The 135,281-nt window shown below is 41.8% G+C and overlaps 13 protein-coding genes across 18 annotated transcripts in view; 11 read left to right on the top strand and 2 right to left on the bottom strand.

The window, feature by feature from the left end:
• The first annotated feature begins 9,914 nt into the window (after positions 1-9,914).
• On the top strand, positions 9,915-43,140 carry znf1035 (zinc finger protein 1035). Its single transcript, XM_028579514.1, has 4 exons — positions 9,915-10,642; positions 31,668-31,722; positions 34,075-34,134; positions 34,232-43,140. Exon 4 carries the CDS (start codon positions 34,273-34,275, stop codon positions 42,484-42,486), a length of 8,214 nt encoding a protein of 2,737 aa, XP_028435315.1. The 5' UTR covers positions 9,915-10,642; positions 31,668-31,722; positions 34,075-34,134; positions 34,232-34,272; the 3' UTR covers positions 42,487-43,140.
• A 4,021-nt stretch (positions 43,141-47,161) lies between these two features.
• Positions 47,162-54,980, top strand: LOC114556544 (zinc finger protein 423). The gene is made up of 2 exons (XM_028579518.1): positions 47,162-47,392; positions 51,303-54,980. The coding sequence occupies exon 2, from the start codon at positions 51,356-51,358 to the stop codon at positions 54,311-54,313; it is 2,958 nt and encodes a 985-aa protein (XP_028435319.1). The 5' UTR covers positions 47,162-47,392; positions 51,303-51,355; the 3' UTR covers positions 54,314-54,980.
• A 2,390-nt stretch (positions 54,981-57,370) lies between these two features.
• Positions 57,371-60,695, top strand: LOC114556559 (zinc finger protein 585B-like). Its single transcript, XM_028579541.1, has 2 exons — positions 57,371-57,797; positions 58,350-60,695. The coding sequence occupies exon 2, from the start codon at positions 58,409-58,411 to the stop codon at positions 59,960-59,962; it is 1,554 nt and encodes a 517-aa protein (XP_028435342.1). The 5' UTR covers positions 57,371-57,797; positions 58,350-58,408; the 3' UTR covers positions 59,963-60,695.
• A 708-nt stretch (positions 60,696-61,403) lies between these two features.
• LOC114556542 (zinc finger protein 184) lies at positions 61,404-69,683 on the top strand. 2 transcript variants are annotated; one of them, XM_028579515.1, is made up of 4 exons: positions 61,404-61,687; positions 64,268-64,393; positions 64,999-68,319; positions 68,665-69,683. In XM_028579515.1, the coding sequence occupies exons 2-4, from the start codon at positions 64,277-64,279 to the stop codon at positions 68,812-68,814; spliced, it is 3,588 nt and encodes a 1,195-aa protein (XP_028435316.1). In that variant the 5' UTR covers positions 61,404-61,687; positions 64,268-64,276; the 3' UTR covers positions 68,815-69,683. The 2 variants fall into 2 exon arrangements, with proteins under 2 accessions (XP_028435316.1, XP_028435317.1); XM_028579516.1 differs by lacking the exon at positions 64,268-64,393.
• A 1,099-nt stretch (positions 69,684-70,782) lies between these two features.
• Positions 70,783-72,068, bottom strand: LOC114556580 (trypsin-3). The gene is made up of 5 exons (XM_028579572.1): positions 72,020-72,068; positions 71,718-71,874; positions 71,299-71,552; positions 71,065-71,201; positions 70,783-70,976 (listed from the first exon to the last, which is right to left on the bottom strand). Exons 1-5 carry the CDS (start codon positions 72,057-72,059, stop codon positions 70,827-70,829), a joined length of 738 nt encoding a protein of 245 aa, XP_028435373.1. The 5' UTR covers positions 72,060-72,068; the 3' UTR covers positions 70,783-70,826.
• A 2,873-nt stretch (positions 72,069-74,941) lies between these two features.
• LOC114556579 (trypsin-3) lies at positions 74,942-76,261 on the bottom strand. Its single transcript, XM_028579571.1, has 5 exons — positions 76,214-76,261; positions 75,912-76,068; positions 75,493-75,746; positions 75,259-75,395; positions 74,942-75,171 (listed from the first exon to the last, which is right to left on the bottom strand). The coding sequence occupies exons 1-5, from the start codon at positions 76,251-76,253 to the stop codon at positions 75,022-75,024; spliced, it is 738 nt and encodes a 245-aa protein (XP_028435372.1). The 5' UTR covers positions 76,254-76,261; the 3' UTR covers positions 74,942-75,021.
• A 2,301-nt stretch (positions 76,262-78,562) lies between these two features.
• Positions 78,563-79,873, top strand: LOC114556581 (trypsin-3). The gene is made up of 5 exons (XM_028579574.1): positions 78,563-78,602; positions 78,748-78,904; positions 79,070-79,323; positions 79,421-79,557; positions 79,645-79,873. Exons 1-5 carry the CDS (start codon positions 78,563-78,565, stop codon positions 79,792-79,794), a joined length of 738 nt encoding a protein of 245 aa, XP_028435375.1. The 3' UTR covers positions 79,795-79,873.
• A 467-nt stretch (positions 79,874-80,340) lies between these two features.
• Positions 80,341-84,227, top strand: si:ch211-261d7.3 (myb-related transcription factor, partner of profilin). 2 transcript variants are annotated; one of them, XM_028579539.1, is made up of 4 exons: positions 80,341-80,440; positions 80,732-81,477; positions 81,919-82,344; positions 82,461-84,227. In XM_028579539.1, exons 2-4 carry the CDS (start codon positions 81,222-81,224, stop codon positions 83,354-83,356), a joined length of 1,578 nt encoding a protein of 525 aa, XP_028435340.1. In that variant the 5' UTR covers positions 80,341-80,440; positions 80,732-81,221; the 3' UTR covers positions 83,357-84,227. The 2 variants fall into 2 exon arrangements, with proteins under 2 accessions (XP_028435340.1, XP_028435341.1); XM_028579540.1 differs by having other exon boundaries at positions 81,166-81,477.
• A 261-nt stretch (positions 84,228-84,488) lies between these two features.
• On the top strand, positions 84,489-87,912 carry zgc:66448 (zinc finger protein 665). Its single transcript, XM_028580792.1, has 3 exons — positions 84,489-84,927; positions 85,210-87,680; positions 87,805-87,912. Exons 1-3 carry the CDS (start codon positions 84,537-84,539, stop codon positions 87,910-87,912), a joined length of 2,970 nt encoding a protein of 989 aa, XP_028436593.1. The 5' UTR covers positions 84,489-84,536.
• A 3,286-nt stretch (positions 87,913-91,198) lies between these two features.
• LOC114557603 (zinc finger protein 850) lies at positions 91,199-104,807 on the top strand. The gene is made up of 3 exons (XM_028581158.1): positions 91,199-91,335; positions 91,449-91,629; positions 99,387-104,807. The coding sequence occupies exons 2-3, from the start codon at positions 91,503-91,505 to the stop codon at positions 103,790-103,792; spliced, it is 4,533 nt and encodes a 1,510-aa protein (XP_028436959.1). The 5' UTR covers positions 91,199-91,335; positions 91,449-91,502; the 3' UTR covers positions 103,793-104,807.
• A 4,252-nt stretch (positions 104,808-109,059) lies between these two features.
• Positions 109,060-122,918, top strand: znf576.1 (zinc finger protein 576, tandem duplicate 1). Of its 2 annotated transcripts, none has more exons than XM_028581303.1 (10): positions 109,060-109,157; positions 109,694-110,239; positions 112,446-112,958; positions 113,924-117,567; positions 117,644-117,908; positions 119,303-119,503; positions 119,585-119,677; positions 120,353-120,539; positions 120,685-120,892; positions 120,988-122,918. In XM_028581303.1, the coding sequence occupies exons 2-10, from the start codon at positions 109,756-109,758 to the stop codon at positions 122,275-122,277; spliced, it is 6,885 nt and encodes a 2,294-aa protein (XP_028437104.1). In that variant the 5' UTR covers positions 109,060-109,157; positions 109,694-109,755; the 3' UTR covers positions 122,278-122,918. The 2 variants fall into 2 exon arrangements, with proteins under 2 accessions (XP_028437104.1, XP_028437105.1); XM_028581304.1 differs by having other exon boundaries at positions 120,353-120,530.
• A 1,078-nt stretch (positions 122,919-123,996) lies between these two features.
• znf576.2 (zinc finger protein 576, tandem duplicate 2) lies at positions 123,997-127,959 on the top strand. Of its 3 annotated transcripts, none has more exons than XM_028580624.1 (5): positions 123,997-124,076; positions 124,802-124,991; positions 125,094-125,209; positions 125,820-125,963; positions 126,118-127,959. In XM_028580624.1, the coding sequence occupies exons 2-5, from the start codon at positions 124,847-124,849 to the stop codon at positions 126,961-126,963; spliced, it is 1,251 nt and encodes a 416-aa protein (XP_028436425.1). In that variant the 5' UTR covers positions 123,997-124,076; positions 124,802-124,846; the 3' UTR covers positions 126,964-127,959. The 3 variants fall into 3 exon arrangements, with proteins under 3 accessions (XP_028436425.1, XP_028436427.1, XP_028436426.1); XM_028580626.1 differs by lacking the exon at positions 123,997-124,076 and adding an exon at positions 124,087-124,222; XM_028580625.1 differs by lacking the exon at positions 123,997-124,076 and adding an exon at positions 124,232-124,643.
• Positions 127,960-131,299: 3,340 nt separating this feature from the next.
• Positions 131,300-135,281, top strand: part of wu:fe05a04 (zinc finger protein 628) — a 5,990-nt gene continuing 2,008 nt past the window's right edge. Inside the window, exons 1-3 of the mRNA XM_028579592.1 lie at positions 131,300-131,707; positions 132,186-132,753; positions 133,504-134,465. Coding sequence (XP_028435393.1) covers positions 132,195-132,753; positions 133,504-134,465 — 1,521 coding nt within the window. The 5' untranslated portion in view covers positions 131,300-131,707; positions 132,186-132,194. The remainder of the gene's footprint in view (positions 131,708-132,185; positions 132,754-133,503; positions 134,466-135,281) is intronic.

Consider the following 135,281-nt stretch of genomic DNA (forward strand, 5'->3'; position numbering starts at 1 on the left):
TAATAATTAATAGAGTATTTGTTGAGTCCTTCCTCTGGGCCCATGCAGCTCTGCAACAAACATTTTGCAGATCTTCTGCAAACCTTGATATACTGTCTTTTCCTATATGTGAAAGAAAGAACTCCTGTATTATTCTGCAACTCTTCTCATGCTGCCCAGTAGCTGCCCAGCACAAGTAGTCTTGCAACTATAAGTAAAGAGAAATACCTTGTATCAACTTGATTCCCTACTATACAATTGCATGTAAGCAAGAAAGACCACTGCCTTTTCTTTCTTACTTTACTGAAAACATCCATTATAATTGTCTTTATTTATATAGCACTTTTCAAAAAACACCAGCACTGGCCTAAATGGCCTTGGGTTAAAAAGTGAAGTTCAACTGGTTGCTTGATAACTGACTTAACCTTAAAGGTCCCATGGCATGAAAATTTCACTTTATGAAGTTTTTTTTTAACATTAATATGCGTTCCCCCATCCTGCTCTGCCTTTGAGAAAATGAAAGCTCAGATGGGCCGAGCAAGGTTACCTCCCCTTTCTCTGCTTTGCCCACCCAGAGAATTTGGCCCACCCATGAGAGAGAGAGACATCGTGGCTTTCAAACAGCACAGTGGCAGTTGGTCAAGGCCACACCCCCACCCTCACCTTGCCCAGACACAGAAATGGCACATACCAGAGCCATAGAGATATAAAGAGTTGCGACACTCGTTGATCTCGCTAGCGAGGTGGTCACGTGGTTCATGTAAGCCTGTATAGTTCCAAACACACGCAGCGCTGTCAAGTTCGACAATTGACGATTGACGATTCAAGGTGTTATTTTTTTGCGCAACTGGACTATTGGATTTTCCTTGATTTTGCTTGTAATTCCAATTCACTTACCCATGGTCAGAGAGCAATTGAGAAAGCAGAGTAGCAACAGTCAATTCAGCATTTAGTGTGTAGCCCACTTCTTCTGATGAGGCAGGAGTTGACCACACAACCATGATCATTTTAAGACTAAGCCATACGCAAGGTATCAAATATATTAAAGAATAACAACTCATTACACTTGGATGAATGAATGAAATGTATTTTTTTTATTAAACAATGAGTGAGAGAACAAGAACAAGTACAGGAAAAGAAGAGAGGAATACGGTGGGGAAAGGAGACAATTAAAAAAAAAAAAGCAATACAAATAAAATTTACTGGTGGCACTACTGGTTATAAAAACCCTCCAGCAAAATGCAGATTCCACTGCCTAATTTCCGAACACTGCAAAGGAGGATGCAGCATGTAAAGCTGGAGCCAGGAGTTTTGGGGGTTAGTGTTTGAGATACTGAAGAGGTAAAGAGGGTCATCGGCTTCTCACTCTGTAAGGAATGCCTGTGTGCACTGGTTGAAAAAGTTACCAACACCGCAAGTGAGAGAGCTGTTTTACTACAGTTAAAAGAATTTAAAAGGGGTGCATTATACCGGCCATCCGATGAGGGGTTCACTCTCCTGCAGGACGTGGAGCAGCTGTTTGCAGACGAGCGATTCCCTCATGTAATCCTCCAATGCAGTGGCACAGCTGGAAAGAGAGGCCATGAGTCTGGACAGCAACCTTCCCTCATGCCATGAGCTGAAAAAAAAATCCTGTCAACATATTAGGCTGAGGTTAAGGATTCAATCAAAGTGCATCATGGCTGACAGGAGGGTAAACAAACGTGATAAGGGGTACCTTGGCAGCAAGAGTCAGACTAAGAAGGCAATTTCAACACAGCAGGCTTCCTCACCTAACGCCATAACATCTAGGCCACTGCCAAACACCTTACTGGTTGCCATGGATATATTTGGCTTCTCCATTCCCGGCACACCGTCTGCAGCCTCCAGTTGCCTCTTATTTCAGCAGCCAGCAGTTGCCACCAGCAGCACTACCAGCACCAGCAGCCACCAGCAGCACTACCAGCACCAGCAGCACTACCAGCACCAGCAGCCACCAGCAGCACTACCAGCACCAGCAGCCACTTCCAGCAGCCACCAGAAGCACTACCAGCAGCCACCAGCAGCACTACCAGCACCAGCAGCACTACCAGCACCAGCAGCACTACCAGCAGCACTACCAGCAGTTGCCACCAGCAGCCACTACCAGCACCAGCAGCACTACCAGCACCAGCAGACACTACCAGCAGCCAGCAGCAGCACTACCAGCACCAGCAGCCACTACCAGCACCAGCAGCACTACCAGCACCAGCAGCACTACCAGCACCAGCAGCACTACCAGCAGCCAGCAGCAGCACTACCAGCACCAGCAGCCACTACCAGCACCAGCAGCACTACCAGCACCAGCAGCACTACCAGCACCAGCAGCCACTACCAGCCCCAGCAGCACTACCAGCACCAGCAGCCACTACCAGCACCAGCAGCATTACCAGCACCAGCAGCCACCAGCAGCACTACCAGCACCAGCAGCCACTACCAGCACCAGCAGCACTACCAGCACCAGCAGACACCAGCAGCACTACCAGCACCAGCAGCCACTACCAGCACCAGCAGACACCAGCAGCACTACCAGCACCAGCAGCCACCAGCACCAGCAGCCACCAGCAGCACTACCAGCACCACTACCAGCACCAGCAGCCACCAGCAGCACTACCAGCACCAGCAGCACTACCAGCACCAGCAGCACTACCAGCACCAGCAGCCACCAGCAGCCACTACCAGCACCAGCAGCACTACCAGCACCAGCAGCACTACCAGCACCAGCAGCCACCAGCAGCCACTACCAGCAGTCGCCACCAGCAGCCGCAGCCAGCAGCCGTTGCCAGCACCAGCTAGGGCTGCTCGAATATGGAAAGAAATATGATCATAATTATTTTGGTCAATATTTAAGTCACGATAATTTAACGATTACTTGTTGACTTCTGGAAATATGTTAACTTTCTTTTTTTAACTTAAAGGTATTGTGGAGGATTTTACCGAATTTTAGAAAAGAACCGCCCTCTTTACTTTTTGAAAAAATGCACATGCGCAACACTCTGCCTGCTCCCGAGAGGGAACACCTATTAAACGTGTGCACGAGAGTGCACTGTTTACAAGTTGCTGTCGGCATGGCTCATACAAGCCTACTTTCCAAAAGAAGATTTGCACTTTTTCACAAATTGAGATGTTTACCGTGTGTGGGCGGTGCGTGATTTGTGCCAGGGCTAGCATCGCTAATCATAGCTTACATCAACTTTTACTAGCAGTGATTTTAAATGGATTTCTCCAAATAGCATGCCAAACTTTACCTGTGGAGTAGAAACTTCACGACTGAGGCATCAGTGGGAAGCCCAACCTGTGCTTTTAGCACACGCCAGCGTGTGAAATATTCTCCCAAAAGCTTCAATGCTTCAATGAATGGCTGAAACCGTAGCTCAAGCTCACCACACATACACACCTGAAAGCTAGGGACGTGCACGTACGACGGCTTACGTAAACATATCACCAAAATGATTGACAACTAGGAGGATCAATAGTCTTGATGATCCACCCGGAAAAAGAAAATCCTCCACTATGCCTTTAAAAAAAAACTGTGGAAAAAGTTTAGTAAATCAACAGTAAAAAAAACAACTGTGAAATTTGCCTTAAAATTTTTTTGTGTGGAATAATTTTTATTCATACATGTAATCCAACAGCCCTTTCAAGGGTATAATTAAACAAACGCAACCTTATTTCTATTAGCTAGCTATAGCATCAGACACACAGTATTCAGCTGACTAGCTAACACCGTCAGTTTCAGCAGATAAAACCTTATCCTTATGATCCTAGTAATCCAACATCAATCATTAACTAAATAAAAGTTGGGAAAAAGGTTGGGAACCACTGATATAGAGAGTTGACAAATCAAAAGAGGTAGCTATTTAATCAACTTACCACTGGAGATACCTTCACAGCTGGCGAAGTCCAGCTAACAAACTAGCAGGCAATCGGTCGTGACCAAGCTAAAAATATATATAATTACGCTGTGCACATACAAATGAAGATCAGTATATGCATCATAAAGGGCCTCTGATAAAATACAGACAGTTGACAATTCAAAAGAAGTAGCTATTTAATCAACTTACCTCAGAAGTTACTTGACGGCCAACAATGGAAATGAATGATGTCCGACGCCGTGAATGGATTGTTTGGAACTACCCGAGACTGCATACGCAAAAAGCGTACAACGGAGTCCAGTGGTAGTGTCGCCACTCTGTCTTTCTCTATCACTCTGGCACATACTAAGGAAATCTCATTGTGGGACTGTTTCTAGTGGCTGTAATTCTGCGCCAAGGCTGAATTTTGGGAAGGAGACTTCAGATACATTATTAGGGGACCACTAAGGTCTATATTAAAGCATCCAAAGAGCACCATGTCATGGGACCTTTAACGACCCAAGAAACCAGACTCTCTAAACTTACATATGGCGTACTTCTAGTGAATATAAGCATGACTTGCATAGTGGGTGCCTGCATAAGGCATTATATCACAGTCATGATAAATACACACTTCTGAATGGCTTACAGCAGTTCGTTGACATCTTTGAAATTGAGAGGAGACCCCAGACAAAGTTCAGGTCAAAACAATTATATAAAGGCCCTGATATACTCCAAAACAGACAGCAGACATGCAAGCAGTTCTATCTGCACAGGCATACTTGATCAAATGTACAGTCAGTGTGGCTACACATTTTGGGCTGCACAAAGATTTCTACAGTCAATCACAAGATCCAATCCAATTGTGCAAAGTCTGGTAGACATGAGCCGATCATGACAAAGACGTGAGCAGATAGGGAAATTTAAATCACACAGCCCCTCAAAGGTGACTCGAGCAAGTTCATTTGGGCCCTTGTAGCTTTTCCACAGAAATTCCTGTGTATTATTGTGTGTATTATTATGGTATCTGTGTTCAGGAATTTACCATAATCATTTTAGCTAAAGCTAACTTGCTTAGCTTGCTAATTCCACCATGCTTGTATGCTAAACTAATTACAGAAAATAGCCAAACAAAGTTGTCACTCATCTGGCAATAACAATGTACTTTATACGCTGTGAAATTAGTGTGTGTATAAAGCATTAAGTTGTACAAATTGTACGTTTAAATGTTTTAGTCGTGCAACAGAAAACTCAGATTCAACAGATGCAGAGATCTGAGGAGCAGTTAACCATAGTCGTCATAATCGACCAGATTTTAAAATTACAACACAAAGAAAGCAGAAAGTAATGGACATATGGCCAAAAAGAGTGACATCCAGCGGAATTTCCGGCGGCACCAGAGCAATCCCTGAAGTTGAACGGCTTGGACATAGACTAAACCAATTCAAGTGTCCTTGTCCAGATAAATAAAGTTAGGTGACTGCTAGTCTTGCATTGCAAGACCTTCCTCTACAGCACTGCGGAGGAGGGTCTGGCTAGTTGACACAGCATTCTGGGAATGGGAGAAAAACATGCTCTGGTTTATTGCTATTTCTTTAAACCATTCACAATCGTCTTGGGCGGTGCTAGGCGCTGGATGGAGCAACGGTGGCGCTGCAAAATAGCCTCGGGAAGGAACTTGTTTTGGTGGAACGTGTACCTTCAAAGGTTGTTTTAGTCGTGCAACAGAAAACTCAGATTGGACAGATAGTCCAGCTAGCTGTCTGGATTTACCCTGCAGAGATCTGAGGAGCAGTTAACCATAATCATAAATCGTGGGGGTTGAGACGCTTAATAAATGTATCCACTAATTTACATTTGTCTCTTTTGCCATGTAAAGGCTCTGATACACCAACCCGACGGCCGACCTTCGGCAGAAAAGGCAGTCGGACTGACTGCCCCCCCAAGTTGGTCAAAAAAGTGCCCGGAACACACCGAAGCAACGCCGACTTGAGCGTACGTTCTGCGCGTGATGTAATACGTCTCCATAACAGCAGGCGGCGCTAATCTGTATTGTCGCCCAAAAAAATCAAAACCGGCAGCTGATTGGACGAACGCGTCACGTGATTCTGGCTGCTCCCGGATTTTACAATCAAGCATAATGACGGCTCGTTCAGAATACGATCTCATATTTTACGAAGATAGATCACTGAAACGTGTTTCTGAAAAATTTAAAGTGAGAAATAGGCCATGTAGTTGCTGAATCTGTCTTCATTTCAGATCGACAAAGGTCAGTTTAAAAGAATTTCGTCAGATTTTGAGAGGCATTAGTCCCGCTCATCCCGCTCGTCATTTCCAGGTTAGCGCTCCACCAATCAGATTGGCCATTGAGTCCGACTGCCCGCCTTCCGATTCAACATGTCAAATCGGCCCAAATGAAGGCCGACGGCACCGGACAGACTCGAGTCACTGACCTTGCCAGGCTGTCCGACGGCCGATAATTGGGTTGGTGTGTCAGGGCCTTAAGTCTATGGGAAAAAATATTTTGGGCCCCATGGCATCACGTGACGGATACAGAAGTTGAAATTTTACTCTTTGGCACCTGTGTCAAATTGTCTTTAAAGCCTGCCACACGTCCTGGGGGCTTGGTGGCCTCTACCAATGCACATTCTCCAAGACCACTACTAAAGATTTTAGTGCTGCAACCACTTCATGATCCCTCACCAGCTTCCCACCACTGAGCATTTGTTGCCAATGTGAGTCGCTGACAGAGCATGTGAGCGGATTAGTGCAGTGACAATTTCTGCTCCTCGCTCACAGGGCTGTTGGTTTCCTCTGCTACCCCGCTGTAAGCTGCTCCACGCCGCTCTGCTCACATGCTCCGGTCGTTGATGCAATGGCCAGAGGATTCCTTCTGCACTTGCACATGTTGCAGTTTACGTTACTGCTGTAACTAGGGGAGGTTCGGGGGGGCCTCTTGGTTGATCAAACTACTTGATCTACACATGTCCACATTGTGGTTTACATACCTCTTGTGACCCAAAGGAATTCGTCAAGCAGACAGAAAAGCGAGGACCTCTCCATTTTATGTAACCTTGGTATTGACACCTGTGTATGTAGTTGGTTATTTAGCTACCAAGCAATATCTAGTCAAAACAAAAATGTGAACTACAACATGAACACATGCAAATCATGTAGCCTGAGCATCAGTCACAAGTGTGAGAAAATATGTGGTGTGCACACAGGTGGGATGCATTAAGACATTTTCTGGAGCAACCAGTGGGCATCCTCTTGGTCACCAAACTGGCAGGACATCTGCTGGGAATTCAACTTGCAGTTCTGCTGCAGTGAGTGTTTTGTGTGCATCCTATTTTGGGTTGATTTTGGTAACCTGCTATGTGAACTGAACATTATGGAAGGTAATACATCAAAGGCAAAAGGCAAGAAAAAAAACATAAGTGACTGAAGAACCATCTGAGGGCCTCATGGGATTTCTGACATTATCATGTACATAGTTTCGCTATTGGTAAATACACTGTTTGGGCTCAATATCAACTGAAGAAAGCACTAGGCTGAATAATCAAGGGGAAATTGGATAAAAGCAACAGTTTGAGTCATACTTACATAATGTACTTACAGCATCATGATAGACAAAAAAAGTAACATTTCACTCTTACCAATGGATGTATTAAGAAAACTGCAAACAATGTTCCTAGAAGGGGCCCCATTCTATGAAAGTTCCTCACTGGGCACATAAGCCGACAATGTCTCCAGGTCCTTAGAGCATGCATACTAGTTTCCTTCTCCCGTTGAGCCGGTTGTTTGCATTCGCGGTTCAAACTTCCTCTGGCTAAGGCAGCTAACTTCCTGTTGGGTCCTTGTACGCTTTTATGGCATACAATTATTTAATATTAGAAGTACTTTATTAATCCCTCAATGGGTCAATTCAATTTGTATACTGTTTTTATTCATTCACACATTAGATTTGAAATATGCACACATGCATGGCATGCATTAGTGGAGAGATGTCAGAGCAAAAGGGCTGCCACATAGTTGGCGCTCTAAGCAGTTGGGGCTTTGGTGCCTTGCTCAAGGTCACCTCGGCAGTACCACTCCAGCTACCAGTCCACCCACCATCCAGTTGACACCCTATTGACTTCAACCAGCCATTCTCCAGTTCCCAAGCCAAGTCTCTACAGACTAGATAGATAGATACTTTATTGACTAAGCTACTATATGACTTCCACCCTAATCAAATTCTAATAATACAATGAGAAATGTCTTGTTTGTGACACTTCTTCTCTAATGATTGTGCATTGGGGATTGTGTAAGTCATTTTGTGCCAATGTGCATCATGTGATGATGTAATACAGAGTAGGGCCACTAAGCCCAAATTGTCATACAACCGAGTGCCGTTCTCAGGGGTTTGCTCTTGACCAACTTAGTAGTTCTGGGCTTAAGGCATCACTACGCTTGTCATGCGGTCAACAAGCACCCCCAACAAGAAAGTTGCTCAGTGGCACATGTAGCCAAAAAAGTTTGATTTCCTTGCATAAATTTACCCAGATCTTGAGCACTGCCAATGGCTAACTTCCGGTTTAGCCCTCCGCTAAGTTAATGGGGATACAGTTATTTAATCTTGCGGCTCTTCTAGACTTTCCAAAAGGTATCAGACCTAATGTATCAAACTCTGGTAGTGAAACTAGTCATTTTGCTTGGGTTGTGAAGTTCAAAAAGTGTATCCACTGGTTTACAGACATCTCTTTCTAAAATGTAAGTTTATGGGGATAAGTCATTTTGGACCCAATGGCATCATGTGACGGATCTGGAAGTTGTAATTTCACTGTTTGGCCACTATGTCAAATTTGGCATTAAAGCCCGGCGCTCCTCCTGGGGGCTTGAACCATGCCCACTCTTCACATCACTTGGTCAGGTGTGCAGAGGTGAGAAAAGAAGAATTCCAGCTTCTCTCCCAAGCTCTCTTTTTTCATTTTTCACACAACTACTTCTGACACCTTTTGTGTGTACAAACAAGTGCAACACCATGAAGGCCTTTCAGGAGACTCCAAAACTGTGTGCTGTTATTTCTGTTTGAACTATTATAACATCTCATCCCTTTATGACAGCAGGGTTTTTGTCTTGCAAGTTTAAAGTGTGTTTCCTTCTTTATTCCAACTCAGCATTTTACAGCCAACCTGATTTAAACCTGTAACCTTTGAGCTACAAGTATACTGACAGCAGCCTTGAGCTTCAGTATGGGGAAAGTGTGGTGTTTCTACCATTTCTTGGGGTGACAGTTTGTACAATATGGACCTTAACCCTCTGGGGACAAGAGCTCTGCTGGCTTCAGTGCTCGGTTTTGTTAACAGTGAGGGAGTAACTACATATCAAAAAAAATAACACCCAACAAAGTCATCCAGTCATAGCCTACAGATTAACAGAATTATGTAGGCAGAATATCCTGATATAAAATACAGGTTGAGTGTTTCAGATGATCCAGACCTGTTTTTTATTGCAAGCAGCAAGAAGTTAACCGACTCCTGCAGGAGAGGCAGTAATCTAACCAGTTCTTTTATGGCAGTGGACCATTTTTTCTCCTGCAATGGCAGGTTTTGAGGTTTATAGGGCCTGCATTGGTCAGAAAGCGGTCCCATCTTCATTTGCAACTACTACTTGTATTTTCTTGTATGCAATTAAATACATCCAGGGACCTTGGATCAATAAACTGTTCATTCTGAGGTAAAAGCTAAACCTCATGGGTGCATAAATGCACCAGTTAGAAGAAGTAAAGCAAGTGTCTGGTCACAGAATATCAGACATATTCAGAGGATCCTGTTCACCCATTATTTAAAAAAATACAGGGTTTTTTCTTCTTCTCGTGAACAATGTATTTTTTCTCCATTGGAAGTGGTTCTCATGTGCCCCCTCAGCCAAAGGGGTTGTTGTAATAATGCGCACCAGAAGAGGTGGCGCCATTTTGTAGCAAGTCTTAGTCTTGCACACAAAATGGTGGTATGCAACGTATTAACCCTTTAAAGACCAACCACATCTAGTCCAGCAGACAAGTATGTCTGGTAACTGGTTGAGTTCCCCAGTAACCTGGATCACAGTACTCATGTAAAATCAACAGAGTGGTACTGAAACGGCACAGGGGAGCACTGAGGCCCCACTGAGGACTTCAATGATCAGCGCAGTTACTGTCAGCGCAAGTAATACTGTCTGTCTGCCAGGCCCCACAGCACGTAAGGACTGGGAGTGCAGGCGCAGCTGCAGCAGCAGCACGGAGGCAACCGTGGCGCGGTCGCCCAGAAGGAGTCGTGTAGCCGCCCCCTCAGGCTCTGGCTGTGTCAGCCATAGAACATGCAGGGGAGGGCTCTCTCGGAGTCCCTGCCCCTTGTTATTGGTTGTAATCAAACCGTTGTATAACGTACGCACAATTCCGGGCACATTGTCTGAAAATGCGCAAATAAAGATAATGGAGGAGAATTTGCATCTAGCACCGCTAACCGAGGAACAACAAGCCTTGTAGCCGACGTCGTGAGGGAAAACATTTGTGTTTTAGATTCAACGACCCCCATCGACTCACAATCCAGACCGAAGAAAGGATCTCCTGACGATATTTCCTAGGAAAGACGGAAGACATCGGGAAGGAGGACTGCCGCTTTCTCCGCGTTGTGGCAAAGAAAGCCGACATATAATGTCTTTGGACGACGTCTGTTTGCTTGTGATTATTTCAATACAGACCCTGTAGCAGATAAACCACAAGGGAACCGGCGACGAAGCACGCAAGAACAACACGGAGCACTGATCTGGTAAGGGGTCCTGCTTAATACCAGCTGCAGAGGAGTCATTAGCTAGCTGTTGGTTATCCGTGCTAGCTAGCATTGTGCTAGTCACTGAGGTAGCTAGCTAGCTCTACCCTGAACAACAACCTAACGTTACGTCAGTGTACAATAAATCTATAACACGTGGCTAGAGTCACAAACCTAACCGCTGCTGATAGTGTTTTTGTTGATCTGATTGCATCTTACAGTTTCCCTTTTGTTTGCTGTCCTCCTTGCAGGCTGGTTAAAAGTGCAGCATCTTACAATAACACAATCAAGACAAGATCAGGTGGTCATACATTGTTTTTTTCCTATTGAAAACTAAAACATGGGGTGATTTTTAAAATGCTCATCTCTGTCCAGATTATCACAGAGAACCAAACACATATTTACAAGAGAAAATAAGTAGGTGCACCTGCTGCATGGTAATCATTCATACGTCCCTGGCTTGTTGTAGCTCTGTTTATGTGTGACTTAATTACTTTAAAAGGTTTGTAATATGCAAGAGAAAGTTGTCACCTCCAAGACAATTTTATATGACCCATTTGTCCTATAATCTTGCCCCAAATAGATTTTACATAAACCGCTCCATTGTCTTGGATGATGCATCTCTGATATAAATTCACTAGTCCCTCACGTTATTCCTCTGGTAAAGTCTTAGCTGAGGGTGCTCTTGCATGGGGAAAAATGTAGTTTATCCTGTGACAGAGGTCTTCATTCTAGGGTGCCTTGCAGGTACAGAGGGATAACAAGTTGAAAAAAAGAGTATAAAAGTCCCTCACTCCCCTTTTGGATAGTCTCTGATTCACTACCCTCAGCTAAACACTGAATTTTGTCAGTTTTTCTATCCGTCTGTCAAAAAAATAAAAACAATGAACATGGTAGGGTTAATCGCTCCATATATTGAGGTAAATTAGTTTATATAACCGCACCTCATAGACTTGAAGAACTTTTTTTTTTTTTTTTTAACAAGATATCCCTTGATCTCTTGGCAAGAGAAGCATTGTCAAACCATATACACCTCCTGGCCATTTTATTAAGTAGTTCAATACAACTACAAACAACAACCTCAATAATAAATACATGCTGTGTCTCAACTCGGAACATTCCGTTAAGTACACATACGTAACAAGTAGAACTGTGCTCAATAATGCGTAGTGCGTAAATTTCAACGGTGTAATTTAGTCTCAAATCTCGCTGGACCGTTACGATCGCAACATTTGACTTCTTCCTCCTCTTCATCTTTTTAATGCTGAATTGCAACCTGGTGGAGCATTACAGCCACCTATGGTCACCTGCCAAAGTATTTTTCAGCCTGACACCGATTCTCCACTGGGCAAATCCTGTGCTGTGCCGCTGTTTTGTTCCGTCCTCCGCCACGCGCCATACCACACCGGGAGCGTCTCAGAAGCGGAGCGTCTTGCCTACCCGACTCGCAGATTATATTGTCTCTACTTTAACTTTACAGAACAATCACGTGTCTGTTAAGTCTATAAAATCTACCTTCCACTCCAGGCACTCCTTCAGTTACATTCCATGCCTTCTCTTTTCTGGTGTTGTCTTTATAAAAAAAAAAAAAAGATCTGTGATGTGGTATTATGTTTTTCAACATCCAAGATGAATCTCTCGTCGTCCGTGGTGTTGTAAAGGAGACCTATACGATATTGCGGGTGTGTTTTGGTAAATTGACTGCTGTTTCACTTCCTGCCCGGCTGTCCGAATGCCCCGAGATGTGAAAATAGACCTGGCGAATATATTTAGCAGAGCGGAGAGCCGCTTCACACACACACTTCTGGGACGTGCCGTGGTGCAGCTGGTGGATTATCAAACATTTACTTGAATGGCTGTGATTACTCGCGGGGACACGCCACTCGCCCAAGGCGCAGACGCACCTGGTGGAAATTAGGGGTGAGACGGACACCAATAACACTCAAGCTCTAACTTCTGATGCTCTGCATGGTCAACTGAACTGTCACATGTAATGCACGTGAAAAAATGTGTGTAATGCACGCATGTGAATAAAATGTGTATAAATGCACATTAATAAAATGTGTAAATTGGGGGCATTGTAAAAAGTTAGTTTCAACTCAACCATAGCTTTTGTAATTTTCTTTTTTTTTTTTTTTTTTTTGTAATTTTCTTTAATCTTTCTGTGAAAAGGCACTGTGAAGGAAATGCTAAAAAGATTCATGTGCTTGACCATTAATCTAAAGCTAATCGGTTTTTGACACCTGAAACACACACTGGATGTCTCTCCGTTTGAGCCTATACTCTGGCTCAAATGAATACAGGCGGCCCTCTAACTTTAACGATCTCAGCCACAATGTCAAAATCGTTTAAATATTGAACCACCACGACACTGACAATCTTTTAGATAACAGGAGCCTTTAATTTCTCTAGCCATACTCCGAAATACCAGACTCCCAGAGCGCCTTTTTCCCGATTTGCTCAATATTGGACCAATTTAAATAGTCCTTTGCCTTTATGCAAGCTGTTGGCAATTGTTGATTGTGATAAAACATTTTGTGTACTCTCCACTGTATGATATTATCAAACAGTTATATGGTTTTCAAATAATTGCATGGGGACATGGGGTCCAGGTTGAAAAAAAAAAAAAAAAAAAATAGAATCACACTTTAACTCGATAATGACAGGTCAAAGCGTTGCAGGTATGTAGGCCTAGATAAACAATGTGTGCATGTAGGGCTGGGCACGCTGGCCTTACACATATATCACGGTATAATTTGAAGCACAGACGGTAACGGTAGATAATACATTATGTTAATTTTCCTCTTAACTGTATTACCAGGACATATTTCACATAGTACGCAATAGGGCTGGTCATTCAGCAGTCTGCTAACTTGTTGCTGTCACTACCAATATTAACTGCTCAACAATGTTAGGCTAAAGAAAAATGTGCATGCAGGCTGAAATTCATAGGATCTGTTAGCTGCTAGGCTTTATACAATGCAAACACTTAAACACTACAGAACTATGCAATCCTTGTCAAATGAGAAATGTCTGGCAGAGTCGAGCTATAACCGACAAGTCTGATGTGTGTAGAGGTCTGTATGGTTATACTGTAGCAGCCTGGTGTTGTTTTCACTAGGGCTGGGATGGTTACCACAATACTGCGGTCACGAGACTCCTAAACCATCACCGCAAAAAAACCATTGGCCTGCACGTGTGTGCACACTGTCTAATGACATGGGTTCATTGATTCTAATGACATGGATTGTGTCTGATGATATTGTGTCTTACATGGATTCAAGGTTTTCTAAACAAAACTTATAAAAATATGTCGTGTGATATTAAATATTATGCAAGCAATAATCATTGTTTAGTTATCCCAGGGTTTCCTGCAGCACTTTACAGCTTAGGCGGCCGCCTGAGCAAGACGGGCATGCCGCCTTAACCAGGTTGTTAAAAAAAAAAAAATCTATATGAACAATATCTGCCATGTAGTAATATGGCAGATATTGTTCATATAGATTTATTTTTTGAGTACTGCACTCTACTACCGAGGACGGATTCACTTTAAATCAAACGGTGCCAAATTTCGGTACCCAAGAGCGCATAAGCGCAAGCATATCTGACGTCTCTGCATCTTGACAGAGAGCGCTCCGACTGCCGACTCTCTCTCTCTCACACACGCACACACACACTCGTCGCTTCGGTGTGTTCCGAGGCACTTTTTTGACCAACTCGGGAGACTGATCAGTCCAACTGCAGTGCAACTGCAGCTTTACTTTACAGACTTCAGGCTGTTGCAGCTAGCTCAGGGGAGAGACTGTATGACACTAGGTGGTACAGCCTGAGACATGCACAATAAAACAAAAAAATTGCCTTCTGCATTTTTTGTTTTGCTTTTCCCTCCATTGTACCCAACTCGTACCGAACCGTGATGTATGAACCGAACCGTGACTTCCTAATTGGTAGTGAGAGCAACAAGTTAGCGGACTGCTGAGTTGCCCTCTCTGCTCTGTCTGCTCAGCTGCCAGACCGCTGTGCTGTGAAGTGTCTGCACTCGCCATTGTCATTTTTTATTTATTTATTTTAACTTTATTGACAATAGAGCTTTCTGAACTGTCTGTGGAATAGATCAACAGAGAGGAGAGAAAGCAGCGTGGCCCTAAATGACAGCAAGACACAGTAAAGACTCACATTGAGAGTCTATAACTGCAACGTACGTTGTAAGGTTTAAGCCGATGTTTTTTCGGGGGTAACGCTGTTCACTTTACTGGCAGTATTGACAACAGATAAAGCCCCCTTGTCTTGAGAAGCTTGTTGCTTTATTGTTCACTTTTAACTCACTTTACATCATCTTTGCTATCTCTGTTTCCTCCTCACTTTTCCTCCTCACCTTTCCTCACATCTGCACTTGTAAGCTACTCTATTACTGCTCGCTCTCCTTGCGCAACCACACGAGCACTAAAGTCACTCACTTAAGGCACCCTGCTATTGTTGCTCTTACGCTACACTCGTAAGGGGGTTGCAGTAAACCGCCATACCATGGTGATACGTTGCTTCTTCGCTGCGGTAAGAAAAAAACTATACCGGCCTAGCCCTAGTTTTCACGCAATGTAATGGAAGTGAATGGCCTATTGTGCAGCCCTGGCTGGCTGGAGGGCCATTCACATTGTACGTGGCATGCGCTGCGCTCGCTGCTGGGTTGTCCTATTCCCCAACTATATTTGTTGTGCTCACTGCCGGGCTCAGTGCAAATTTACGCCATATATGCGCCAATATTTGAATGCATGTCACATCTGCGTCCGGAGTTTACATCAGACGTGCAGTAGTAGGAGACGATGTTTCGGTCTTTGAAACAAAAAGCCTTCTTCCGTTTGTGGATCCACGTGTGTTCGGTGTTTACTTTTTTTCTTTTTATTCAGACACGTCACAGTGTCAAAGTTGAACCATGTTGAACTTTGACCACGGCACCCGCAAGAGCAGCCAGCTGCAAAATGTCCGACCAGATCTTGCGTGTGCAAGCCATTGACAATAATGGGTTTCATAGCGCAGCGCTGCCGTTTGCGCGTACAAGGTGAATGGCCATTCAGTCCTTTTCTGACCCAACCTAAATGAGGGCTCTAGCGGTCCACATGGTATAGTCAAAACTTGTACCGTAGGGCAAATTCATACTGGTGTACTTTCTGTAGCCTTTATACCATCTACCCCTATGGACAGATGTTATGATCCGTGTCACATGCCACCATGTGTTTTTAGTACAAAATTCCCTCCACTGCAGCTCCGCAAGAAAACGGTGTATGTGGAAACAAATTTTGTACTGTGACTTTGAAAGATACCCATTTGTTTTGTATTAATTCAGGGTGCTAATGCCTCATGTACCCTGAGGTGCCAAATACTATCCGGTTCTTCACACATCTTCTGTTCTCTGGGCTCAGTTGTATTGTAACTCGCATCTTTAAAGGCCCTGACACACCAAGCCGACGGCTGCCAACTACCGCCGCCGACGGCCACCTGTGGTCGCCTAATCGCCTTTGCCTTTGGAACACACCGCACAGACTACAGCCGACTGCCAAGTACCACGTACATTTTGCGCATGCGTGCAATGAAATAACTCCCCCATACCAGAAGGCGGCGGTAATCTATTCATCATTCAACAACACTGCAGTACACACATGACGTCCATTTAATGTAACGTCCCCTGGTTTGAATCTGGCCGGAGACCATTCCTTATAGTCCCTTTTTAAAGGAACACGCCGACTTATTGGGACTGTAGCTTATTCACCATAACCCCCAGTGTTAGACAAGTCGATACATACCCGGTGGCTCAGTGGTTAGCACTTCTGCCTCACAGCAAGAAGGTTCTGGGTTCGCACCCAGGTCGTCTCAGGTCTTTCTGTGTGGAGTTCGCATGTTCTCCCCGTGCTTGCGTGGGTTTCCTCCGGGTGCTCCTGTTTCTTCCCACCATAAAGACATGCATGCAACTAGGACTACAGTTGTAAATTAGCCGACTGGCTAACACTGGCGCATTTACAGAAATGTTGATTAATGTGCATTGTCCTAATATAAACAAATAAAATCTTCTTCTTCTTCTCATCTCTGTGAGTGTTGTAACTCTGTCTGATGCCCCCAGCACTAGCTAAGCCTAGCACAGATCCTGGAGGTACCCGGTTCCGACTAGCCTACTGCTCCAAATTAGTGACAAAATAACGTCTATAGAGAGCTGAGAGTTCTTTTCCCCTCCGGTGTGGGTGGGACTTAAATGTGCTCTGTCTCTATAGACCTTTTTCATGGCAGACATGTTGACATGTCATATTAGGGAAAGCACAGGTGTGTTCAAAACCATTAATAATGGCTGCATTCCACTTAAGAGAGGTCCTGGTATTGTTCATGCTGACTTACTGAAATGGCTTACTGGGACACTTGATGGAATTGAGCCATTGTTAAGGTGATTAATTTCAGCTGTGCTTTTCCTACTATGACAAGTCAAAATGTCTGCCTTGTAAAAGGGCCATTGTCAGAACATTTGGGAGATTATCCAGCCATTTAATCAGGCCTTGCACATATACGTCTTCACACCAAAATGCCATTTCTGACTTCAGTGAGCAAGAAATGTCCCTCTGAAATCCCAGCATGGCTTTTGTCGGTGTTGAGCAGTTGATTGATTGTATCAATTTCATCTTAAGGCCCAGACACGCAGAGCCGACGGCCAAACGTCGGCAGAAAAGGCAGTTGGACTGATCAGTCTCCCCAAATTGGTCAAAAAAAGTGCCTCGGAACACACCAAAGCGACGAGACGTAGTACGTCTCAATAACAGCAGGCGGCGCTAATCTGTATTGTTGCCGAAAAATGAAAACCAGCAGCTGATTGGACGAACGCGTCACGTGGGTCTGGTTTCTCTGGAAATTCAATGGCCAGTCATGGCCGCTTGTTCAGAATATGATCTATACGAATACGGTCATATACCAAATACTGTAAAATTACTGATGCTGTGATGTCTTACGTATCGCTGGAAACCAAGACTTCCATCTGTTGGTAGTTGTGTTGCTTGGAGGGCTGCACGATTTGTAGAGCAAGTCATATTGTGATTTACAATACTGCAATTGCGATATAATAGTATCATGAGTTTACTTGATCATCAAGGGAAATGCAGAATTTAAGTTACTAAAATTTTGAAGTGTGTATTTTTTAACTTGAACATATGTTAAATGTGCATAAAAAGAAATGCATAAACAAATGTGCAATACTTTTTAAATAACTTAATATTTTTGAAAATTAAATGACAAAAATACAAATTATTAAATTAATAAATTTTGTATGCCCTTGTAAATAATGGCATTCAAGATAAGCGTAATATCATAGCTAGTGATTAAGTGAACCTCTGTGTGCATGCTCTGAACCCCCTCTACACTTCTGATACTCACGCGCAACACACACGCTACTGCCTAAACATACTGATTTGTCACGCGACCGTGAGTGGTGTCGGAGTTGGCATAGTAGCTGTGTGAGGGAAAAGAGATAGCAAAGATGATGAAAAGTGAGTTAAGAGAACACCAAGCTTCTTAAGACACACTAGCTTAATTTGTTGTGAATACTGTTGGTAAAGTGAAGGGTGTTACAACATGAAGACTGCAGTGGACACAGTCACGCACACAGAACACCTTTTCGTTTACTTGTGGTTGTGTAATTGCACAGAGTGACATTGTGATTGCAATTAGATTAATCGTGCAGCGATGGTGGTGGATGTGAAAGATGATTGCAAAAATGGCTCTGTGCCAGTAAGCTATTCCACTGACCCAGCATCCACAATACCCTGCCTGTTACACCACCATTTTGCAAGTCCAAAGGCCTGCTGCGAGAAAGGCCTCCCAGGATTACCTTCACACTGTTTCGCCTCTAGGATTAGTTGTTTTTTTCAGTAGCCACATCCTTTTGTTTCTGGCCATTTCATTGATGATTTCAAAGAATCCACAGTGTGTTTGCTTGATCAAATGTAAAGACTGAAAAGCTATTTTTATACATGCGAGAGACACTGTGGCACAGGCCTCTGGTGGCCTAGAAGTTAAAGAAGCGAGCTTGTGACCAGGAGGTTGTCGGTTCAATCCCCAGACAGGCAGGATAAAAAATCTGGGTGGGGAAAATGAAAGAGCAGAGCTTGTCCCTCCCTCATTACCACCACTGAGGTGCCCTTGATCAAGGCCCTTAAAGGTGCACTATGAGTTCCTGCATGGTCTCTTCTGTTGACGTTCCAAGTAAATTTCAAACAAAACAGAGCAACCTTGCCCCTCCCCCCATGTTTCTGTAACTGTCATGACTAACTGACTGTCGCTAACCCCCACTCCCTGCCCCAAACATGTCGGTGATTGGCCGGAGTGGTTTGTTGTACTTTGGTGCACAGCCTGTGCCTCTAGTGTTTGTTTGATGTTTACGACCCCTGTATTGTCTCCCAAGACCGGACTTTTTCAGTGTTTTCAGGGGGTAAGCAGCTAGCAGATCAAGGAGAGATGCCTACGATGTGAGACAAAAATGAAATCTCACTGAAACCATGCAGGAACTCATAGTGCACCTTTTAACCCCAACCGCTCCAGTGGAGCTGCTCAGTGGCCAGCAGATCAGACTGTGGTTGTACTGGGCAGTTTCCAGGTATGAATGTGCAACTGTGCAGACTGATCTCATGTATGACACACCAATTCATATGCCATGATTTGCGTGTTATAAAGACGCATACCTGCTATTTTGCGTGTTTATCAACGCCGTTTGGCCTCCATTGAATTACATTAACTTGCGATTCCGATAATTGTTTCCATCTAGCTGCCGTTGCGTGTGTTTTGTTTTATTTTTTTGGCCATGCACAGTTTGTGATGCAGTGATGCAGCACAGAATTTACATGCTGAAGTGAAGTCTAAGCAATGTCAGGTTGTGATTGTGTGCATGCAGAGGGGGTGATGATGGAGGCTACAGCTCTGGGGAAGAAGCTGTTCGCAGTCTGTTAGTCTGGGTTTTGATAGTTTAGTATCTTTTCCCAGAGGGCAATGGGACGAGTTATGCTATCTGATGCTACTAGCTGTCCTCTGTAAGCAGACAGCATACACAGCATCCAGGTCCGGGAGCACAGCTCCCACAATCCTCTGTGCCTTTTTCACCACCCGGGGCCAAGTCCTTTTTGTTCCCTGCTGTGCAGCTGGCATACCACACTGTGGCACACTGATGGAGGATGCTTTCTATTGTGCTACGATAAAAGTTGACCAGCAGCTGGGGGGGAGGGGGGCGGCTTGTTTGTGCAATAGACACAGACTCTGTACTGCATTTAACAATTATTTATTAAACGCTAAATATTAAATAATATATGATTAATAAATAACCAGCTTTTCAAAATAACAGTTGCAATGTTGCAAGCCAAGCTATAGTGTTACTCGCATGGCTCCCGATATCCTCAGTGACACGCTCTCTTCCACGGCTGTGTCTCAAAGACCGGGCAACAGGCGGGGACGTTGACAATGCACGCGCGCGAGGTGATGGATAGTTCCAGTCACTTCGTCATGTATTCACTTCATTGAAACAAGAGAAGAAAGCCTCACTGAAGAACCGGTCAGAGTTACATATATTGCTCTCTGCCTGCCATATGCCAACGCTCCGGTAAGTCTACTCACCCCGTCTCTGCCCGGGCATACCCCAGCTGCCCGCACATTTGTTGACGTACTCCCACAAACAACGATGCACGCGACGGTGAAATGGCGAATTTTTTTATTTTGTTTTTGGACAATGTAGTTAAGGCGGCAGGCGTGTCTTGTTAGGTGGCCGCCTAAGCTGCAAAGTGCTGCGGGAAATCCTGTGTTGCTTTTAAGGTTAGCTTACTATAAAGATGCTGGTTGACAAGTAGCAAATGGTAATGCTTTGTCTATAACGTTAGCTAATTCTTTGTGGGTAACATAAGATTATGACATCGTTCAACACGCTCAGTTATTTTTAGTATGATTGATTGTTTTGACCACGGTTAACAACTCTGGGCTAACCCACGAATTCATCAGTAACGTTATAGAGAGACGACTAATCTAATGGTAATTTGGCCAGCTAGCACACCCCTGTCTGTCTGCCTCACTCTTCCAGCACTGCAAGGCTTCAGTCGGGATGAGAGCTGACAACAGTCAGCCCCCAGCCAGCTAGCAGTCAGCCACTATCATTACAGCAATCCAAACCTGGTCAGCACTTAACTCCGCTGCTAAGGATGCTAGGGGCAGTGTACTGAACCATTGGGAAACAGACCCAGGCACCCGAGTCAGAACAGCAGCCATTCGTAACGTTACACCTCCGTTAGCGTTACCGGTGTTTGTGCCGAAAATCTGCCTGTTGGTAACATGATAGGGATGGAATAGAGCACAGAAATCAACGGGAACAGGATGGAGCCGGAGATTAAATAAAAAAATGACGCTGCAATGCGGTGAATGCGGCAAAAGATTGAGGCATTTTGTTTTAGAAAAGAGAACCACTTACAACTCACGATACGTTTGTGGATTGGCTACTGCTAGCTGCAGAGTAGCCTATCCAAGCAAGACAAAGCAGCTACCCTGTTCACAAGCCAATCCATCAGCGTCAGCGACTATACAGAGTCGGCAAAAGGATTCTGGCAAGAAGCTGTGCAATTGAAAGTGTCATCGAAGGACCCCTCAATCTATTGTCAGGCGCTGTGAGATAATCTCCGTTAGGAATTACGTAATGAAATCGCCTAGGCCTGCAGGTAATGCATGTATAGTATAGCCTAAATTTCCGAGGCAACCTCAGTGATTTGACCGTGATTAACCAAACATGCTACAGGGGGGCAACAGAGTCTGATAAGTTTAGACAACATAGGGAACGAAACGGGAGCGGGACTGGAATTAGGAGACTTTCTCTCTCTTTACAGGACAGGATTTCTTTTGGGGGAGGGGCAGTCACGAGATCGGGATATGACGGGAGTATTTTTGTGGGGATGGGATGGCAGCAACAATTGATTCCCGTGTCACCCTCTAATCTGAACGGGAAGGATAACTCTGGGAGTTGGAAGGGGTGTGTCACGATTCTGCCTTCTCACACAGGTTCATGGATCTGAGCGTTGCGATTTCGGTTTCATATCGCATATCGTTACAGCCATAATATCCACCTCTTCACCATTTGTACAGTACAGGCCAAAAGTTTGGACACACCTTCTCATTCAATGCGTTTCCTTTATTTTCATGACTATTTACATAGCAGATTCTCACTGAAGGCATCAAAACTATGAATGAACACGTGGAATTATGTACTTAACAAAAAAGTGTGAAATAACTGAAAACATGTAATATTCTAGTTTCTTCAAAGTAGCCACCCTTTGCTCTGATTACTGCTTTGCACACTCTTGGCATTCTCTTGATGAGCTTCAAGAGGTAATCACCTGAAATGGTTTTCCAGCAGTCTTGAAGGAGTTCCCAGAGATGCTTAGCACTTGTTGATGCTAAGCACCAAACCATCTTGATTGGGTTCAGGTCCGGTGACTGTGGAGGCCCAGTCATCTGGCGCAGCACTCCATCACTCTCCTTCTTGGTCAAATAGCCCTTACACAGCCTGGAGGTGTGTTTGGGGTCATTGTCCTGTTGAAAAATAAATGATGGTCCAACTAAACGCAAACCGGATGGGATGGCATGTTGCTGGAGGATGCTGTAGTAGCCATGCTGGTTCAGTATTCCTTCAATTTTGAATAAATCCCCAACAGTGTCACCAGCGTAGCACCCCCACACCATCACACCTCCTCCTCCATGCTTCACAGTGGGAACCAGGCAAGTAGAATCAATCCGTTCACCTTTTCTGCGTCGCACAAAGACACAGCGGTTGGAACCAAAGATCTCAAATTTGGACTCATCAGACCAAAAAACAGATTTCCACTGGTCTAATGTCCATTCCTTGTGTTTCTTGGCCCAAACAAATCTCTTCTGCTTGTTGCCTCTCCTTAGCAGTGGTTTCCTAGCAGCTACTTGACCATGAAGGCCTGATTCGCGCAGTCTCCTCTTAACAGTTGCTCTAGAGATGTGTCTGCTGCTAGAACTCTGTGTGGCATTCATCTGGTCTCTAATCTGAGCTGAGGCTGGTGACTCGGATGAACTTATCCTCAGCAGCAGAGGTGACTCCTGGTCTTCCTTTCCTGGGGCGATCCTCATGTGAGCCAGTTTCGTTGTAGCACTTGATGGTTTTTGCGACCGCACTTGGGGACACATTCAAAGTTTTTGCAATTTTCCGGACTGACTTACCTTCATTTGTTAAAGTAATGATGGCCACTCGTTTCTCTTTACTTAGCTGATTGGTTCTTGCCATAATATGAATTCTAACAGTTGTCCAATAGGGCTGTTGGCTGTGTATCAACCTGACTTTTGCACAACACAACTGATGGTTCCAACCCCATTAATAACGGAAAAAATTCCACTAATTAACCCTGACAAGGCACACCTTTTGAAGTGAAAACCATTTCAGGTGACTACCTCATGAAGCTCATTGAGAGAACACCAAGGGTTTGCAGGGCTATCAAAAAAGCAAAGGGTGGCTACTTTGAGGAATCTAAAATATAAGACATGTTTTCAGTTATTTCACACTTTTTTGTTAAGTACATAATTCCACATGTGTTCAATCATAGTTTTCATGCCTTCAGTGAGAATCTACAATGTAAATAGTCATGAAAATAAAGGAAACGAATTGAATGGAATGAATGATTGAATGAGAAGGTGTGTCCAAACTTTTGGCCTGTACTGTATGAAGTGGGTGGTGTGTGATCTGCCTGGATCTCTTTTAAAGGGATACTTCACCGATTAGCATTAAGCTTTGTATCAATAGAAACCCGGTACTATTTTCAAATGACCGTGCTTCCCTCCCTCAAGTCCCTCTGAGATGAGAGATCTCTGTATTGTGTCTGGGGAAAAAAAAACCTGACTCAAAAATTGTCGTTTTGTGTGATCAGAGGCTATGGACTACAGCCAGTAGTAAGTGCTAGTTCTGCATGTTTTCAACCCGGCCATAGGGGATGGGACCTCACTCCCAGAATTTCCAAATAGTGTCAGCCATCTTGAAGCTAAGCTAATAGGCTATTGCTCTGTGGAGAAAGTTGAGTAATTAATTCATACTTTAGTAGGCTAATCACGATGGCGGGAGGTAGTTTTGAAGAGGATATGACCGAAAGGGATTTTGAAGATCTGGTGCGCGAATCCGATGCTCGTGGCTACCTGTACGAGCCGCAATACGGCTCGTACAGGTAGGAGGCGGCCGGAGCAGCTGCTGCAGTAGAATGTAGAATGTAAAATGTTTGTCTGGCAAAGACTTTTTCAGCAGCAACCTTGCAATTATGTGCATTCAAACTACCGCACATGCACATGTGAATATGCAGGAAACTTTATTACAGACGGAATACTCGACCCACTACGCAACGCAGACCAGCACCTTAGCCTGTGGTGTCGCTTGATGCCGCTAGCCAGGGAAGGGGACATCGAAAGCGGTGTGCGAGAAAGTGGAAACGCGGAACGAGGGCAGGAGTTCGAGCTAGGTGGAAAGCTAATGCTACCCAGCTACCTATCCGATCCATTCTGCTTGCAAATGTCGCTCATTAGACAACAAACTGGGACTACATCCAACTTCAACGAAACCCCCAACGCGAGTTCAGAGACTGCTGTGTTTTTGTGGAAACATGGCTAAACAACAGAGTACCGGACTGCGCTATCCAGCTACCAGGCCTACTAGCCTTCTGAGCAGATAGAGATGTTGCTCTGTCGGGTAAGACTCGTGGAGGTGGGCTGTGCGTATATGTTAACACGGACTGGTGCAGAAATGCGGTGCTTGTATCCAACTACTGCTCACCTCTGGTGGAGTTTGTTACTGTTAAAAGCCAACCATTCTACATTCCACGCAAATTCACGGCTGTGTTTATACTCTGTGTTTACATCCCACCAAACGCTAATGCTACCAATGCGTTAGTATAACTTTTAACCTCAACCCCATTGAACACTTGTGTGATCAGCTTGGGCATGCTGTTTGTGCCAGAGTGACCAACACAACCATGTTGGCTGACTTGCGACAAATGCTGGTTGAAGAATGGGATGCCATCCCACAGCAGTGTGTGACCAGGCTGGTGACCAGCATGAGGAGGAGGTGCCAGGCTGTTGTGGCTGTGTATGGTTCTTCCACACGCTACTGAGGCTTCTGTTTGTGAAATGAATACATTGTTAAATTGCCAATATGTCTTGTTTCTTCAAACTTCAATCATCCAATCCACCAAATGAGTCAATGGCAGAATAAGGTGTTTGGCATTGGCAGAGAAGATTTGGCAAATTTTTCATGGGCACAACCCACATACTCAGCGCTGCTGCTCATCCCACAAATACATGTTCCTTACAAAGCATTGTTACCACAGAATAATAATCTACCAAAAAAAAATTTCCTTACTTTTTGTGCTAAGTTTACATAAATGACCCAATTTAAATACATATTCATCTTTCCAGCGATTGTGTCTGAACAACACCCAGCCAGATGTTTCAATCAATCAATCAAAATTTATTTGTATAGCGCTTTAAAACAACCAGCAGGTGCTTCACATCGGAACTAAGAATAGACAACATATCTTGCAATAAGAAGAATGAAACGTAGAAAACAGTAAAATCACAAAAGGTTACACAGAAACAGGAAGAGGAAATTGTCACACCACTTCTGCGTATTAAAAGCCATTCTAAACAGGTAGGTTTTGAGTTTAGACCTAAAAAGAGCTACATCTGTAATTGTGCGAATATCAGGTGGTAACTTGATCCAGAGTCTCGGGGCAGCAACCGCAAAAGCCTGATCACCCCATCGTTTGTACCTTGACCTCGGCACTTCTAAAACCAGTTGGTTAGAAGACCGCAAAGACCGGCTGTGCTCACGCAGGGTTAAAATCTCGGATAGGTATTCCGGGGCTAGGCCATTAAGCGCCTTAGAAACAAAAAATAAAATCTTAAAATCTAATCTAAAACGCACAGGGAGCCAATGTAGGGTGTAAAGAACGGGAGTGATGTGTGCACGTCTAGATGTATTTGTTAAAAAGCGAGCAGCAGCATTTTGCACAAGTTGAAGACGTGAGATGGAGGCTTGATTCAAACCAACATAGAGAGCATTACAGTAATCCAACCTTGAACTAATAAAAGCATGGATCGCTTTTTCTAGATCATGCCTGTTAAGGAATGGCTTAACTTTAGCTAGTAGACAAGGCTGGAAAAAGCTAATTCTAACAACATTGCTGATTTGTTTGTCAAATTTCATGTTGCATTCAAAAGTAACCCCCAAATTTCTGACAGCTGGCTTAAAATATGAAGCCAGTGCTCCCAAACTCAAGGATGGACCTTTTGTCGTGCCTGAAGTACTGAAGATGATACACTCCGTTTTATCTTCGTTCAAGTTTAGAAAGTTTTGGGATAGCCACAACTTAATATCATTGATACAACTAAGCAGGGAGTCTAATGCGACAAGGTCATTCGGTGTGATAGGCAAATATATTTGCAAATCATCTGCATAACAGTGAAAAGATAAGTTGTGCTTTCCTATTATAGCCCCTAACGGCTATATATATATATATATATAAAAAACAGGATTGGGCCAAGAATTGAACCCTGGGGTACCCCACAAGAGAGGAGTGGTTGACGAGGAACAGTCACCAATCATAACAGAAAAGCTCCTATTCGCCAAATAGGAGCTAAACCATTGAAGTGCCGAGCCTCGGATACCTACGTATTGATCAAGGCGAGAGAGGAGGACTGCATGGTCTACCGTATCAAAGGTCCAATAGCACTAAAACGGTAGGATTTCCGGCATCTACAGACAGGGCAATATCATTGTGCACTCTAAGCAGTGCAGACTCAGTGCTGTGACGTGATCTAAAACCAGATTGAAATTTTTCAAACACAGAGTTCAGTTGCAAAAAAGTTGTAACTGTATAAAAACAACTTTTTCCAAAACCTTTGACAGAAAAGGCAGATGGGAGACTGGTCTAAAATTGACACTGTAAGGTCAAGATTAGGATTCTTAAGTAGGGGCCTGACCACAGCATGTTTTAAAGGCAGCCGGGACAGAACCTAAACTAAGACAAGAATTAAAAAAAGTGAGTAGACTCGGCCCAATGGTGTCATTAAAAACCTCCTTCACTATCCTGGTGGGAACAATGTCTAACGGACAGTGGGTAGGTTTCATGTGTTTCACGATCTCAGAAAGCAATGTCAGAGAAACTGGCTGAAATTCCTCAAACACAGCAGAATGCATAGGAGCAGCAGGTACAAACACATTAAAACTAACACTGGCGTATTGCCTGACAGATGCAACTTTGTCAATAAAATAAAAGAGAAACTTCTCACAGGTACTAGTTGAAACCTCTGTCAGATCAGAGGTGCATGGATTCACAAGAGAGTTAATAGTATTAAATAACACTCTGGGTTCATGGCAACTGCTAGCTATTACGGAAGAGAGATGTTGCATCTTTGCCACCTTCACAGCCTTCTGGTATGTAGCTAGACTGTCTCTTAATAAACCCAGTGATACTTGCAAATTGTCCTTCTTCCATCTTCGTTCAGCTTGTCTGCAGTGTTGCCTAAGGGCCCTTGTAGAGTCATTTAGCCAAGGGTCCGCCTTAGGTTTAATAGATTTAGTCCGGACAGGGGCAATAGTCTAAAATTTCAGTGCACGTGGAGTGGAACACAGAGATAATGTTATCTGGATAAGAGGGAGATACCACACCATTCATAACAGGGCTTGACATTAACTTTTTGAGGCACTTGTCCTTCGGACAAGTACATTTACGTTTCACTTGTCCATGCACAAAAGTCACTTGTCCGGGTAAAGAGTCATCATTTTATAAAAAAAAATTGTTTTGCTAATGCAGAATTCGAACAAACCGTTGAAGGCATCCAAACACTATCAGCATTAATAAAATTCAGTTGAAACAGTAGAAACAAACGTGCCCCAACAATAGATTTCCCATTCAACGAGAAAAAAGGATCTCCAGACTTCATAGTACAAAGTAATATGTTGCACGCCGGTGTGCAGAAGTTAATATATTGAGATTCTAAGTCAGTATTTTAACGTTTGTCATTACTTTCAGATTCCCAGTCAATATTCTAAGTTACTAAGTCAATATATTGAGATACTAAGTCGATACTTTGAGATGTTGAGTCAATTTATTAAGATTATAAGTCAATATTTTAAATGTTCTCATTGGTTTGAGATTCTTAGTCAATATTCTGAGTTACTAAATCAGTATATTGAGATACTAAGTCAATATGTTGGGATAAGTCAATATATTGAGATACTAAGTCAATATTTTAAGATAAGTCAATATATTGAGATACTAAGTCAATATATTGAGATTCTAAAGCAATATTTTACATTTTCTCATTAATTTGAGATTCTTAGTTTATATTCTGAGATACTAAGTCAATATTTTGACCAGACGTAGTGGTGACTTAAACTTGAACTTATACTATATCTAAAATAATTTTGTAGACATAACAATGGATTTTGCCACTTAATGTTGGTGTTAACTATTTTTTTTTTTTTTTTACAATTTCACTAATTTCTACCCAGCAGAGGCTGATTTAGAGATCCTTTAAAAGCTGTAGCTACTTTACAGTTGATTATTACCTGATATTTAATCCGCATGTTATTTGTTTCAAAAAAGAGCACAAAAAAACATTCTAGAACGGCAAAAACGACCTCTGGATGGGAAAAGGGTATTTTACAACAGCTTTGAATGCAGCACGAGTATGGCGAGGCCAATTTCAAGTGAACGCAACATCTGTGTTTTTCCGACAACCGCAGCTACAACGTCATACGTTCCTCTCCAATGAAATACAGACAGACACACTTTTACACCGTTTAGCTGTCAGCATTTTAACCGTGTTTACTCTAGCTGCTAGTTAACCGTAGGTTAACATTACCTGCTGCCAAGTGTAATGTTAACTAGCGTGACATGCGGCAATGTTTAGGTTCCCTCGTCCGTTTTCGGAGCATCGGAGAGAAGCGCTGACATTTCAGTGGCACCAAAATCTGCGTTGCAATTCGGTCCGGTAGATAGCGGTCGTTAAGGCACCGGTGCCGTATTAGCACCGGGTCTCTCGTTTTCTGTCAACGATGTGGCGAGGAGGTAACGTTAAGGCGGAGTTAGCAAGCTAACGTTAGCTAACTAACACCGGCTGGTTCAGCGTGCTTTCATGCATCGCTTACAGAGAACGAGCTGAACAGCGGGCTGGGTCTAACGTTAGCGGCCCGCTGACCGACTACCGCTGGGTCCGCTGCCCGGGATTGCGGGGGGGAAAAAATTTATCGTTTCAAATCGGTAACATAGACTTAATGAGTGGCACATAACGTGAACTAACATGGCATTTTATTTTGTTTGAGTTTTAACTTGTCCAGTGGGACAAGTAAATTTCTCTTCCACTTGCCCTACAAAAAATCCACTTGTCCCGGACAAGCCTTAATGTCGAGCCCTGCATAACACAGAACTGTGAGCCCCCGAATGCCAAAGCAAACTCTCCAGCTGAAGAGGAGGTGAAGCAGCGGCGCCTAGAAGCTGAGGAGACAGGCTTACTAGCAGGTGGTGGTACACTGATCTCAAACCTGATGGGGAAATGATCTGCGATACCAGTTTCTTTTATTTCACTTAGTGAAACTGAAAGCCCATAAGTAATAATGAGGTCCAGGGTGTGTCCAAGATGATGTGTCGGCCCTTTCACACACTGATTAAGACCAAAAGAGATTAAAAGTGATTTAAAATCATTAGCAAGTGGGTTAGACAACACACATGAATATTGAAGTCCCCACAAACCAGGAGCTTGTCGTATTTTGGAACTACATCAGCTAAAAACTCAGAAAACTCACATATAAAATCCTTGTTGACTTTTGGTGGGCGATAAATAACTGCACACAACACAGGAGAATCCAAGTCAGCCACAAACAGCTGAAGTTCGAAACTATTATAACAGAGTGCAGGTAACGATCTGCATCTGTACTCATCCTTGAAGAGCGTGGCCAACCCCCCACCTTGACCTGACGCTCGCGGAGAGTTGAGGAAAGAACAGCTGGGGGGGAAAAGCTCAGAGAAGGCGCTGTCATCACCTGGTTTCAGCCAGGTTTCCGTCAACAGAAGAAAGTCCAGAGCATTGGTCTTAAAAAAGTCATTGAGGAAAAAAGTTTGACCTCCTCCCTGTAGTGGGCCTCTTCGTTGTTGGTAATCAGTCCCACTACAGTGGTGTCATCTGCAAATATCACTATAGTGTTATAGGCGTGACCAGGGTGCGAATTGCCAGACACATGATCATCTCTCTCTCTCATCAGGGCTGCCCTCTCCTTCTTCTAAATACTTTTTCATAGAAGTGGCCTCCGCTCTCTGCTGTCACATCTCTACCTCTCTTAACCAAGTGAGGGAGCATTGACATCCGCATTGACATTAAAATGCAAATAAATCTGTAAATGCACGGGATATTACGATCTGTCCAATCCGAGTTTTCTGTTGCATGACTAAAACAACTTTTGAACCAACACATGTTCCACAAAAGCAAGTTCCTTCCAGAGGCTACTTTGTAGCAGCACCGTGGCTCCGTCTGGCGCTTAGCACAGCACAAGACGATTGTGATTTGTTTAAAGGAATACGCCACCCTTTGTTGAAATAGGGTTATTTACTGTCTCCTCTATATTTATATAGGTGGGCAAACGCATTTTTGTTTCAGTGCATGCATTGTCTTAGTCCGGTGGCACAGCCGCTAGCTTAGCTTAGCGTAATGAATGGAATCCTTTGTTGCCGTTAGCATGTCGTGAGTAAAAGTGACCCAACCACAACAAAAGCAAAACCTAATTACTTAATGTGGCCTGCGTATTCACGAGTAAAAATAGCAATGCAGATTAAGACCAGACGATTTCCTAGGCAGATATTGACTTGGGACTATATTGGGTGGAAGTAGGCTACAGCCGAAGCACTGCTACTCGGGCACAGAGATATCGGCAGCCCGCGGGGCTCTGCGGCCGGCGCAGAGTCACTGTTTCTGGGTTGCTGGACAACCAAATGCCGCTGCCCTGACTGAGCTCTGCGGAGCTTGACGGTCCGCTGCCCGTCCAGTAACCCAGAAACAGTGACTTTGTGCCGGCCGCAGAGATCCGTGCGAATCTCAGTCTCAGAGGAGACGGTGAATAATCCTATTTCAACAAACGGTGGCGTATTCCTTTAAAGAAATGCCAATAAACTAGAGCATGTTTTTCTCCCATCCCAGAATACTGTGTGAACTAGCCGGACTGGCAGTGGGAGACTAGGCTAAGACTAACACCTTATCGGCTATCTCTATGCAGAATTTTCCTCGCCAATGTACGGTCGTTGGCAAACGAAATGGATGAACCTTGGCTGCGGATCATCACTCATAAATAGATTATGGCCAGCAACGTCATGATTTTCCTGGAAACATTGTAACAACAGCGCCATGCAACAGCATGTGCATGTTTCGCCGTGGTTGACTTTTGAGGATGATGAGTGACGCCACGAAAGTGAAACACACGAGTGTAGGTGATGTTACCCTCGCAGTTGTTAATTACTCACGGACCCTCCCCCTCTCACACACATTGGCTAACTCTGGCAGACTCACGCCCTCCTTGTTTTTCAATATGAAATGTAAAAAATTTCAAATTTGCAGGTTGCACGTGTGCGAGTTATTGTAAAAACAAAATACTCACACTGCCTCAGAAAATGGTCTCAGGTCGTATTATGGAGCCCCTGCAAGCGCAAGCCAGTTTAAGAATTTGTAAGTGAAACGAGGCTGTCACTTGTAAGCATGCACATCTGGCTGTAGATGTTTTGAAAAATGAAGAATGATTTTCAATATCTTATAATTATTTAATTTAGGTTTCTTTACTTGTTGCACAGGGATAGCAGCCTTACCCATTTCACAGGCACAAGCTTTGATTTCTGTTTTGTCTAGCACAATAGCCATGATGCATAAACAAAATGCAAAACAAGTGATCCCATTAATAATAATTGTATTTCCTTTAATTTTACAGGCAGCCAGGATTGATGTCTTTCGAGATTTAGATGGCAGCAGACGTTCAACACCAGGTAAAAAAAAAGGTTCTTTATAACTATGTTAAGATTTTGAGTTTTTTCTTTGAGAAATGCTTATTTGAAAATAAATTGCATACAGTAGATGTGAATATCCTAAGGATTCCATTACATAATTAAATTAACATCGGAAATGCATGATTGTCACTGCTATTGCTTTAAGTACTCCTGAAAAAGTTTTTTAATAACAAAAGTTTAATGAAGCAGTTCTTTGAAAGGAGGAACAGCATCTGCATTCAAGATTTAAAAAACAAAACAAAAAAACAGACAGAATGAGTTAATGCAGTGTGTAAATCCACAGAAGCGTATAAAAAGCATTAAATATTGAGACAGTGACGTTGGTATTGTTTTCACGAGCGCTGGAAGTAGGGGGACAGGAAGAAGAGAAGGGCCAATCTTTTGTCTTTCTCCGGCTCTAACGGCAACAACGGTTGAGGGGGGGTTAGTGTGGAGCCATTGCCAACAGTCCTCAGTACTGAGGTAAACTCTAAGGAAATATGTCACAGTACAGAAGCTAAAGACGCTCCAACTTCTGTTTGACTGGGACTTTTAAGACTCCAGTTGATAGACCTCAGATTGTTGTTCGGATTGTCATAGGGTCTTCTCCCAGCTGAAATGGGACAGTCTTGGCTGAGTCCAACCTATCCATGCAAGACAGATTCAGACCGAAATCAGCCCTGTGTAAAAAATGCAGGGGACTGTTGCTTCAGGTACTAGTGAGACATGAAATACAATCCAGTCAAATGTCCCAACCTCCCACGAGATATGGAAATGCCAGGTGTTCCTGCTTCACACTCACAACACCTTTTGGTTTTGCCACCTGATCTAACTCAGCACCCAATGGTGATCAGTTAACCTCTCCGCTCCACTCTTTAACCGAGTTTCCAAGACATATGGCCCCAGATTTGATAAAACAACGGCAAAGTCAATGATCAATCTTTTGCTTAAGGTGTTTTGTAACAAGTATCCTTATGACTTAATGCTCACATGGTGTTTTGGACAATACATGACAAGAACAGAAGTCCATTAACAAAGCACAAAAGATCAAGGTTCAGATCAAGCAGGCCATTCCTCCCAATTACCCCTGTTCAGGTTTCTCTGTTGTTGCCCATATGAGTGCTAAAATCTTTCAGCTATGTGGCTATGGAATCCCCTAGCAGTGCCCTCTCCAGGATCCAACCCAGAGACTCCAAGAAGGCCAGGTATTATAAGTGCCTGTTTGGTGCATGGGCTCAGACAGTCAGAACCTGCCTCAAAAGAAAAAAAACTCTACACAGCCACACTCAGCCTGAACTTGTAAAGACACCTGTCCAACTAACCCTGGGCAAGCCTTAAAAAGCAAAGTCAAGTATAGCTGTCACTTACTGTTGTTTTCATTATCAATTAATCTATGATTTAACCTATTGCTTTAACATTTCTTCTATTTGATGTATAAAAAAAGAAAAATAGCCATCAAATGTGGTATTGGTGACATCTTCAGGTTGCCTGTTTTGTCCATACCACAGTCCAAAAATGATATAAAACAGGAAAAAACAGCATATCCTCACATTTGACCAGTACAATACACTTGTTAGATAATGTTACATTCCAGAGTTCTCTGTTGATTTGTGTTTGTCACTGTGTGCTAGTGGTGGAAAATTATAGTAAACGGAGAGCGGCGTGTCAGAAATGCAATGCGACATGACGTAGGTCCCGTTCAAGGCCAGGCTAATGTTGGAATCCCCTCTAGTGGACCGAATGTGTAACAACAACCACATGCTTATAGTGGCATTGACAATGCATAAGCCTGAGTAGTGTAGCACATATCAATAACAGGCTGCATTTGAGCATTAAATACTCGAATATTTTTCGAATATTTAAAAAAAATAACCTTGCTGGGGCGGCCTCTAGCTCACCCAGTAAGAGCGTTCGCCCCATGTTGGCTGAGTCCTGCAGCGGCCCAGGTTTGAATCCGACCTGCAGCCCTTTGCCGCGTGTCATCCCCCATCGCTCTTCCCCTTTCATATCTATCCACTGTCACTGTAATAAAGGGAAATCCCCCCAAAAATTATCTTTTAAAAATAAAAAAAAATAACCTTAACAGTTATACCTGATCACATAGTTGCAAGATTCCCAGAGACAACTAAACCTCTCCACTACTGTAAATAGAATTTTACAGAGGGAATTTGTGTAGTCCCCCCTTGTCTGGTCACATTTTAACATCCACACTTTAAACCAACTGAACTCTAGTTGTAAATCTATCTGGTGGCAAATTCGTATTGGATAGAATTTTGATATCATTTGTAGAATATATTTCTTTAGTGACTTGTAAAATGTTCACAATAATAATATTAATATCTATTTTCCCAGGTTTCTATTTAGATGTATCCCCCATCTTGGATAGTCCTGGTCCTTTGTGTCCATGAAAAGGTCAGAATTTTCTTTTCAATTATTGTGTAGGTTATTTTTTTACATGAAAATGTTAGGAGTTTGTCTTTTGTAATAATATGTTTTTTTGTGTTTTCAGGATTGGGCAAAATAAGCCCTGGCTTCCATTCCTTGCAGAGAATGGCCAAAGGGTGGGATTCATACTTCCATAACATTCCACCTCTATCATCAGATCCAAGCACTTTGAGAAGGACATCTGAGTCAGAGGGAAGTCTTTCCCAGCATATAGAGAACTTGATTGGACATCATGACTTCCCCAATGCAGTGTCTCCACATGATGCCCCTGCAACAAACTCAAACTTCAACACAAACTATAACTCAAATCTCAGTATTGAAAATCCCAGTCCAGACTGTCTTTATCAAAGCTACTGCAAGGAAACACCATGGCAAGCTGATGTAGATCAAATGGAAAAAGATTACTTGCCAAGATGCGGAAATAGTATCTCAGATTTTGGCACCGATGGATTGTTGACGTTGGGATCTTATCCTTCATCTTTCACAACAGATTTACAAGAACTTAAGCAAGACTGTGGAATGCTAGCTACATCATTTCTTGAAGACTACTCAGATGTTAGTAGCTGCTCTGAAGCAGAAGTGGGTGAAACAAGGCCCTCTTGTAAATTCATGGCAAGTAATTCAGTTCCAAAACCAAAAATTAGTATTGCTACAACACACAGCTCGTCAGAATGGCTTTTCACTGATACTGGAAATGTGATGCTTCCGACTGAGAGTCTGTGCCCTAATATGTCAAAGACTAATGTAATTCTGCCAAGTACATCAAATGTGACGACAGGAGAAAATATAGTTGAATGTGCACAAGACAAGATGGAAGGAAATGTCAAATCTTACACCGGACACCATCGGTCCTCTACTACATTTAGCATGGGGACAACTACAGGAAGCGAGACTGTAGAGGATATAAAAGATCATGGTGGTTGTCCAGATCAGAAAAGAGAGGAGGATGTGGAGAGAGATCTCACTCAAGGAAAACCAAACCTCTCGATGAGTGATGGAATAGAGGACTACACAGATGGCAATGAGGAGGAGCAAATTGCTGCAGCTGCTCCAAATAGCATGACTACATTGGACAATGAGCAAGATCACTCCGATGAGAAAGTCCTAAGAAAGGAAATTAAGGAATCATTTGACCAAAATGATAATCCCAACCCAACAGATGGTCATGATGGAAATACAAGAGAAGACACACAGGACAAAAGTGAAGAACTAAAAAGTGAAGGAAAGGAATCTGGTGCATTTGAAAATAAGACATTTGATGAGCAGAAATCCCCAAATCCTAACCCCACTGATGGTCAAGATGAAAATATGGAAACTAACTTTCAGGAGAAAGAGATCCAGTCAAATACCTATGAATCTTCAGATCCACTGGATATGAAAGTGTCAGATTCTAAAGATGTCACCTGTGAACTGAGGGAATGCAAAAGTACCTTGAAAAGCAACGGTCATGATGTTGAATCCTGTTTGCAGTTATCTGAACACCAGTCTTCTGGAAGTGTAGCTGTGATAAGTGATGGTCATTTCAGCAATGCCAGTGACAAAAATGAGCAATGTGTTGCAAGTCATTCAGAATCCTGCTTACAGCCAAATAGCTCCAGCACAGATGTAAGTCCCTGTCTAAAAAAAGAATTGACAAGTGCAGCAGAGAAGAAAACCACATCATCCTCTATAGAACTATTTTGCACTGACCATCCTGTGACTAGTGACAGTAAAGAGCCAAATGTTTCTAATGGTTTAGAATCCTGTTCACAGTCAAACACCTCAAGCACAGACATAAATCCCCGTCTACGAAAGGAATGGACAAGTCCAGCAGAGATTACAAATGCAACTTCTCCAGATCAGCATCAGCCACTACACCAAAGTCCAGTGGCCGAACAAACAGGAAGCGTTAATGTGGATGTTGCTGAAAATGCAAGAGTGTCGTTGGAGTTGGACACATCTGCGGTGGATCCGTCAGGGCTTGGCGTTCTGTATGGTGAACCTCTGTCAAGAGAAGATTCTTCATGTGATGCTGATGAAATGAAACTTGACACAGATCACGATAAAGACAGTTCTGGGGCCAGACCTGACAGTAACAATATAAACTATTCAGAAGGACAAGCACCTCAACTCAAATTCTCTATACAAATGAGAAAACGTCTGCAGCCTGTCATAATATTGAAGACCTCAGAGTCCGTAAATGGAATACGGAGTAACTCTTATCATTGTGCCGATTGCAAACACACAACACACAATGTAGATGATCTAATTGAACACCACCATTGTTGCCATTCAGTGCACAATTTCCAGTTTTGTGAGACTTGTGATCTCTACCTTATGAGGAAGGAACAAGCAGAGAAACACGTGTGTTGTGTAACCAAAGAAAGCCCTCTGCTCTCTTCTGATTCCAACCTACCAAAAAAAGGAAAACGTCACAGATGCCTCAGGTGCATTAAGTGCAAACTCAAGTTTTCCAAAATGGTTTATTATGTCAGGCATATGAGGACTCACACTGGCAAAACACCCTATAAGTGTAATGGGTGTGAATCATATTTCTCACAGTCTTGTAGCGTGCGAAGACACACGCGTATACCTGGAAGATGCAAGCAGCTTAACCATTCAGTTACAGATTCTGATGTCGTTATCAAAGAAACTAAAACACCACCACAAAAGAGCTTGATACAGAACAAACCATATACAAATCTGCGCGGATGTGATGTAAAGCTTGTTGACATCTCCAAAACTCATCTGTGCAGTGTATGTGGTAAAAGCTTCACAACTGCAGACAAGGCCAAAAAACACTTCCACAACGTACACAAGGGCAAGAGTTTGACAGTTTCATCAAGTCCGTGTACCACAAAACGCAGTGGTGGGAAAAGCCAAAAACTGGAGAATGAGATAACAGGATTATATAAATGTCCTCTTTGTCCACGGCTTTTCAAGTACTCTTACAACAGGGCTCGACATTTGCGTGACTGTGTCAGAGAAACAATATATGGTGGCAAGGAAAAAATTGCTGGTAAATATCGGTGTCCCTTGTGCCACGCTACCTTTACTTTACCATCTAACCGATATAGACATATTAAAACATTTTGCTTCAGAGAGTGTGTTAATCGGCTTGCAAAAGAGAGGGTCAAATTAAAGGAACAGGTTGAACGGAAAAAAACAAAGGGAATTAAACAGAAAACAAAGTTAAATAAAAATGAACAGAATAAACAGCCTAAGGAAATGACACCAAAAAAAGAAGCATCCCCATTTTTAGCAGCTCCCAAAACGTTGCCCCATTACAAATGCAATCTTTGTCCAGCAGTTTTTTGTCATGCTTCTGGAGTATACAGGCATATGAAGAAACATGAGCTGTTTAAACTCACTGGCAAAATGTTCAAGTACAGGAATTCACTGTTGTCTACCTTGTCCAAACCAGCAACTCTAAGTACTACAATGACTGGAGTGAGTAATGATAACTCAAAATCAAGTGAAGCAAACGGAAGTCTTGCCCTGAGCTGTCATTTTTGTGAAAAGTGTTTCGACACACCACAGTCGCTAAAGAAACATGAGAGCAATCACCGAGGTCAAAGACCATACCGCTGTCTGGAATGTGGAAAAGGGTTCAAGAAACGTGCCTCATTGATTGGTCATAAAAGCGTTCACCAGAGGAGGATACAGTGCACGGTCTGCAGAAAGATTCTTCCAACTATTGGAGAACTGATCAAGCACAGAAGCTCACATCTTAAAAGGGGAATGCTTCAATGCCCAGACTGTCCTCAGCAGTTTCAGTATCCTGCATATCTCCTTAGGCATCTAGACACCCACAAACAGAGGGCAAACAAGACAAGTCAGCTTGATGAGAGACCACCATTAAAACCACAGCAGTCCATGGAATCTGTAAAAGAGGAGAGTGGACCAAAACCGCTACCGTGTTCCTTGTGCAAAGAGGTATTTGATGATCCCCAAATTCTAAGAAAACATTGCCTTACACATATATCTAGGTCGTCGACAAACCAGTGTCCATTTTGCAAACATAATTTCAGTACTCGCCGTTATTTGCTGCGCCATATGATCAAACATACTGGAGACAAACCCCTTTCCTGCTCTAACTGTGGAAAACAGTTTTACCGTGACTTGTACCTTAAACTTCATCATGAGAAGTGTTTGCATGGTCAAACCAGACATCTTGTCACAATGGAGTGTGACACGAAGACAAAGGGGCAACATCAGTGTTCCTATTGTCCACGGAGGTTTTTCAAGATAATCCGCCTGAAAAATCATCACCATGGCCACAAGACAAATACTCTGCTTCTATGCTCAAGATGTGGGCAGTACTTTGGATTCACAAAATTAAATCAACATCAGAGGAACTGCAGGGAAACTACAGAGCTCAACGCTGACTTATCTCCTAATGGTGATGTCGGTAAAAGCACTTCACAGCCGAACCATGTCCCTCTGCCTTTGAGGTCAAATGCAACCAGGATGCTTCCGTTTAAATGCTCTCACTGTACACAGAGGTTTAGGTACAGATCGTTACTCTTGAGACACCTTATTTCACATACTGGTGTGCAACCCTATGCATGTATGCACTGTGGACACAGATATAGAAGTCAGATAATGTGTTTGCAGCATGAAGCTTTCTGTAATGGTGTTGAAAAAGGGCAGTCAAAAGTCAAAGGTGAGGCTGCAACTCAATTGTCAAAGACGCCAACTCTCAGAGAAGCAGCACAAAAGCCCCAAACAGAAGTTGAATTGCAGTACAAGTGCAAATTCTGCACCAAGACATTCATGAAATCACGAAGCCTGAGACATCATATTTTGACACATAACGAAGTGAAGCCTTATCGCTGTAAAGCCTGTGACAGCTGCTTTTCAAGGTATGATCATCTGGAAGTACATCAGACTCACTGTAGAGGGAAAAGAACACGATTGGAAGTCTGTATTCCCAAAATTAGTTTGGATGATGTTGGCAGGGGTTGGCAAAATAGGTTTGGCCTGGAGCCTACTGAAAAGCAGGAGACATTTGAGTGTGAAGTCTGTTCAAGGAGCTTCTTAACTCAGTCTAAGCTTTCTCGACATGTCACTTTGTTCCATACTACTAAACTATTCAAGTGCACACGCTGTGGCTCGTCATTCTCTCATGAAAAAACTCTGAAAAAGCATTTGAAGATGAGGAGGTGCAGGAAGTTGTCCAAAGAAACTACACTGGAAACTAATCCAACAGAAAACGTGTCAACCCCACTTAAAGCGGTGAGAAATAGAATTATACAACGTATCCATCCTTATTTGAACAAAACGCACAAATACGTATGTAGTCATTGCCCCCGTGCTTTTGTGAACAGCTGGCAATTGGGTGTGCACACCCGACTACACACAGGAGAGAGGCCATATGCATGTGATAATTGTGGTGAGAGATTTATAAGGAAGGATTATATGCAGCGTCATTCCACAAAGTGCCACAAAAAAACACCAATATTATCAAAGTCCACAGTTGGCCAACTCCGACAGTCGACCTCTGAAAGCCCACCAAAAGGCTTTTCGTGTGCATACTGTAGTTCCCGTTTCTTGCTATTTTCACAGCTTCAGGAGCATTTTTTAAATGCGCACCAGCTGGAAACAAAGGTACCACCAGTGTCCACTGCTCCCCTACAACATCATCTGTTGAATATACCAAACATCAAAGAAGAGCCTTTGGATGAGAGTTGCGACGAACCGCTTAGTGATGCGGCTAATTTAATCTGTAAACTAGATAAATCTCTTGATAGTGAGATCCCCAATAAATTTTCATGCCCAGAGTGCAATATGTCCTTTACAAATAAAGCTGGACTAACTGGTCATCTGCGTGTACACACAATGAAGTGTCCTTTTAACTGTAAAATATGCAACAGGGGCTTCTGGAATAAAAGTCTTCTCCGTAATCACAACAGGAAATGTAGATTTGGACGCATTTCAGAGAGAAGTACAACCCAACCGTTGGAAGTACCTTTGAAAGCACAAATTGATTTTGTGCTGAATGACTCTGTTCTAGTGTTTAAAGACTCCTCCACATCAACTGGCACTGGGGTTCTGCAGACCAACTTCTCCCACAAAGATGACTTAATGGATGAATCCCCACAAAATGCTGAAGAAAATCAGGTGCAAAGCAGCTCAAGTAAAGAGAAGAAAGCTGTGCAATACCAATGTTCAGAATGTGATCAGAGCTTCACAGATGGCTTAATGCTTATTAGTCACCTTGAAGACCATGGAAGACAGGAACAAGCAAAAAAGCGCAATTCATGTATTAAGTGTGGGCAGGTGTTCGCTAGTAAAGGAAATCTTCAAAGACACATGAAGCTACATGAAAATAATAGGAAATACTCTTGCCCTGACTGCTCCAAGGTGGTTTACACCCAATCTGATCTTGAAATCCACAGAACATGCCATGACGGAAATAGGCCTTTTGCTTGCAAACTGTGTAATTACAGGTTTTGGACAAGGCCATCTTTATGTAATCATTACAGAGAAGAACATCCAGATGATGCATTCACTTGTCGTTTCTGTAACAAGGCTTATTCTGTCAAAAAATCACTGGCAAGACATTATAGAAGATGGCATCAAAAAGAGCAGCAGGATCTTGGGAGAACTGTACCTGACAAGTGCAGCACTGAACAACAATCCAGCAGTCAAGTCAGTAGCACTGGTGAAAGCGGTGAAGATGTAAAAAATGGCAGTGAGGACAGCGACTCCGACTCTGCACCTTACTTCCCGTGCCACGTGTGTGGCAAGACATTCCCAACATCAGAAAGTCTTGAGGATCATCAGCGGTGTCACCTGGGTGAAAAACCACATGAATGTGCAGAATGCGGTAGATGTTTTTTCCAGGCATCCCAGTTACAGCAGCATCAACGAATGCACAAGTCTGAATTTCAGTGTCAGGCATGCGGCAGGGGTTTTGTCTCAGTCTTTGCACTGCGTAAACACAAGCACACTCATGGAAAGAGCCGTCCGTACCGTTGTTCCAAGTGTGACTTCAGTTTCACAGGACCCTTGCAGTTGGCAGAACACATGTCTACCCATCGTGAAGAGAACTTCCCATGTGATATATGCAATCTGGTGTTTCCCTCCAAGAGTAGCAGAGCTGAGCATCGGAAAAGCCACGCTAAGCCAGGTGATCACCCCCCACCTTCAATTTCCAGGGAAGAACATGAGAAGTCTGCTTCACATACTAAAAGTTCATCCGTATCCTCCAAAGAACTTAAATACCGCTGTGGTGTTTGTGGTGAGCGTTTCAGAGACCCAGAGGAGCTCTCAGAACACGGTTGCATGGCGGCCAAAGAGCGGGCATACTCGTGTTCAGACTGCGATAAATATTTTCTGCATGCATCTCACCTGAAAAAGCACCAGACCACCCATCAACTATCATCGTCTACTAGTGAATATCCATGCAATCAATGCAACAATAGTTTCTCCTCATCTCAGCGCTTCCACAGCCATCTGATGAGCCATGTTGATACTTCAGCAGAAGTTAAGCATAACACTAAAGGTGAAGATGAACGTCTATCACACGGTTTCATATGTCCAGTTTGCCATCAGTGTTTTGCTAGTGCCACTGAATTGATGTGTCATTTCCCCACACATCCTGATGGTACCTTTGAATGCAAAACTTGTAAAATGACATTTCCCTCTGAAAGTAAGCTTGAAGAACACCGTCGCTCTCATGTTATATCAGATACTGAATTTGAATGCACAGACTGTGGCAAGAACTTTTTGGGAAAAGATGCTTTCTGCCAGCACCACTGTTCCCATCAACAGCATTCAACAATGGAGGCTGAATACTCAAGTCCATCAGCTAAGACATCCCCTCCAACGTATTATCAAGCAGCAGGAGAGGAGGAGGAGGTTGACGTTACCGGAGAGGACTTGTACAATTGCCCTGTTTGCTCAATGCCGTTCTACTCGCAAAGTGGTCTTTTGGAGCATCAAAATAAACAGCACCGAAATGAGAAGCCATTCGAATGCCAGCTTTGTGGAAAAACGTTTGCCAGGAAGCGGTACCTCAGAGAGCACGAGCGAAGGCATCGTCAAAAAGACGCTGCTCAATTGGAAAGCAAGTTCAAATGTGCCCAGTGCCTCACGGAATTCAGTTCAGCACAAGATCTGTCTTTGCATATGAGATTGCACGCTGAAAAAGAAGTTGGAGAGTACCGCTGTGAAATGTGCTACAAGTCATTCAGCCAGTGGTCTCATCTGAAGCAGCACCAAGAAAGTCATGTCGGCCAAGTTGTCTATGAATGCACAGAATGTGACAAAGCCTTCGCTTTTCCTCACCTACTGGAGGAACATCAACAGACTCATGCTGGGTCTTCTCAGTAGTGGTTGTTGCATACCATCTACCTTATCTTCACTTTGAATAACTAGCTAAAGTTACTTGGGATTTCAAGTTACTTCATACCTTACAATTTAGATCCAATTTGTATTTTTGGCCTTTGTTACATATTAACAAAGATGTTGGCTCATGTGACTATGACAGAGCATCTTTTCCTTTGTTTCTATTTACATTGTATATATTTTAGTTCTAATATTTGAACTTGTATACAGTAAATCAGCTACATAGTTTCTTGACAGTGTTTGTAAATATATGACAAAATTGTGTAAAGCTGTTTAACATTCTGTGTGATGAATACAGACAATGATGGGATGAGATGTTTATAAAAAGTCTGGGACAACGGCTTTTTATGTTAATTTCTTTCATGTTTGACTTTTTTTTTGAAATTTGTTGCTTTGTTAAAATTTTAATCTATTGGTAGTTTTGTTTTACTTAATGTACAATAGATCATTTTTTAATTTTCAGTTTAACATTTCACTGCATTTATGGGTTGCATTTTTGTGGTTGCTAGTTTGCAAGTTTCTTGTACATAAAAACAAAATGTGTTATTTTCACAACCCAATGATGTCCTTTCTAAAGAAATTTGACTTGATGCATTCAATCAAGGAGTAAAGTCAACCAGAAAATATATTTCTCTCTTTGTATTTCTGTTTGGTGTCCACCAACTCAAATTAGAGCTATGTCTAAAACTCACAAAAAATGACTTATGTTTTTAGTTAATACTACTGCCACAAACTAAATAGAAGTAATAGGGAATACTTTGTCTAATATTGTGCATCAGCAAGGTGACTTACTGGAGTAAAAATGTAGCGAGTATTCTGGATTTGAGAGAAGTTGTCTGGTTATTACAAATAAAAAAAATTAAAAATAAATCATCTTACGGATATAACCATAGCCAGCATTCAAGGAAGAGCTTTAAATATTTAGTTCACCAATATACTTTTTTTTTTTTTTTTTTTTTTTAAACTTTTATTAGCAAATGCACAAAAAAATGTATATAATAAATCTCAGTATACCTACCACTTATCAATAGCAGATCAGTGGTTAATGATGTGGGAAGTTGGTGCTGGTTTGAATCAAGCAGATGCCTTGGGCCTTTTTGTGTGGAGATTGCATGTGCTTTCTGTCTGTTTGGGTTTCCTCATACAGTTTAAAGATGTAGGTTGGGCTAAAAACTAAACTTCAAAAAGTTATATATACCAGATTGGTTTTCTGTCTTTGTTCTCCAAAATATGTATAAAATGTAGTGGCCTTTTTTGTTTCTCCTAATTTGCGGTAAGGCATTTGAAGGTAGATTTAGTGGTGAAAATGCCCACAACCGTTGTCTAAGATTATATTCATTTTGGGGTTTTCATTGCAAACCGAATTCTAATAAAATAAATCAATAAAATATATTTTACTAGAATACAACATACAATTAAAGTGCCTTGCAAAGATTAACTGATACAAACCTGAACATTATATATTCCTAACCATATCAAGTTGGTCTGGATGGATGATCGGAACTGAAGCACCGGCTCAGCCCCGCAGAGCGTGGCACAGCTGGTTAGTTTCAGGCCATTAGTTGTCATAGCAACAGATACAGTAATCTGGTTTCTGTAAAAGAGCCGTGTTCTAGCACCAGAAAATCTAAAATCTGGCCAGTCTGCACAGCACCGAGCCGCTGTAAAATAGTTGTGCAAGAGAAAAACCAGATTGGACAGATAGACGATGCAGAGATCTGAGGAGCAGTTAACCACAGTCCTCATAAATCCACCGGAGTTTAAAATTCCAACACAAAGAAATCGGAAGGAAACTACATGCACCCAGCGGAACATTGCTGACTGGTCAAATCAAAGCCTTGAGACTGCCCCACTAACTGCAGTAGTTCCTTCTCTTTATGGTCAACTTTACGGTTGACATGCTAAAATACTTCCTCAAGTCCTTAGAACCTTTCTGCATATGTACTACCTTTCTGTGTCTGACTGCACTGCCTTTTAAGCTGATATGTGAAGGTCATGCTACATGCTATAGGTAATTATGAATTACATGGCACATCCCAACCACTTCTTGCCTTTCTTATCAGCCAGAAGAGGGCTTTTAGTCACATGGCTCTACTTTCCAGTCCTGGAGATAATCTTAATCTTTGGTTTAGTTATATATTTTTCATACTTTGAATCTCAAGGAACAATCTGTTTATTAGTCTGTCTACTATATGTGACATGCTAGCATTATGTTGTATTCAATTATATACTGCCGAAGTCAACGTCCTCTCTACATAAAGATAAACTGTACTGGGGTCTGGCTCTCCTCACCACCACAAGAAATACTGAACTTGCTACTGAATGGTGACAACTTACCCTCAGTCTGGCCTCAAGATATCTGAACTCCTCCACTTAGGGCAGCTTCTCTTTGTTTTCTTATCTTAGCAGACAGCCAACTGTTTGAATTTAAAGAACCATGGCTTCAGATTGGCTAAATTTATATAATATATATAATAATATATATATAAATAGATAGATAATGTTTATATATAGATAGATAGATATGTTTATATAGATAGATAGATATGTGTGTGTGTGTGTGTATATATATAGATAGATAGATAGATAGATATGTATATATATATATAGATAGATAGATAGATATGTATATACAGTGGGGGAAATAAGTATTTGACCCCTTGCTGATTTTGCAGGTTTGCCCACTTACAAAGAATGCAAAAATCTACAATTGTAATCATATGTACATTCTAACAGTGAAAGACAGAATCCCAAAGAAAATTCCAGAAAATCACATCATATGAATTTATTAAAATTGATAACCATCTGATGAGGAAAAACAAGTATTTGACCCCCTGGACAAACAGCAAGTATTCTGGCTCCTACAAGCCAGTTAGTCTTTCTTTAAGACAGAGCCCCAATCCGAACCAATTATCTACATCAAATACACCTGCCTCACCTCGTTACCTGTATAAAAGACACCTGTCAACACCCAAACAACCAGCATCCAACATCACCACCATGGGCAAGACCAAAGAGCTTTCTCGGACATCAGGGACAAGATTGTTGATCTGCACAAGGCTGGGATGGGCTACAAGAGAATCGGAAAGCAACTTGGAGAGAAAAGATCAACTGTCGGTGCAGTTATCAGGAAATGGAAGAAGCACCACACCACCGCCAACATCCCTCGGTCTGGGCCTCCACACAAGATCTTGCCTCGTGGGGTGTCCCTGATCATGCGAACGGTGAGGAATCATCCCAAAACCACAAGGGGGGAACTGATGAATCAACTGAAGGCAGCTGGGACCACAGTTACAAAAGAAACGGTTGGTAACACACTACGCCGTCATGGATTGAAATCCTGCAGCGCACGCAAGGTCCCCCTGCTCAAGAAGAAACATGTACAGGCCCGCATGAAGTTCGCCATTCACCACCTGGACGACTCAGAAGAGGCCTGGAAAAAGGTGATGTGGTCAGATGAGACCAAAATAGAACTTTTTGGCCTCAACTCAACTCGTCGTGTTTGGAGGGCAAAGAACACAGAGTACAACCCAAAGAACACCATCCCCACCGTCAAGCATGGTGGTGGCAACATCATGCTTTGGGGGTGCTTTTCAGCCAAGGGGACGGGACAACTCCATCGTATTGAGGGGAGGATGGACGGGGTCATGTATCGTGGAATTCTGGACCGACATCTCCTTCCCTCAGTGAGAGAACTGAAGATGGGTCGAGGATGGGTGTTTCAGCACGACAACGACCCTAAGCACACCGCCAAAGCAACAAAAGAGTGGCTGAAGAAGAAGCACATCAAGGTTCTGGAGTGGCCTAGCCAGTCTCCAGACCTGAATCCGATTGAAAATCTTTGGAGGGAGCTTAAAATTCGAGTTGCCAGGCGACAACCTCGGAACCTGAATGATTTGGAGGCTGTCTGCAGGGAGGAGTGGGCCAACATCCCTGCCGAAATGTGCACAAACCTTGTCACCAACTATAAAAACCGTTTGACATCTGTGCTGGCCAATAATGGCTTTTCTACAAAATATTAACATGCTGTTTGTCCAGGGGGTCAAATACTTGTTTTTCCTCATCAGATGGTTCAATCATCATCAATTTTAATAAATTTATATGATGTGATTTTCTGGAATTTTCTTTGGGATTCTGTCTTTCACTGTTAGAATGTACATATGATTAAAATTGTAGATTTTTGCATTCTTTGTAAGTGGGCAAACCTGCAAAATCAGCAAGGGGTCAAATACTTATTTCCCCCACTGTATATATATAGATAGATAGACAGATATGTATATATATATATATAGATAGATAGATATGTATGTATATATATAGATAGATATGTATGTATATATATAGATAGATATGTATGTATATATATATATAGATAGATATGTATGTATGTATGTATGTATATATGTATATATATATATAGATATATATAGATATATATAGATAGATAGATATGTATGTATATATATATAGATATATATAGATATGTATGTATGTATACATATATAATTTGTGTATATAAAATGTGCAATTTGTGTATATACCTAACCAACGAAAGCAACAAATACTAGCCAATCAGAAGTAGAGTAGGGCGGTTCATGCCTTCGCCATCCTAGAAAACGCATGCGCACCCGTTCTCTTAATACATCCATGTGCGCACCGCCCAGAAGGGCTTGGGTTAAGTGCGCATGCGCTGTTCCATTCCGCGCCAGCTGCAGCTCTCGGCTCGGTGCTTTTCTTCCTGGCACAGCATCACACATTTGTTCCCCTTAGAGCTGAGCGGAGCCGCGTTTCCCATGAGAGTTTATGACAGATGTCTTCAGAGCCATTTCGTCTCCTCCTGCTCAGTCATTGTGGCTTCAATTTGAGGAAAACGCTAACGCTCCTGAGGCTGGTGAGTAGGTCAACGTTACATGAAGATAGCAAATCGCTTGGTTATTGTGCAGAAGCAGTTCCATAGGTCATGGTAGCTAGCTTGCTAGCCTCAGTTATTCTTTTCTTCGGCCTTACCCGGGAACGTGGCCCGGCCACCTCCCCCTGGTTAGCTTTCTAGCAATAGCCTATATTTAAACAAGACCTCGGCGTTGTGTATGGTAAAATTTGGCTCAGATGCCAAGCTAGTAAATGTAGCAGATGCTCATGTGAGAAGCTCGTTAGCATCATTCGCTAGTTTGTAAAAAACGATACTATGTAGATACTACTACGGTAGAGTGTGTTATTAATAAAACAGCATCCCTTTATGGGTAACGTTAAGCAATGTGGTCAGCAGTCTCAAGCAAACGTAGCATCTTGAGATCTACAATATTATGGTGGCTTCCTTCATTGTGCGGTGTTGTGTTCATGTCCACCTTATGTCTTGTGGTTTGCGTTAACGTTAGTTCGTTGTCATTTGCTTACATTCAGATAATGCAAGCCGCAAATAAGGCTCTCTTCACCGTTCATGTCAACTTAAAATGGTCAAATTTAAGGGTTTAAAGCAGAAATCCGGCCGATTTTTACCTGCATCTTGATCGCTAGATGTCACCGAGTACTGTCGATAGGGGGGGGGACGACCAAAATCGGTGCTAGCAAACTGAAGTTGCTGCAGCCAATTCAGTTAGCTAAAATGCCAGTTGTGGGGCATGTTCTAAAGAGTGCCTTTGTGCCTCTTAAAAGACACAAAATGAAAGTAAAATCTCTGTGCATCATGAGCAGGGCCCTTAAGTAACAACAAGATGCGTTTTCAACTCCTTGGCTTCACCGAAAAGCCCAGAAGAGTCTATCACGGAGGTCATGCCTTACCGACGAAAACTTGAATTTTATTTCCCCCTAAAAAATAGTTAATTGAGCACTGTAGTGGTTCTGACAATATCCGTGACTATGTAACTACATGGAAACGGTCCAAAGGATGCTTGTGGCTTGCACAGTAATAGCGTTACTGAAGGCTAGCTCTGGTCTCGCGTGCTGAAGTCCCATGGGAATTCAGTTGTTGCAGGAAATGGTAAACAGTAGTGTAGTGTGTGAAGAGTGAAGATCGGAGGTGTTCACAAGGGAAGAAGCTTGGAGTAAGAATAACGTGTGTTGATCTATTGTGGAAAAGGAATGATTTGTGTTTGTGCCTTTCCGAATTGTGGCAACAGAATGAGAAAATACGAGTACCTAAACTTGGTGAAGCGCCCATCCTTATTTCGGCACCCTTTTTATATAGGCTACAGTATATGGCTGGCACCCAGACAGACTGTGGGCAGCCTTTTTCATTTTTCACTTGATTTATGTGAAAGTAACCACTAGGGCTGCAACTAACGATTATTTTAATAATCGATTAATCTGTCTTATTTTTTCGATTAATCGATGAATCGGATAAAAAAAACAAAAGCATTAATTTACATCAACTCAATACTTACTTACATACCTGTTGTTTTAGTTAATAGTTGTGTAAGGGTAAGTAACCCAAAGAGCAGATACAGACACGCACGCACGCACACACGCAGAGACACACACACTTGAAGCTTATTCATTAAATTATTACCATCATTGTAGTAAGTGCAAGTTAAGTTCATTTATACAGCACGCACTAATATATTTGTCAACAATAACTGATATGGGACAAAGCACAGAATACATGATTTACACAACAGATTTAAAAAATAAATGGGCCAAAAAAGGCGAGTGAATAAAACCGTGTCTTTAGTCTTGCAAACTATACCACCCCTGCTTTACTACTTTTATTACCGAGCTAACGCTAGCTTGTCATGCTAGTCAGCTGGATAACGAGTAAACAGCAGCACCAGAAGAGCTACTGGAGGGACGTTACGTTCCTCACTTCAGAACGGAACAGAAGTAGGATAGTGTAGTGACTTTACCCTGCTGTTGAACTCCCTTCCTCCTCATCAAGGACTCCAACATGTTTACGTTTTAGGTGCTGACTCATCACCGTAGTGCGCCCGTGCCATGCCGTGTCGCTTGAAATTAACGTTTTCGATTTATTTAGTGTGAAATGCTCCCACACCTTGGATGACTTGGGTCGTACTGATTTATCTGCCTCCGCCATGTGTTTTGGAACAACGTTACGGGTCTCTCCGGTCTCTCTCCGTATTTCCTCTACCCCCGCTCTGCTCTTTTTTTCTTTGCTTTCGCTCTGTGCTAAAAAAAACAACAACTCAATGTTTGTTTGTTTTTATCTCCGCGACCGAGTGGTGTAATAGTTGTGCAACACAACGAATCGATAATGAAATTCGTTGCCAACTTTTTTAATTATCGAATTTTATAGATTTTTTTTTTTTAAATATCTTTGTTGTTGCAGCCCTAGTAACCCCCTATAACTGATGTTATAAACGCACAAAACCAGCCTATATGCAAACGGAAATAATGTACGTGTTTATTTGCATACAGAGCGGGGGGGAGGGATCTCCAATCATAAGTGGTCACTGAGGATGCATTTGGAGACACATTCTACACACAGGTGAAAACGCACACACCTAGAGCTGTCCACTTGTGATCCGATCACTCAGGTCAGAACTTAATAGTGAAAAATGTCGGTTCAGCCGGTAAGCATGAAATCAAATCAGTTTAGCCTCGTCCACTAGACTAGTAAAACCGAAAATCAACCCAGCTCTAATGACGTCTTCCCAATTGGTTTTGTTCAACAAAAAGTCTTGTTTAAGACAGTCCTGGTTTGGCCATTTTTAGAGCTGTATCACAGGTCTGAATGATGTTTCCCTGCTGTGTGAATAAAAGTGGAAATGCATATGGTCATGGCAAGGCTAAAACATGCTATACAAAGCCAGTGTAATTGGGACGTAAATCCACAGCTTGGTGGGGCTGTGTCTCTTTATGTTGCAATCCAAGGCGTCACTCGGGTGCTCTGTCGAGTTGGATGCTGGGAGAAAATACAGGCACTGACTAAGAAGCGTTGGCTTTTGTTCATATTTATCACAGGCCTACAGTTTAGGGCTCTTTGAAAGGGATCTGGTTAAAGGAGAATTCCGGGTGACTTCAACACGTAGCTCCGTTTGTAAATTTGGAGTGTTAGCGAGAAAAATAAAAAGCAGCATCTCTTTTCGGTGTTGTAGTTTGTAGACGGTCCCTAAGCACACGCCTTGCTGTCTCAACACCAGAACTAAACAGAGCTGAATTAGAGCAAATTTTATGCATTTCTTTCACATCTACTGTAGTCAGATTCACTGTGTTCACTCGGAAGGAATCACTTCACATGGGTAGGCACTTGTAATGACATTTCAAACATGTTAAGAGGCTAAAAGCATGTTTAAAACTTGCCCGGTTTCAGCCTCCTGGGTGCTAACACTGCAGGAGGATAACACGGTGTAGGCAACACTGATTGTTTTCGTTTTTCTCGCTACTGACAGCACTCCAAATTTACAAACAACAGAGCTACGTGTTGAAATCGACCGGAATTCTCATTTAAGCATTGTTCCAGCTAGACCATGTTTGCTAAAACCCATCTAACAATGTTTTGTAGGTATGGCAAATTGTAATGTCTCATCACACAAACCATCTTGCTCGTCATATAGCTTAATACAAATTGTCATTATACTGTAAAGAACACAATATGACTCTAGTTCTCACGTTTTCCTTTTGTTTTCCATTGGTATACATGAGACCATGTTTAAAACGAGTTTTCACATTTAAAAGTGAAATGAAAGTTGTCGCATTTTAATAGTGAAATGAATGAGAAATTACTTAGACGTATACAGGTATGCTATTAGAATGAGTAGAAAGAGAAAACATGTATTTTTGCAACGAATGTACAAAAAAATTATTTTCACTTGGTGATGGCATTTTTGTGTGTGTTGTGTGATTCACAGGAGACTTCCTTGCGTGACCACAACACCTGGATTGACTTGTTCCTTTGGCTGCCATGATGCTTGGGTTACAGGGAAGTACTTCATCCCCCAAAGTGTATCGTTGTGTGGCATGTTCAGCCACCTTCACTGGATTGGCCTCCTTGCTAGTACATCAGGCAACCCATGCTAATGAACTCGCCAAGGTCCCTGCTCCTCCTCAGCCTAACATCAGCCCACATGAAACACTGCCTGCAAGTATGGACTCATCCAGTTCACAGACGCTCTCGCCTGAGTGCCCTTCATCTTCTTTTTATATTTGTAATTGTGGAGAGGAGTTTCAGGACTTTAATCTTATGCTGGAGCATAAGCAATCACATGTCTCTCAACCACAGCTAATGCATCCTCTGGATAGTAATAGTGTTCTCTCTGGTGACACAGGGTGTGATAATGTTTTGCCTACCCAGCATGTATCATTCATTCCAACTGTAACCCAGCCTGGTTTGGTCCTTAGTTGCCCCTCTACCTCAAGGTTTCCAGCTGTCGAACTACCCACGTTAACAGACCATAAAGCAGATGTAAGCCTGGGGGATAGCATTGCCATAGTAACACCTCCTCAAGGCCAGTGTACACCCCCTCAAGTAGACGGTGAGAAACAACTTGAGAACATATTGGCTGCAGCAGAGCAAATACCAGAGACTGTAGAGGACATGCATTTGCAGGACAAAACAAACTCTGTTCCCAGCAGCGAAAAGGGTGAGAGTTTACCCAAAAATAACTCCCTAATGAAGTTGCTGGCATCAGCATACATGAAGCGCTTTCCACATCCTCCGTCTCCGACTCAAAATGATAAGATAGTTATCCCCAAACAAGAAGTTGTCCCTGTTGATATAACACCAGTAGCGAAAACAGAGGCGTCCTCGATCAATGATCTCTCTATTGCACAGTTGAGGCGGCTGCTAGCAAAACCCGGTATAAAGACAAATGCTCCATCCATCAGCAGAATTCTTGAGTCTAGTAAGAAGAAGGTTGTCTGTCTGACGAAGACTTTTTCACCTGTTGTGGTTCTTGAAACCCGTCAAAAGCTCATGGATGCTGGCAGTAATGGCACATATGGGAGATTTCAATGTGGCCGCTGTCGAAGGGTCTTTCAAAATTTGGACAAACTGACAGAGCATCATTTCTTGCACAAAAAAGAGAGGATCAAATGTTGTCGTCGCTGCAAACAGCTTATCATTGGGCGGCTGCCCTTACCTGACAATCACATATGCCCTCAGTTAGGAAACAAGACCGTACAGCCATCAAGCTCTTTTAAAAAAAAATTACCGTTTGCCCAAAAAATAGTGCCATTCCATAGTCTAAACAATTCAAAAAAAGTTTTCTTTTGTCCACTGTGCAAGCACAGCTACGCACGGAGGTGGAACCTCAAAATGCACAAGTGCCAGGGCCCAGGGTCAGCAGTACCCTCTCTGCAGGCCAGTCCCTCCAATCAGAAAAGGCTAGTATTGAGATCAAACAGTGAAGTCAGAACAGATGCAGAGGTTAAATCTGGATTTCAAAACTCCCAAAGTGTTTCTGTGGGCACTGAAGTTACTAGTCGCATCAAGGTAGAGGTGACCTCTCCAAATTCAGAGCAGTCTGCAGTTTCACAGTTGGCCTGGACTCATCCAGCAAAAAGCTTCTCACCATTTTATCCCAAATCTCCAAAGATGGAGACAAACGCAGACAGCTGGGATGCAGCAGCAGTTGATAATGAAGATGGTAATGAAGGGCAGTGGACAATGCCCTTGGATGATGAAATGGAGGTTCTCCCCTCTACAGGGAAAGCTGGTAATGACCGAGAGATGAAGAAGTCTGTGTCAGTTGACGATGCAGAGACGGCGCCACCAAGCCTGCGCTATTTTGTCAGAGATGGCGTGAAACGTTACCCTTGTAAATGGTGTCAGAAAACCTACAGTCGGCCATCTACTTTGAGGCGCCATTTACGGCTGTGTGGATTTAGGCCGCGTGGACCTGGGATTGTAGCACAGAGTGGTAGTCAGGCTGCCACTCCACTAGCTGCCAACAATATGAAACCAATGTTTGCTTGTTTTGTCTGTGGGAAGACCTTTAACCGCAAAGATAACATGATGGTACACAGAAAGAAATGTCAGTTGCAACGAACAATGACCGGTGGTGGGCAGGTGAATAGAGGGACTTTGCAGCAGAGTACGACGGGCAATGCATCAGACTGTCAAACCAAGGAGGATGATGGAGGCAACTGGGGCATCATGTCACTGCCCTCAGTACTTCCAAGAAGGGTGACGTGTGAATGTGGGGTTGGATTTACATCTCCAAGGCTTCTCCTGGAGCATCTGCAGAAGCATGCACAGGAATCCTACACATGTCCGACTTGTGGAGAGACTGTTAGTTCCTGGGCCGACTACGAAGTTCATCTGCAGATCCACATGCATCCTCATCATCAGCTGCTGAAGGGACTACAACCACAACGATCACAACCTCTGTTACTTCGATTTCAGCAACAGCCCCCTCAGCAGCAGCAGCAGCTGCCATCTCCGTTAGCGCATCAGCCTCCACAGAAGCAACCACGCAAAGAACAGCTTCCAAATCCAACAAAGAAGCAGCAGCGGATTGTTTGCACACGATGTGGCAACACTTTCTCCTCTCGCTGTTCCCTTCGAAGGCACGTATCCTGGAATCGATGCAAAGGTGGACGGGCTACGAATCCTGCCAACCCACCCAAAACCTATCGCTGTTCCCACTGCAACTCTGACTTCCCGAACACAATTAGTCTTATGTTTCACCAAAGGAGTGGGGCTTGCAAGCCAGCCATTAAGCCTGTACGTTGCCCTGTTTGTCTTCGCTGGTTTGGCACCATGGACGGATTGCAGAAACACTTGCTTACTCACAAACAGTCTGAATCCTATCGATGCGATGTCTGTCAGGGTACATACCCAAACCTAAAGTCACTCAAAAACCACCGCAGGAGGATTCATCGCATCATGGCTGGAGACACTCAGCCAAAAACACAGTAACAGCTGACTTAACCATTGTGTTGACTTCGGGTCATATTGACCCGTTTTTTAATTTTTGTTTCATAGCAGAAAATATGGGACTTAGAAATAGCGCTGAAAATGTGTAGAAGAAAAATTTTACAATTTAAAATGTTGGAAAAAGCAAAAACAAACTTCAAGGCTTTAAAAACGTCTTCTTTTTTTCAAGATTTACTAATGAGGCTTAATTGATGCCAATTGTAATACTTTTGGGGGGGTTTACCGCTTATTTTGACACTGTACAGCTCCACATGTTTATTTATTTTTTTGATTATTTTTAGGCCTTTATTAACTGGACAGCTGATGAAATGAAAGGGGAGGGGGAATGACATGCAGTAAAAGGCCGCAGGTCAGAATGGAAACCAGGCCCGCTGCGTCGAGGAGTAAACCTCTATATATGGGCGCCTGCTCTACCAAGTGAGCTATCTGGGTGCTCTTAATGTTTATTTTTGAAGTAACTCTTGAGTGTGTAGTAGCGTGGCCAATGTTAAAAAAAACAACCTTTTTGGCTTTATCAATTTCTTCAATTTTATTACATTCCCTCATTAGCCTGTAAATGTTTCTTAGTATTAGGTAATCAAACTTTGATCACAGACTTTGTAATGTATCCTGTTGTTCATGGTGTTAATAAACCTACCCATAAGTGAAACATGCGTTCTATCAATTTGTGTGATATGGGCTCTAATATCTTAAATACTTCAAAGCACTGCAAGCCTGGAATATGTCTTTTTACAGCTATCCATGTTGTGTGCTTTAGCTTTCACTCATCATGTGAGTTGGGCATTTTCATTGAATAGAAATGTAAAATAGTATTCATCATAAATGAAACTTTTTGGATAAGGCCAAGCTCAAAGTTCCAGGAAGTAAAATGTTTTTTTTTCTGATAAATGCAGCAGCAATCAAGTATCCATAGTCAAATCTGAAAACTAAACAATGATATATTTTGATAATTGGGCTTTTAACACAGTATTATTGTACAAGTAAATGTAGGTATTTTGTCTTACTGTTGACCCACTCGGGAGACCACATATAAAGTGTTTAATAAGCAATTTGCTATGTTCACAAGATTGTAGTGTATAGTTACTTAGGATTTAATTTCAAAGTTCATGGTGTGCATTTTAGAGTTTTTAATAGAGTACATTTGCCACCAGATTATGTGTGGGCAGTATGCAAACTAATCAATGAAATATTGTTTCTCTGTCAAGGCTGGATTACCAACTGGGCAAAGCAGGCAAAAGCCCTGTGGCCCCAAAACACGGGACCCCCAAAAGCTCCAGGCTTACTTTGGTTGTTTTAACTGGGAATATTCAGGAGTATGTACAATTTAAAGTAAAGCATCAACTGACATGGTAAGGGCCTTAAGGTGGCTCATACTTTATTACCTGATCTTGAGCCACTGTTTTGAAGACTTTTTCTTTTATTTGTTCAGTCTCATTTGGACTTGTATTTGAATCATATTACCACCCAGCATAATGAGTAATAGGGCTTTAGCACAGCCCCTAGCAGGTTAATTTAGCCACGATTTTAGTAAAAAGTAAGATGTATAAGCAAAAAAAACATCCTGTGTGTTGATTTAACTGAATGATCATTTATTTCCCATCTTAACAAGGAGGCCTTATACTGTATAGTTTTTTATAAATAAGATTTAGAAGAAACCCTAAGACAAAAGTAAGAAACCTTTTTCAACATTGGGTGTGGGAAAGTGTAAGTAAGTGTATTGATATGTAAAATGTTTGTATTAAACTAAATTCAGTAGGTTTTGGATATCATAATTTAAATGTAACACTACTGTAAACCATCTAGACATCTGTCCGTGCCTCTGAAATGTGATGCATACCCAGAGTATGCTATACTCAGATTGAAAACTGGTGTCATCACTACTTTGTGTAAAGGGGGAAGAAAGTATAGGAAAACTATGCTAAATGTAGAAACACTGAACTGGTAGAGAATTGAATAGATTAGTTGATTGATTTACACATCCTCTGAGGGAACTTCAATCCCAGTGTAGCCGTGTGATTTATAAAAGCTATAGTTTTTTGCTATTCATTTAGTAGGGAAATACAATACAATCAACAAACACCAGTATAACCCCTGACTTTACAATTTCAATTTTATGCAATGATGCCACGTGTTATGTTTATTAATGAATTTTGCATGAAACAAAAGAACTCACCCTTGACTGTGTGGAAAGAGTTCAGAGTTTTACATTCCTGGTCTACCACTACCAGCTGCTGGCAGCCTTCTACCACTCTTCAATAGAGAGCATCATCATACTGTGTCAAAGTGTGGTATGCTGGCTCTCAGCAGCAGACAGAAAAGCACTTCAGAGGGTCAACAACACCACACAGAAAATCATTGGCTGCCCTCTCCCCTCACTCCAGGACACATAGCACAACACCTGCTACCTTTCCGGAGCAAAAAACATTGTTAAAGACAGTTCTCACCCTGGCCACCATCTCTTTGATCTCCAGCCCTCAGGGAGACACTACATGGCCACCACCAGACTAATGAACAGTTTCTTTCCTAAGGCTATCCAGACTCTAAATCTACACATGTAATGTCTCTGCACCCCAAATTTCCATTTTTGTTGCCTTGTTTATTTTTGTTTTTTTACATTAATTTTACTGATCTGTGTAATATTATATATTAAGAACTGTGCAATATCTTTATTTTTATAACAAACTACCTGCCCTTGTTTTATGATGAATGGTTGTTGAATGAATGTTGTTGTTTTTATGTCATATGGATGTGTGCAATAAAGTTTCTTTTGGGGAGGGGCACTCGCAATGTTGTTGTGTAGAGTGTAATATAATGACAATAAGTGTGTCCTAAATACGTTTTTGCATTGACAAATAAGCAGTCAGATAAGATACACCTTTATTGAACCACAGCAGGGAAATCGAGTTGTAATAGCCTTTTTCACTCTACCAAGGCCTAGATGTATCCTAAAATGCTGTTTTGCCATACTCTAGTGGCCAGAGCTCAAGGTCCACTTATGCGCATGCTCAGGAGCCTTCGGCTGTATCGCAGTCCTCCTCATTAGCAGACTGAGTTGAGACTGTTTTATCAATGGCTGTTTCCAAGGTTAAGAACTGCTAAGCTGTGTTAGTGTTATTTATTTTTTCTTTGTGTTTAGTGAAGACTAAAAAAAAACAGCCAGTATGACTACCGCAGCAATCACATCAAAGCAAAGGTGAATCATAAACTCCCGTCGACAGGGGTCAGTATAACGACTCAAAACCCGGACGTTTTGCTTTCGAAGCGCGCCATCCGTAGAACAAGAGTGGGGTCTTTCCTCTTATTTTTTGGTGTGGCTAATGGGCTAACCGCCAGCTACTCGTTTGGAACACCGGCAATTATCCCGATTTTGAATGTCCCACAATACGCCAATCGACAAGCTGTTTACGTTGTTTTGCAAATATATACCAGAATATTAAGCGGACGACACTCTGACATCCATGTGAAGGTAAGCTAACGTTATTGTTCATGAGCTAGTTGAGGCTAACGTTAGCATGGTAGGTTTGCATCAAGGCGAGGGCGCGTTCAATAAAAAAAAACGTTATGAATTGTCAAACGTAACCAGCTAACGTCACCTTACTTTTCTAAATATTAAGTTGTATCGGAGAGGTAGTAGTGTAGCAGATATCCCCGTCTTAATTAGATGGGTGACTACGGTATGTATTTCACAACCTATGGGATGTATAACGTTAACGTCATTTTAAGAAACAATCGTAGCTAATTAAAGAGTATTTGCTCGTCTCAGAAGTTTGAACTTTATTTCAGAGACAAGCAAATGTCCAAAGGAAGCTGTAACGTTAATGTTAAATGATTTTGGAAAAAAACCAACAGTCGTCTCTCCTTAGCTTTGAATGCATTTGTACGTAGCGATTAGCATAACTAGTTCATGAGTCCGTAATAATCACCATTAAATGATGAGGTATAACTGAACTGAATATTTGACCATTGTAGTTATATCCTGTTAAATGCTTTCATTAATTCCAAAACCTGTCTCTAACAGGAAAGGTGATCTCCGAGGGCTGTACATAAACTGTGAACACATCCGTGTATAGCCTGAGGATGGAGGGAGGAAAGCAAAGACTGCAAAATGTCCAGGAGGATGGCTTGAGTAGAGATTTGATGGATGCCGGACGGTTTTGCTTCAGCTGTGAGCAGATATTTGCAAATCGTAAATGCCTGGAGGAACACTTTTGTTCTGCTGCAAGTCACATCTGTTCCTGTGGAACTGAATTTGCTGAATACAAGGACATGCTGGAGCACAGCACCACACACGAACCGGGACACCAAGTGCTTGATCATGATACAATAAGGAAGCGCAGAATTGAGAAGCGCATAGAAGAGGAGAAGCAGCTGAAAAGACTACGGACGGGTGAAGTTGTCTGGGAGACCCCTAAATTCGACAATGGGCCATCAATTTCTTTGCCAGTGAAGCCTATGCTGCAAGCCCCCATTACATCAGCATGTTTCCCACAAGTTCCCAAGCAGTCTGCGCAGATTTCACAAGTGCCTCAGTTGTACAGCTCTATGTCACAAGCATCTTTGCTCCCAAATCCTAACCCCCATGAAAAAGACATGCAAAATATTTTTGCAGGTGTGGGTGCACCAACAGTGGATCTTTGGACACTTTACCAGCCTGTTGTGTTGTTGCAAACAGTGCGCACATTTAACAAGTCAAAGCCTTACACTTGCGGTAAATGTGGGCAGTGTTTTATGACAAAGACCTCTCTCATCTCCCACCACAGCACTCATGTCACAGATAAAGTTTCTGGCTGTATAGGATGTGGGCTGCTGCTCTCCAGCAAGAAGATGGTGCCTCGCTTCCATTTTTGTAAGGCACCCAACACCGCTACCAAATTCAGAATCATCACCGCTAGACCACTGAATTTTAAGAATCGAAATGAATCCAGCACACACAGGAGTCCAAGTGTTCAGGGGACTTGTGCCACTTCCTCCCTACAGTTGAAAAGCCAGAATCCCACGGCAGCCAGTGAAGGCAGTCGGGCACCTCTCATGATTTCCAACCTGCAGTTCAAAAACCAGAAGATCTGTACATACAATAAAAGCAATCAGGGGCTTCATGTCTCTCCATCCCTGCTGGCCAAGGGTCAGAATCACAGTGCATACAATAAAACCAGTTGGGGGCTTCCTGTCACACACTCCATGCAGTTCAAGATGGCCACAAAATCTGGATCAGGTGTATCAAGCAAACCAATGCAGACATCCTCCGCATCAAATCGGTTCCCATGTCGAGTCTGTTATCTTCCTTTTGAAACTCCCCAGCTGCTACAGAGGCACAAGTGTGTCAAAGCACAGGAGTTTATGGCACAGCATGTGCAAGGCAAACAGAATAACAAACTCAAGAGGGTGACCCCGGTGACGAGCCTACATCCTGTTCAGATGAATGGTGAGAGAAAACTTGGGTTTTCAGCTTCTGATAACATGAAGAAAAACCAAGTCATGGCTGTCGTTCTGGATAAAGGGCAAGGGCCGGCTCCTGTGAATGGGAAAACAGATGTGGATAAGGAAGATGATTGTTACATAGTTGAAAGCGGACCAGACAAACCTGCTGAGATGATATACCAAGTAACCTCGTCTGTCCCTATTAAGACTTGACAAAACTAGAGAGGCACATCCAATTTGCATGTCACATTTTATCTTATGGACTTGATGGCTTTCTCCAAACTATTAAAGATAAGTGTAGGATGACTAGTGACAACAACCATGCATCTTAAGCTGGATTTCTTTTGTCAGTACTGTAAACTGTCCTAATATTGGTGCCCTTGCAATTGTTATAGAATGTAAATCAATACAGTTAATTATGAAAATGTATGTGCATGGTTTACCCATGTTTGGTGGGATAACCAGGTACTGTCTTATAGGCTAGTTTTTTTTTTAAATGTTTTTAGTATGTTTGAATTTGTAAGTAGGGTTGCAGCGTTATATAGGTTTCACAGTATACTGCGGTATGAAAATTGATGGGTTATCATACCGTGTACATTTAATTATCTATGGTATTGAAAAATTTATTTTCAGAAAAGATACTTAACACATACTTCTTTTTTTTAAAAACACTTGAAGTTTCAATTATAATAAAACATTTGTTGAACAAAAAACAGTGTTTTCATTCTTTTAAGGATTATTTTAACTAATGATAATTGTGTAATACCATATACCATGATGTCGTGCAACCATGATATTTTCAGACTGTTATCGTACCATGAAAATCTTATACCGCTGCAACCCTAGTTGTGAGGCTGTGGGAGGTGACAATACCTTGTGTTCTTACCAGCTTTGTCAGACTTTATGAATACAGTATATGTTGTATTAAACTATATTTTCAAACTCACTGTGTCTGTGTCTTCATGGGATAATGCAGCATGTTATATTACCAATGGGGTTATATATTATAATAAATGGACTGAATTAATTGACAGTGTATGATATGTAACAGTTGTGGTGCATGACAAGTAAAGTAAATGCAATTAAGAATATCACAAATGTGTTAATAAAATAAGCACGATGAAGATAGAAATAGAAGGGACCAGAGGGCCATTTCAAAGCAAAGATAAGGCGCTGTTGATTTTTCATTTTTGATGAGGCTAACTGCCATGAGCAGCAAATATCCTAAGTGATGGATGCGGCGTTCATGTGCTGTTTGTGTGCTTGTAATCGCAACACCCTATGTAAGCATCGAAAACTGCACCTTATTGTAGAATAAACAAAGCAACGCCACATAAATACATTTGGTTGGTGATATTGCAGATTTCATTTTTTGACAAAAAAAAAAAACATACAAAACTCGTTGGGAAAAGGGTGATATTGCAGATGTGAAACTGAACTAGGAGAAGTGTTAGGCACGTCACTACTACCTGCCAAATTAATGATGCTGGTGTGCATAATTTTTCCAGCTTATAAGCGTCCTGTCCTTAAACGTTATATCTCACCAATACAAGTATGACCAAACACTACCGTCTCTTATTTCGTGTTTTCCACATTTGAAGTAACTTGTGCAAAACAAATCATAATTCCCAAATTTCCGACACCACCAGAAGTATCCACCCTGTGTACGCTCACCGTGATTGACACTTTTTCGGGTTGCTTTGTGCGTGGATATCGAGTGGCTCACTGCTGCAAACAGCTCTGAAAAGGAGAGAAAGCCACTTCTACATTAACAGATCAGCTCCCAGACCAATGCATGCTTATAAAAAGTGCCAAACAGCCACCTAACGACAAAGCACATGCATGCTTTGAGCTAGCAAGTGCTAGCTAGGTGCCGTTAGTTGATCAACGGTCAGGTAATGGCTACGCAGAGACCAGCCTTGACTCTCTCCCACGCAGGCAAGCAGTTTGTGTTTACTACCACTCATCACGTTTGGTAACTGGTATTGAGAAATGTCCGACTCCTACATAAGCGTTATTGACTACAAAGAAAGTCACATGAGCTGACATCGTAGTTAACGGTTCGGTTCGTGTGGCCTGTAACGCTAATTAACCGGAGCTAGCAATGTGGCCTACCACAAGATAACGCCTATATTGTTAGCCATGCTGTTCAAAACGGTAACGTTAGCGTTTGACAACTGATGATAACTGATATCGTTAGCCGGATGCTAAAGCTGACTGGTCATATGTGTATAAAATGCATGTTTAGTGACCCGTTAGGATATGGTTATCTCTCAGTGGGTTTATATGTGAATATTGGTAATCACGATCAAAATCCATCTCTCAGTAACGTTACATTAGATGAAATGTGTATAGCGACCACCGTCTATTCTAGACCCAACGTTAGCGTTACTAGTGCATATCAAGTCCATACATGCATCTAAAGCTTTGCAAACTTAAACACCATACTATGAGTGTTAGTATGAACCCCAGGTTCAGAAGTGCCACACTAGCTTTAAAGTAATGTAATGTGTGGTCTGTTAAGAAGAAAGATGGGTAAAATATTCACATGCTTTACTTGAGTAAAAGAAGCAGCATTGCTATGTAAAAGTGCTCCATTACAAGATAAACTCCTGCATGAAGATTTTTTTTACTAAAGTAAAGTTACAGAATTATTATAAGCAAAATGGTCCAGAAGTGCAAGTATTCAGAATACCCCTTTTCTTAAGTGCTATTTTACTTTGGCTTTTATTATTCCTGATGCCTTAATTTGTAAGCAGCATTTCATTGTTGTAGATGGAGCTCATTTTATATAGTTAATAAACAGTTGGGCAGATTATTCAGTAAGGATGCATCGTAATTTATAATGAAAAATGTTAATCTGCTAACTGTAACTCATGTAAAAGTAGTAGAGGAAAGTACTATATTCCTTCTCTGAAATGTAGTGAAGCATTTGGTAACCTGAAGTGGAAGTACTCAAAGTACCACCTCAGAAATGTATTGAAGTAGAGGACTTTTTTCCCAATGCAACAATTTTCTATATAATGATTCACAAATCTTTCCAGACAGGTTTTTGATTTGGCAATCACTTACAAAGTATTCTGTTTTTTTGTGGAAAACTTTAAAGTCTGCCAACGCAACGCATGTTAATCGAGCATAAATTGCTTACAGCAGGCTTCTCTCTGGTCCAGGTTTGCTTCACGGTTCGGTTTGTGTCACATTAGACTCATTCAATGGCAGAATTCAGAACTTCCCAGTTCATTTCATGGATTTTACAAATACCTTTTTAGTTGTGTATTTTTGAAGATTGCCCCCTTGTGGTTTTCTGTAGACCTATGAGTATTCAAATTTTTTTTTCTCACCGAGTTGAAATTTTTACTAAACATCCAAGAAACCCTAAGGATAGTTTGCAATATACAGTGCTGCTCATAAGTATTCATACCCATGCTAAAGTTGACTAAAAAGAGGAATAAAAAAATCATCTTTTGGAAATTTATGTTAATGCCTTAATTAAAAAGAATTAGGAAAAATCCGACCTTTTAAGGACACCAATTTTTTTGTGAATGAATAATGTATTATAAATAAATAAATGTTCTTCCTTAAAATACAGGGGCCATAATTATACATACCCCTATGTTAAATTCCCATAGAGGAAGGCAGATTTTTATTTTTATGGCCAGTTATTTTATGGATCCAGGATACTATGCATCCTGATAAAGTTCCCTTGGCCTTTGGAATTAAAGTAGCCCCACATCATCACATACCCTTCCCCATACCTAGAGATTGGCATGGTTTTATTTCAGCTAGCCTAATAGCTAACGGAGATAAGATCCATATCAATGCAAATCAAACCAGCTATTAGGCTAGTAAAAATTTCAACTCAATATGGTGAAAAAAAAGAAAAATAATTGGAATACTCATAGGTTTACAGAAAACCACAAGGGGGCAATCTTCAAAAATACACAACTAAAAAGGTATTTGTAAAATCCATGAAATTAACTGGGAAGTTCTGAATTCTGCCATTGAATGAGTCTACAATACAATTAAGAAAGTTAGCCTTGAAGAAGAAGCCATATGTATTGAGCTAAGAAACTAAGATTTATATTTTGTCTAGACACATAAGATGAAACAATTTCAAACTGTAACCTGCAAATGTCCAGAACCCAATGAAAAACACACTCAATAGGTGTTACACATAGATAGAAAACCTTGAAGTCAACATATTACAAATAATCGCTTATGAAATAAAACTACTGAATATAATATTACAGCCAGTTTTTTTTTTAATGATGGAGTAATATAACATATTTAATCTTTATATACTTGCAATTAATATTAACACTTTCCGATCGTGCAAGCCACTTCTAAATTATAGCGGCCAACGGGCATAGCATGCAGTATTTGCACAACTGTAAGAGCCAGCAATAATAATAATAATAAGCGAGCTAGTGTGTTATAGGTATTGTGACTTGATTGCTGTAGGAATACACGCTACTGTTTTTATGAGTTACAGCCTCATTGTCACTGTTTAATCCACAGACTCTTGACATGGGGAGTAAAATGTCCTTCAGCACAGGAAGCAGTGACCAAAATACAGCCTCTGAGTTAACTTCTGTGGCATCGCATCCTCGCAATTCCGTTCATACCCCTTTGGACCGCAAGCAGGTAGTTAGTGCGAGAGACAAATAGACATATCGCCCCAAAAGTTATGCTGTCTATTACAGTATACACAGCACAATTTCTGGAGTAACCTGCTAATGGAATTTTGATGCATTTTCTGTATAAAAATCTTTTAATCCTGAGTGCTTATTTAATCATTCTGTTCCTTTGTTTTGGATATATACTGTACATAGACACTGTTTAAGTGTGCAGTGAATCATTGTGTTGTGTTTATGTTGGTCCTATGGCATCCAAATAAAAGGGAGGGCAGATCCTAAAGGCTGGAAATAAACAAATATTCAGATTTAATTATACAGTTTGATTCTATATTGAGAGATATATTTATTTTTCAAGATGTTATTTTCTAATTTTGCATGCATTTTCATTAGCATGTGGTCTTTTACTGCACACCTGACTGTTTTAGGATTTAACTGCATAGACTACACATAGACAATACACCATAGAACAAATTATAAGGCATAAACATTTGCGATTATAACCGGGTTTTATTTTGAGTTTTTTGCCGTCTTTATTTTTATACTATTTTAGGAGACTTGTGCAACTATGACATCACTACATGTGTGACAAATGCAGTTTTCCCCCCCAAACAGATACCTGAAGACAGGAGATGCAGTGAAGAAGACGTGGACTCCAGTTGGGGAGAGGAAATGAAAGCAACAGAACTGACTGAACCTGCACCTGAATCCCACTCATCGGGGCACGTGGAGTCCGATGGCCGTGTTAACTCTGAAACAGTAGGCGGAACAAATTGTCAACCCAGTGGGCACATATCCTCTCAGGCAGGGATGGAAGCAAAATGTCAAATGACATCTGCAAGCGTGTGCAGCTCTACAACAGACAGCCATGGACAGCCTGTGGCGGTCCGCAGGAGACCCGGGCGCCCACGTAAAAGAAAACACTTGTTGACTAAAGACAAAAAAGACCCAGATTCTGCTGGTTTTGATGCAGTTCAACATAAGGAGATCAGCACGACAATACCTTTGCCAACATGCTTAGAGAACCACAACCGACATGATGTGCCTAACGCCGTAGACGTTCCATTAATCAATAATACACCCCATAATGAGAAGTCGGGTCCTCATACTGTTTCTGATGGTAAAGTAGGAGACAGTGTCCCTGTGCTGCCAAAAAGAAAAAGAGGAAGGCCAAATAAAGCACAAATCGCAGCTTTTAAAGCTATGGTAGCCGAGGCTGCAGCTGCCAGAGCTCCTGCTGCCTCTGCTAATGCTAATAATGTCAGCGGTCCTGCACGGAGACTAAGGAGTAGAGGTGAACAACGCCCTTCGACACCAGATGGAAAGCCTGAATCTGATAGCAAGGTCCACCCCAAGCCGACTGAAGTGAGTCCTACAGAAAGCAGTAATACATTAAACTTTCAAGGTATTAAAAGAAGAAGTGCTAAACTGGCTTATCAGCAAGTTCCTGCTAAAGTGTCCCGACTTGATGTTTCCCAGGATGCCTCATCACTATTAAGCAACGACGCAGGCTGCGGGGAGAGAGCAGAGACCGATAAACAGATGGAATTTAACGCTGACAAACAAGAGACTGATGCAGATGGAGAGAGCTGTCAACTCTCCCCGCAGTCTCAAGAAGGACACGTTAATACTTGTGAGGGTTTGAACAGTCTAAACTTGGTAATTCCTCCTGAGTGTTATAACCCCGAAATAAAACAGTCAGCTGACACGAATGGCAGCGGGGAGTCGCAATCAAAAGGCAGTCTTGAATCCCCAAAGAATGCAAACCTGCAGAATACGGAGCCCTCTAGCACAGATGTCATAACCCTCTCTGAACTGTCACCTAAGCCTGTTGGGTTCCCCCCTGCTGTGAAAGCTGAGAATATCGAGATGGAGCTGGATCATTTAAATCCTGGGTCAGAGTCAACTAGTCCTACTTCACAAAGCAATGCCAAAACTTCAGTTAAAGCTGGGGCTTCAAACATTCAGCGAAATACTTTCAGGCGCAAGAAAGGGGGCAAGAGAAGGAGGAGAAAAAGTAATGTTTTGTTACAGAGAGAGCAACTTGAAGGCAGCAATGACATTGAACAAAATACAGACTGCGGTGACGGGGATAAAGAGGCCAGCTCAAATTTCAGATACACTAAAAAAGGGGGGAAAACTCTGTTGCAGTGTGGTTATTGTAGTCAAACCTTTAAATTTCTCTCTCAGTTCATCATCCATCAACGCGTTCATACAGGAGAACGACCTTTCAAATGCCCTGAATGTGGCAGAGGTTTTAGCAAAAATTCCAACTTAAATCTTCATCTCAAGACGCACAAAAAGGGCAACATGTATAAAAAATGTCCATTTTGCAAGATCAAGTTCTCTTGCTCGGAATATGCCTCTCATATGAAGATGCACGCACGCGCGCTGGACCAGGACTCTGAGAACAGCAAATCGGAAAAACGCAGTAGAGGGAGTGACCATGAAAACAGTCAGGACCTTCGTAGACCAGTTTCCCCAGTAAAGCGAGAAAGAAAAGTGTGCCAGTACTGTGGTAAAACATTCCCGTTTCAGTCTGCCCTCATAAGACACGTGCGTGTCCACACTGGAGAGAAGCCCTATAAGTGTGATATATGTGGCAAAGCTTTCGGTCAGGCCTATTTCCTCCGTGTTCACGAGCTAACCCACTGGTCGGTAAAGCGCTACAACTGCACACGCTGTGACAAATCATTCACTCATTATAGCAATGCAAAAAATCACAGTTGTAGACCTTCGGGAACCGGTGACGATTTACAACCCAACCGACGTGTAAAGCCTTCACTAACGTACACGTGCCACATCTGCAAGAATGTTTTTGACCATCTGCAGGAGTTCAACAGCCACATGAGAGCCCACACCGGCGCAAAGCTGTATCGCTGCTTGTATTGTGACAAGCTGTTTGGTGTGCTGTCTGAGTTTAGCACCCATCGCAGTCAGTGCAGCGGAGAGGATAAGGCCTCCGGCTCTGCAATAAAAGAGGAACAGACCATGTCATTAATACAGTACACAGTGCCTGCACTTAGGTGTTCATCTGGACACAATCCAGCTTCTCCCTTCACAGGAGCAAATTGCGAAACGCAGAAAAAAACATCACAGACCAGCCACAAGAAACGCTTCGCTAACTTAAAGAAACCGTTCCAGTCAACAGTCATACCGGCTCACCATCTCTCACACATTGTGTCAAAGTTAAACAAACTAGATAACCGCTCAGACCCCAGGAAATATTTATGTCCAAGCTGTGGCCGACTGTTCAGACACATGGGCAGACTCCGAGCCCACATGCTCACCCATGCCCCGGGTCAAAGTTACACCTGTGGCTGTTGCGGCAAGACTCTAGAAAACTGGAAAAAACTGTGGCACCATCAGAGAACCCACCGACAGAGACGCGGCCGCTTCACTTGTCCTCAGTGCGGGCAAGGTTTTCGGTTCGTGGAGCCGTATAAAAAACACGTGAGCGAGCACCCAGAGTTCCAGTGGATTCAGGTCAGGCCCAAGAAAGTGTTTCTGCCTTATAAATGTGAGCAGTGCAGGTGCAGCTTTCAGACTCTAGATTTGCTGTTTAGTCACCAGCTTTGCCATTCCTCAATGCACAAGGACTCTGATTTCGATATATCTACGGATGATCATGCTACACAGTCGAACAAGAAAATGTTTAGCCCTCCCATGAACAACCACGTAGCGGAATTATGTCCAGATCCAGAGGAAGACCTCTCTCCTCTGGGCCCCTTATCCACATGTCCAGACCCAGTAACTCCAGAGTCTCCTCAAACACCCATGTTTTCCTTTGTCCAGAGTAAGGGGCTTGATTTGGGTAAAACTTCCCAGCATCCCAGCAGCACACATTCGATCCAAGATAGAGAAACCAGTCAAGACAGAATAGATGAAAATGCACCTGGAAAACCTTTTACTCCTTTGAGAACTGTGAAAAGACAAGTGAGTGCCAGAATGTCAAATGAAGGGTCTGCAAATGGTGTTAAGTGTGCTGTGTGTGGTGATGCATATGCTGCCATTTCAGACCTTTATCATCATTATTTGCAGCATGCTAGAGGCCAGTTGTAATAACCTAAACGGAGATTCATTGCCAATTCAGGGGGGTCAGGTAGTCCTAGATTATAAAATGTAGATACAGTCAGTTACACACCGGGTAAAGTTATGGGAAATTAAATGCATCAAAAAGGATTTGGAAGATTTGTTTATAATCATGTAGTAAGCCTGTCATGCCTGAAATATACACACTAAATGTACAAAATAAAAGGGACACTTTCTGTTTTCATGTAGTGCATCAGGAATCTTCAGGTAGAAGTCACTAGGCTAGTGACCAGCCTTTCTTTTCTCCCATCAAAAAGAACCGAAGAGATGCCGACAAATGAGAACATGTCAGAAAGACGCCAGAAGCAGCCCTGGGATTTCAACAAAATAAGCATTTGAAAACAGAACTCGTACTCTATGTAAATGGACTATTATGGAAAATATTCATTTCCATTCATAACCAGTGAAACATTTTAACTCCTTCCTTATTGCTGTTGCCCTGCAACCTCCTGGTATCTTTAATTCATAACTTGGAAAAGTTCCCTGCACTGATCAGAGGGGTAAACGTCACACTGAAGTCATTTCTGAACTCCTTATTGCTATGGAAATTTTGTTTGGCAGACCTGACTAAGAACTTCTTTCATATTTTATTTTCTGAGACATCGTCAATTAATAGAACCACCAATTATTGAATAGAAGCTGTATAGTTTTACAAATTTCAAACCGCTCATCACATGCATTCACTTTGTGACCACTGTGAATTTAATATCAAATGTGCACATTTTAAATCACGCAGCTCGCTTTTGACTTCTACAAGTGAAAGTGTTACTCAAATTGTTTAAGTGATGTTTATGGATTTAAAAAAAAAAGTTATGTTCTGGTCTCCAACAAGGACATGTATCAGCATTTTGTATTTACATTGAAAGTGAATATCCGCTTTACTCATGCACGTTTGCTAAATAATTTGTTCTATTGTGGACTTGTAACATGATGGCTGAAATCAAGAGATGCTACATTTTCTAGAAAATACACTAACAAACGCACATTCCACACCTGAAACCATGTGCAACGGGAGTGCTGTGGATCATTCATTATTTTTTACTGCCTTTGAAAAACTACATTACGTGCTTCAGTGTCAGGCTTGAGTTTTGTTTGAATCATGAAAAGCACATTACAAAAGATTTTTCCCGGATGGACACCCTGCTTTGTTGAATATTATTTAATGCCATAGTTGGTCCTAAAACCAATAAAGGTAATTTTTGTATTGATATGCGATCATGTCTGTCATTTTTAGTTTCGCATCTACACATCCGTATTCTACGTTTACTATAACCATGAGATCCTTGGATCCTAAATATTCTTTTAATATTGATTGACAGGAGAAGTATCTTGTGAATCAACATTATGAAGGATTCTTGATTGTATGATTCTTCCCCATTTTTTGTACTGCATGACAAGTTGGTCTCAGGCAGGTAAACCAGCCTTAAGAACACTTGAATCGTTATTTAAAACGGCCCTTAAGATCCATGACAAAAGAACACTTTAATATCACCACTGTCAAATCCTCACCAAGTACGGTATTTTAAAGTTAGACAATTTGATAATGCATTTGAATGTTTGTTTACTCTTTAAAATCATCCATAATGCTGCTTCTCCTCCTTTAAAAAAATGTGTTACCTTCAACCCGGAAAAAACACGAGCCACTCGGTCAGCTACTACAGGAGAGTTACAACAAGACTCCGTTTGGCAAATCATCCTTTTGTGGCCGTAAGTCAGTGGAAAACTCTCCCAACACAGCTTGTACACATTTAGGAATTAGATAGTGTGTATGCGTGCATGTGTGTGCGTGCGTGTGTATGTGTGGTTCATGGGAGGGTTTAGGATTTTGATTGCACACTCTGCACATATATGGGAATGGGTGGAGGGATTGGTTTTAGGTTGTGGGAATGAATTTGATTGATGCAACTTAGCAAATATTTGTGTATTATTCTAAATTAGGTGTGAATGTGTTTGTAAAGTATATTCTGATGTTTTGTTCTTCACTTGCATTGAATATTTATTGTTTTCCTATCTGCCCAGGGACTACAGGTGGAAAATAGTACTTAGTACAACCTGGTACAATGCATCTCTCCTTGTTAATGTTAAATTGTACACTGTCCCGGTTTAAATAAAATTACACTAAATTACATAAATCATGGCAAATACAGATTGTTACCTGTTGTTAAACATCTGGGGTTGGGGTTTGTGAAAGTCAATTAAAAATTGGTTGCAGCATTTTTTAATAGTCCGAACTGATGAGTTTGAATACAATACGTAGTGCAAGAAGTCTAATACATGACGTATCTTTGATTTTTTATTTAAGGGATATACAGTTTTTTTTTCCTAATACAACAAATGACAGTCAAGTGACTTTAGTTGGAGGACATGGTGTTGCGAATCCAGGTGTTGTAGTTGCAGACCTTGGTGTAGACTCCGGGCTTGTTCCTCTGGGCGCAGCCATAACCCCAGGACACCACACCCTGCAGCTGACCGTTGCACACCACGGGGCCACCAGAGTCTCCCTGATAGGACGCAGATAGAAAGGACAACATGTGAGCAGAGGTGCTCTAAAAGTTTGGTGTGTCCACTCTAAGAAACTTTAGCTCGTACCTGGCAGGAGTCCTTGCCTCCCTCGAGGAATCCAGCACAGAACATGTTGGAGGTGATCTGTCCAGGGTAGGCGGACCTGCAGCTGCTGTCGCTCAGGATGGGGGCATCCAGGCACCTCAGACGATCAGGGTAGCTGCCTAGAGAGGAAACAGACAATAGGCCCTACATGTAAATATTCATACTCCAGAATGTACCAAAAATATGTTCCAGATGTGAGTGCAGTGTGTTACTGACTTCCAGAGGTGCTGGTGTTGCCCCATCCAGAGATCAGACATCTGGTGCCAGAGCTGGCACAGCTGGAGGGCAGGGACACGGTGCTGACGTAGCTGTGCAGGGAGGCGGGCTTGCTCAGCTTGATCAGCATGATGTCATTGTCCAGGTTGTTGCTGTTGTAGCTGGGGTGACGGATGACTTTGACAGAGTCGATGAACTGCTCTGTGCCCTCACTGACAGCAATGTTGTGCTCACCAAGACGCACCTGGATGCGGCTGCAGAGAGAGGCATGGGGGTTATATTATAGGTTTTGTACATTGCATTTTCAGTATCTCTGATTTTATTACATTTTGAATGAACATAATGCTAAAGTGAATCAGTGAAGGTGGTTTTAGTATGACTGTGGACCTAATGGGTGGATGTAAAATGTCTGCACTTACGACTTGTAGCAGTGAGCAGCAGACACCACCCAGGTGCTGGAGATCAGGGAGCCTCCACAGAAGTGGTAGCCAGCGTTCAGAGAGACCTGGTAGGCCACAGAGTTCTTTCTGCACTCGTAGCCTCCAACAATCTTGTCATCCTCAATGGGAGCGGCATCTGATGAAGAATTTAACAGAGTTTATGTTTTGCAGGACAGTCTTTTTTTTAAGAACTCTTAAAATAAATAGCTCTTCAGTATTACTGTCACAAAATGGTCAAATTTACTTTAAAAAATTAGTGAAAAAGTAAGATTGATACTTACATGCCACTGCGAACAGAGCCAGAAGAATGAAAGCCTTCATGATGCTGTCTGTCTCAGTCTCGGTGTCAGCTCAGCTGCACTGCAGCCCCTTTTAAACTCTGTCCCTCTGCTATCTGATGGACCAAGGACACATATTTCCATTTTTGACCTTTCTGTTCAGTAACCTGTGAGAAAAACGCATCTGGGAGACAAGAGTCAACATACTGATAATGTGAACTCTGGTTGCACCCCTGTTACGAACATTGAGTTTATGAGAGATATAAACTCATTAATTTGTTTGAAATTACTGCAGAAATATGAAGGAAATTGTGTTGCATTTTACTTTTAGCCTTACAATGCCTCTTTATCTGTCAATGTAATGGAGGTATACTGCATTACTACCATACATAATAATAATAATAATAATAATAGTAGTAATAATAATAATAATAATAATAATAAATTTTATTTATGGGCACCTTTCTGGACACTCAAGATCCCCTAACAAGACAATAAAATAATAATAATAATAGTAAAAACATACAGAACATTACTAAGTACAGATGAGTGGTGATCATGTTGGATATGCCAGTGTGAAAAAAATGTGTTTTCAAGTGGATGCACAAGATACCATAATTTGGAGAAAAGCACAATAACTTTCATATCAATAGTGTATTGACGTCAGTATTTAATTGATGATGTTTATATTTTCACTCACTAACAGTTAAATATATTTACTTTCCCGTCTGTCTCTTGTTTGTTCTCCTGATTTATAAATAGTGTAAAATTGTCAGACCGCTTATTTTAAATGCAGTCTAATAGCAAACGTTCAAAATATTTCTTTTGAGTTATTACTATCACCAATATATATCAATCCTGTATTCATGTTTAGTTAATTACTATATTTTATTTTGAGAGGGAACAATACTTGGGTTAAAATATTTCTCTGGAATTGTTTGCAATGCTTGTGATTTTTTTTAAAATAGTTGTTGATGTTGTGACTCGTAAACTGAATCTTAATGTTAAATTATATTTTTCCATACAGTATTTATTATTACCTCTTTTGTCACGCTGGTGATCAGAAGAAAACACACATGCATAGGCTATATGTTTCAGGATAACAATTGTTTTGTTGTAAATACTCAATGCATGATGATATAAACACATTGTTTATCATCCAAGGTGGCTGAGTTCATTTAAATTGTTATATGTTTTCACTGATTTGAGCAACATGCAGTCAAAACATTCCTTTATTTATTAAGTCAGACATCTTGGACTCAGACAAATAGTAAGACTTTTTTTTTAACCCTGTTGTTTCTAATTCCCTTAGAATCTGGACACAATTTCGTAAAACATTTTAACCTCGATCAGATGAATAGCTTCTCTCCTCTATCCTTTAACCACCTTTTCATGCCTTCACAGATGGATCAGAATTTCGCTGGTTGGCATCGGCATAGACTGGTTTTCTTTGCTGATCTTTTTGATGAGAATTCTTTTCTGCCCTTCGAAGCCCTAGTTAGAGTTCATAATATCCCAAGTTCACACTTCTTCAGATATCTCCAAGTCCGCAGTTTTACCTCCAAACATTTCCCTACTTCCCCCAAGCTGCCAAATAAAGACACAGCATATGACCTATTAAATCTGAATCCATGGAACAGGGGTCTGATCTCTAAGACGTATGATATAATACATAATATTGATCTTCCATCACACACTAGAATAGGTGAAGCCTGGGAAAAGGACCTGGACATTGTAATCCTGGATGATGTCTGGGCTAAATGCATCTCCAGCATACACACATCCTCTATATGTGTAAGGCATGGACTAATACAATCCAAGGTATTTCACAGAGTACACTACTCAAATGACAGGCTAGCTAAAACATACTCATCGGTTCACCCTATTTGTCCTAGATGCGGAAATTTTGTGTCATTGGGTCACATGTTCTGGTCATGCCCCTCCCTAGTTGATTTCTGGTCCTCCATATTTGACTGCCTTTCAGCTTTATGCAACACATCTCTCAAACCCAATCCACTCACTGCTATATTTGGAGTCACACCCTCGGAAATACATACCACAAGAACACAAAAGAGAGCAGTAGCGTTCTGTAGTCTCATAACACGTAGAGTAATCTTAATGAATTGGAAATCTAATAAATGCCCACCGTTCAGGAGTTGGATCCAGGAGGTGCTATCTTTACTTCAGGTAGAAAAGATTAGACATACATTGAAAGGTTCTTGTGACACATTCAGTAGAGTGTGGACTCCCCTCATCGAATATGTGAAGGAGTTGAATCTCTACCAGCTCATGTTATCTAAGCGCTCTCTTTAGTCAACTGTCTGACTAGTCCATTGATTTACCGCTGTAGAATTGGATCTTGGTTTTTTTTTTTCTTTTTTTTTATACTCTTGGTCCCATGGGATGGTGTATTGGGAGGGAGTAGGGGAGGGCACCCATGTGGGACTATGTCCCGAGTTTGTTTGTATATGTATGTATGCTCATTTCTGTATATTGAAAACGCCTAAAATAAAGTTATATAAAAAAACATCTTGAAAATAATGTTCTCAAAATCGCTCTAATGCCAAACTGTTTTGTTCAATCCCTGAATGTATATCTGGCGAGTGTTGAAGGCTGCCTTTTCAGAATTTTAAGTTTTGAAAGTACAGAGACACTTACATATCTTTTTTTGTTTTGTTTCTTGAGTTTTTTTCTCTTAAATATTTATGAAAAGTATTACATTTTGCAGCAGTTTTATTTGGTTTTGATATGTAGATTTATGATTTTTCATATTAAAGCCGGTGTTCTGATTATTTATTTTGCACATATATCTTCTATTCACTTCTAAAGAGAGATTACTTTTTTATCATGTTTTCCTTATTGCTGATTCATTTAATAAGGAAATTATTTTTTTTCATCTAACAACAGAAAACAGGGAACAACAGGGAGAGTGAGGTTGATGTTTATTTTCTCAAAGCAGATGCCATAGTAAGAGATTGCTTAATGTTCCTTCCAGTCAAGTGACTTTAGTTGGAGGACATGGTGTTGCGAATCCAGGTGTTGTAGTTGCAGACCTTGGTGTAGACTCCGGGCTTGTTCCTCTGGGCGCAGCCATAACCCCAGGACACCACACCCTGCAGCTGACCGTTGCACACCACGGGGCCACCAGAGTCTCCCTGATAGGACGCAGATAGAAAGGACAACATGTGAGCAGAGGTGCTCCAAAGTTTGGTGTGTCCACTCTAAGAAACTTTAGCTCGTACCTGGCAGGAGTCCTTGCCTCCCTCGAGGAATCCAGCACAGAACATGTTGGAGGTGATCTGTCCAGGGTAGGCGGACCTGCAGCTGCTGTCGCTCAGGATGGGGGCATCCAGGCACCTCAGACGATCAGGGTAGCTGCCTAGAGAGGAAACAGACAATAGGCCCTACATGTAAATATTCATACTTCAGAATGTACCAAAAATATGTTCCAGATGTGAGTGCAGTGGGTTACTGACTCCCAGAGGTGCTGGTGTTGCCCCATCCAGAGATCAGACATCTGGTGCCAGAGCTGGCACAGCTGGAGGGCAGGGACACGGTGCTGACGTAGCTGTGCAGGGAGGCGGGCTTGCTCAGCTTGATCAGCATGATGTCATTGTCCAGGTTGTTGCTGTTGTAGCTGGGGTGACGGATGACTTTGACAGAGTCGATGAACTGCTCTGTGCCCTCACTGACAGCAATGTTGTGCTCACCAAGACGCACCTGGATGCGGCTGCAGAGAGAGGCATGGGGGTTATATTATAGGTTTTGTACATTGCATTTTCAGTATCTCTGATTTTATTACATTTTGAAAGAACATAATGCTAAAGTGAATCAGTGAAAGTGGTTTTAGTATAACTGTGGACCTAATGGGTGGATGTAAAATGTCTGCACTTACGACTTGTAGCAGTGAGCAGCAGACACCACCCAGGTGCTGGAGATCAGGGAGCCTCCACAGAAGTGGTAGCCAGCGTTCAGAGAGACCTGGTAGGCCACAGAGTTCTTTCTGCACTCGTAGCCTCCAACAATCTTGTCATCCTCAATGGGAGCGGCATCTGATGAAGAATTTAACAGAGTTTATGTTTTGCAGGACAGTCTTTTTTTTAAGAACTCTTAAAATAAATAGCTCTTCAGTATTACTGTCACAAAATGGTCAAATTTACTTTAAAAAATGAGTGAAAAAGTAAGATTGATACTTACATGCCACTGCGAACAGAGCCAGAAGAATGAAAGCCTTCATGATGCTGTCTGTCTTAGTCTCGGTGTCAGCTCAGCTGCACTGCAGCCCCTTTTAAACTCTGTCCCTCTGCTATCTGATGGACCAAGGACACATATTTCCATTTTTGACCTTTCTGTTCAGTAACCTGTGAGAAAAACGCATCTGGGAGACGAGAGTCAACATACTGATAATATGAGCTCTGGTTGCACCATCACATGCATTAAACACCGGGCCTGTTTTCATGTATTTATTGAGAAATATATTTCCCTAACTCTATTACTTGTCTCTTTTATTGTTATTCAAAGCAAAAGATTTTTTTTTATTTTAAATGTCTGCTTCTTTCTCTGTGGTTTTACTTAATCATAGTCAGGCGGAATAGATGCCCCTTATTCATAGAGAAACAATAGCTTTCAAAGAAATGTACGATTGTCTGTGTTATATTATTGTATATTTTGATAGTAGTAGTTTGACGTACGATTCAAGTCAAGGCGTGAATTGGTTTATAATCCATGAAAATAATCCACAAGAGCCTCAGACAGTTTACAGCAGATTACATCAAAATGACAATCAGAAATAACATGAAGTTGGCTTTACAGTGGGAGGCACATTTTATGTTTTAAAGCTAAAGGTGAGTTTAGAAGAAGCTTCTTTGATCAAATTTTCCTGTCACTAAAACTGAGTGTCTGGTTTTGCCCTCTGAGATTGAATGTGTCTGTCACAATTTACAAGACAAGAACATTTACTGGTGATTAACTAATTTGGCAACAGAAACAGATCACATCAACATTTTAAATATTTGTCTTTTAGGGTATTTATATTGAAAATCTTTACAGAAAGAATAATACTGATACAGTAATATATTCTATTTCCTGATTTGTTGATCAAACCTTTCATTGTGCTGTAATTCATATCAATCAAAATCAAAAAGTAGATGACAAAGCGTTGATATTATTAATCATAGAAAAAGTTTTCTTTAAGAGCCTTGTTTAGATAAAAGTAGCCTTCTCTTCATGCTTGTGTTGTGTTTCATGTTAAAATTGGCAATGAACAACATCCTAAACAATATTTATTTTACACAGAATATTGTTGAAATTTAATTGAGTATTTTTATCCCTGCCAAATAAATGGCAATATGTAAATATATTTGTCTTCAAGTAATAACATAAATGTTAGTTTTAATCTCAATGATGTAAGCTTTGTGTGAGACACTTCATTTGAGACCATTAGACTGGTTTTAGATTGACCTCAATGAATTATTGTGTTGAAAATGTTAATGTGTACTTCAGTACTAAAGCTAATACCCCACTTCCACACTCAGACATATGCCTGCATTACCATGATATACTTTCTGACCATATAAAGGTCTCAAAACCAGGAAATCAATAGTGGCTGGGTTGGGTCAGTGGGTAGAGCAAGCGCACATAAACATAGAGGTTTATGACTTGACGCAGAGGTCCAGGGTTTGAGGCTGACCTGTGACGATTTCCTGCATGTCTTCCCCCTCTCTCTCCCCTTTCTCACCTAGTTGTCCTATCCATTAAAGGTGGAAAAGCCCAAAAAAATAAATAAGAATAATCTTAAAAAACCAGGCAATCATGGAAAAACAATAGAAACATCAAACAAATATTATGGAAAGTATGTTTTATTACACGCAACTCAACTTTACAATGTGTACAGAGTGACTAAGGGCATTTTTGTTGGCATTTTAAAACCCCTTTTACATAAATGGGACAGCTGTTCATTTGGAGAATCATACTTACACATTTGCAATTTTGCAGTCTGACAATTTTACACTAGTTTCTGTCTTGTTTTTTTAAGTCAGTGTTTTATGAATCAGGAGAACAAACAGGAGACAGACGGGAAAGTAAATATCTTTAACTGTGAGTAAGTGAAAATATAAATATCATAAATTAAATACCAACAACTTAAATACACTATTGATATGAAAGTTGTTTTTCTCCAAATGATTGTATCTTGTGAACATGTATGGTAGTAATGCAGTATACCTCCATTACATTGACAGATAAAGAGGCATTGTAAGGCTAAAAATAAAATGCAACACAATTTCCTTTAAATTTCTACAGTAATTTCAAATAAATGAATAAGTGTATTTCTTTCATAAACTCATTGTTCCTAACTGGTGGTGGAACCAATGCTCACATTATCAATATGTTGGCTTTTGTCTTCAGATGTGTTTTTCTCACAGGTTACTGAACAGAAAGGTGAAAAATGGAAACATGTGTCCTTGGTCCATCAGATAGCAGAGGGACAGAGTTTAAAAGGGGCTGCAGTGCAGCTGAGCTGACACCGAGACTGAGACAGACAGCATAATGAAGGCTTTCATTCTTCTGGCTCTGTTCGCAGTGGCATGTAAGTATCAATCTTACTTTTTCACTCATTTTTTAAAATAATTTTGACCATGTTGTGACAATAATACTGAAGAGCTATTTACTTTAAGAGTTCTTAAAAAAACGACTGCCCTGCAAAACATAAACTCTGTTAAATTCTTCATCAGATGCCGCTCCCATTGAGGATGACAAGATTGTTGGAGGCTACGAGTGCAGAAAGAACTCTGTGGCCTACCAGGTCTCTCTGAACGCTGGCTACCACTTCTGTGGAGGCTCCCTGATCTCCAGCACCTGGGTGGTGTCTGCTGCTCACTGCTACAAGTCGTAAGTGCAGACATTTTACATCCACCCATTAGGTCCACAGTTATACTAAAACCACCTTCACTGATTCACTTTAGCATTATGTTCTTTCAAAATGTAATAAAATCAGAGATACTGAAAATGCAATGTACAAAACCTATAATATAACCCCCATGCCTCTCTCTGCAGCCGCATCCAGGTGCGTCTTGGTGAGCACAACATTGCTGTCAGTGAGGGCACAGAGCAGTTCATCGACTCTGTCAAAGTCATCCGTCACCCCAGCTACAACAGCAACAACCTGGACAATGACATCATGCTGATCAAGCTGAGCAAGCCCGCCTCCCTGCAAAGCTACGTCAGCACCGTGTCCCTGCCCTCCAGCTGTGCCAGCTCTGGCACCAGATGTCTGATCTCTGGATGGGGCAACACCAGCACCTCTGGAAGTCAGTAACACACTGCACTCACATCTGGAACATATTTTTGGTACATTCTGAAGTATGAATATTTACATGTAGGGCCTATTGTCTGTTTCCTCTCTAGGCAGCTACCCTGATCGTCTGAGGTGCCTGGATGCCCCCATCCTGAGCGACAGCAGCTGCAGGTCCGCCTACCCTGGACAGATCACCTCCAACATGTTCTGTGCTGGATTCCTCGAGGGAGGCAAGGACTCCTGCCAGGTACGAGCTAAAGTTTCTTAGAGTGGACACACCAAACTTTAGAGCACCTCTGCTCACATGTTGTCCTTTCTATCTGCGTCCTATCAGGGAGACTCTGGTGGCCCCGTGGTGTGCAACGGTCAGCTGCAGGGTGTGGTGTCCTGGGGTTATGGCTGCGCCCAGAGGAACAAGCCCGGAGTCTACACCAAGGTCTGCAACTACAACACCTGGATTCGCAACACCATGTCCTCCAACTAAAGTCACTTGACTGGAAGGAACATTAAGCAATCTCTTACTATGGCATCTGCTTTGAGAAAATAAATTAACATCAACCTCACTTTCTCTGTTGTTCCCTGTTTTGTGCTTTTAGATAATAATAATAAAAAAATGTACCAATGAAAAGAATCAGCAGTATGGAAAACAAGATAAAAAGCTATCTCTCTATATGAATAGAAGATATACATAAAAAAAGAAATCTTTTTTTTAAGTATTAGTTTTAATATGAAAAATCATAAATCCACTGATCTTATCAAAAACAAATAAAACTGCCAGAAATACATATGCAAGTTGAATGGAATTCATTAATTTCAGGTGCAGCAATATAAACACTGTCTCTTTTGCCCTGTAGTGAGAACAAAATGATATATCCTCCCAGGATCCTTCCTATGAATTTACTGTTTACACATCAGTTCCTCTCTAGGAGATGTGAGAAAACTATAGGTCCTGTAAAATAAACAGAGATACATTTGTTCAGCATCTCCAAACTTTGATTGGCCCTGAACGTACCCTCTCCGTGACGTCAATAGTAAGCGACTGTCTTCGGTTTGTGTATCGGCTGCTGAGCTAACAGCTGCACCAATTGTGTTTTGGTTTTGCTCTGTCTCCCATGAGCAGTTATCATGAGGTAAGAAATACGACAGCCTCGGCGCTCTTATCATGTGTGCTCAGTTTTTGCTGGCAGTTCGGGCTGCAGCTTTACCTCAAACCGTGGTAGCCTGTTAGCTAACAGCCAACTCCATTGCAGGATCAGCACCTAATATATGCGGAATGCGCAACCATTGCGGATGTGGTGCAGAAAAAAATGCGCATCGATGCGACAGAATACAGAAGTTAACGTCAATGATAAAAGCGAACATAACTATTTTAAAATGCTACACAGTTGTAAGCAGTGTTATGTTTTGTTGTTGTATTTCAGCTCTGGAGGTGATTCTCTGCCTTGATGGTGCATCTCACTGTATAACAGCTGGAGGTTTAGATGTAGCTTAGCCTGCTCCAGATGTTATTACACCGTGTATACGTGTTCTCAGCAACATATAACTATAAATGAAAATGACAGAAATGGATTTAAGTGGCTGCAGCTAGCCATAAAAGTCTCTGGACGTCATGCTCTAATCAGCCAACATGATATCGTTATCTCTCACTAAGCTGCAACAATGCCTTCATTTGAAGAATACTGTTAAAAACTGTTTGTTAGGGGAATTTTAACTCTCATTTGTCTTGGGAAATCAGTGTGTGTTGCAGCTGTAGTCAAAGCGGGTTCATAGTTATCTGATGCAGAATACTGGAGATTTGTAATGTCTTCAGCAATAGGTTCAGTTACACCTTGAACCTGTGTTAATGGGGCAGCAGCTGCCAGTATCAGAATTGGCCCGCCAGTCAGTTCTGCTGTAAATCACGTCTGACCCATGACTGAGTACTACGAGGAGGGGGGGCTGCTGTACGAGCAATCACCTCCCATGCACATCAAAGTGGAGTCTCCGGAGGGACCCTTTGGAGGGGGAGCCTCAGAAAACGGCTTCCCCAGGGAGGATGATGACTCGGAGGGCAGCTGTGACCAGAGCAGCGGATTACCTGGGGGACTCCCCTTCAACGTGGTAGTGGTGCATCCCAACATCATGGCACCTGGCATGTCCTCCGATGACCTCTTGTCCATTGAACAAAGTAAGCCTGAATGAGATTAAGACCATTATTGGGAACCGGATTGGGTGTTTCCTTGTTTATTTGTAAATTTCTGAAGAGGATGTGGCTCCTAATGGCAAAACTACACATTATTACATTATTTCATAAAACGATTTTATCAGCAGTGTAGAAAAGCACAGCCAGCCAATACATCTATGCAAACAGCTACAGCAAATTGTTTTACGTTTTTAAGGAAACATTTAGCTACAGTACAATCATTCAAGGAAGTAACAATTAAATACATTGCTCTTAATGCTCCATGCCTTTCCAAAAGTAGGAATAGTTGAATATGTTTCGGCTTAACAGAGTGGAAATAAGACTGACACTGTTAAAGCACATTTCTCTTCCTCACACAGTATATTTAGCTTCACTTGATATTTTTTCATTCCCTTCTGGGCTGTCCTCTCACCTCTCTCTGTACAGACAGAGCTATGTCAGCTGCACTGGCGGCTGGCGGTGCAGGAAAACGAAAAAGCCGTTTCAGTGGAGCAGAGCTGGAGGTGTTGGTGTCAGAAGTCACTCGGTGTGAAGGAGAGCTCTTTGGTCCTGCGGGGAGGCTCCGGCGGCGGGAGAGGGAGCGCATCTGGGCGGGAATCCTCGAGAGAGTCAACGCTGTGTCCAGAGTCCCACGCACCCTTCGAGAGGTGAAGAAGCGCTGGGATGACCTGAAGAGACGCAACGGAGGAAGGCTAGCGGATGCTCGCCACCGCAGCTGTTACCTGCCATCCAGCAGGGGAGCCTCTATGCTTGGCCGTCCGTCCCAGACGAGCCCCAGGCTTCAACAAGCCAGGCAAAAGCAAAGCACCAGACCAAAGCCCAGTTTCCCATGCTTTCCTGACTCTGATACAGGTTAAAAAAAAATAACTTCTTCGATTGGCTGGTGTGGTTTTTCTTTGTAGCTTGTATAGATGCAACTAATATATTTATATATATTTCTTTTTTTTTTTTTTTTTTTTTTTTTGCAGGTGTAGGAGTGGAAGGGTCAGAGAGAGATGGTTTGGAGAAAGATGAGGACAATCCTGAGCGTGACAGAGAGATGGGAGAATCTGAGGGTGAACCAGTAGAGAACAGCATGGAAGACAAATTGGGATTAGGACTGGGTCTGGGCATAGGACCACCCCCTCCATCAGAACGATGGCTGCCTCCTTCCCCCCTCTACAGTGCTCCTTTTCTCAATGGCAGCCCTCAGCCCAGCAGTCCTCAGCCTTCACTTGGAGCACAGCAGGGTCCTCTTGAAGCGCCGCCGCGCAGCTCCTGGCTTGAAGATGAGCTACGAGGGTTAGGGGAAGCGGCAATTCAACTGGGAAATAGGGTCGAAAAAAGTCTGCGGGAGTTTGGGGAAGGTTTCAGACAGGACATGAGAACACTTGTCGCTTCGCAAGAGGCATTAGCAGTCAGTTTACAACAAAACAATGTCCTCTTGCAAAGGCTGTTAGGAGTGCTTGAGGCCCAGCAGCAACCACCGCCACAGCAACATCGTGTACAACAAGCACACCAATCACAAACATCTCTACAGCACTTACAGCCACAGCCAGCTCAGCAGCAGCAGCAGCTACAACACACAGAAACACTGCAGCAGCAGCAACAACAACAGCGGATTGAAGAACCACTGCAAACACAGCTACAAAATCAGCAGCCACTTGTAGTACAACAACAGTCACAACAGCACCAAACACAAATACGGCCGCAGCCACAAGTCCCCCAGCATTCAAATAATCCGACAGCTGTGGCGGTGGTTCCTGTACCATCGTCCCCTGACATACATGGCACTTTGCCCTCCCCACCCACAAACACAAATGGATGTGTGCAGAGGCCTCGGCGAGGAAGAGCAGTCGAACACAGGCGCAGAAGACGGCGCTGAGGAGAAAGCACTCGGAAATTCAAAATGCTCATCGTGCATATTTGGTGTTTCAAATTGTGACATGAAAGTATACTCTTTTCTATTTATTTTACAGTATTTCTGTAAAATACCGTGGCATTTGAAGTTTTACGTCCCACAACCAGAAAACCTTCTCGCACTTTGTCTCAAAGAGGACTGAAAATTAGACACATAAGATACAGTAATAGGGTGGCCTTAACATTAGCTTGGTTCCTCAGACATACGCTAAAAGACTGTGGAGAGACAATTTCAATCATGGGACTTTGAATACCCAGACAACAACACACTGTAGGTGCTGATGTTTAATATGCATGTCACTGTACATGCTTTGCAGCGAAGCTCATGATGCTCTTACTAGTTCAGTACTGTCTCAATTCTCCTGATACACTAACTACAATGTCATAAAGTACTTGTACTGCAGTTGTTACCATATATGGTAGTTATACAGCTATTGTACTTACCTGCTAATGTATGCTTGTGCTTTTAACAGTTTCATGGAAAACTAAGTCTTTTCCAGCTTCGGTTGGACAATAAAGTTGTGTTCTGTCCAGTGCGTTTTAAGACAACAGTGTTACATTTTAAAGACTTGCCAGTTTTTGGTGAAAAACAAAAAACCTTCCAGCGTAAACATCACAGTAGGCTTCGGACTTTAATTCATATGTTTTTGGTGGAATTTAAAAGCATACATAAGAATGTAGGGGCTATTTATTCTACTTGTGCATGCAGTATGATGGATGTGTTTGTAGATAGTTGCAAAGAAACAGCATATGGCCATCATCTACGTAGTTTTGCACAATCTATATTTTGAAGATAGCGACTGTTCTGATGTAACTTAACTTTAATAAAATTCAGACATGGACTGCAAATAAATCCATCTGATCACTTGTGGATTTGTCACATAGCTTAAAGATAATGTAATATTGATGGTTGAAGTTGAAGTGTATATATGTTGTGAAGAGAGTGTTTGGTGTGTAGAACAACAAAGTCACAGCGGTAGTAGAAAGGGAAATTTATATTATAATTCTATTTTCTGAAATGATGAACAACAGCTGGTTGTCAGTGCGTTTTATTTTGAAAGTGTCGACCGGAAAGCCCATTCCTTGTTCATGCTGGCGAGCATGATCCTTGTGTGTTCTGGACAAGAGGGGTGCATGGGTGAAACATGGCCGCCGTAGACCCATCGGAGTCTCCAACACGACAGAAATCCCCTGCGGAGGAGGTGGAAACATCTGGGGAGAAGACAGAGGCGGTGGAGTCCAGATGCTGCTTAAATCAGAAAGATGAAACAACACGTAATAAAACCGAGGAGAGCCCCGAAGATGAGCAGAGAGCCAGTGTTTGTAACGATGGCGGGGGTATTGCCAGCCATTCTGAGGTTAGTCTCGAGTCCGGTGCTGGAGCCGAAAAAACGACAAGCAATTCACCGGAGGACCTAACATCGGCTGAAAAAATGGCCGAGGCTCGTGGCGGCGACCAGCGGGCTTTCGACTGGTCCGAAGCTGAAGACGACAACGAAGAGGCGAAAACACACAAGGAGGAAAATGATACGTGTGGTATGCTAACGTTTTTAAATGTATTTTACAGTTAGCCTTAGCCTCCAGGCTAACCTGAGATGTAGCTCTCACACCCGGTTCCAAACTGTGAACTCTGCTAAATGGTAATTACCATAACAAAATCCGCTAGTATCCTGCACTATATTTTGTGATCTGCACTTAAGATGGATAGCTTTGTTAGTTGCGTGCAGTTTGTTAGATCAACACTAGATCGGTTGTTTACTGTTTTTTCTTTTCCCCTCTCTGTTTGCTAAGCTATTATGATGTGCTTTTCTCTTCCAGAACTCAGTGATGTTACAGAGAGTGCTGGAGGGGTGCAGCAGGATACACATGTTGATGATAACATTACAGCTGATACAGAGGAGATTCATGAGGAGGAAACGTCACATCCTGATGAGAAGAGCACAGAGAAGGGACTGGCTGAGGAGCCGGTGGGAGAAGTCTGTGGGATAGAGGAGGTGATTGAAGATGATGAAGAGGCAGACCGAGAAGAGGACACTAATTTGACAGCCAAGCCAAAAAAGTGCCGTTTGGTGTGCAAGGAGTGCGGGATAAAGTTCACCCGCCGCGAGACATTCAACCTTCACCGTCACTTTCACGCACATGAGGATGAGCTCACGCCTCTCACCTGTAAAGAATGCGGCCTTACCTTTCAGCACCGCAGCAGCCTCATTAAACACAGAAATGAACATAAAGAGAAGGAGGAACAACTTGTTACTCCAAAAAAGGAGATGCAAACAAAGGAGGAGGGTCGTTTTAAATGTGCAGAATGTGAGAGAATATTCTCTGCTGTGGATGAGCTGAGGGACCACAACTGCTGCAACACAGTAGAAAAGCCTTACCACTGCCCCCTGTGCCGCCAAGAGTTCCAGTTTAAGGTGTCCGTCACTAAGCACATGATGATCCACTCCCATGAGAGCATCTTTAAATGCCAAGAGTGCAGTCAAACTTTCACAAACAGCATGGCCCTGCGCTACCACCAGCGATGTCACACCGCCCTGAAACCCTATGAATGCCCCGAGTGCGGCTTGGTTTTCAAACACTACTCCGTCATGGAAGACCACCGTCGCAAGCACGCTGGCAACACACGCTCTCACCTGTGCAACATCTGCGGTAAGACCTTCAAGTACAGCAGCCTCCTCCATCAGCATCAGTATCTGCACACAGGCCAGAAGCCCTTCCGCTGCCCTGAATGTGGTAAAAAATTTGCCTTTGCCCAGAACATGAAGGCACACTGCCGCCAGCATAGACTGCGCAAAACCAACTCCTCCGCTGAGCAGCCCAGCAAGCAGGCCCCTGCGTCCGTACAGGAGGCAGTTACAGGGCCGGGAAAAGAGAACACACACCATATGGAGGAGTCGAAACGCACATTCGACTGCCCCCTTTGTCCCCAGACCTGCTTGGCACCAGCTAACCTGAGAGCCCACATGCTTGTTCACGAGGCGGAGTATGAGACGCTGGAGAGAACACCCAGACCCCCAAAGGAGAATAACAAGCACTGGGAAAAAGGACACACCTGTCCGCACTGCGCATGTGTTTATCGGGATGAATCCAGTTTAAATTTACATGTGATAAGTGTCCACAAGTCTGTAGCACAATATTTAAAAAAGGTGGCAACGCCACCTACAAATCAATTTACTCCATTAAGCAGTGATAATGTACAGGGGAAATTGAGAAGCGATGGCATAAGTATTAAGTCGTACAAGTGTTCTGAATGCGGAAAGACCTTCCGCCACCGGTCAGTGTTAGAGCTGCATATGCGCATACATTCTAAGGACAAGCCTTACCAGTGCAAAGTGTGTGGCAAGGGCTTTAGATTCGGTAGCTACTTACAGCAACATCTCATCATCCATACAGGCAAGAAGCCATACAAATGCCCTGACTGTGGGAAGGACTTTGCCTTCCTGCAGAACATGAAAACGCATCAAAGGCTGCATCAGGAAAAACCGTTCCGCTGCACCAGCTGCCGCAAAGGCTACAGCGACGAGACCCAACTGCAGCACCATATGTTATCACACAATGGCGACAAACGTCATAAGTGTGACCAGTGCGATAAGAGCTTTGGATTGGCCTATCTGCTCCGTGATCACATGAACACGCACACAGGAGAGAGGCCGCATCGCTGTGATGAGTGTCACAAAACCTTTTCTTGGTTTAGCAGCCTGTTAGTGCACCAGAAGATCCATGCTCGCAAACGCCAGGGTTTCAGCCAGTACAATTCTTTCCCAATGGGTGCTAGGATGAGAGGCAGGGGCATCAGGGGGAGGAGAGGGGGGAGGCTCATGTGGGGCTTTTCTAAGCCATTCGGAGGCTCTGGGATGGTTAGCGCTCAGCCGTCTCCGTATCCAGTTTCTGTACTGCGAGATGCCGATGCGCACAGAAGGGCGGCCCAGCCACATTCGTCCGTGCTTGCACCTCGCATGGATTTACAAGGTAGACTGCAGAAGGAGCCGTGGCTGTCTGAGCTACACCCCCAACCGGTGCAGTGGAAGGTGGACGGTGGAGAGGTAATGCCAGTCCCATTGTCACAGCAGCAACATGCTGCTCCACAGCAGACGCAGTTTGAGAGCCCACCACAGCCTGGCCCACAGCAGCACCATCAGAGAAGTCCAGGCTGGGCAGATAGCCCTTTAATAGCTCAGTCAGTCCCCACTTCCGCTCCGAGTTCAGAGTCCTCACACATGAAAGAGAGCGCAGCTACTATTGTCAGCTCCCTCACGGCAGCTATGCCAATAAAATCCAGTCCGTCAATAGTAAGTGAGATGGAGCAGCACAGGCAGCCCAAGCCTGTGACTTGGAGTAGTACACCCACATCCACAGTGCTAGCTTCCACAAGCTCTTTGCGACATGATTTTTCTATTCCCTCATCTTACATAGATGGGGCAGCTCTGTGGAGTGTCAGACCTGCTTTACAAGCAAATTCACAGATCTCTCCAAATAAGCTCGGCCAAGAGCTTCAGCTGCCACGATGGGCAGGTGGCCTAGTGTCAATACAAAAGGAGCCATCCACACCTCCTAAAAAAGAGGACACTAGAATGTGGGACTTGAGTAATCCTCAAGTTATACCGTCAACTGTTAGCCAGCCAGAGAAGCCATGGAATGGCTGTGAGCTGCAACAGCAGTGGGTTTCAGGCTTAGCAGGTGCATCCACCTCAACTCAAATAGACCAAAGCAGTGCTATGCCAATTTCAACTCCTGTTTCTCATGGGGTAGGTAGCACCTTGTGGGACATGCAAACACCACCAGGAATTCCAAAGACATTAAACGCCGAGAAATTAGTAAATACTCAAGATTTTCAGCTGCAGCAAAAGCAGGTGTCATCTGCCTGGGCCAGTGTACAGAGCCAGACAATGACACAGAAGGTTCCCATCTCCATCCAATACGAGCCTCATCGTTTTGGCCAGGCGTTGGGAACACCAGTATGGGGCTTCCAAAGTAATCAAACGCTGCTCACTGGGCAACTCAAACCAGGTAATGGACAGGAGCTGCAGCAACAGCCAATGGTATCAGGCACTCAAATAATCATAAATCAGCCTTCTCCTTTTTTCTCACCTCCACTTGCTCCGCTCCCTCCTCTTGCTTTGCCTGGGCCACACCCTCTTCACTCTGTCGCAGTTGGCACACTTTCAAGACATCCACACCCAAATATTTTTTTCACACCACAGGCAGTAATGAGCGAGAGGCCACACATACCACAGACCATGCCCCTACCTCAGCTTGCCCCACGGACAGAACCTCCCAAACTTGGACCCCGTTTGCCTTTCGCCCCAGAACGGCTTCTCCAGTGCATGATATGCGGGTGTTCACTTCCCCGGGAGCTTGATCTACAAATGCATTACTTGCAACATGCACAAGGAGAGATTTGACATTTCTACACTAGTAACAAGACTTGGTTATGTTTTTTTTTATAATTTTTACTCGGTGGAACCTCATTTATTTGATCCTCACTTGTGCAGTTTGACCAGTTGAGTGGATGGGCATTAGAAACAAAAAGATGAAAGTAAAAAACATTTTTTTATTCTGCACACTATTATTAGACTGCACAGAGTGTTGTTTGTAATAGAGGGTGTATACACTAGCCATTAAAATTGTTTCACCGTTTTCTTTTTTTTTTAAAACTCATTCAAGTTATCTAAATACTTTACTGGTTCAAACACTTTCTGAGGGGGGCAGATTAATGAGGTTCTATGACATTTAGATATAGATAATATTAGTACTTTTATAGTTCTGTTCATATGTCCTGAACCATTTGAACTGTGTTTCTTCATGTACAGTATACTGTGTGCCTTTTATGAGTACAGTCTGCATGTCTGCTGTCTTGGTATTTTAGGCCTAGTTGTGCTTAAGGTAGACTCAACCATGTGACCTCACTCCAAAAACACAGAGCAACTCTTTCCAAGATACTGTAAAGAAATGTAAGTTTTTGCTTTTGAGGAGATGAGGATGGGGTTAATGTGTTAGAACATACAACGAACAGCTTACTACATAAATGATGACCCTGTTAGGAAACACTCAAATTCACAGGGTTATTGGCTTGGTCCAAATATTTCACAAGTAAAGTTCTCATCATAGTAATTTGGTCAAAGTGAAAGTATCTGTAAACAAAATGTGACGGTTAGACTTACATGTAAAGTTCATTTCACAGAGTTTTCTGTAAATTTAACTATTGAGTGATCATTGGGAACAGGGAGAAACTAGCATAATTACACAATTGTCAAATAGTGAGTTTTGTAATAAATTAAACTTGGATTTATGTGAAGTTTTGTCAATATGTATTACAATGGCAATACAAACGTGAAACTGATGTTATAAAATGTTTTGGTCTAGTCAAATTCAGCTAATTTCTGGCAATGTGTCATGACTGATATATATTTTATAATTAGATTATTAACTGATTCTGGGTGGCAGTACTTAGCACCTACTGGAAACTGATGAGTACCATGTAATGTGTATCTCTTACCAGAATTACTATTTCAGATTGGAATGTACCCATATTTGTAAAATGAAGTCCACGTTTGAGTACAATGCAATGTTTTTTTTTGTGAATACTGAATGATTTCATTCCATAACTGTAGATGTAGAAAGTACAGAATCCCATCTCCTCTGTTATGATAATGGGCATTTAAAGAGGTTTGGTGGCCCAATAAGTGACTGAAAATCTTCATTACTACTGTAAAATAAACACACAGCCCATTTGTACAAAAAAGAACCGTCCCTGTGCGTCCGTTTAAAAAAAAAAAACATGTGCCCTTCTACCTCTATCCACTGTTTTAGCATGGAAAGACATAGAATTTTCCCATGATGTCTACATATTGGATTAAATAAAACTTGCCTTTGATTGCAATGTTGTAATGTGCAATACTTGTTAGGTAAACCTAATTCACGGTTCAACATCTGTATAATAGAGGACTCAAAAAGAAAAAGCAAACAAAAGGATTAAATCCTGGTTTGGAAAGTTGTCATATTCTGAAGGATACATGTTTTCCCCTCTACATTTGGTTTGTGAAGGAAATGAAGTAAAATAGGAGTGACATGACAGGTATCAAGTATGAAAAAGGTTTGGGTAGTTTTTGAATTTGTTTGTGGAACATTTAAAGTACAGTAAAGTATGCATCAAGATCGATGAAGGCAATTCATCAAAAATTGTGATTAAAAATTCTGCATTTTCTCTGAAATTTTGCCTGCCTGGAGGAAGAACAAATGCTCTGTAAAGAGTCACTTGAATCAATCTGATAAATTGGGACTGGAATCCCTACTTACAAATTCCTACTTATTCATTACATTACTACAAAATGTTTAAAATACTTTACAATATTATTTTAGTGTATTTCACTCTAGTAGTACATTATATTGTTCCTCATTGTTAGAAACATTAAAGCCCAATTTTCCTTTCTGTATTTTATTTTCACAACCTGGACTGCCTGGAATCTTGTGAGAATTTCTTTGTCTCTGGAAATAATTTATATGAATAAATCATATTATGAATAATTTATATTTTTTGCATAATATATTAATTTATATTTATATAATTAAAATGATTTATATTATTATGATGTGTTGGTGGGGTCAGTAGGGACAAAAGAATGACCTGGAAATTATATAAATAATATATATATTTTTATTCATAATTATTAACACTGCATGGAGCCCCATTAGATGCTGCTCATCCTGTTTAATCCTACCAGTAACTAAAAACCATTGGGAATCATATTTTATACTCAGACTTTAGTTAGTGGATTCAGATCAGATTCACTGCAGGTCATGTCTTGCTTGAAGGCAGGAAACAAAACAGAAGAATCCACTTCCGCCGAAGGACATCCATGCGATCATTCCGTGTGCTAACGTTAGCTGTGCTAGTCGTTATCACTCGCATTGCTAATACATTACAAAATGCTGCCTTGTTATGTGGTAAGAGACTAGTTTAGCATACCATTTTTTTCATTTCATTTTCATCCCGGCTTTGCACCGAGGGACTGCTGATAAGAAAAAAACTAATTTAAAACAACTGTGTCGCTGTTAAGCTAACGAGCACTAGCTAGAGTAAAGCTTGCACCATCAAGCAGAGACACTCCAAGATGGACGGAGCTGCTACCGCGGCGACCAGTGAGGACGGAGCTGAAAGCAAACCCCGCAATGAAGACCCAGCATCTGAAAACAACGTCTGTCCATCGGCTGAGGACACCGCTGAGGACACCACTGACCGTAAGTATCTGGTAGCGGTCACTTAGCTAAACGTAACATTGTTGGTACTATCAATACAACAACAGCATTATTCAGGCGTGGTGACCTCCTGCACCAACCTAAACGCAGGGACATGGCAATAATAGTACTTTGCAAAGTAACTGAATTTTTGCGGCAAATGCAAAACGCTAACAATATAGCATAATTAAACTTGCATTCACTTGCACTGTTGCATATCCACCCCTAGCCTTTTGGCTATTTCATGTTCGCACAATGCTGTTTATTGAACAAACAGCAACAGGCCTAGACCAAGCTGATACTCAACCATGGTAATGGTTTGAAATGTGTTGGCAATAACTTACATATATCGGATTCTATTGAGCATAATGTAAGAAATACATTACAAGTATAGCCTACTCATGTAGTTATGTAAAAAAAGAAATGCTTTTACTGTAGTCCTATTGAACAATATGTCTAGGCCAAGCTGAGAAACAATAAAAATAATAAGCTGACCTGCAATTATTAGTATTTTATAAGCCACAAACCATTGGGCAAATTGGATATTGTCCCCCTTTTATTTGAAATCTTATTAGTTCAAGCACAGTGCTGTTCTCTATTACAGAGCTAAAATGAACGCAACGATCAGAACAGAAGCACTGCATCATGAGACTTTATTGTACATTTATACATTGAGTAACATTTCTACAGGATTTAGGCTCTACTTTAGACTTGCTCATCCTATGCTTCCCCATGGTATTTGTTGCATCAATATTCACCAGTCAGCAAACAACCAAACAAGCTTATTTTGAATTTCAGATCCATGTGTGTTTAGCTTCATTAGCTACCCAGAACAACAGCATTCCTGATCCAGACTGTGACACTAACTGGCAGAAGATTTTTTTTTTTTGGTAATTTAGCTCATACTGTATTCAGACAGTTGTTGTGTATGCAGAAGTATCATATGATAAAACATAAGAACGCTACATCCTCATTAGATGACATTTTGAATGGTAATGAATAGTACAAATGGTTTCAAATAGGGATGCAGCAGTTAACCGATTTCACTATTAACCGCGATTTAAAACGTTACGGTTAATTGTGAAGGCTCCTCTACACACAGTGTTAACTGACTGCAAGTTAAGATTAACAGTGTGTGGAGTTCTTATTTAACCTCCTTGACGACATAAACGCTGGGTCCGATCACTGCGAGTATTGACTATTAGAGTGACATTGGCTCTCCGTGGTGGGATAAGTTATTGCTGCTATTTTTTAATGTTGCACAAACTTAGCAAACACCAGAATAACACAGTGCAGAGCCAGCCCTCGACCTCAGGACAGCTGCAGCTGCAACAGGGAATTCAATCCAAGTTGGTAAGCTTGCTAGCGACTTTGTTTATTAACGTTGTTAAGTATTTGTTAGCTTGTTAACGTTACCAGTTAGCTAACGTCAGCCTGTTTTTAATTTTAACGTTACAGTAAACAGCTAACGAGTTAGGAGCCGGTGTCACTACCTGATGTGAGTCAAGTACAGATGTGAGATGCGCATAGGCCTGCATGATAAATCGTTATAAAATCGCGATCTCGATTCACCCTGTTCATGATTTAATTTTTGACTTTGATTTAAAAAATAAATTTATTTATTTATTTGGGGGGGCATTTTCGGCCTTTATTTTGGTAGGACAGTTCTCACAAAGTTCAGGGCTTAACCCTCAGCCAATGACAAAGCGCCTTTTAGACACGTGTTTCACTCGTCAGTTCAGGGCTTCACCCTCAGCCAATGACAAATGGGTTTTGTGAACCGTGCCACCCCTAGTGCTCATGTAATTTCATACATTAGCAGGGAAATGAAACAGACTATAATCGTACCAACAAAATCTATATTCGTTGCATCCCTAGTTTCAAATAAACTCCATAGCCAGTGACAGTGATTGACTATTAAACATGCTTTAATAGAATATGATGAATAATGATAACTAAAGCATATGTGTGTTCTTTGTAAGAACTTGACAAGGCTGTATAACTCATGGCAGGCCAACAACATTCGATTTGTATTGCGATTTTCATGTATTGCAATTCTAGAAGTATTGCGATATTCATTTCCCTCTTTAATAAAAACAAAAGTTGAATAATCCACTTCTAGAGACAATATATCATGAGACATTTCTAAAAACTAATTGTTTTCTGAAAAGAATGCACATCACGTCAGTCAAGAAGTAGCCTACATAACATGTATTTTCGGCTTTTGGTCTGTTTTGTATGATGTAGTCGCCGTCGGCGGTACTGTATAAACAGAAAATATTTAGGTGAATCATTGGTAAAAAAAACCACATTCAAATCACGATACATAATGATTTTAGATTTTTTTTTTTTTCACCCCTGCAAAACAGTCTTGATTGTTGTCACTGACATTCTTAATGATGGAACCAGGTGGATGGAGTTTGTTTTCCCTTGGCATGGCAATGCCGGGGGAAAAAAAGCATTTACTGTTTTTGAAAAGAAAAACAACAAGGAATTTTGTGGCATCAATTTTCTTCTATTCTCACTACTTTAACTGCTTGCACTCCAAGCATATTGTGTACCTAACTTTCTGTGTCAAAAACTTGACTGCCAAGAACCACTTGAAGGCAGCATCAGCATATCTTGACTTGTGTGTCCTCTTCTACTGGCTGTTTAAACCAGATGTTTCCCCTATCAAACTTTACAGTTCAGTGCAACTTCAGTATTGACTAAGGCTGCACGATTAATCAAATTGCAATCGCAATGTCACTCTGTGATTACATAACTGCAAAAATTGTGTGATTTAAGTAAACAATAAGGTGTGCTGTGTGCGTGACACTCTGTGTCCACTGCAGTCTTAACTAGGGGTGTCACGATTCTCCAAACCCTCGATTCAATAAAAAAATTTTAAAAGCACAGGTTGCTATGCCATTTTTAGACTAGACTTTTATGCAATATAATATCTGACCTTTGTTTGCAATGTACCACGCTACATTGTCAAATTTTAAAACATGTATTAACAACATAACAATAACTTATATCTTCAGTCAATTGGAAACTTGACAATTGACCCTTCGCTAAGCACCTCCCTCCTTAGTTACTGTTGCTACGCCTGACAAGCTTTTGTGCCTGGCACGTCTGTTACAGTCAAGGGGGTAAGTTTCGCTTCAGGACGCGAACCTCCGATGGCGCCATTTTGTTGCTACAAAGCGATCACCTCTTGTTAGCATTACACTGACCGCCATTTTTTTTTTTCGTCACTTGACTGCGAATAACTTTACATCTGAAGCGTTTAAAGACTCTATTTGTCCATTGTTTATTTCTAAAGAAACACGACAATGTATAAAAGGCTCCATTACCTTGTACCTCACGTTATGGCTCCGTAGCAGACGCTTTTGTAAAAATAAGCTAACGATTGTGTCATAACCAAGTGACTTACTGTCGCACAGTAGAGGAATTACCGTATAGTACAGGAGAAGCTCGCGGGCAGTTTTGACTTAAATTAGCTGTTTAGGTTTAATTACTAATGTTAACTAGCATGTTAGTTAGCAATAATTAGCCTGTGCTTATGTTATCTCCTTACATATACCTACACTCTCCGTCTCTGTAAAATTGGGAATGATTGAGATTTCTCTTGGCACAGCTACCAGAAGACTTACAACTTTCAGACACGTTGCTCACGTCACATTTACGTTGTCTCTGTCAGTTGGAGGCTGCGCAGTAAAGCAAGAGATCACCGGAAAAGTGCTTCTAATAGCCTTCACTGGTCTCCATCCAGAGCAACGGGGTCTATTGGTCCATTATATACTGTCTATGGTTACAGTATGTATGCACCGGTGTCAGACATTCCCAAGGAGATTATTAGTATTTTTTGGCGAACAGGTGAAATATCTCAATGCTTCTGTTAACATTTAGAGACCCTCGTTATGCTACCATTGAAGTGTGGTGATATTTTGAGCCTTTTTAATAGTGATTTGTTTTTACTTTTCCTGTGCCCCTGTGTCCGCACTAGCTTGTTTCAAGCTACAAACACATTCAATTAGCCTGCCCATGTCCCAGAGAGCGATCGAGTGGGATCTGTTATTATCCCCTAAGTTCGTTTTGCGCCGGAATTGTCCTTTATTTTACGTTCGAATATATGCATTATGAACAAAGAACCGTTATTTCCAAGCAATGCTGTGCTGAGTTAGCTAGCTAGCTAACATTAGCGTGTTCTAGCCTTGGAGCAAACGTAGCTAGCTAGGTGTTTATGTTAATCTTGTCGACATTTAGTTGTGAATGGGGCCTCCCACACTGCTTGATACACGCCGGGCATTTCTCCCCTTGGGTTTCGGGAAGGGAACAAATTCCACCACCCTGTCCAAACCTTTAGGATACCGGGTATCTGTTTTGCACAACACTTCGCCGTGTTTCCCTCACTCGAAAGCTTGACAGACCTCCTGCGCCTAGTTACGGTTGCTAAGCCACGATTGGCCTGTGGCGGTTTTCGGGCGTGGCTTAGCGAAGGGTCAATTTGTCAATAAAGTAAAAAGGGGGAAAAAAGCTTGCTGAGGGCAGACGCTTTGCAGCACAGCAGTGTTAAGCGTTTTAAGCCCCCAACGTCGTCTTCCAGGCAGCGCTGCCTGGAAGGCACTAGGTTTAGGCAATGGTTATGGTTAGGTGCATTGAAGACGAATGGTTGCAGCGCTGCCTTGAAGGCTTGGTTGGGGGCTTAAAGCATCATTGAGCCAGCACAGCGGTCTTAGCAGCTGAGAAGACAGATGGCAGAGAGGGTGACTCAGCAGTCCGCTGACATGTTGCTCTCTCTAATATAACCAATATAAGCTGCTCTGTTTAGGCTACAAAACGTGCACGTGTGGTTTTGGTCATGTGGATTAAGCTGTAAACCGAAGGAAACCCCAGTAGCTGCTAGGCTAATGTGCAATGGTAAATACACAGAATATGGTACATGCACATAGCAGAGCTTGCAAACTGTGACTTTTTTGTCGAAAATGCGAACATTGTCAACATAACTCACTGGAAATCCAAAATACTTCCACACTGGCGACTTCAGTGAAAGAGGAGGGGGTTCAAGTTCTGTCGATGCGTTTCCTGCATCTGCAGTTGCCATTGCTAACTTTTGACTGGCTGTAGCTAAGTTAGAGGAGGTTGAGTTGCAGCACTTCAACACGTGTGTTTTTTTCCACTTGACAAGCCGACCGGACATGACATGGGGGCGTGGCAGCATCGACGATTCCATTTTTTTTATTCAAAATTCGTGATTGTGACTTAATTTCAGTGACACCCTTAATCTTCCAGTTGTAACACCCTTCACTTTACCGACCGTATTAACAACAGATGAAGCCACCATGTCTTAAGAAGGTTGTTGTTTACTGTAAACTCACTTTACATCGTCTTTGCTATCTCCTTTCCTCTCGCTTTCCCTCACACTGCTGCTAAGCTAACTCCGACACCGCTCAAGGTTGCTCTCCTTGCTCCACCAATCGGGCACTGACGTCACTCACTCGCCTGCCGTTCTCGCTCTCACTAATGCGTGATTTATGGTTCTGTGTTGAATATATATGTTGAATCTGCCCTCTGAATTATGCTACCCCATGGAGCGTGCCGCTTGTCCACAAAAGATGTGATGAGTCTGTTTAAGCAGTAGCGCGTGTGTCGTGTATGGTCACTTGAGTGTCAGAAGTGTAGAGGGTTTCGGAGCATGCTGACAACTAGGAGTGAAACGGATCACAAAACTCACGGTTTGGATCACAGTTTTTAGTCACTGATTGGATCAGTTTTCGGATCAGCACAAAAAGGGGAATTTAAATGATTTTATTAAAAATTTAATAACTTTTAACAATAACTTCTACACACTTTTACCCCATTTAGCTATCAGAATTTAACCGTGTTTAATCCAGCTACTCGCTAACGGTAGGCTAACATCAACGTTAACCTGCTGCCAAGTGTAACGTTAGTGTTGGTCTTGCTTTGCCAGACCATCCGCACGCTGCAGAGCAGAGGAGGGTCTGGCTACTCCACACAGCATTCCGGGATGGGAGAAAAACATGCATTGGTTTATTGGCATTTCTTTAAACCAATCACAATCGTCATGGGCGGTGCTAAACTCCGCACAGAGCTGCTGTAAAATAGTTGTGCGAGAGAAAACTCAGATTGGACAGATAGTCTAGCTAGCTGTCTCAATTTACCATGCAGAGATCTAAGGAGCAGTTAACCAGGGTCCTCATAAATCCACCAGAGTTTAAAATCCCAACACAAAGAAACTTTCTAGTCCTAACTTTGAACCAGCAAGTTGTGTTTAAGCTCCTCTTTTTTTTTTTTTTTTTTTTTTTTTTTTCACTTGTGGAGAGCTACGTGACCCATGAAACTATATCGATGAGTACCGGTAGTTTTAAATCAACCGTCCTACACACAGACTATATATGAGGCAGACACACAGCTGACAACCTGCAGGTGGAGGCGGTGGAGACGGGCTCGGACATACACGCCGCGGGCCGCTGTGGACTTGTGTCGTTCCCGAAAGCGGTTTTGGGAAAGTGGCTGCATGTGTCCACCACAATGCCCAAAACATCAACACCGGTACAAGCCTACAACTGTCGCAGACATGGAGTGCGCAATGTGTGTCAGAGCCTCCCAGATGGGTGAACTGAGACCCTGTTTCCTGCTTGTCGGTCAACATTTAATTTAATTGTGCTTTCTTTTGGAAGGCGGGCTGCCAAAAATCGCCACATACTAGCTAATTAATTAGCCTGAGGCAAACGCTAGCTATTGTTTAACAGAAGGTGGTGTCTGGTGTGTGCGCCAGTGTTTTTGTGTGTCGGCCCACCCCTGCGAAGCTCCATCGTGCAGACAGCAACAAAAGAAAGTAGCCGCAGCTTCACCAAAAGAGTCTGAAAAATAGAACTATTTTGATACAAACATTTACTCGCCATGTGGCAGATAGCCCTCTGAGATTTGCTCACCAAACGGGAAATGTACCCGCATTTGGCGACTGGCGAGTATTACGGACCCTGAAGTAGTTATTATATTACACCCATTTTGAATGTTATTGTTTATAAGGAAATACAAAATGTATTTATTTATTAGAAATTTGTAAAAAAAAAAAAAAAAAAGATAAAATTTTGTAAAATACTGTTATTTATGTTTGTATATGTATTTATTTATATGCTCGTTTAATTTGTATGTTCAAGTTAAATACACTTTAAAATTTTAGTAGCCTATTTTGTGAATTTTCCTAGATAATCAAGTGAACTCATAATCGCAATATGACTTTTTCTCCAAATCACGCAGCCATAGCGTTGACCAGCTTTTAATTCTTTGAGTCAATGGTTAAAATGGAGTCAATTTGGATATATCCGATACGTAATTCTGTACCCTTATAAATAGGGCTGGTGTGTGCTATTAGATTTGATTGTGAATATATTGCAATATGGTGCTTTGGTAAATGCAACACTTTCTGCAGAAAACTTATCAAATAACTGAATGATTGAACTTCACAGAGGTCATTTAGCTTAAGCACTGTATTCTGTAATAATAATAATAATAATAATAATAATAATAATAATTTTATGGGTGATGTTATATTTCCACCACCAAATTTTTATCATTTCATTTGAAAAGTCTCTTTGTAATTTTACTGTAAACTCTAACCACCTTTTTAAAATAAAGATATGATTTGCCCCTGTTTTTGTGATTTTTTTTTTTTTTTTTTTTTTTCCTGTCTTTCTTTCTCTGGAAACAGGAGTGGCTTTGACCTCCTATTTTCCTCTTTCTATTTTTAGGGGTTGGGGTTTTCTGCTGTCGGGATTGTGGAGAAGTCTTCAGAGAGGAGGCAGCATACTTGGAGCATCGGCATCAGCACCCGCAAGAAAGCGTGTATTTAGACAACCAGTTAGATGGTTTACATGATGCAGAAAAGGACAATGCAACAGCTAATTTCTGTAATTTATGTTCACTATCATTTGTTGAACCAAGTGAGTTCCACTCGCATATGGAGAAGAGCCATGGTCAAACCTCCCAAAAGGAGTCTAGTATTCAAATACCTTCTGGGATAACAAAGCAACACACCTATGAATGTCCAGACTGTGGGAAATGTTACTGTGTGATCGGACACTTTCTCAACCATCAGCGCTCACACAGACAAGCCTCCAAGTCTCTTTTTCATGACCTTGAACATTTGAAAAAGAAGTCGTTTCAGTGTGAGTCTTGTGGGCGCAATTATTCCCGCGCTTCAGCTCTCGATGCACACCGTCGTTGTCATGAGGAAAATTTAGTAAAGTCACAAAACAGGAGTTCAGGAAATGCATTTCACATGGAGGAGTCAACAGTTGAAGCCAAGCCCAGTAAAAACCAGACCGATGATACTCCTGAAAAATCTTTTAAGTGTTCATGTGGTAAAGCTTTTACTGCTCTGATGCGCCTTAAAACACATCAGCGATTTAGCCGCAACAGTCAATGCTCTCCAGAAGAAATGAAAGAAAAACCAAAGAAAAGCTGCAGCGAGTTTTACTGTAGTGAGTGTAAAAAGGCTTTCAATAGCCATATTGCCCTCTTCAACCATCAGCGATGGCATGCTAATCATTCAAATGATTCTGCGAAAAGGTTCCCATGTGAGGAATGTGGAAAAGTATTTATGACTCTAACCTTTTACTACAGGCATCAGCGCACGGCCCACAGTGATGAGACCCCAGCAAAGTCCTTTCTTCATCAAGTATGTCAGCTACAGAAGAAGGCATTTGAATGTAAAGACTGTGGGCTAAAGTTTTCCAGGGCTTCAGCACTTCACTCCCATCAGCTTCATCACACGGATGTTTTTAGAGAAACAGAGAAGGAGACTCAGATGCGTACCTCTCTGCTGCCTCAACAGGAAACTTTGGAAAGTGAAAGAAAAGAGACTGAGCAGGAAGCAGCGGTCTCAGAGAATGTACTTCCTGCCAGTATGGCTGAAGAAGACTTGCATGTAAATGAGACTGATGAAGACGGGGACAGTTATGAACCTGGGGACTTTAACGTACAGGTGATCAGTGCAAGTGAATCTGAGGACGAGCCGGTCCAAGACCAGAATCCTGATCTTGAACTGCTGTGTGAATCGGATCAGGAAGTAAGAGATGACGGCGATGCCGGAGTTTCCCCCAGTAGCCCGGTTTCAAAACCAGAGATGGATTTGAAAATTGTAGAAATTGACTTTGAGCAAACTGACGAGCAGTGTGCACTGGTAGCGAGAGAAGTGGAGAATAAAACGACAGAGGAAAGATTTGATTGTCCAGAGTGTTACCGTTGGTTTTCTAGTGCCTCATCACTGCGCGTTCACAGAATGTGGCATGGCGTTCGTAAGAGAAGACAGCAGAGTCAAGGTCAGTCAGTGGCAGTTCTTACATGTGACACATGTGGCCATGAAGCAAGTAGCTATGCAGCACACTGCAGTCACATTCATCAACACAAGAAGCAAAACACAAGTGCTGATGATGAGGCAGAGGGATTAGAGAAGAAAAATCTGGCATGCAATGAGTGTGGTAAATGCTTCTCCCGTTTGTCTGCTTTAGTCTCTCATCAGCAGCATCATCCCAAAAGAAAACAATATCAATGTCCAGATTGCATGATGTCTTATTTGCATGCAGCAAGCCTGTTTAACCATATGAAAAACTGCTCCGCACAAAAGAAGGAGAATATTTCAGTCACTAAGAAAGAATACAATCCAAACAAAACCCTTCTCGGCCCAAAGATTTATCATTGTGAACAATGCGGGAAGGGTTTTTGGTCTCTAGGAGCTTACTCCCACCACAAGCAAAGTCAGGCTCTGTGTACAGATTTGAGGCTAAGAAAAGGTGTCACAGGATCTTTGCACTCCGTTAATGGACACCCGCGCTCCAAGGTTGCATGTCCAGTGTGCGGTAGAAAGTTCCGTCACAAGCGCATTATGGCATTGCACATGCGAAAACATGAAAATGGAAATCACAAATGTGAACTCTGCAACAGGTCGTTCCGTCTTTTCTCCAGCCTTCTGAGACACCAGGTTGTGCATAATGACCAGTTACTCCCACCGCCCATTAAGTCTTTTCAGCATCAGGTAGAACAGTTGAAAAAGAACACCTACAGCTGTCCTGACTGCGGGAAGCTGTTTTCCCGGGCCAAAGCACTTCAGTTTCACATGAAAAGCCACGGGTACGAGACTGGGCACATGCCATCATCGCCAAGATCTCCTGTCACGCTGGAGAATCGGCAGTGTGCAACATGCCTTGCACATTTCAACAACAAGGCCTCTTTGAGGGTTCATCAAAAACTTTGCATTAAAAGAGAAAATCAAGTAGTTGATTTTAAGACGGAACCGTCAGAAAACTATGATATTCTAACATTGCACAAGGATAGTTTGGAGGTCACACGGGAAAGCGCTGAGCAAATCATGGTACATACTGAAGTAAAGAATGAAATGGACAGTGGGGAGCTAAAGATGAAAATTCAAACAGATGACGGCAACTTAGAAAACCCAAGTACAACCAATTTGAAATACAAATGCAAAAAGTGTGACCGAAGCTTTTCAGTAGTTGGGGCTTTGAATTTTCATAAAAGAATTCATGCTGACGGTTACAAATCTGTACCAAAAGCAAAACTGGCCATGTCTGTAATGCTTAAAAAAACTAAACCGGAAGATCCAAGCAAAGGACAGTTTCACTGCTTAGAATGCGGGAGGCGATTTATGTCCAACTCGGCTCTCGGCTCCCACAAAAGATGGCACAAAGAAAAGAAATTTTCACGGTGCTTGCTAAAAGATGATGATTTGAAATCTGTGAGCCACAAGACAGAGGGCGGACCTTTTCAGTGCCACAAATGTGGCAAACAGTTTTTTAACCATTGTGTTCTCCAGCGCCACCAGATGTTTAATCCTCAGTGTCGAACCAAAACTGAGCCAGAGCCTGATTCACTCAAAAGTGTCGAAAGCAACAGCACACTGGAAAATTCCGAGTTTTCGTGTCCAGAATGTAACAAAACATTTGAGCAAGGTTCACTTCTAGCTGCCCACTATGACAGTGAGCACAGTAACAACACTGTTGAAGCTGCAGAACATCAAGGAGACGGGCTCGCCTTGGTTGACCAAGTCCCAGAACAAGTTGATGTCAACTTGAATGGGAGTGAGTCCATGTCAACGACATTGAAGCCAAAGGCTCACCAGTGTCCCCTTTGTTCTATGACCTTTGCTAAAGCAAGAGGTCTGCGAGCCCACAAATGGCAGGCCCACTCGAAGAGGACAAAACGTAAAAATAAGATTCTTTTGAGGTTAAAAATGGAGTCCATTGCCTCGAGCAGTGCAGTCAAACAAACCGAAGACAACACTACAGTGACGGTGAAAAATAGCCCTGTTGGCAGAGGAAAGAAGAAAATCAGATCAGACCCTCCACTTGTGAAATTTGTCTTGTGCCTTGAGTGTGGGAAGCAGTGCAGTTCTACGCGCGCCCTCCTTGACCATAAGAAAGTGTGTGTGGAGATCAAGCACGAGTCTAAAAAGGAGATCCAAACTCCTGCAACCGCGGCTGAGGTTTCCCCCCCTCTTAGCCGTCTGTCAGAGCATACAGCCAAATGCCTCTTCAAGTGTGATAAGTGTGGGAAAGCTTTCCAAACGGAGGAACAATTGGGAACCCATAAGACCAAGGCGAAGAGCCGGCCTTACTGCTGCGCTTTGTGCTGCCACGGCTTTTGGACTGAGAATCAGCTGCAACAACACCTCACCTGGCACGATGAAGTCCGCTGTCGTCTCCCCAACGAAGTTCGCTATAGGCTCATTGCTGCTATGCCCTCAAAGCCTCTCAAACCTAATATCCCCTCTGCTGACATGAGAGGGACGTCCTTTCCATCCTGTACACTTAACCCAGACAGCCAGTCACAAAGTAGCCATAAGTGCCAACATTGTGGCAAAGCCTTTCTTTCACCAACTGCATTACAAAAACACGAAACTCAGCACTGCAACAATGACTCGTATCATTGCTCTATTTGCCCCAGGACCTTTAGTGAAATACAGGACCTTATTGATCATCACCAGGAATGTATCGGTGATTACAAAAGGCACAGTGATGCCCCCGCTGCGGTCTCATCAGGAGATACTAATGGCCTTACTTGCCTTGAATGTGGAACTACTTTTTGTCAAGAAACCGATTTGCACCAGCACTATATTGAACATGCCAGTAGAGTGTATTAGACAACCTGAAAAGGACTGAAGTGAAGACACTGTAGATTGTTGATTTTTGTTTCTTTTGGAGGTTGCCAAACAACTTAAAGCTACATAATTCCTTAGAAATGTGTTTAGGCTAAGTAGAAACATGCTTTCCCTAGTTGTCTCTGTATTATTTGAGATTCTTTATATTTAAAAGTGTTTTCCTAATCTCAGGCTTTCCTTTACACTGGATTAGTATATGTACACATGTTTAGGAACAACCCCTTTTTATAAACTTATGTTAAGATGTCAGATATATAGTTTTGATCCACAACTTTTGAGAAGAAAAAAAAAAAAAAAACTGACCTGTCGTTGAAACTTGTTAATCTCTGTGGATTACTGACTGAAGTTTGGTAGTTCATATCTAGACATATCAAAAAAAATGTAGAAACATGTATGCAGGTTTATGCGTACACATAAAAATTGAAAAGTGCAATTGACACACTACTTATATCTGAGTTAATGAAGACATTGAAATAATCCTGCTAATGTATACCGTTTTTGCTTTTGTCATTTTGAATACCTGAGGTTTAGCAGAGAGAAGATAATATATATGAAATTCTAATATATATGAAATTCAACAATGTGCACTGTTTATGTGAATTGGTAAAAAACACCTGATGTTAACCATTGCAGCCATTTACTACCATAAAACAAATTTAACAATCAATAATGTAATGCTAAGTACATAATGTTTTGAAAGCTCCCATGTTTTTCCTTTTCAGTGTTATATTTCTATGTTGTGGAAAGACTTTTAATTACTAAATTGAAAAAAATGCTTTTGTTCTTGTAGTGTAGTTGTTAGTTTACTGTACCACTTTTGTAGTGGAAAAAAGTATTGGTATTGTACAAGAGATGTTACTTTCAATTAAGAAAAAATCTTTTTTTGCTCTAGATGACCAATATACCCTTTGACTACTTGTTTAACTTGCTGTTTCTGAAACAAAAAAGAGGAAGTGCTCAAAAGAGTCAAAAATAAATTGATAATTTTTTGCGTGAATTACTGGGTTCTGTGATTTTATTCAACTTCAGTTTAGTGAATCTGCATATTTGTGGTTTGACTCATCTTTTGAGTAATTATTACTGGCCGTGTATTGGGTTATCAGGGCATGTTAACTTCAGCAGCATTACATAAAAAAATATATATAACTATTGAGAAAACCATAGACAGTCATTTTAAGATCATTAGACATACACAGCACATTATGGATATGGAGCCTGGAGTGTGTCACCTTAATAGTTACAGACTTTTGTAGTGTTAAATTATAACTAAATTAAAGTTGACTGATGCATTGTAAACCTCCCAAAGTAAAAAAACAAAACATTACATTTGTTTACTTAATCTCTCTTTTAAATTATTAATTCATATTGAATTTTAAAATGCAATTGCAAAATTAATTGATCATAAATCATTACATCTGTTTCCTGCTTTAATATTTAAAATGTCCATTTTGTGATTGCTTTAATTGAAAGATTTGTAAGCAATGTGCCACCTAGAAACAAGTCCAAGCAGTTGTGGCACCATCATTATTTGAATGGCATGCACAGGCTCCATATATGGGTCACAGATAATCTACTTGCTTTACAGACATAATCAATAAAGCTACAAATATTTTTTCTAATGCGCAATGCTGATATTTAAATATTTTATAGAGTTGACACCTGACTTAACACTTGACTTGTAATCCCCCCATCTGTGAATGAAGAGAAGATCCACAACTCGGTCTTGTAAGTTTTACCTGCTGCAGTTAAACATTGGTAACTTCACCAGTAATGACCAGGCCTTTACCGTTACCAATCTGCCAAATTTAGCTGGAACATTATGGAACAATTTGTTCATTTAATCAAATCAGAAGATATCTGGTAGTTTATTTTACATACTTTATTTATGGATGCTCATAATACCTTAATCTTCAAAATATAGTACATGAAATGACTGAAAATTGTACAATTTCTAAATTTGTCTTTTTTTTTTTTTTTTTTTTTTTTTTTTCTAGTCAAACCGTGCAGCATTTCATGTAAGGATTGTGGACTAAAGTTTACACACTGGGACGTCTACAAGACTCACCTGCACCAGCATGCCCTGGAAGAGGAGGGGGAAGAAGCTCAGACGGGAGACAACATGAATCCCGCAGCAAAACTGGATTCTCAGAGAACGGATGATGGAGAAAACGGAGGTGAAGACACGGATGGTGATGCAGACGGGTGCGACATGGGCACTTCATTGCAAACCCAAACCTCAGGCTTAACACAAGGTGTTGAAGTTGCCCCAGCTTCAGGGAAAAAGAAACTTAGGAAGGGTTATGCTTGCTTGGACTGTGGGAAGGTTTATACATACCTGGTTTCATTCACAAAACACCAACAGCTGCATGAAATCCAACAATCATCTAAAACGACAAGTCAGAATTTGCGTGAATATCAGTGTCCAGACTGCGGGATGTCATTTATCAGGCGAGCGCGGCTGCTCGGTCACCTGAGAGTTCACAGGTCACTTCAATCAAAACCTCCCAGATGTGATCAGTGTAACAAAAACTTTAGTTCTCTAAAGTCATGGTTGTCTCATGTCGAGCTCCATAAACAGAAACCATTTTGGTGTTTAAGTTGTGCCAAAGGCTATAAAGATGAAGTGTCACTAGATAAACACCTACACACTCACAATCTCACAAGAACACATACATGCAATATTTGCCACAAGAGCTTTTACTTGTCTAGACACCTCAGGAACCACCACAACACCCACACTGGAGCAAGACCTTACCAGTGCACATTGTGCGGGAAGAGCTTTTCCCATCCTGGAAATCTGTTTGCACACCGCAGTAGGCATTTTAGAAAATATGCTGGGTCCCGTGGGATTCCTCTGGGGATCAAGAATTCTGCGATTATTGCAAAGAAGCGAGTGATTCAAAAAAAGAGACTTCTTCTCGCTAGTGTTAAAGAGGAGACAAAAATGGATACAAACGTGCAAGAGCTGCCAGGAAAGGAAAAACACGTTGGGAAAAATTGTACTCTCGAGCCATGGAATGATGCTGGGTCTGGGGATCGCGCAAACTCTGAAGAGTCTGATTGCGGAGAGCCTTTGGATCATTTCAAGCTTTCCAAACCACCCGGCTGGACTGGATCTTATCCCCGAGCTGAGTCGAAATCCGAAAGCAGACGAGAAGGACAGAAGCTAGACAAGAGGGAGTCAAAGGAAACAAACATGTACAGAGAGCATAAGTATTGGGAATGGGAGTGTATTGAATGTGATATGGGCTTTGATGAAGTAGCAAAGCTGCATTTGCATTACATAAAACATGCTACTGGGGAGCTGCCGATACCACAGGATGACTCTGAGGGTTGAAGGCTTACAGAAACATTTATTTTTCTCATACTGGTGCCTTTGTTGACCTTAGCCTTATTTTTTTATTTTATTTTTTACATTTCCTACTGTTAAAGATGCAAGGTTAGGGTTAAGAAACAAAGGGTTAACATGTTGTTGATGACTTTCTTATTGGTATAAGAGGAGAATAATAACGAGTATCTACAATCTAGGCCTCAACAGTTCATGCTTGATGCTAGGAGATTATACTACAGGTTTTTAATGTATATTTGGTGCTGCAAAACATTGTCATGAACCAAAGGGAAAGAAACTGAATTGAAAATGTAAAACTGAAGTAAAGCTACCACCCTCTATTTGTAAAACCAAATAAAATGAAATTCATTCCAAATTATTTTGGTTTTTTCTTCATGTGCAGGGGAAGAAAAATGTGTTTTACACAAAGCAGCGTTTTCAGAGACCACACTATTCTGTGGACTCGTAACACCATTACTGTTAAAACAACTACATGGAAATATTTTGGAGAAAAAAACGGAGTTGTGATTGAAATGTTTTGCTAATATTCTGAATGCTGTTGGCCACTGTATTTTTCCAGCATGTTTTACCAATATTACTCTTGCTGGGGCTTGGTTGAAATATTCATAGGGAATGAGTATTATGTTTTTAAATGTTATATTAATTAATAATAATTCTTGAAAGCAATATACAAATATATTTTCTGACTTTTAAAACAACCTTTCCCAAATTGCCAAACTATGACAGAATGTTATGTTATTAAGAGCTGAAACATGTTTTAGATATGGTACTAAGGGCTGAGATATTTTAATGTGGTCATACCAGATATTAATGAACGACCGCAACAGAGAGTGCAAGACTTCTGTGCATTTTATAGCTCACAATTACTATAAGCTTGTATATGGTTGATCATTTCGGCACAATCTGCAGTTTGACTTTTTAATGGATCTGTACTGTAAGTAATGGCTGAGTTATTAATACAGTGAGAGCTAATCAAGAGACTTCCACACAATCATTAATTATAAATCCTATAATTATGAGCTTATACATGGTCGATCAGCTTGCCGTACTGAGCTGTTTCTAAGTCTAACGTAGGTTCTACAATGCTATATGTAAAGGATGGGGTATGAATCCTATGGATATCTGTGTAAGAAACATCAGCACAAATAACGCTTTTCAATACAAGCATTGCAAACTACAGGGCATAACAAAAAGGGTACAAATTATATATATGCGATACAGTATCTCGTGAAATATGTAAATGTAAATAAAAGATATGAAGAGTCCAGTAATAATGGTGCAGCCTTGTGTGCTAATTGACTTTTTTTCATTCGTTTATGGAGGTTTCCAGGGACTGCAATAATGGGATTTTAAAGTGGATGCCTGCATCCCTGCAACATCACATGATAACATGCTGCATAGCACCACCGATACACCACTGTGTGCTTTTATCAATTATTATTAAGTTGTGTCCTAGGGAAGAGTTTCCCAGAATTTTTTTTAATTGCTAGTAGTAATTGCATTGCTGTTGCCAGGGCATTCCTTTGCTGAATGGTGGTAAAAACCCTGTGGTGTTGATGTTACAGTTTGCCTTAATAGACTGCTGAGACTAACAATAATAAAAATAAAAATAATTTTTACCAACACATATATTTTGTATATATGCGTAGAAATACAATGACCTCAACTCTACCCAGAACTGTTGTAAGCCTTTTGAAATCAAGTCCAAGTCTAAACTAGAGATTTTTTTCTTAGCACTATTGTACATTGCTTCAACTGTATATCACACAACTATAAAACCAACAACAAACTGCTATGTTGTAGTATTTTAACGTTACCAGAGTGGGCAATAGTCATGGATTAAGGGGAGGCTAATTGTGGGAAAAACCACAACTCCCATGACTTCTCTGCGGCCCTTGTCAGTGACGTCACGATGTCTGCAAATCGTCTCTGTGTGTGTTTGTGTGATGGCTTTGTGCGGAACGACGCGGAGATGTTTGGGCGGACGAGTCAGCCTAGGTAACCTTAAATCTACATCCTCCGGCATTCATACAGTTATACGGGTCTCTGTGTAAAAAGGAAACGTAGAAAGTGAACGAATAGTAAGCATCTTTGGCGCTGTAACGGGTCGGATATGCAAACAGTTGCTACACGATTTTAGTTTTTACCGCAAATCATTGAATTTAAGCTAACAGGGCTACCATTATCTGTATCTGGTTATTATTAGAGGGGGTTTTCAACAAACAATCAGCATGGCAAAGCACTGTATTCAAACACTATTCATGCCAATTACACAATTAGAATTTGGGTTATACATCAGCCTCCAACGGCTGCCCTCCATGTCGGTCGGTCTTCTTTTGTAATACAAATGTTTTAAACCCATTCATTCCCTGGTCTCCCAGCTGTCGCCGTGTAACAAAGATGCTATTCCCTTCTTAAAGACTCATATTTTATGCAGCAGTTGAACACGTTTGAATGACATCTGTGATATCAGTAAGTGTTTCTGTAGCTATGTGTTGGTTTATGTAATTAACTCATTCTGTGTTTCTGTGTAGAACCTGATTTCAGAGAAACCTATATGAGCAAGTGCATTTGAGGAGCCAAAAGGCAGGCAGCCATGCAGAGTCCGACCCAGTCAAACTGCAGGCCAAACCCTGTGACCACAGCAACCACAGAGCAACCACTGGACACAGAGACTGAAGATCCGCCAGCACAGAGTGAACCAGATGCACAAGAAAAGGAGAATGAACCTGACGGGACTGCAGCAGTAGTCTCGCCACAGGAAAATGGGACAGGGTTGCTAACAGTAGAAACACCTGCAAGTATGGCAGTCACACAATCAGTGGAGAATGAGCCTGCTGTTCAGCCACTAACAGAGCCCCCAGTTGACACTGCAGGGATGGAGACAAGCTCTGCTTCGAAGTCAACTGCCCCCACAGAACCGATGCCTGACATGAATGCAAATCCTGGGTGTGGTGAGCAAAAGGCAAAGAAACAGAATACAGGTATCCGTGATGGTAGGAAATATGTTCCTTCCAAGAAAGCCATGGTAGATCCTCTGAAGATGGACATGTCCAAACCACTGGTTATGCCTCTCACATGTGAGTATTTCACCATGTATGTGTGGTGTTCTGTGTTATACCTTTCTGAACCAGGCAAGGATTGAGAGACCCATTTGGTGTTTGATTATTCATTTTCCACTATAAAAATGAAATATAACAGTACTTTAAATCACATTTTGTAGTTGGGACGTTCTGTGTTTTCTCAAAACTCAGTTTACAATGTGATATGGCAGTCCATCGGTCCACATAGTAAACAGATTTTCCACAGTAGGGTGGTGGTTGCTGTGATTTACTGTCATAGCATGTTAGTTACTGTGATTTTCTACAGTAGTCTAATGAATAATGTGATTTCTACCTGGCATGTTGATTACTGTTGTTTTAGGTTAAATACACAATATAGGCTATTGTAAAAAAATATATTCAGTAGTTAAGTGTGCTCAAACATAATAGTGAAATTCAGTCATTTTGCAGTGCAGTTTTACAAGATAGAATACTCTTAAAATACCTCCATGTTTTGTTTTACCATACTGGTACAGTAGTGCAGTTAATAGGTTTTGGTGTTCAGTAGCAGCCAAAGTCACCAAAGCATTTGGCTGATATATTATTATCATAATTATGAAACTCTCATATATCTAAATTGGTACCTGCCTCAAAAATCCACTATTGGCTATACTGCAGGCTCCAATGCACAGGAGGACAGTAATGATGTGTTTTCCAATTTTGACTTCAGATGTATACAGGGACGGACTGGGGCTAAAAAACAGCCCTGGACTTGCTCCCAAATATCATCCGGCCATTCGCCCGTAGCCGTGCGTGGCAGACACTAGCCAGGATGTCCTGATACTATGCCACAATACTGTAGCCTATCAGACAAGGTATTCACAGCAAGTAATATCTCAAAACCAATGATGATAATTTGGGTTGTGTTTATTAATGAAGCCTCAGCCTTCAAATAAAAACTAAAAGTTTAAAATGCCATTACATCTGCATTGAAAATAAAATACAAATAATGAAATGTCACTGGCTATAGAAACCCCAAATTACACAAACTTGTAATTATAAAACAGTACAGAGTATTACTGACAACACTTTCAGAGATAAAGTAGGCTACTTGCTGTACCTGAACATGGGGATTAGATATTCTGTTAGTTACTACTATACCTATTCAAATATAAATGTATATAACGTGTTGCTTTGTGTTAAAGAATTAGCATTGAATGACCTATTTCATATTTTATGCTTTTATATTACACTTTTGATTCATATTAAGGCTGTGATATGATGAAAATGACTAGGCCCTATCAATGTTGTCTGTGAAGCTTTCACAAACAACCTCCAGGTCTTTGCCAGTTCCACAATAGTAAACACAAATATGAAAGACATGGACAAACTGCACTCTGATGGAAGACAGACAGAAAGTGCGAGCTAGGATTGTTATGGTTAAACTTTTGGTTAAATTTGGTGAATTATTTAGCCCCCTTCCCTGTTTGTTATCACGTTTAGAGTGGTACCAATGCATGCCTGATGTTTTCCCGTTTAATTTAATACCATAGTCTTCATCCTAGCAGCAAAAGTGAGCTTACTACAACCTCTCATATTCAACCAAGTGAAATCGCGGTCAACCCTTTAATGTTCAAATTAACCTAACAGAAATTATTAAATACATTAAATTTGACAGCACTAAATGGCACGATCCTTTTCATAATCATGATGCACACTCATGTTGAGCTGATTCAATATGCAATTCGCTAAGATAGGGATAAAGGCAGCCTATAAGTTTCCTGCTCCTCGCACTTACCAGTATTGCTGATGTGAGATTACCTCACATCTAATGATGTAGGCCGACTCTTCTTCAGTTTTATTTTTACACGTAGCATATAAGTGATTGTATTTGCGCCCTCTGCTGTTGGCTGTTAATATCGCTTTAATAGACTTTTTCGTTCTGGACTTTTCCATAACGCACAGATTGTCAGTCCGTTCCTGCATGTATGGCAATAAATTAATGCGACCTTATCTTGATGGTAAATGGAAGTTGTGGAAGAGGTAGGGTTGCCTTTCACTATTTTGTTTGCCCAGACAAACATTTATTTGCTGTGAGTTGTTTACACGAGAATGTGCCTTAATTACCCTCCAGAGCCACATTATGTTTTATTTTTGCCAGCCTTTATACTTTTTATGAATAAATATCTCTATTCTAAGAATATGGATGTAAACTTTGTCCACCTCGTGCCCTGTTTCCCTGTAGCGTCTCAGCTCTCCCTGCAGTGCATCGAGTGCCACATAATCTTCAGTGATCACAAGAGCAAAGAGCGTCACCTGAAGTTGAGCCACCCAGCAGAATATGAACAGTGCATTCTGAGGAACGCCCTTTTCGCCTGTTACGTTTGTGACCGCCACTTCACAAACTCCACCGAGCTCATGATCCACCAGAAAGCCCACACAGAGAAGAAACCCTTCAAGTGTCCAATCTGTGGCCAGGCCTTCAACAAGTCATCAGAGCTCACCCTTCATAAAAAAATTCATTTTGGCCAGGACGGTTATGCCTGCGCTGACTGTGGCAAACCTTGCAAAACGATGACATTGCTGAAGTATCACCGCCGCACACACACTGGAGAGAGGCCGTATGTTTGCAAGGAGTGTGGAAAGAGGTTCACTATGTCCAAAGCTCTGCAGAAACATATGGTGTCACACTTGCCAGAGGGAGCTGAAGGAGATGGGGGAGACACCACAGCTAAAGCACCACTCAAGAAAGATAATGGTAAGAAAAATGTCTGTGTTACGGATGTCTTATTATTTTACACATTCAAATCTTAAAATACTTCTTTAGCTATGCTAGCAACATGGTATTAGGGATGAACATATTAGTTTATCTGTCAGTCCACCACTTTGGTCCTGACTGAAATGTCTCAACATTTATGGATTCCCATTAAAGTTTGTACACGCATTCAAAGTTCTCAAAGGATGAATCCTAATGAATTTGTGAATCCCCTGACTTTCCTTCTGGCACCACTATGAAGTTGACAGTTGTGGTTTTGAGGGAAATGTCTCAACAACTATTAAATTAGATTTGGTACAGACATTCATGTCCGTCTCAGGATGAATTGTAATCATGTTGTTAATTCCTTAACTTGTCATGTAGCGCCATCATCGGTTCAAATTTAAATTTTGTCCAATACATTGGTTTCTGACTAAATACTAATGACAATACCATCAGTTTCAACTGGACTTCATGCATTTGGTGCTAATTAGCAAATGTTAGCATGCTAACACACTAAACTAAGAGTCAGGCCATTATACCTGCTGTCTCCAGCATTCAATTTAAAGCAATGCTGTGCTTATGTACAGCCTCACAGAGCTGCTAGCATTGTTGTAGACTCTTATTCTTAGTCCTTTTTCTGATCTAAAATTATAAAATATTAGGGATGCATCATCTAAACCTTGGGCTTAGTTTAGATTAGTACAATGTGTTGTATGTGACATTATTTTAATGTTTTTGTAGCCAATACATGTCTCAAAAAGGTCTGGTGTTGATTAGAAAACATATATAAAAACAATAATGTATTCTTTATACTAGGGGTGTTGAAAATAATCTAAATATCACTGTTGAATTAGAAAGAAAAAAAAAACTTAAATGATGATAAATCTATTAGGTAGCCAGAAATATGTTGTGCTTTTCATGGTATACCATAATGCATCACAACTGTCTTCTTTTATTATCTTTAGGTGCTTCTACAATAAAGTACCCTTGTTTGATTTGCAAGTCCACTTTCAAGAGTACCAAGACACGTCTACATCACATGAAAACTAAGCACAATGTGTTGCCTGCTGCAGCCAGTAAGACCCTCCCAGCTGGGCAGCAAGTGAAACAAAGTACACCCATTATTACTCCAATATCTTTTTGCCAACCAGCTTTACTACAGATGGAGCCCAATGGACCTCTGCAAAAGGTTGATGCCAATATTGACACAGAACAGATTCGCAGACTTATTGAATCTTTGGGAAATGTGCAGAAAGTGAACCAAGTTGTCATATTGGGGCAGGTGCCACCTCATGCCCCACCACTGGAAGTGCAGCAGATATCCCAGATGATAGAAACGGGGAATTATAATCTCAATCCACCACAGATGGATTTTCTAGGACTGAAACAGCCGGAATCTAAGATAGTTGAATTGGACCCTTCAAATAACACATGTTATTCAATGGAGCAAACAATTATACTGGAACCTATTACGCCAGATGAACAGTTGGAAAACCCCTCTTTCTCAGAACTAGGTTCCCACATAGCATCAGGTGAAAATATGGAGCTAACATTCAATCCGACTCAACATACAGAGGGACCGGAGGGAGAGGTCATGCATCAGATCCTTCAACAGCCCGATATTAGTGCAATTCAGTCTGATCCTATGGATCAAATGGTTTGTCAGAATGAGGTAGAAGAAAACCTTGAGCAAACAGTCATATTAGAACTTATACCAACTGTGGAGCTGGAACAATCCCAAACTGTCCCACAAAATGATATCCTGTCCTCTCTGGTACCAACCACCGACCTGGAGAAGACTGCGGATCAGACTGTATTAGATGAGCAGGAGGCCAGCCTGTCAGCCCCACCACTTATGACTACAGTTGAGCTGGAGCTGACACCTTTACAAACCGAGCAACAGGGCCTTCCTTCTTGCCCTTTTGTTACACCAGACACACTTACACAAACTCCAAGTGAATCTGAAACTAATCTCAAAGAAAAGGTTGATTCACAGATTCAAACAGTAAGTCTAGATCAGGGCCACCCAGTGATGGATGGAGCTGCACCACAGGAACAAGCTGAAGAACCATCTGAACAAGAACCATCTGAGAAGTTACTGGTAGATAGCAAGAAGGATCAGGAGCAGGTGGAAAACCTGTCTGAAGTAGAGGTTCCACCTGCAAAAGAAGATGTTCCATCACACTTAGAGACCAAGCAGGTGCCACAGATGTCAGAGTTACCCATAAATGTAATGTCAGCTCAAGAACTGGTGAAAGTGCGGAAAAGAAAGCCTAGCAGGGCATTTATCTTTCAAGGATATATGCAAGAACTGGTTGGTTCCATATACAAGGATGATTTACAAACTGATGCCACACCTGCCAAACGGAAAAGAACAAAAAAGTCTCACCTTGTTGTTAAATTTGGTCCACAAAGCAAAGAGAAGAAAAACAAGAAACAGAAGAAGCCATCACAGCAGCGTCAGCCAACACAGAAAGAAGGGATAAGAGGTCAAACACAAACAACAAATCTCTCAGAGAAAAAGGTACCGTCACAGAAGAAGGGAAGAAAAGGAAAAAGGGACAAGAAAGCGGGACATTTGGTATCTATGGCTGAAATAAAATCGCCTTCATCAACCCAGGACTCACAAGTGCAACAAATCAAAGAGGATACAAGAAAAAAAAATATGAAAAAGCAAAAAGAAGGGGCTAGGGAGGGTGTGACACACATACGTGAGCATAAAACTGTAGCCTCACCTGCATTTAAAAAGAAAAAACAAACAAAACTAATCCGAAAAGACCAGCCCAAGAATGCAAAGGATGGGAAGAGAAAGAAAAACCTGACAAAAAACCTGGCCCAGGAAGAAAATGTCAATACAAAAACAAGCGCAGCTTCAGCAGACATGCCTGGACCACACATAACGCAAGACGCTCTACTTCTACTGAAAGGTCATAAACAGCCTCAACTGAAAGTTTACAAGTTAGACCCTTCAAAGGCATCAGGTCAGACACAGGAGGCTTCTCCTCATGAGGCCCAAACAATGTCCCAACAGAGGAAAAGTAACAAATGCAAACATTCAACAATTGACGCTACAAATAGTCTCACCACAGAAGGTAAGAAAAAAGGAGGAAGACCCAAAAAGAACCAAAAAGCTCCTTCATTGTTGTCCTCGCTACAGGCTTCCCGTCAAGCACCTGAGACGCTGCCCACCAAGCCAAAGACCACCAGGAAACGTAAAGCCTCCTCAAAAGTGGAGACTGAAGGAGTGATAACTTCTCATTCCAAGCGTGCCTTAGAGTGTAAGGAATGTGGGCAAAGATTTAGCGAAGTCTCATCCCTTCAAAAGCACAAGGCAACGGTGCATATCGTAGAGAGTCCCGGTCTCACTTACACCAATGGGAACATCTTTGAAGGTGTCTCCAGATTGGATCTTTACCAGCTTCCAAAACTGCACGGTAAGGTTGTTGGAGTTATGCATGCTGCTACAGACTGGGATACTGAGCCAGAGATGGCAGAGATGGCATTAGAGGAGCGAGAGAGAAGTGTCTCTTTTCCAGCTTTAATTCCATCCCCATCTTTACCTGTTCCTCCTTCAGATGTTGAAGTGAGTTCCTATGAAAATAAGACTAGAAGTAAAACAGGAGCAAATGATCAATCTTATACCTCTCCAGAAGTTTGCTCACCATCTGATCAGTTCAAAACCTGTGAGGCCCCTCCAAACTTCACATCTGAATGTCCTTTAAGTACCTCTACTCAGACAAAGAGTTCAGACACAGGAGAGCCTTTGGCATCAGATGAGCACAAGCAAGAAGAAGGCACACTAAGGAATCCCAGCTCAGAATCTGAAGTCCAGGGTACCACACATGAAGACGTTAAGGAGGATTTACTTTTCGAGGTAGACTTAGTCACTGTTGGGGAGCAGAATGAAAGGGATGAACCAACCTCTCATGAAGCCACTTTTTCCCAAAACGAATCCAATGGAACCTGCAATTCTGAGGGTGGAAGCACTGACAAACTTCCTGGGCAAATTAGCAATGAAATAACAACTGGAAAAAGTCTAACTTCACAGACTGTGTCATGCTCCACTCATCAAGTGGATATCAAAGAAGAGGAGGAAGAAATGTTAGTCCAGAAGAAAAAAGGAGAAAAAGGATCTTTTTTGAGGAATGGTGGTAGGAGAAGAGCAACAGGACGTCTAAAACGTGACCCAATATCAAAGAGAGTTTCAGCTGGAGATACGATCGGAGGAACAGAATCGGAGAAAGAACAGGATGACGAGAAACGTCCCATCAGCTCTGATTCAGAAATGAATGACGAAGGCGAGGCCTGCACAAAGACTTCACAGACAGAGACCAGTCCTGAGACCAACAAAGCTACTGCTCCTGCCACACCCTTGCCTTCCATGCCCTCTACATTAGAGGAATCTCCTGAAGACCGAGTAGCGTTTGAGCCGGAGTCGGTTACCACTAGTGTTGAGGAGGCAATGAATGTTAGAGGACTGCAGGGAAGAGAGGAACATGACAGGGATGCTGACCATTCGCCAGTCATCATACTTGAAAAGTTCCTCACCTCTAGACAAACAGCGACGGCTGACAAGGAGCCGTGCCTGATGACAGCGAGGAACAGAAAGGTGAGATACCAATTGTACCATACATTAACAATGCATAATTAACATTGCAAACCTAAAGCATTTGTTTTTGTTCCAGGGTTTGGACTGTATTGCTGAAAATGAAGCCCGTGGGAGCCAGGAGATCAAGGTTGAAGAGAATATGTCAGAACCACCACTGGTTGCACCCATCTGTCAAAACAGACAGAGTGCAAGTGTGCAGCCACAGCACCATCGTGATATAAGAACTGTTCTGGTGAAGGAGGAGAGCTGCAGCCTCGTGCTAAATGAGGCTCAGGACACGCAGGGCAGCAGACACATCCGATGGAATGTGGAGCCAGTCAACATTGACTCCTCCAGTCCATGTAAGTATTATGGTGCGTTCTTTTTGTCTTGTAATCGCGACTAGTAGCTCGAGTGTGACGTCACATCCATGTTGAAAAACGAATAACCGTGGGTTGTTGCGTTCTTTATGTCACACAATACTACGAGTCGGAGAAAAGATGGATTTTTGTAACATTTTTAGTAACATTTAGGATTCTATTTACCCAGTTATTGACATATTACACAAATATATTTCACAGTTTGATACATTAAAATTACATTTTGATTAACGTTAGGCTACTGCTCTGCTTTCTGCTCAAGACTCGGCTTAAAGCCGTTGTTGTCATATAGCAACCAAGCGTCTCTAGCCAATTTCAGCTGCACAAGCTACAAAATAACTAATTAGGCGGTATTTAACTCCTAATAAGACTGTAGAGACATGCCTATAGGTAGCAGTATACAGTGCTATGTGTACGACTTCTTCATTTGGTTACAACAACAACAAAAGTGCTTAAAATTGTAGAAAACCACAATGTTTACTACGTGTGATGCGATACATTATTTTCCACCACTAGCACACAGCGACAAACACAAATCAACAGAGAACTCTGTAACGAAACATTATCTAACAAGTGTATTGAAGCGGCTCTGTTGTAAAGGCTAACGTTGCTCGGTTAGCACAATGACATAATGTTAGAAAGCACCCACTGACAGCTGTAGGGCAGCTAACATAATCTTTAGCTGTCTCCGTGAAGCTCCCAGCACAGAAACCAGAACGAGCTAACTATTGATAACATAAGCATTTTGGCTCGGTGGATGTCGATTTTAAAGTCATGTTAAAACTATTTCCCGTCCATCTTCCTATTTCCAGCCGCAGCCTGTCACTCCCCCCTGTACTAACATTACTCAGTACGTAACATTAGCTCCCATGCCTTGTGTTTCTCACTCTCGTAACTTATTGTTCATCAGACGTGACATGAGAAGAGGAAGATTAGCTAACGTTAGCCAACCTATTTATAAAAAAAATAGTATTGATTTTTTTACTATTCGAATTATATTCGACTTTCGGAATTCGTTCCAACAGCCCTAACTCACATGTCCATAGCCAGGAATCGATTAGCTTAGTTTAACGTTAACTCTGGAAGATTAGAAGTACTTTATTAAAGTTTTGATTCTCAGGGGGAAATTGGGTTAGGTTAAGTAAATTTGTCAGGGACCATGTCAAATATTCATATCATACAAAGAGAAGATATGTATTGTAATTAGCTATTAGCTAATTTCCAGCTAAGCTAATCACCTCCTAGCTCTAGCATTGAAAGGTGATGACTAAATAAGAATGTGGTGGTAACTCCCCTTTGTGCACTGCATTGACAGTCTGTAGCCTTTGAGGGCTTTATCTTTTCAGAGATGGATGTTTTGGGCTTTTTGCTTTCAGTAATGGAGAGTGGGGAGACAACAAGGAAGGAAGGTTGCGTCACCCCGGAGTTCAACACCAACCAGTGTATCTTCTACCCAGTAAAGGAGGAGGAGAGGGAGGTTCTACTGGGAGCTGTTCAGACCAACAGTGGGGATTTAACAACGGGACCACCCAGTGATGCCCAGCAGATGGAACATCAAGCAGCAGATAGTAATTTAGGTGAGGCATTGCCTTTCCAGTGATAATCTCCTATGACTAATGATAATACGAAGATTTTAATGTTGAATCTGTTAACAACAGATGAATGGAGCCCTTCTGCACTTGACTACCAGGAAATGAGAGTGAGAGGACTATTGTCAGAACCAGGGGTCAGTGACTTTGCAGATGGACAAGGTTTGTTTTCTATTTGAAAATGACCAGAACTTGTAGTCACTTGTTTTACATTCTTAGGGCTCTATTTTAACGATCTGAAACTCAAGTATCAAACGCGAAACGCAAGTAGCTTTGTGGGCGGATCTCTGACACTGTTGCTATTATACCGGCGGGATAAATGAGTCTTGCGCCCGACGCAAATCTAAAATGGGTTGGTCTGAAGTAGCTGGGTGTGGTTTGGGCGTCACGTGCAATAAACCAATCAGAGCGTCATCTCACATTCCCTTTAAGAGCAGGCGCGCGTGTTCCATGGCGGATTGCTATTATGACGACAGATTTGCCTGGCGCACGCCAGCGGGAGCTGTCCGGGATGCGGCAAAGTAATAAATGCCCGTCTTGCCCGGGTCGCGATGGTGCTGCGGCATCTCGGGTGCATCTCCTCAAGTCTGGAGAGGATTGCTGCAGCCATGGAGCGTGGGCCTCCAAACGCACCACCTCCCCACAAGTTCATTCCCTAATTTACCAACGTGCGTCTGTGGAGGGAAAAGTCCGCTGTGCGTCGGGTGCAAAATAGGAACGATACATGCGTCGGTGTACAAAGTCAATTGCGCCTGGTGCAAGATAGGGCCCTTAAACTAGAGTAAACATTTTGGTCATACTTTAGATAACTCATCTGTATATAATGTGATCTTTCAGCTGAGGCAGACACTGAGTGGCAGCATCCACAAGCCCTCCGGGACTTTCTCCTCCAGAGTTCTGATGAAGAGGACGTGGGTGGTTTTGAATTGTCTGATCCTCAGCTTGATTCAGAAGCAGAAGTAATGGCCTATTTCTACAAGAACCAAAAAAACACAGCATGGCAGCCAGATGAAATGTCAGAAAAGTACAGTACATCTTCTTTTTTTTTTGTTGTCAAACATTTACAGAGCACTGCTTATGTTTCATTGTACGTTCTAAAATAGGACAATTAAGGAAGAACTCAGGGTTTTGGAGAATAATATGGTAAAAAATGTATTTTTCTCTCTTAGTTTGCCAACTTCAACGAGCCAGCTCCAAACACCAAGAGAGGAAAACAGGACCAGAGAGCCCATTGACTACTTCTCCAAGTATTTTGGTTGGGATACCTGGGTAGAAATTGCCCATTGCACAAATAAACTATCCAACATGGCCAAACCTTTCACAGCCAGAGAGGTTGCACGGTTTGTTGGCATCCACATTGCAATGGGAACTTTAAAGGTTTGTGCTCCGTTTTTTGAGTCGTTTGTTTACTTGGCTCTGTTAGTGACATGCGAGACCACTAAAAGTTTATTTGGTCTCTTGCTATATTTCAGTTTCCCAGTCCGAGGCTCTACTGGGAGGACTTGACTAAGGTGCCCTTGATTGCTGACGCCATGCCATTTTCCCGTTTCCTCGAGCTGTCTCGCACGTTGAAGCTTGCCTCTCCTGTAAAGGATCCAGTCAACAGTAATGTTCAGGAAGGAAGACATGAAATTGACTTTCAAAATGCACAGCAAGGTAAAACTCTTTCAAACAGACAAAGTGAAATTTGTCAGCGCAGTGATGGGCAGAGGCAAGGGGACACGCCAACTGACCCGAACAGTTCAAAAACAGAGACTGATCCCCTGTGGAAGGCTCAGCCATTATTGTGCCGTTTCAAAGCAGGGTGCCAGTCACTAAGACAAGAGGGTGATTATGCAGTTGACCAATATCCACTTCCTTTGACTGGGAAGATGCACAATAAGAAACTGTCTCTTAACTGTACTACATTAATTGGATTTGGCGGTTTTCTCTTACATGTGGATCTTAAGTTGGGTCTGTCGGGCAAAGAAGATGCTGTAGAAAAAATGGTTCCCAAAGGTAGTATGGTGTTTCTATGCAAACAGGAACTCTCCACCCCTGCTATGCTCGAGCGTTTGTTAGTTGCTGGGGTTCATGGTGCAGGAAGGGTAGGAGGAGCCCGAGGACAGATCGGGGATGAGTTTGTAAGCTCTGACGGGAAGCTGATGTTACGCAGATCACACTGTGGCTTCATACTTTCTACCGCGGGACATGGCCAGAGGAACATGGCTTCACTCATTGACAACTTTGAGATGGCCCAGATGTCCGCTCATCTCAACAGAGATTTGCTGAATCTGTACTCTATCCCTCTCACTGCCTCGGCCCCAACCTGCTGGCCTCAAGCGGTACTCTGGTACCTAACAGATCTGGCTTTGGTCAACTCCTGGCTCCTACACAGACAGGAACACGGGGCAGCGTCTGCGCCTTTGACTCTCATGGCCTTCAGATTGGAGGTGTCCAAGGCTTTGATCCTCTCCAGCGGCTCTGACACCCAGGACTCAGTTTCCCCTCAACCCCCCAAAGATACGGCTCATGCAACAAATGAAACCCCCAATCCCAGCCTGGTTGAGGAGAGTCCTCTGCCAGATGCAGCCACACGGTACGACGGTTCAGGCCACTGGCCAGAGCAACTTGGGGAGGGAGAAGGGGGCAGGTGTCGCTTTGGGGACTGTCAGAGAACATCTCGAGTGCTATGTCTTAAGTGCTGTGTCTTTCTTTGTATCTCGCGCAACCACAACTGCTTTTTGAATTTCCATAATCAAGGGAGTTTGGGAAAAGAGTAGTGCCAACTACAGAGTTCACCCTTTATTTTTATTTTTGTGATACATTTTGTTTTCAATAATTGAGTCAATAAAATAACAATAATTGATTTAATAATCAATTTTCAATACCGGAGGTTAGATTGAGAATAACCGCAAATCATCAGCCTCTATTCATCTGTGATACTGGACATGGATCATTTGAACATAAGTCTACAAAGATGGTATTCTTGTCTATCCACGTATTAGGAATTAATTAACTGCCCGACAAAGGGCTCTTTTTTCCCCCTCCGTTTTTTTCAACATTTTGCTTTCTGATTTAGAATGTAACTGTGCTTTTGGTGTATGAAAACCAAGCTAATCAAAGAATTGTATTATCTCCTCTGTCCTTACAACTTTTCCAATATGCCTTTCACTGGCAGTAGCATTCTTTTGAAGTATTATTTGTGCTGCAGTGTGCTGCAAATGCTTTGTGATGTGGCTTATGTCATTGAGCAAGTGTAAAAATGAATTTGCCTTCAGAAGGAAGTGTAAAAATAAAAAAAAATAAAAAACATAGCCATACACTTGCTGCAAAAGGAGCGCAACATATGATTGTGACATTGCAGTTATTGTGATTTTTTTTTTTTTATTTTATTTTAACCTGACTGAATTTACTTTCCATAATGAGCTTGTTTTTGGCTCTTGGAATTTAAACATTATTTATTTTGAATTTCAGAAAAAAAATAAAAGAGGGATGAAACATTTGTCATTGTTGCATTTGTTTTTGAAGACTGCAGACCAATGTTTGCACAAAACACCTTATTCACAGCAGACATTTGGACACAGTAGCAAAAACACAGCTGTTGCTAATAACATTAACAATGGCTCTGTTCGATTCAAGTGTCCCAGCAAGCCACGATAGCAATGATAGAGACTGAGCCAGCATGCATAAACCCTGAAACTGAAGCAGCTAAATGGAATCAAAAAATATATTTTAATATTTAATATATTTTTTAATAAAATAATTTTATTATTTACATTTGTGCTTTTCCTACTGTGTCAGAATGAATTGAAAAAGGTAGCTTTATCTCAATATTTCAGGATATCATTCATCCTCTCCAATATTTATTGATTTTGTGCATTAGTAGTGTAAATCACAAAGATATGTTTTAAATATAAATAACTGTAAATTGAATAATACACATATTGCTATACAGAGATATGTTGGTCTACAGGCATATGATCCAAGAAACGCTACGGATGAAAAGACTGGCGTGTCCTAACCTATGGTCCTAACGTGTGTAACGTGTGTGTGCACTCGTTTAATATAAAGGAGGTAAACAAAACGGTAAATAAAAACAGTACTTCAAGTTGGTTTGGTCACGTGACGGAGACCAACCATAGAATCATACTAAATAGAAAAGAAGGGTAAGTTCAAATCCATGTTTATATAGATGTAAAGTTAGTTGTGTGTTTTAGGATAATTGTATTACTTAATACAGTATATAAAAGGAGTGGTAACATTTTGAAAGATAATCTTGTTTTATACTGTAGTCATGTGCACTGTTTTTACATAAAAGTTTTATGTTTCTTCCTGCACTCTACATACAAAGTGCTGCTCGAAGCGACAGAACAACTTTGCTGGTCTATTTTTTATTTGTATTATTATTATTTCAATGTTTTGTTTAGTTTAACATACACTATAACAATATAATACCGAGGACTCCATGGCAGCCATCTTAGTTGTACCAGCGGCTATCATCACACATACACCAGGAAGTGTCCGATCTATCCGTTATACTTCTCTGGGGTCAACTCTCAAATTCAAAAAGCGGTCAGAGGTAACGTAATACTCAATTTTACATTTGTTATTTAGCTAAATAGTTTGCTATATATATATTGGTGTTTATATTTACGTGCATCATATTGTTACATGGCAGATGAATGCAAACGCCAAACAATGAGTTAAAACTCGATATGTAAAAAGGCACGAAAAGTCTTCGATCCTCTTTGAATGGCAGCCAGTGTTGTTAGCGCTAACCAGTAGCTAGCTAGCAAGATAACTCGCTATCTAACTAGCGGTAGCCCGTTCGGTAGCCTGGTACTTCGTGATTAGCGTCAGCTACGTGCACAAACACTACACTTAAGCAGATACATTTTCTTTTGACGCTTACGGCTTAACCGATATACCTAGTGAGGCATTTTAATCTGTTAACTGGTGGCCGGATGCTCGCAGGCGCTCATGGCGCTAGTTAGCTTAGCTAGCGGCCTTAAAGGCAGCAACGTAACGTTAGCATAGCTAAATGAGTGTTTGCTTTGGGGAACTGGACTAACCGATAAGTTGTGATTTCTGTAACCCGCCGTGTTACAGTGAGCTACCTCAGCCTAACTAGCAGAGAAATTAATTGGTTCGTTGTCATTTGTTGAACATAACGTTAACTGTTTCTTAACGCAATTGCCGTTATCTGTGGGATTAGCTAGTTATAACAGTGTTATGTTCCCGCTGTAACCCAAACGTGATATTTAACCTCAATTTCACGTTGTCTTGTTCTTTAAATGACTCCAGGAAAGTTGTTGTGAGCGTATTTTGAGACCACCAAGCATTACCAGGATGGACTCGGATATTTTGAACATAGAGGAGATAGTGATGGGACGGGGATTGCCAGATCCACCTCCAGAAGCTCCCCCTGAGAAGCCAGCAGATCCATACAAACCTATCACTTTGAATGGACCTCCTGCACCCTCCATTCAACCATGTAAGTGGTATACGGGTCACAACTTTAACTCTGTTTGCTGAAAGCAACTGAAAGATTAACTTTGTCTTTACATGGTCTCTCTACGTCCTTCTGTTTTTCCAGACCAGCATGAAAACCTGCAGTGTTTCCAGTGCTTCATCACATTCTGCAGTGCCAAAGCCAAGGAAAGGCATATGAAGAAGAGCCACCGGGAAGAGTATAAGCAACAGCTTCAGCAGGTAAGCTTCACATTATCCGTTCATTCAATCACTAGGAATTGTTACAGTTTGTGTTACTTGTAAATTTTGAGTAGGCCAAATTGTCAGTTGTAATTGGTGTTTATGACCTATGATCTTTATGTTGCGGTGTCTTTTCCTTTTCTCCCCTTTCTAATTTTCTGTGCTTAAAAGTACTCAAAAAGTAAATAAAGCAGCTTTCTTATTCTTCCATTATTTTCCGGTGTGTTCCCATTTTAAATAAATTTGTCATATTTTGAGATCTTTTATCCTTCATATTGCTGTAAAGTTAGTGGCATTGTATTACTAGAAAAAAACATGGTCACAAAGAGCCATTTATTCACTTGTTAAAGTTATTTTGTGAAATTGAGAATTTATATATATATATATCCAGCTCCATGCTGCTTTATTGTATTCAAGAGAATGCACACTGTTAAAACAGATTGTACAGTTTATACAGTATTACTGTTAGTTGTCAGTAACCTAAGACAAACTCCTGCACATCACTTGTCCTTGGCAGATAAAGTGACTCTGATAAACTTGGGTTTAACATTTTACAAGTGGTTCTTGGTCTTGAATTATTTTAACTTTGGCTTTTTTTATTTCATCACAGGGAAACACGTTGTTCACATGCTACGTGTGTGACCGCACATTTCAGTCATCTGAGGAACTGACACAGCACCAGCCAACACACAGCAAGGATGACAAGCCCTTCAAATGCGTGCACTGCAAGGAGAGCTTTAAAACATTCTCTGAAGTGAGTGTGAAAAGAAATGCTCAAAAATAATTGTCCCCGGCAGTATTAAAACTAAATACCACCATGAATGCCCCCCAAAAAATATTAAGCTCATTATATTTCATACTAAATGTGTGTTTTTTTTTGTTTTGTTTTTTACTTCTAACCTTTGCAGCTAACAGCCCATAGAAGACAGGTGTGTCCAGAGAAACAGTTGGTATGTAAAGATTGCAATGAGACCTTCCGTAGTGCTGGACTGTTGCGTACTCATCGCCTCACCCAGCATCCCCGCCCAGATGTAGAGACTGCCGAACCGCTGGAGGACCCTGCGAAAACTCACCGCTGTAAGAAGTGTGGTCAGGGCTTTGAAACAGAACCAGAGCTGATAGCCCACCAGGAGAAGTACCCTGAAGGTCAGCAATGCAACGGCAGCGCCGCATCCGTCAAGAAACGTGGACGGCCTTCCAAAGCTGAAGACGTCGCAGCTGCTGAGAAAAAGGGAAAGCGGAAAAAGAAGGATGAGGCAGAATCGCCCGAGGAGGCAGTGAAGGCCGGCAGCACATCAGAGTCAGCAGCCCCTCCAGCAGAGGAAAAGGGAAAAGCAGGTGGAGCAAAGCGTGGCCGTCCTTCTAAAGCCGCAGCAAAACCAGAACCGGAGGATGCTAAGAGTCCCGAGGATGACAGTCAACCTCCAGCAAAGGAGAAGAAACCAAAAGCAGATGGGGCCGCTCCGGCCCGTCAGCATCCCTGTCCTGAATGTGACCTCGCATTCCCCGGCTTGATTCAGCTCCGTGCTCACAAGAAGGAGAAACACGCCCCACGGAAAGCCCATCCCTGTGAAGAATGTGAAGAGAGCTTTGCCCGTCCTGAGCAGCTGGACGCCCACATGTCCCGGGCTCACGCCGTGGGCCGCCTTGCCTGTCCAACCTGCGGGAAGAGCTTTGGCCGTGAGCGCACCTTAAAAGCTCACCAGAAAAGCCACCCGGAGGAAAAGCCTGAAAACCCAAGTGCAAAGAGATAATTGAGACATGGGGACCGTGCAGAAAGTCTATTGTTTTTGAAGATTTTAATCATTAATTATCCTTTTTTCTTTTTTTTTTTTTTTTTTTTTTTTTTAACATTGGAGATCTTGATGCTTCACATGATGGTTTCAGAGTTTGGAATGGTTTTGAGAATGACGTTTTAGCAAGTTTTGGATTTGAAGTTAAGTTTTGATCATGAGCTGTTCAAATTTCGGACAAACACACATCTCCTAAATTGACTAACCAAATGTTAGATCCATACACCCTTTGCCACAAAACATTGTTTATTTGTAAAAACAAACTGTGTTGAATAACTTTTTAATGATTTGTTTCAGGTTTTTTTTAAGTGTGAAATGCGTGTGGTGTGAATTATTACTTTATGTCCTGAGTTCAACTCAGTCTGTGGTTAAAAAAAAAAAAAAATTTTTTTTTTTTTTTTTTTAAAACTAATTGGGTAAGTACATATTTTGAAGCAAATTAGATTCCTAGTAGAGTTACTATGTTTGAATGTTTAGACAGTTTGTCAAGAGAAACTTGTTATGTACAGCTTCTGGTTCATAATGTGCATTTTCTTTTTTTTCTTCTTTTTTTTACTCTTTAATATTTTGATTATGTTCTTTTCTAAATTAAGTTTCATTGAGGAAGAATTTTAAAATAACATGATTATGTTCTGCTAAAAAAATATATTTTGGCTTAGTGCTCCAGGTTTAATGTGGAGTGTTTGGCATGTGGGCAGGAATGATCCACTATAATCCTGATTCGTCTACAGTAAAAATGACTCCTTTTCAATTTTTCACTTATTAGAATGATGTTTCATGTCTTGGACATTTCTTAAATGGACCTCATGCCTGTTTAATGCCTAGAGTCCCATAATGAACTGTGTATATCATGTGTTTTTTCACTGATTGGATTCTTTCTCTCCCCACTGCAATGTGTCTGGACACTGCAACAATGTAATAAAACATGCTATCCCAAGGGAGGCTGCTGAAGAAATACCTTGCCTTTTGTCTTTGTTCTCACTTCTAATGCAAGAACACAAGATTCAGATGCTAGCAGCAAGCAGCTCTGATTTGGATGTGTACTTTTACCACAGAACAGCTGAACTATTATAAAAAGGTTGAATATGGAACATTTTGTCCAAGCGCACTAATCTTGCTGTGTCCTTCCTTTATAGTTTAGAAAATGCTGTGATTTTGTCTGTTTTCTGTAGTGTCTACTACGTGTCCAAAATGAATGATCCATAATGTGTTGATGTCGAGTAATTGCCAGATTATTTATTTGTATAGCTATAATTAAACCAGTAATCTACAGTATAAAGCATTTGGAGTTGGCTCTGTAGTAATACATAATATACGTGTGATAATATGATACATTAATAGATTTACTTTGGATACTTTCAGTATCTTTCGCAGATAACCGTGTAATACAGAACAAAAACAGTTTACAAGTACTTAACTATTACATGCCAAATGTATTTAAAAGAATGAAAAAGGGAAGTGCTCATGCATGATGGAACCTGTCAGACTGTATATTATTATTCAATTCAATTTTATTTATAGTATCAAATCATAAGAGTTATCTCAGAACACTTTACAGATAGAGTAGACCACACTATAATTTACAAAGACCCAACAATTTCAGTAATTCCCCCAAGAGCAAGCATTTAGTGCGACCTTGTCGAGGAAAATCTCCTTTTAGGAAGAAACCTCGGTGACCCAGGCTCTTGGTAGGCGGTGTCTGACGGTGCCAGTTGGGGGTGTGATGAACAGTGGCAATGATAGTCACAATAAAGATAATGGAACAACCACCGGGATAGCTGCAACCATGATTTAGGTGCCACCCTAATCCTGCTGGGCGAAAAAAAAAACATAAGGACTCTGGGAAATAAGCTCCCCAGAGCTAGGTTAGTAACAAGGATGCACACAAATTGAAAGAAAGAGGAGAGAGAAGCTGGAATTAGAAAAAGTGACTGCGTACAAATACTTAGGTGTCTGGCTAGACAGTTCCCTCACCTGCCAGCAACACATAAAACACCTTCAACCTGAAGTTAAGTCTAGGATCGTTTTTTTATTCCGCAACAGGGCCTCCTTCACTCACGCTGCCAAACTCGCTTTGGTGAAAATGACAATTTTACCAATTCTCGATTTCAGTGATGTTATTTACAGAACTGCCTCTAACTCTCTCCTGAAAAAACTGGATGTTGTCTATCACAGTGCCATACGTTTTGTGATCAAAGCCCCTCTTAACACACACCACTGCAACCTCTATGCATTAGTTGGTTGGCCCTCGCTACACACTTGACGCCTAACTCATTGGTACCAACTAATTTACAAATCCGTGCTTGGCAAAGTCCCGCCGTACCTAAGCTCACTGGTCACAATAGCCCTACCCACCCGTAACCTCCGCTCAAGCAGTTACATCTCCTTGGTCACCCCAAAAGTGCACACCTCCTCTGGCCGCCACTCCTTCCAGTTCTCAGCTGCAAATGACTGGAATGAGCTACAAAAAACCCTGAACCTCAAAACCCTTAGCCCACTAACTACCTTCAAAACACGCCTGACCACACACTTTGCATCTGCCCTGGCATGCAAAACTGTATTTCCCCCCACCATTGTTGCACTACCTTGTTGTCACACTATTTTTTGCACATCCACTACTCATATCTACACCTACCTCACTATTTAGACCACTACCTGCACTAAGTATATTGACTCTTTACCACATTTCAGCATTTAGATAGCTCCGTTTATCATGTATATTGTGCTATGATTGATCAGCATCACTATCTAGTCCACACTTCGCACAAACTGTACATTGACTCCTTACTTCATCTCAGCATCTTATTATTTATGGAGTTATATTACTGCCATTAGTCAAGAGCGCATTATTTCAATTTGAGAGCATTTCTCACTGATATTACGTTCAGATTTCTTGCTCTCACACTCAAATAGTCACTGCTCGCGCTCAAAACCTAGCTCTCACACTCAAATAGTCACTGCTCGTGCTTAGATTTGCTCTGCTTGTGCTCAAACTTTCTGCTTAAACTCAGATATGTTGTTGTTTGGACAGATTTCCTGCTCTCAGCTTTGAACCTTCTCCTCGCACTCAGGCTGATTCTGCTCGCTTGCAAATTTTCTGCTCTCGGATCTCTCCTGCGCGCTTGGATTTTTTTGTGTTATAACCCTGCCAAAAGTCAACAACCAATAGAATGCCAGCTGTAGTGTTGACCAATGAAATGATCCCTGCCCCGTTGAGGGTGCGTTCACTTTACGTTAGAACGTCTGTTGAGGGCGGATGTATAACCCTAACATTTAGATATCACCATGAAAATTACTGAGTTGATTACTTACATCAAGACAAACAAAAAATGTATTACAAGTTTTTTTTAAATTGTTTGTTAACATGGGCAAACGGTGCATAATGTAATTATGTATGTGCTAATTTGCATTACCACAACAGATCTAAACATTGGTGAAAATGTCTTGTTGAATCTTGTTGACATATAACAGTGAAAGACTTAATGTTAAGGTCTGAATGGAACCCATTTAGGCTACCCATGAGCATTAATACATAGAGGCAGGAAGAAGTACTTTAAACCAGCCTTTATTAATTATTATTGCAGAGATGGGGTTTGGGGATGGGCCCGTGGGACTGATTCTGGGGGATGAGTCTGAGGGAAGAACAGGAGACAAGGGCAAGGAGAATACAGAAGACAAAAGGTAGGTAAAATAAAAAAGTGGCTGGATCAAACAATCAAATTACGGACACACCACTAGAGAATGGCTGGTTTAAAGTACTTCTTCCTTCCTCCATATATTAATGCTCATGGGTAGCTTAAATGGGTTCCATTCAGACTTTAACATGAAGTATTTTACTGTTATTATGTCAACAAGATTTAACAAGACATTTTTACCTGGCTACACCCAAGGTTTAGATCTGTTGTGGTATTTATGCAAATTAGCACATATTAGATTATGCACCGTTTGCCCATGTTAACAAACAATTTCAAAATAAACTTGTAATACATTTATTGTTTGTCTTGATGTAAGTAATCAACTCGGTAATTTTCATGGTGATATCTAAATGTTAAAATATTTACCCTATTCACTTGAGAAAAAGAATGAATAGGCGTATTAATAGGCTATATTTGGGTCTTTTTCGATTCTTCAGGGCTTTTTTTTTTCCTTACTCAGGACATATTAAGGATACAAAATCAGTTGGGTTTGCTTCTGTTGCAATTTGGCCTACCTTTTTTTATAAAATGACTGGACTATTAGCTGTTATGTCATGTAGCTAGTGCCATAACCCATGGTAATGCCGCTCCAGAACACTAGGTGTGCTCGCGCGCCCACACGAGTTTCCTCTCCTTGTGCTTCATTTGTTTTTCTCATTTTCAACTCCCCTTTATGCGATCGGTTGTGTGAGTTGGTAGCTAGCAAATCGGCTAGTTGTTTTTGCTCTATCTTTTTTGGTGTTTTTTTTCGTTCAAATGTCGCTTCTCATTTGCTTTGGCTGAACACCGAGCAAGACCCAGAGGGTAAAGCTTGTTGTCTAGCTAATTGTTCTGAAGCCACGCTGTTCCATCACCAGTTCCCCGTGCCAGGTGATCAAGGTGTACAACAGTGTAAAGGTGTGTCGTAGATGTATTTCCATGGAAAAGTTGTTTTGCAAGCTCGATAGAAAGTAAAAGAAAGAAGAAAACGCAGACCTAGAGGAACCACTACAGATGTAGTCGCTCGACAGGTAAGGCGAAATGTGACATTACCTGTTTTTAATGTAGGCTTACGTACAGTTTAGTGTCCCAAATTATTTTCCAAAAACTGAGTGTCCCAAATGATGAGGATCTTATTTGAGACAGGTTAAGTTAGGGTTAAAATACAACGCCCGGGATGGGCGCTGCGAAGGGCACAAGGGAACCACTGTTTGTGAATAAAGCACTTACAAACCTCCTTTAAAACACCGAGTTCGGTTATATAAAAGCTGTTTAAAAGAAGGCCAAATATTAAAGGCAGGTTAGGGTAGCACATGTGGTTTAGAAGGTTCATAATTAATTAAGGACACTATATGGGGAATTTGGGACACTAAATTGCACGTATACCTTTTAATGTATTAATAAACCTACATTTTGTGTCTTAAACTCTAATCCATACCTCAGTACGTTAATGCTCATTTAACACCTGCCTATTCTCTCTGTGTTTGATTACCTTTTGGGACTCCTCAGCCAGCAGTCATGTCCATTGAATACACCATCGATATCCAGCTAACAGAGCTGGGCTATTCGGACATCCTACAGCCGCGCGAGACCTCGGTTAGAGAGACACCCTGTCGCTCCACATCACCTGGTGCCTCATTCGTACCCAGTCCCTCTCCCACTTCACTTTCAACCACACGTGTTCAGAGACGACTGGTCAGAGGCCAGCAGTCAGTTGATGCTAAAGAAGCAGGTGCAGCAAAACAGACCTCACCTCTGTCAGAGACTTCTACACTCCAAAATCCTCCACGAAGTCTACACGATGAACACGCTGTCGTTCACCGCACACCAGCGGCTCTCGAGATGTCAGAGCCCATGGTGACTGATCCAGACCTTCCACAGCCAATAGCTGAACAGGATGACAATGTAAAGAAAGATGTTGATGACCGAGATGCTGCACAAGAGGCTTCAACAGAGATGCAGCAGGGTGTGGGGGATGACTCCGATGACAGTGAGGTTTCAGAGATATATGAGGAAGAAGAGGTGGATGAGGAAGAGGAGGATGATGATGATGATGATGAGCAGGGACTAAACAATGGTATGACTTATTCATTTTGACTCTTATACGCACATAGTAGTGTATTGTTTAGTGTATTGTTTACAGTCTGTCTAAAACACAAACGTTTTAGCTGAATTGCCACAATTTAATGTTTAATATGCTTGAAATAGTTTTCTCATGAAAAGATCAAAACCAAAAATGAAGTGATCCTAGTAAAGTATTGTCTGTGAGGCCAAAGCCTCTCTTTGCCATGGACTTTAATTTTTGTCTAGAAACAACTAAAAACACTCAAAGAAACTACGCTGTTGCACTGGGTGACATGTTCCTTCATTACAATGGATCTGGGCATTGTAGTTTACTTTGACACACACTGTCCCGCTGTCGGAAATACGCACTAGAGCACTAGAAATGTGTATTAATCCACTGCTGAAAATAGACCCCAACAAATGCACTGATCTTTAAGTAACGTTTTATAAAATCGACAGTGCCCAGCTGTTTAAGAAAATGTTTAGCCTTTAAATTAAAAAAAATACAAGTCTATACGTGTTTTTTTTAAAAGATTTATTATGCAGCAGGAATGGATGGCCTTAGTTGGGGCTGAGTAAAACGGACAGTATAGGAAAATTGACAGACTCACACATTGTTGGTTTTGGTAGCCAGCCTTGTCATTTTAAAACCGATATAAAGTGGTACCAAATAAATACTCATGTCAGTCTAATTACTTCTAATCGACATCTTCAATCTAACTTGTATCCGTTGGCACACGTTTGATTTCGTTCCTTTCCACAGAGTCGAGTCATTCAGGCGACCACCGCTGCAGTGTCTGTGATCTCCAGCTGCCCTCCAAATTCAAGCTCCAGGACCACATGAATCTGCACACTGGAGCACGCCCGTACTGCTGTGCTGAATGTGGAAAGCGTTTCTGCCAGATCTACAGCTACCGTGTCCACCTGCGCACGCACGCCCAGACCAAAGTGGATCGTCCCCAGTGCCGCGTATGTCTGATGGTCTTTGCGTCAAAGGAAGAGTTGAAACGCCACCTTTCAGTAACTCACCTTGAGAAAGAGTTTTACGAGTGTGACCTGTGCAAACGTGTTTTTACTTCCCTGAAGGAGTGTGAACACCATGTGCAGTTACACCGATGTAGGCTGGATGTCGTATGCAAGGTATGTGGCCACAATTTCTCCTCTCCAAAAGCTCTTGCGCGCCACCGGAGGAAGACGTGCCATCACATTCTTAAATGCACAGACTGTACAAAGACCTTTACTAAGAAGAATGCTCTCCTGAAACACAGCTTCTCCCATCTTGGTTTGTTGCCTTACACCTGTATACGATGCCGCTGCCACTTCCGCCTGGCAAGGCTGTACCGTCGACACAAGTGTGAACCCGATCGCATTCACTGTGTGGCGTGTCTGAGAGAGTTTCTCAGTCAGGAGGACTTCCAGCAGCACAAAAAGGACACAGGCTGCTGGGGCAATCAGGAGCCTAAAGGGGATGAGATCAGATGTTTGGAGTGCGGACAGAGGTTTGAGACTTCTGAAGAGCTGAAGAAACATGCCGGGGCTCACCAGAGGGTGCTGAAATGTGCTGAATGTGGAAAGGGTTTCCGGTCGGCCTTGCTGTTAATGTCCCACATGGGCGGGCATGCCGGAAAGTCGCCCTGCCTTTGTCAGAGCTGCGGACTGGGTTTTCCCCACCAGCAGAACTATGACAGCCACCTTAAGACCTGTGGACAAACACCTCAACCTGCGGTGAGTGTGGTGGTGGGGGGCATTATGGTGATTAAAAGGAATAATATTTGTTGTCTGTGCATTAAATACAAATTTCAGATTGTGATCGTGATTTCAGATAATATAGGAGAGAAAGGAGAGATGCACTGGCACGGATGTACGAAAAAAAATAGGTTATGTAACACAACATTAAACTAGATCGATATAAACGGAATTAACATATCTCATTTGAAAACCTATTGATATAACTTAAAAAGTTGATATACTGCTCAGCCACCACTCTGTCACTGTGTCCTGGAGTACACCTGTACATCACTGCAGCAAGCTGACAAGTTGAACTACTGACTCTTTAAAGTATACATTTAGAATTGATATTCAACCTTCCATGCAGACCTCGGTTTCAGTTAAGCATGACAAAAATCTAATTTGAATGATTCAAATTTATATGAAAATGAAATTGCAGGGATATAAAAATTGCTTGAGTGTGACCGTCGTTAACTGTGCATGTTGCCAGCTTTGTTTGTTGTCGGCGTTTTGTTATTTTCATCTAGTATTGAAGGTGAGAGCAGAAGCTCAAACACTCAGAATGTGAGAGTTGGTTTCTGGAGAGCAACATTTTTATGAACCCGAGACACCACGTGGTTTGTTACACAACCTTTTAAGAAGCCATACATTTAAAGCTGTTTGGAAAGGGCAGGCACTTTCAAAAATACCTGGCAGGTGATTGGGTGAACCGTCTGTCTATCACGGCCGCCAACAATATTTTGAACGAACAGTCACGGCTGTCACACATACCTAAACCACGGCCGTAGCTCCTCACCGGATGCTGATTGGTGC

This window comes from Perca flavescens, chromosome 6 (genome assembly GCF_004354835.1).
Source record: "Perca flavescens isolate YP-PL-M2 chromosome 6, PFLA_1.0, whole genome shotgun sequence".
In the NCBI taxonomy this organism is placed as follows: domain Eukaryota; kingdom Metazoa; phylum Chordata; class Actinopteri; order Perciformes; family Percidae; genus Perca; species Perca flavescens.

What these genes read in the sequence shown, in the direction of transcription:
- znf1035 (XM_028579514.1), top strand. Translation starts at nt 34,273, where the DNA reads ATGGCCAAAGGGTGGGATTCATACTTCCATAACATTCCACCTCTATCA.
- LOC114556544 (XM_028579518.1), top strand. Translation starts at nt 51,356, where the DNA reads ATGATGCTTGGGTTACAGGGAAGTACTTCATCCCCCAAAGTGTATCGT.
- LOC114556559 (XM_028579541.1), top strand. Translation starts at nt 58,409, where the DNA reads ATGGAGGGAGGAAAGCAAAGACTGCAAAATGTCCAGGAGGATGGCTTG.
- LOC114556542 (XM_028579515.1), top strand. Translation starts at nt 64,277, where the DNA reads ATGGGGAGTAAAATGTCCTTCAGCACAGGAAGCAGTGACCAAAATACA. An exon ending in CCCCTTTGGACCGCAAGCAG is followed by an intron (nt 64,394 to 64,998) that starts GTAGTTAGTGCG and finishes CCCCCCAAACAG; the next exon opens with ATACCTGAAGACAGGAGATG. An exon ending in TGAGAACTGTGAAAAGACAA is followed by an intron (nt 68,320 to 68,664) that starts GTGAGTGCCAGA and finishes GTTTTCATGTAG; the next exon opens with TGCATCAGGAATCTTCAGGT.
- LOC114556580 (XM_028579572.1), bottom strand. Translation starts at nt 72,059, where the DNA reads ATGAAGGCTTTCATTCTTCTGGCTCTGTTCGCAGTGGCAT. An exon ending in GGCTCTGTTCGCAGTGGCAT is followed by an intron (nt 71,875 to 72,019) that starts GTAAGTATCAAT and finishes ATTCTTCATCAG; the next exon opens with ATGCCGCTCCCATTGAGGAT. An exon ending in CAACACCAGCACCTCTGGAA is followed by an intron (nt 71,202 to 71,298) that starts GTCAGTAACACA and finishes TTTCCTCTCTAG; the next exon opens with GCAGCTACCCTGATCGTCTG.
- LOC114556579 (XM_028579571.1), bottom strand. Translation starts at nt 76,253, where the DNA reads ATGAAGGCTTTCATTCTTCTGGCTCTGTTCGCAGTGGCAT. An exon ending in GCTGCTCACTGCTACAAGTC is followed by an intron (nt 75,747 to 75,911) that starts GTAAGTGCAGAC and finishes CTCTCTCTGCAG; the next exon opens with CCGCATCCAGGTGCGTCTTG. An exon ending in GAGGCAAGGACTCCTGCCAG is followed by an intron (nt 75,172 to 75,258) that starts GTACGAGCTAAA and finishes GCGTCCTATCAG; the next exon opens with GGAGACTCTGGTGGCCCCGT.
- LOC114556581 (XM_028579574.1), top strand. Translation starts at nt 78,563, where the DNA reads ATGAAGGCTTTCATTCTTCTGGCTCTGTTCGCAGTGGCAT. An exon ending in GGCTCTGTTCGCAGTGGCAT is followed by an intron (nt 78,603 to 78,747) that starts GTAAGTATCAAT and finishes ATTCTTCATCAG; the next exon opens with ATGCCGCTCCCATTGAGGAT. An exon ending in CAACACCAGCACCTCTGGAA is followed by an intron (nt 79,324 to 79,420) that starts GTCAGTAACACA and finishes TTTCCTCTCTAG; the next exon opens with GCAGCTACCCTGATCGTCTG.
- si:ch211-261d7.3 (XM_028579539.1), top strand. Translation starts at nt 81,222, where the DNA reads ATGACTGAGTACTACGAGGAGGGGGGGCTGCTGTACGAGCAATCACCT. An exon ending in CCTCTTGTCCATTGAACAAA is followed by an intron (nt 81,478 to 81,918) that starts GTAAGCCTGAAT and finishes CTCTCTGTACAG; the next exon opens with ACAGAGCTATGTCAGCTGCA. An exon ending in CTTTCCTGACTCTGATACAG is followed by an intron (nt 82,345 to 82,460) that starts GTTAAAAAAAAA and finishes TTTTTTTTGCAG; the next exon opens with GTGTAGGAGTGGAAGGGTCA.
- zgc:66448 (XM_028580792.1), top strand. Translation starts at nt 84,537, where the DNA reads ATGGCCGCCGTAGACCCATCGGAGTCTCCAACACGACAGAAATCCCCT. An exon ending in GGAGGAAAATGATACGTGTG is followed by an intron (nt 84,928 to 85,209) that starts GTATGCTAACGT and finishes TTTCTCTTCCAG; the next exon opens with AACTCAGTGATGTTACAGAG. An exon ending in TAAAATCCAGTCCGTCAATA is followed by an intron (nt 87,681 to 87,804) that starts GTAAGTGAGATG and finishes CATCTTACATAG; the next exon opens with ATGGGGCAGCTCTGTGGAGT.
- LOC114557603 (XM_028581158.1), top strand. Translation starts at nt 91,503, where the DNA reads ATGGACGGAGCTGCTACCGCGGCGACCAGTGAGGACGGAGCTGAAAGC. An exon ending in CGCTGAGGACACCACTGACC is followed by an intron (nt 91,630 to 99,386) that starts GTAAGTATCTGG and finishes TTCTATTTTTAG; the next exon opens with GGGTTGGGGTTTTCTGCTGT.
- znf576.1 (XM_028581303.1), top strand. Translation starts at nt 109,756, where the DNA reads ATGCAGAGTCCGACCCAGTCAAACTGCAGGCCAAACCCTGTGACCACA. An exon ending in TGACAGCGAGGAACAGAAAG is followed by an intron (nt 117,568 to 117,643) that starts GTGAGATACCAA and finishes TTTTTGTTCCAG; the next exon opens with GGTTTGGACTGTATTGCTGA. An exon ending in TTGCAATGGGAACTTTAAAG is followed by an intron (nt 120,893 to 120,987) that starts GTTTGTGCTCCG and finishes GCTATATTTCAG; the next exon opens with TTTCCCAGTCCGAGGCTCTA.
- znf576.2 (XM_028580624.1), top strand. Translation starts at nt 124,847, where the DNA reads ATGGACTCGGATATTTTGAACATAGAGGAGATAGTGATGGGACGGGGA. An exon ending in TGCACCCTCCATTCAACCAT is followed by an intron (nt 124,992 to 125,093) that starts GTAAGTGGTATA and finishes CTGTTTTTCCAG; the next exon opens with ACCAGCATGAAAACCTGCAG. An exon ending in GCTTTAAAACATTCTCTGAA is followed by an intron (nt 125,964 to 126,117) that starts GTGAGTGTGAAA and finishes TAACCTTTGCAG; the next exon opens with CTAACAGCCCATAGAAGACA.